A 137,632-nucleotide genomic window follows, 5' to 3' on the forward strand; every position below is an offset into this window, starting at 1 on the left:
GCATGTATACAGTGCATATATACACTAAATATAAAATAGCATTAAAATTTGGAAGAATGGGAATGATGTAATAAATATGACACGTGGATAAAAAAACACTCCCAAGGGATGAAGTTGGTGGTGCCACTCTCTTGTTCAAGTTGGGGTACAAGTTGCCTCAGTTAAGATTACTACAAAGCACAAGCTGAATGCTTGTTTTATTTTTTGACTTTTGTTGTAATATTTGGCACCCTCTGGTTTGGGGGTTATTAGTAAAGAAAGGTACTAATGTGGGTGTTTTAGGGAAACTTCCGGGACATTCTCGGCAGTATCTGGGCTATACCTTTCAATGCTGAGAACTTGCGGCAGGGATGTAAACCAGGAACCAGTAGATGCGTGACATGCACCCCAGTTCACGGAGCTACTCTCTTCTCCTACTAATAATGCAGGCCTTCAATAAAAGCAGTGATCTAACTTAAATATGTAAGAGTTGATGGTTGAAAGAAGGGAATGTCTGTGGTATAATAAATAGAAGTACAAGTTTTCCAGAAGGAAGCAAATGTGAAGGACATTGAAGTACATTGACTTAATTTTATATTTTATGTTTCCAAAAAACTCTAAGGTTTCTAACCATAGTGTTGTCTCTTTCAACTTCAGTCCAAGTTTAAATGAACTATAAGAACTGGGCAAAGTCAATCAGCAAATAACTGGTAGAAATGGGATAGAGAGATCTCATTTGGACTCCTGTTTTGTGTTATTTCTATGGAGCAATTTTATATCCTATTAAAGAACCAATTCTATTTTAGAATCAATAGTGGAAAGCAAGTGAGTTATAAAAAGAGATAACTCTAATCTAATTATCCACCAGAGAACAGAATGCATTTAAGAATCTTGTCTGAAACCCTAATTTTCTAACTCCCCCCATACTAAATAACTGGACAAAAATTTCTATCTATTTTTGAAGTTAAGCTTATTAGTTGGCAAATGTTTTGTGATTATGTGGTATACAGGATATCACTTAAGTTTTGCTAAATAAAATAATGTCCAACTTGCAGTGAAATTCTCTATTTTTTTTCCAGAAATCATCCAAAAACTTAAAAGCATATGCCTACTTGGTCCCAAAGGATGCTTTAAAATAATTTTAGTGAATAATTAAAGGAAGTAGGAGAGCTAAAAGGATACTAATACATACTTGTAGACTTTCTGGAAAAAAAACTGCAGGGAGATTGTTACAATAAAAAATGTACAACAGAAAACCATGAGATTGGAGCATCTATTCTGCTGTGATTTTTCTGTATGGTTCTGAACACCATTTTGCCAGTGCGAGCCCTTTATTTTAGAATCACAAAGATAATTGTCATTTTTATGTTCTAATTGATAAGGTTTTGGTGGAGAAACTCAGTGATACATCGAAATAGCTTAAAACACAAAATACCACATGTTAGGCACTAAAAATAATGTATTTACTTATAAATTTATAATAATGCATTTATTATTATAAATTGAATACTGTGTATGACTCAATTAGAATAAATTTTATACTAACATATGTTCAGGAGGAGGAAAAGTTGACATAGATAATTTAGAGAAACCCTGAATCTTGTGGGTAGATTATATCAACTCCAGATGTGTCTAATGCAAGTTATTTGTAATACTTCTGCATGCATAGGCAATTAAGGTAGATTCGGTAACTATAATCTATGTTTCAAAGTGATTTGATGTTGTCTGATGTATTTAAATTAGAATAATTTGGCAGACCTTAACAATCATTAAATAACTTTCAATCACAATACCTTTTAATCTCGCTAGCTCTATATGTTATAAAACACACCAGAGATTTTAAACTCTTTTTCCCATTGTAAAGATAATGTGTGAACTGCTCAACTACTCCAAACATCCCTCAAAACCTTAATCCCAGGACTCCTACTCTTTCCTACAACCTGTGAGCGAAATAGAGAGCTTGCTTCTTCTGAGATGTCTAGCTAATTTTCAAGATTGTTGTTAGTTACATAGGCTTTGAAGAGCCTTCCATGGAAGTCACCAAAAAAGAGAAAGTTGATTTTTCCTAGTTTAATGAACAGGTATTTATTCATTCATTTACTTATTTTGATTTTGGAGATACACCCAACAGTGTTCAAGGGTTAATCCTAACCTTATGTTCAGGGGCCATTCCTGGCAGTGTGGGGGGGGGGGGCACACAGAGCCAGAAATGGACCAGAGGTTCATCAATCACAATTACTTCATTTTTTTTTCTTGTTTTTGGGTCACACCCAGAGATGCTCAGGACTTACTCCTGGCTCTGCACTTAAGAATTACAACTGAAATACTTGGGGGACCACATAGGATGTCAGGAACTGAAATACTTGGGGGACCACATAGGATGCCAGGAATTGAACTCAGGTTAGCTGCGTGCAAGAAAAGTGCTCTAACCACTGTGTTATTGCTCTGGTCCCAATCACAACTACATCTAATGTTGGGAAAGGGGAAAAGGTAGGGTAAGGATAGCAAAAACAATAAAAAACAACCTAACAACTATGAATAAAAAATTGATTGAAATAATTTCACCAAAACTCACTTATAAATCTTATTTGAAATAGCAATTCTTTTAGTTCTAATATAAATACGATCTATTAGAAACAGCAGACATGCTGAGGAAGATTATTTCTTATTGAGGCACAGCATAAGTTCCTATTAAAAAGGCTTTGAAGAATATATTTCTTGAAAACATGGCATCATCTGAGGATGAAACTTACTCGATCTCTTTTAATGAGAGTCATATAACTTCACAGTAACAACAAAGTCTCCAGTGGAGACGTTACTGGGCCCGCTCGAGCAAAGCAAATCGACAATCAACGGGAGGGCCTTTACCTTTAGGGCCTTTACCATATAGCTTAGTTACCTACCTCTTCGCATTGGCTGTCAGAAAGCTGAGATGTGTTTGATATTTGCTTATATGCCGTCTAGGATGACTGAAATATCTCGGAGAATGTTTTTTGCTTTGGGTTTCTTTCTTTATGTTAGGAGAGTCTTATAACATTTAAAAAAACACATTTCCAATCTTTTACATGTCTTGCCTCTGATTCTATACCTGGTGCTACAAAAAAAAAATAAGGAAAAAGATTATTTTGTCTCTGTTAGCTAATTTTCACAGTAACCTGAGAACTCGGGGGAAATTATGAATGTTATAAACATCTATACAAGTAATAATTTAATGAGTTTTAAATGACAAAAATAAGTAGATATTTTCGATTAAAGCTACTAATGTACATCACTATGATTATAAAATTATTTCCTCAATCAAAACTTAGAATTAAATTCTATCTAGACCCCAAAAATTTCTTTAATGATGTTTTTAATAGTCAACTTTCTAGTCACCTATACCTAAAAAAACTGCTGATATATGTTTTGAAATTCAATAAATAATTTTCAAAGGTAAAGGCCCTCCCGTTGATTTTCCATTGCCACCCCTTGAAGCCCTTCTGCTCCCAATAACGATAAATGATAAATGCAGAATGAAGTGTAAGAGCTATAGGAAAAAGTTAATATCATTTTGGGCAATAGGCTTTTTATTTTTATTTATTTATTTATTTATTTATTGCTTTTTGGGTCACACCCAGCGATGCTCAGGAGTCATTCCTGGCTCTGCACTCAGGAATCACTCCTGGCAGTGCTTGGGGGACCATATGGGATGCCGGGGATCAAACCCAGGTCGACCGCATGCAAGGCAAACGCCCTACCCACTGTGCTATCGCTCCCACCTTCAATAGGTTTTTTAAATGCTGAAATCCTTCTTTGAAAATCAGACACAGGTACCCATATGAATTAAAATCAATGATTAGTGTCCACTAACTTCCACCACCTATGAAGTAGAAAATGGCTCCATTTTTTTCTTTAACATTTCTTTTTTTTCTACTTATTCTTTGAGGATAAAATTTTAAATTAATTTCTTTTCATGTTCTAGTATTTATCATCTCTTTATTGGTCTGGTTTGCATTAACTAGTATCTGTAGTTAGTTATCATTTGTGTTAAGAAGAATTGAAAAGAGAAGAACAGACACAATTTTGTCATTTATTGTCTGGAGAAGACAGGAAGACAGTAGAACTTTCCTTATTAGGTTACTATTTACCTGACTTCAAAATGTTCCAATGATATAAATACCAACCAGAGCCACTGCACATTTCAAATTCCATCCTTCTTTCCTTCACTCCTATTAATTAAAAGGTGATAGAAGAAGAAAACTGGTCTACATGTCAAAGTGACAATGTTCATTACCTGATTTTCAAAATTAATAAGATGTTTTGGATGAATTCATGTGTTTGCTTTTAAAAACAATTTTCTTTGGTCATGTTTTATTAAAGTTCCCTTCGTGTCAACAGGGATTTAACTTGTGCCTGAATAATCTCTTTGACCACAATGCTTTGATAAATAAGAGAATGAAATAGATAAAAGTGTATGGATTCATTAACTCTAATTCCCTGATAATATGGCAGTTGTGCTGCAGTTTGATTTTTCAAAGAGAAACTTTGCTTCTGTGGGAAGTCACCTTTTCTATAAAGATAAAATGTTGCATTTTTCTACCCAGTTTAGACCCGGTTTGAATTTCTATGAATAAGTTCTTTAAAAAACATCAAAAATGCATCATAATATTTGATATGCTTAAAAATACTCAACTTTTAACATCCAAAAAATAGTCAATGACTAAAGACTAGTAATATTTAAGAACATAATTAGTATGAATGAATCATTAATGTCTAACAGTCATTTTAAACACATATGCATTGCAATATTCATTTTATATGTAGAAATATCTTAAAACTACTTAAGAAAATTCTAGTTGAAAATCACTGGGAGCCATTAGAACATGAATAAATGTAAAACAAATGAAAAACAGATTTTAAGGTACCAAGATCAGGTGGTAGGAAACAAAATAAATGTCAGCTACTTAAGAAATCTACATTGAATAAGAAACTACTAATACTCTTCCAAAAGGGATATTAAGGAATAATCTTAAAGACACTCTCCTCAGAGCCCTCTAGACTCATAAAAGCATTGCCTTGGTTGCCTTTTCCTTCTTTAAATAAAATATATAACATGAAAACAATGTTTACCATAATTAAAATAGATTTTACTTGATTCTAATATATGTTTCTGAGGTTGCTATTATTTTTAGGAAAACTTTCCAAGAATAAACCTTTTTTATGCACCTCCTAAATTTTATAGAACAATTAAAATAAATAAAATCAATGAAAGGATCCGGTGGTACAATTAATTTCAAATTGCATTAAAATAAATAAAATAGATAACAAAACACAATGAAGTGTTTTTATTCGTAGGCCTTCTGGGTGAATTTTAGAAAATAAAAATTTTGTGGAAACTGTTCACTTTTTATTATAATCTGTTTTTAACCTGCAAATGCTACATTCACTTTTAGTTGCAGCATTTCCCTTGTCAGTCTGTCCCATGAGTTAAGAGTTATGCTTTTATTTGTACGAAGTAAATATGATAATTCCGTGTTCTTTAGCTCTCGAATGTAAACATTGAATGCGAATTTTCGGCCGTGAAACAAAAGCAATATCTGTTTTCCTTATCTCCTAATGTTACTCTGAAAATACTGATACAATTTCTGTCAAAGTTGAGAGAATATGGGGCCAGAGGGTTAGTACAGCGGGTAGGGAGCTTGCCTTTGATGCAGCCGACCTGGATTGGAGCCCTGACATCCAATATGGTCCCCACACTGTGCAGCCACTAGTAGTTCCAGAGTTCAGAGCCAGGAGTAACCCCTGAGCACCAATGAATGTGCCCTGGCCCCCGAAAAGAAAAGATATTGAGAGAATATTTGGTAAATGTAAGGTAATACCTGATTTCCCATTATTTATCAGTTCAAAGGATCAATACACTCTCCCTTGCCTAAAGTCAGCTGAAAGCAACTTTCTGAGATTATTTCATAATACTGAAGTCTTGCATCTTACAGTCAACAAGCAGAGTGAGCTAGTGCAGATCTTCTGAGCTAATTCACAAGAATCTCCCCAACCTGGACTTGGTGAGTTGGGAATAGGCTGGGCCTCTGTATTTTTTAGCTTAAGAACTTTAGTGCATTTAACCCTTTTAAGTATATATTGTAAACCAGCAGACATGTTTCCGTTAGAAAACCCTGATTTTCACTTTAAAATGTAACTAAATACGGGATCTGAATACTAACACTGACATGCTCTCACAAGCAAAGAAAAACACGTGCTCTACATAGCTACTTGCATCTGTATAGAACAGATAGACTTAAAAATATTGGTAGGAATAATTGGCCACGGGTTTCATAAACTATGAACACTGTTAGGTTTCATTTTATATTTATACTGTAGATCAGTGCCATTTAACTGAAAATATAATGTGAATCATATATGTAGTTTAAGACATCGCATAGCCACATTAAAAACATTAAACAGGTGAACTTTAAACATTTTAGTGCTATGTTTTATTTGTACCAATAGATCCAAAATATCATTAGTCCAATATTTAACCAATACAGGAAACCATTACTTTGCTTCCTGTATTTTTATTAATTGTTTCGGTTTTTGAGTCACAGCAATGGTGCTCAGGGCCTATGCTTGGCTCTGCACTCAGGGATCACTCTTGGTGGAACTTCGAGACCATTTGGGGTACAAGAGATTGAACCCAGATCTGAGGTGCAGGGCAAGTGCCTCGCCTGTTGTACTATCAATCACCTACTTCCTATTCTTTCCGTATTAAATCTTACACTCCAGCATGCATCCTTAAAATCTATGTATGTCCTACAAATTTAGATTTTATTTTCATCAAAAAAATCACCTGAGACAATATTTCATAAAATTGGAAGATGATATAGAAGTGCCAAACCTAATCAACATTTTTCAAAAGTAACATTACAAAAGCAACCGATGCTGCCACGGATGTGGCGAGAAAGGGACCTTCCTTCACTGCTGGTGGGAATGCCTACTGGTTCAGCCTTTTTGGAAAACAGTATGGACGATTCTCAAAAAATTAGAAATTGAGCTCCCATTTGACCCAGCAATACCACTCCTGGGAATATATCCCAGAGAGGCAAAAATGTATAGTCGAAGTGACATCTGCACTTGTTTGTTCATTGCAGCCCTGTTTACAATAGCCAGAATCTGGAAAAAACCTGAGCGCCCGAGAACAGACGACTGGTTTAAAGAAACTTTGGTACATCTACACAGTGGAGTACTATGTAGCTGTTAGAAAAGATGAAGTCATGAAATTTACATACAAGTGGTACTACATGGAAAGTATCATGTTAAGCGAAATGAGTCAGAAAGAAAGGGATAGACATAAAAAGATCACATTCATCTGGAGGACATAAAGTAATAAAATAGGAGATAATACCCAAGAATAGCCGAGATCAGTGTCAGGAGGATTACTTCACGGCTTAGAGGCCAGCCGGGCATTCTAGGGGAAAGAGCAGCTCAGATAGAGAAGGGAGCACCAAATAAAGGGTGTTGGGAGGATCCTCCCAGGATGGGAGATGCATGTTGAAAGTAGACTATGGATCAAACATGATTGCCACTCAATGCCTCTTTTGCAGACCACAACACCCAAAAGGAGAGAGAGAACAAAAGGGAATGCCCTGCCACAGAGGCAGGGTGGGGTGGGGGTGATGGGGGTGGGAGGGATACTGGGATCCATGGTAGTAGAAAATGGGCACTGGTGGAAGGATGGGTATTTGATCATTGTATAATTGAAACCCAAGCACAAAAAATTTGTAAGTCTACAAATGTACCTCATGGTATTTCACTAATAAAAAAATATATTTATAAAGATTAACTCCTCAGTCACACTACCTAGACAGATAGATAGATAGATAGATAGATAGATAGATAGATAGTTTTTTTTTTTCTTTTTGGTTCATACCTGGCAATGCACAGGGGTTACTCCTGGCTCAGCACTAACGAATTACTCCTGGCCGTGCTTGGGAGACCATATGGGATGCTGAGAATCTCAACTGTGTTGGCCGTGTGCAAGGCAAATGCCCTACCAGCTGTGCTATTGCTCCAGTTCCACACTATCCATATTTTAAGTGCTCCAAAGTGACATGAGGCCTGGGATCTCTACCCTGGAAAAGTACAGCCACAATAAAAACGTTCAGGTTTGTGCTTATAAATCAAATACATTCACCAGTGTTTTTAAGGCATGCACCTAAAAGTGTAACAAAATTTATAAATATTATATTCGAATAAATAAGTAAATTATTAATGTCTATTTTATATTGGGGCATGGACCCCCACCCCCACCCTACCCCCCACAGTAGACAGTGTTTAGGGGACCATATGTGGTGCCAGGATTTTAACACGGCAAGCACCTTAACCTTTGGACGCTCTCTCTGGCCCTTTTTCAACGTTCCAAAAGAGAACTTTTAACTACACATAAACTTTGTGTAAATAATTTAATAGAGCAGCGGCATCGATTTGTTGAACTATTAGTTTTTATATTGTCTATTAACTTATTCTATTATCTTTGTTTTTATAAAATGACTTTCATATCTAAAATAGTCACATTATATTATAGCTATTATATTATAGCTTTCTATTTACAAGACAAAAAAATGAAGGGCCCAGAGAAATAGTACAATCGGTATAGGGCTTGTCTTGCACACAGCCAAGCCAGGTTCAGTCACTGGCACTGAATATGGTCCCGCAAGCTCTGCCAGGAGTGATCCCTGAACACAACACCAAAAGTAGGTCCTGAGTATATCCTAGGATGACCTGAAAAATAAAATGAACAAACAAAAAATTCAACCAAAATCTCTTCCACACTTGTAACTTGCATTTCATACATTTTTAATTGCTAAAAAACCATAAAACAGTTTGTTAAAAATGGGAAAACAGTTTAGCGACTTGTATTTCTTTTAACGTGAGTTGCTACCTGGAAAATAAAATTCTGAACAAAATTCTGAACATTCACACTATACTACTCACCTTTCTACTCCATGGAATTACGCAATTATTGAATAGACCTACCCAGCATAAAAAAAATCAATGTTTACTACAAGTTTTATTGCTCTATTTTTTTATTCTTTTATATCTGTCCCTGAATGTTCACTTTTTAGAGAAAAGCTTTATTATTTTTATGGAGAAAAATCCTTGGAGGATTTGCTCTGTGTTGTTATTTTTATGATACTGTGGTCATTAAGTAACAAGATAAAAATTGTGAAATCAGTTCATAAAGGAAAACAAAATTGAACCTAATAACCTTCTCCTTCCAAGTCAATTATCACTTAGATTCCTGATGTGGGTTTTGTATAATTGAGCTCCAATTTTAATGTCTGCCTTGATTCTATATATAGTAATGTTTTCAATCTTGTCTACTAAATATTTCAGAATTACACAATTTCATGAAAATAATTTTTATTTATTACAACTGTGGCTCAGTCTTTCTGAAAATATCTTGAATCACTTTTGTGTTTGATATTCATTGAAGTAAAAAGGTCTGAATTTTTATAATAGACTGTAACTAATTTATTCCATTTAATTTTTAGTGATATATGTATATGCATTATGATGTAAATAATTTTATTTTATTTATATAAAAAGAAATATACCACGTAAATAATTTTTCTTAAAAACTTCTACTGTTTAAAAATTGCATGCATTAAAAAAAGTCACACATAAATGAGAAACCTTCCGCATCACTTATATGAATTCTGCTAAGAAGATATCTAAGATAAAAGGAACCAATTAATTTCTAAAATTCAAGTCTACCTTTACTGAGTCATTCATCTTGCAAAATTTCTTCAGTATGTGAACAGTTCGATGTCTGGTATAAATTGGGGCTTTGTGTGTGTGTGTGTGTGTGTGTGTGTGTGTGTGTGTGTGTGTGTGTGTGTGTTTATGTGCCTGTTTGTGGTGGAGGAGAACCTAGCAGTGCTGGAGGAACTCCTGGTTCATTGCTCAGTATTTGTTCTCAGGGAATCATCATGCAGTGCCAACTATTAAATTAAATTCTAGCATCCTGTATGTAAAGCATTGTTCCAGTCCTTTAAGCTATCTCCTTATCTCCCTGGCCCCTTGGTAAGAGTTTGAATTACTTTATGGGATTATTGCACCAATAGTTTCTGGTTTCACAAATTCTTCTCCTCCCATTAAAATTTATACAGAATACTCCTTTAATTTCCTTCAGAGAAAGCAGATCTCACTTTTTTCCCCTTGTATGAAGAGAACAATTGTAATATTTATTTCTGTTGCTATAAATATCCTAAACTATCTGATAGCTCCATGAGGAGGCCTTGAATTGAAGTAATAAGAGTGTTCTCTGTAGGGAATGATGTACAAATAAGAAAAGCATTCATCTTCATCTCTTTAAAGAAAATACCTTTGACAAGACAAATCCTACTGCAGGAAGTTTGTTAATACACCTGACAACGTTTATGCTGACATTTAATTGTATGTAAGGCTGACTGCAATAAGGAATATATCAGTTAGATCATAGAAAAATATTTTTTTCATATATTTTAATTACAACAGTTACAATGAAATTGGAATTCCACAATATAAAAAGGAAGTCTCATCTTAATAGTCTTAGAAAGTTTGTGAACTAACCAAACCTTTCTAATATTTTGGTGTTCCAACTGGTAAGGTTTTTTTAAAAAATATACAATGCCGAACTTTCAGAATATTCTTCACTATTCCCTTGTTTCCTCTGAGTTATCTATTTCCTTATTGATAAATTTTGATCCCAGAATGTCATCTGAAGACCTTATCTTTTCTGATTCCTTTCTTCCTCCTCTGTCTCTTTCTGAAATAAAGAAGTGTATGCCATGATATGTATGTATTGCAGTGACTCAATATCACACTTGAGGCATTATTAGTAAAACCTGGGAGCCTGGAAGAAATGAATATTCTTAGAACCCACCTCAATCTACCAAATTAAAACAAGGGGAAGGAGCTGTAATTTGCATTTAACAATTCCTTCTGACGATTCTGAGTTTGATTACTTACTTTGGGTCATAATGGGCAACGTTGATTTTTCAAAGTCACATATATAGTCACAGAAAGAACCAACCTAAAAAATAAAAATGTGTCCCAAGACCAACCTTAGATTCATGTGCCTAAGGCTCTTTGTTTGAACATCAGTGTCCTCTGACATCTTTATTTTAGACTTACCTGGGTGATTTTTCTGTTTTTACTTTTGGGTGGGGTAGGGGGTGGTGCCGCACATGACAGGCTTAACTAAATCTTGCTCAGAGCTTACTCCTGCCCCTGTGCTCAGGGATCAGTCCTAGCAGTGCACAGAAGATCATAAGTGGGGCTTGGCATAGAACAGAGGTCAGCCACATGAAAGGCAAGCACCTTGACTCTGAACTGTCTTTCTGGGTCCTGAGTGATGTTTCTAATTGAACTCTAGGACTTAATTTGATGAAATGAATGGTATCATGGATTTTCATATTTTAATAATGTGAAAGAGAAAGTTGAGATTATCAAATATTTCATTAAATATTTACTGACATTGAAAGCTATCTTAGAGTTAATGTATCTGATTACACTCAAAAGTTCCATCTCTAGGAACATGCATTTTTCAAAGAATAGCAGGCAGAATGTGTAAATGGAACAATTCAAATGTTTAGAAGCGTGTTTAGCAAAATCTTTGTCAAGCTGGTTTCAGGGTATCTGTTTGAGTACTATGACAAACTATGACAATACCACTGTATTAAAATATGCTGATACATTCACAATACATTTCCACATATTTTTTCATTGTGGTGTCAAAATTCAACCAAAGGCAACAAATGAAACAATACCCAGTTCTTTTGGCACTTTTAGACATTCTAAAGCTTTGGTAGTTCTGTAACAATTTATTAACCTTTGTATTTTTGAACACATAAATGTTTGGGGGAACACATTAAACAAGAGGTAGCATTATAATGGTTTTAATTGTCTTTCATTCAAGAGTTACGTTGTAACCCTCAACTCATAAAATATCATCTTTCTCAACTGTTGGCTGGTAATACTTATGCAAATCTTTCCTTTTATGATTTTGAATGTTAATATGGTGAGCTGTCTGATCCTTCAAAATATTTTGCTATTATATGCTGCATAATTTGGGGGGGAAATTTGAATCAAATTCTGGAACTTTCTTCTCAAAGTTCTATTTTCAAATAATCATGGTATGATGGTTTGGCATGAGGAGGAAGGATACGAGGGGATTGGCACTGAATTTATTTGATAGCAAGACAATTTCACATACTTGGTATTGGACTATGTTTCTAAAGTAGCAAATTTTAGAAAGAAGACAAGTTCTCAAGGGTGATTATGATTAACGGGCTTGGTTTGCCTAGCCCTCAGGTATTTCTTCATTCCCAGCCCCAATCTCTAGGGGCACTTTGTGTAAACACAATTAAATTATCATCACTTGGGGGCTTTCACTGCCAGACATAATCCAGGTAAAACACATTTGTAGGATGCAGCCAAGTATATGACTTGGTGTGCTTATGATGGGATTCCTTTTGGTCTGTAAATTGATAGGCACAGCCAGGGGGATTATGTAAATAATCAAGGGAATGCAATGCACTGCAGAGGGTGTAACTCTATCCCAAGCTGTTGAAGCAAGAGACAGCCTGTACCTGACAGAGGCAGCAGGGAGGAGGTGTCTAAAAATGGAAGCACGGTTTCTTTTTATAGTCCAGCTCCTCATGGGAACCTCCTCTACATCGTTATGCTCAACAATCTCCGCACACTTTCATTGCTACCAAGAGAGAGATTCCATATTATTCTGTATTTTGCTGCCCACAACTTTCAGGAAACAAAATCTAATGTTTTGAAAGCCATTATATATCTGACCATAAAAGTTATACTTTGCATAACCTCCTAGGATTATGATCAGTGTTATTTCATATCGTCAATAATTATTTTAATCATTTTAGTTTTCATTAGTGAATTATCTAAGAGATAGATCAGAAAAAGGAAGACGGGAAGTAAGAATGCAGCCCCAAGGTCCTCCTCACTTATATGTGTATAATCTATATACTTTAAACCCTGTGTTATGTCTTGGACACTGATAATGAAGGCAATCTCAGGATCTAGGTGAATTATTTTTTTAATACACCTGCTTTAAACCCTGTTCTAGACCAGCTTCCGAGGCTATAAAGTTAGCAAGAGATAGTCTTGTAATAGCCAAGTGTGTGAGAGAGATTCATAGACAATGCAGTGTGAGAGGACATTAGGGTGCCATATGACCTCAGATCATCTCAAAGGGGTTGACAAAGTTTCCTAGAATAATGTTCTATTAAAGCGCAGACCTGAAGTAATAATTAACCGGATAAGGAAAGAAAGAAAAGGTGGGCAAAATAAATAGCTTTACATACAGAGAGAACAATATAATTTGATTTACAGAAAAGACTAGGATATTCTCTTCAGGAAATAAATATGATAAATTGTTTGTAGAGGGGAAATGAGAGGTGAGGTTAAGACATAGAAAGGCCTCTACCACGAGGCCAATTTTAAGTCAGTGAAATCGTAAACTTGAATTTTCACATTTTAGTGCATGGGGATATTCAGACCTGGTTTTAGCAGTTAAGTGACAGATTTGTGTTTGGAAGGATTTGTCTGGCTCTGTGGAGAAAAGATTAGAAAGACCAAGACTGGAAAAATACTCGAGAGGCCAATTTTTAGACATCCTTGTCTATTCTTTTCGCATAGAAAAATATTTTCAGAGTTCATTCATCCCTTTTCAACTGAGATGATCATGGAAAGCCTGTTAGACTATTGTTTTTGCAGTTACCTGGCAACAAATGACTAAGGTCATGGGTCTAATTCCTGTATTCCAAGCAAGCCAAAGCCATAAAAGTCGAAAATTTTTACCAAACCCTTATTTCTATTTCTATTATGTTGTAATCTTCCTGAATGACCTAGCCTGGAATCTTCTTGCTCTTTTAAATAATTATAGAATATAGTGCCTGTAACAAGGTAGATGCCTTATTATTAAGTAAGGAATTTCCTCTATATGTTATATGTACCAGAGTATACTTATAAAAAAACAACAGATTTTTCTCTTCACAAATTTTTGAACATAACGTATCTAAGTTTTTCTAAGGGTGACTCAGAAGTTTTCCTTAGAAATTAATTTATATCAACAATATTGTAGTTAGGAGTGGATGAAAAAGGCAGGGGAGTAAGGAAGTCTTTTTTTTTTTTTGCTTTTTTTGGGGGGATTAAACCCACTGATGCACAGGGGTCACTGCTGTCTCATGCACTCATATATTACTCCTGGTGTTGCTCGAGGGACCATATGGGATGCTGGGAATCGAACCTGGGTCAGCCGCGTGCAAGGCTGTACTATCTGCTATACTATCGTTCCAGATCCCAAGGAAGTCTTTTTTAAAGGATAACGCTTGGCGGGGGCGGGGGGGGGGGGCTGGAGCACTAGCACAGCAGGTAGGGCATTTGCCTTGTATGCGGCCAACCCGGGTTCTATTCGTCCGCCCCTCTCAGAGAGCCCAGCAAGCTACCGAGAGTATCTAGCCTGCACAGCAAAGCCTGGCAAGCTACTCGTGATGTATTCGATATGCCAAAAACAATAACAAGTCTCACAATTTGTTGTGAGATGTTACTGGTGCCCGCTGGAGCAAATCAATGAACTCTCAGGGGCCAAAGTGACAGTACAATAGATGAGGCCTTGCAAATAGCCAACCTTGGTTCAAAGCCCAGTACCACATATGATACCCCCAGCACTGCCGGCAGAGATCCTTGAGTGCAGGTGTGGAGTATACCTTGCACAATTCCCAGTGTGGCCTTAAAACAAACAACAAACAAAAGAGCAACATTCACATTAACTATGGAATTTAACATCAAAGTAGTTTAGCCCTAATAATTGTATATTGTCAAAGCACTCCTCCAATCCAATATATAGTAGAAAGTGTTTCACCATGAAGCAATTATTCCTTGATATCACATTTATGTGCTATCACTCCATAACACATAAGGGCTGGAGCGATAGCACAGCGGGTAGGGCGTTTGCCTTGCACGCAGCCAACATGGCCGACCCGAGTTCGATTCCTCCGCCCCTCTCGGAGAGCCCGGCAAGCTACCGAGAGTATTGGATATGCCAGACACAGTAACAACAAAGTCTCCAATGGAGACGTTACTGGGCCCGCTCGAGCAAATCGACAATCAACGGGAGGGCCTTTACCTTTACCTTTACCTATCACATTTATATATTATTTTTTCTGTTTATAGAAAAGTCCTCCTTTTAACCTGCTCAAAATGCAACATCATGCTGCCACATTGCAAAAGTATTTACTTACCAGTTTGCTGCCCACATATCAAGCATATAAAATAAAGACACTATCTGAGTCTTGACTTTGAAACCAGGATTACTGTAGGGAAAGTTCAAAACTAGTGAGCACCACTTTCTTTTATCGATACAACACATGGATTAAGGACTTAATCTTTATTCTCCATTGGGGCAGTGATCAATTTGTGCAATTCATGGTATTTTTAACAGAGAGAACTTTGTCTGTTATTGCCTAAATATACTTGTGAGAAAAACATTTAAGTAGGAGAAATTCGCATTAATATTTAATTTGCTTCCTCAGATGTCTCACTTGAATTTGATTGTTATCACCTATGGCAAACAAGAGCTGTAATGAGTAGCTTGGGAGTATAAAGTGCACATGAAATCATTCATTAAAAAAAAATCAAAAGGCAGACCTATCAAGTCCAAAGTACTGCTTCCCAACTGCAGATACAGAGAACTTGACTGGCTTTTTTTCCCATGTATTGATTTTGGAAGGCTGGAAGTGGGACTTTGGAATCCTAGCTCAAGTCCACCTTCTTTTCATTCAGTCTAGCATCTCCACTTTATATCAGAGTTTTCTAAATCCAACCCATTAAGAATTCATGAACTACTTAAGGATCACAGTCATTGGCAGGAATATTTTTTTCATGTTCATCGCTTATTACTGTCACTGAAATCTGTGGAAGATATTTTCATTTACAACTTCACGTTTTACGTTTCCTCACCAGGACCAGCTAGAATTTCACAAGTGCACATGAATTTACATATGATTTTGCACTCCCAAGTAGAGGAAAATTTAATTCCATTTGGAAAGATTTTGAGAATATTCCTTAAAATAACCATTGACTGGCTTTCACAGATTGTTTTCGTTATTGCTAACACTTGAGATATTAAGCCAAGTTGTCAGGCATTTGCCTTGCATGCAGTCAACCCAGGTTCAATCCCCTTGCAGTCAGTATGGCCCCCCAAGCCCTCCAGGAGTAATCCCTGAGCACAGAGTTAGGAGTAAGTTCTGAGACCCTCTGGGGCTGTCCCCTAAACGAAAATAAATTAATTAATTAAACCAAGTTCCTCCAGTAACTGCATAAGACAAACTAAAGATGAATTACTCATTTTCAGTATTTTTTATTTTACTTAGTTAGACTCCAAAGAGGCTGAGTCTAATTTATGGCTTAAAGTCTCCTAAGACAGACCAAAGCGACTCCAGCAGATATTCTAACATCCTAGAGGAGAGCAGGGAAACTTTGGTAAAGGTCCATCCTCCACTCTTTTGCTGTGGAGTGCACAAGAGGAAAATGTAAAAGGACTTCAGTGTAAACCAAACATCAATACAAATTAAAAATTAAAGATGGCTTATAGAGATGAATTATGCTTATTTATTCTAAAGGCACTCAAATATATTTATCTGAATATCGCATGGGCATACATTGTTGAATAAATAAGGGAAGTAGAAGAGGAGGGAGAAAAAGAAGTTATTGAAAAAAAATATGAAAATAAAAGGACTTTTGATTCTGAAGCAGGGGCTGTTTCAAAGAAAACTATACTTTGATGGGATTCTCTTTATTACACGTTACCACTATGAAATAGAAGGACCTAATGATCATTATATATCCATAACTTTGACATGAAGATTAGAAAATATCTGTACAATGTGTTCTGATCACACAACCATGGCATCCTTCAATGTTTCTTCTTTGAATCTTGCCACTTCCTTCTCAAGACTCTACTATTACAGTGTTATCTCCATGGCAGGCAGTTATTTTTCACTAAAAATTATGTTCAGCAACTTTCTTTTTTCTTCTTTTTTTTCTTTTTGGTTTTGAGTCATACCTGCTATGTCTGGGGATTACTTCCGACAGGACTCAGGGAGACCATATGTAACACTAGGAATCAACTCAGAAAAACTATGTTCAAGGCAAACTCCCTACTCATTGTCCATAGCTCTAAAGCTCTTTCTTTTTGCTATAAACACTCATTGTACTATTTTCTTCTAGGTAGTCAGATGTGAAATGCTTTCTCATATCTGATATTTAATAAGTTACACCATATAAGGACTATTTAAAAAAAAACTCATGATCAGTACTAGTCCTTACTAGATATTGTATCACTTGTATTACTTGTCTTCTCGTTGCTCATCGATTTGCTCAAGCAGGTGCCAGTAATGTCTCCATTCACCGGTCTTGCGTGCTAGTGTAGCCCAATGGTGTCTGCTCGCTCCAGGAGCATGAAGAGCCTCAAACCATTCATTCTGGGTTTTGATGAAGAAGTCTGACCATCTCATAGGTGGGTGGCCATGCATTCTTTTGATGTCCCGTAGAATCCAGTCAGTAACAGCTCTAGTGCAGCGGTCATCTCCAAATCGCGTTACATGTCCAGCTCATCTGATTTTCGATGCCGTGGCAAATGAGGCAGTGTCCCTGATTCTTGATCGTCGACAGAGGTTGGAACATCGAATTCTTTCTCTCACTTCGTTGAAACATGATAATCCAAGCATAGCTCTTTCCATTCCTCTTTGGGAGACCCAAATAGCGTTCTCATCTTGTTTTCGTAGGGTCCAGGTGTCTGAGGCATATGTTAGTGCAGGAAGAATGGTGGAGTCGAAAAAGATGTGCCCGGAGCTGCAGGTTCTTCATCCTCTTAATCATTTCTTTGAAGCTCTTGAAGGCATTCCACACTGCTCTCTTCCTCCTGCACAGTTTAGGTGCCAGGTCGTTCATCATGTTGAGTTCTTGACCCAGGTACACATAGTAGCTGCATTCGGAGATGTTCGTTCCGTTGAGAGTGAATGGAATATCAGGAACTAGTCCGTTTCTCATGAACATTGTCTTCGTGAGATTTAGTTGCAGTTTGACCTTTCCACACTCACAGTAGAAATTGACCGGCATTCGTGCTGCTTGGCTGATATTTGGTTTTATTAAGAAAAATGTCATCAGTGAAGCGGAGGTGGTATAATTGCCAACCGTCTATTTTCACTCTCATTCCTTCCCATTCCACTAGATATTGTATATTATAATATATTATATACAATACAAATTATAATATCACTGTATCACTGTCCTCCCGTTGTTCATCGATTTGCTCTTGCAGGTACCAGTAATGTCTCCATTCGTCCCTGACACATGCTAGTGTAGCCTGATGACATACTGGGGGCTGTTTCAGGGTCAGGGAAATGAGAACCATCATTGTTACCGTTTTCGGTATATCACGTATACCACGGGTAGCTTGTCAGGCTCTGCCGTGCGGGCAGGATACTCTCAATAGCTTGCAGGGCTCTCTGAGAAGGATGGAGACTTTTGGGGAAGCCTCTAGTAATCTTTACAGGCATTCCCAGTCAGGCATATATGCGGGAAAGATACTTTCAGTAGCTCGCTGTATTCTTTGAGAGCGAAAACTAGACAATAAAAGGTCGCACAGCCATACATACGGCCGCGCAAGCTTCAAGGAGCTTGGTTTTATAGTCTCTGGATCTTGGCCATTGGTGGGATTATGTGGCAGTTGGTGGGCACAACTGTCTAGTTACTGAAAGATGGGGGAGGCCCAGTCCAGATCCAATATATTATGTACAATATATTATATATAATAACATATAATAATATATTACATATAACATATTATATAATATTATATCCTACTACACATCATTTGTTTTTATTCTTTTGGGAGTATTTTCATGTGGTATTCAAGCAGTTCAGGGTTAAACCTGGCAATAATCAGCCAACCTAGCGGTTCCCTCTCAGGTCTAAGCATGTTCTCAGAACATCCACGCTACTTTTGTGGTGTCTGAGGCACTATATGGAATACATCCTGCAATGGTCAAGGGACTGTGCACACTATGTAATCTATGTTTCCTTTTTTTTCCATTTTTAACTTTTTAAAAATAATTTTGAAGCAATAGCACAGCGGGTAGGGCATTTGCCTTGCATGCGGTTGACCTGGTTGGCCCAGGTTTGATTCCCCTATCCCTGTTGGAGAGCCCGGCAAGCTACCAAGAGTATCTCACCCGCACAGCAAAGCCTGGCGAACTACCCGTGACGTATTCGATATGACAAACACAGTAACAATAAGTCTCACAATGAAGATGTTACTGGGCCTGCTCAAGCAAATCGATGAACAACAGGAGGACAGTGTTACAGTGCTATTTTTATTTATTTTTTATTCAATCACTGTGATTTCTATTTTTATTTATTTATTTAAATAAATTAAATTAAATTAAATTAATTAATTTAATTTAATTTTAATTAATTAAATAAATTAATTTTATTTATTTTTTATTGAATCACTGTGCATTACAAAGCTGTCCATGATTGTGTTTCAGTCATACAATGTTACAACACTTATTCCTCCACCAGTGTAATTTCCCAGTACCATGTCCCCATTTTACCTTAAACCCTTCAAGCCACCCCACAGCCTTGCCTGCTCTATGTCAGGCACCTCTCTCTTCTCTCTCTCTCTCTCTCTCTCTTTCTTTCTCTCTCTCATTGTAGGCATTATGGTTTTCAGTACAGATGCTTAAAGGTTATCATGTATATCCCTTTACTTCCTCTCATCACTCAATTCTTGTCCAGAGTGATCATTTCCAACTAGCATTGTCATAATGGACACTCTTCTATCTTAACTACCCTCCACCCCTCCCACACACCCTTGTTGGTAATTCCCAACCATTGACCAGTTCTCTTGGACCATTTTTCCTAGCCTTCGATATTACTTTTTTTTTAATATATCTCACAAATATTGCAGTAATTCTTTATCTATCTCTCTCCTTTTGGCTCATTTCATTCAGTATGATACTGTCTAAGTCCACCCAGGTATAAGAAAATTTCATGACCTCATTTTTCCTAACAACTGTGTAGTATTCCATTGTGTAGATGTAACATAATTTCTTTATCCATTCATCTGTTCTCAGGCACTCAGGTTGTTTCCAGATTCTGAGTATTGTGAATGGTGCTGCAATGAACATAGAAGTGCAGATGACTTTTCTATTGTGTGTTTTTGGGCCCCCATGATATATTTCCAGAAGTGCTAAACCTGGGTCAAATAGGAGTTCAATTGCAAGTTTTGTGAGGAACGTCCATATTGTTTCCCAAAAAGGCTGGACATTACAGCATTCCCACCAGCAATGAATAAAGGGCATCAGCACTAACACTGGTTCTTCTTGTTTATTGGATGTGTGCCAGTCTCCAGTGTAAGATGATATCTCATTGCTAACACATATTTTCTCCCTGACTAATACACTTTGTTTTTTCAATGTTGCTCTCAAGCTACTAAACTAATATTAAAGTTAAGTTCAATACTCAGCTTATTTAATTTGTTCTGTTTTGTTTTGTGGCCACACCCAGTGTTCCTTAGGGGTTATTTTTTAGCTCTATACGCAGGGATCACTCTTGCAGGTTCAGGAGACCATATTGTGTCTCTTCTGGAGATTAAGCCCAGGCCAGTAGCATGCAATGCAAGCACCTTATCCTCCAGACTACCACTTCATCCCCTTTGACCGGTTATTTTATTTTTTACTTAAACATATCGGTTTGATATACACGTATATTGTTAAGCTATGTTAGAATGCGTAACTAAATCTTTTTAAGAACTTTAGACTCCATACTAGCAAGAAGCTACTACTATGCAGCTTTAACCAAAGAAAGTGAGTGATTTGGGGATTTTAAAAATATTGTCATCAGTGATTGAAAGATAAAGTAGCAAATGAGTGAATTATGACAAGCTAATTAATTTTCACTCTAGATTGATGGAAATTATTGTTAAATCTGATTTAAATGTATCTCCTCACAAATGTGACAGAAAACTCAAAATCAAAAACATTTCCTTCTTTCTTTTCAACTTTGTTGAAGTATCACAGATATTAGCATGGTACAACATTAAGGTGAAAAGATGGCAACATGGCACACATGATTTCTTCACTGACTATCACCACAGCATTTGCTAACAAGTCTCTCACATCATTTCTTAACCTACTTACTGGATCTTGTGTGTGTGTGTGTGTGTGTGTGTGTGTGTGTGTGTGTGTGTGTGTGTGTATGTTGAGAACATTTAACATTCTTATTTTTAGCAACTTCCAAATATATAATACAATATAACTGACTCTAACCAAAATGGTCAAAGAGATAACAGAAGGGATAAAGTGCTACTCCCTGGTACCACCCTGAACACGGCCACTTTTTTGGTTTGTTTGTTTGTTTGTTTGTTTTTGTTTTATTAGTGAGACACCATGAGGTGCAGTTGTAAACTTACAAGTTGTTGTGCTTGGGTTTCAGTTATACAATGATCGAGTACCCATCCCACCACCAGTGCCCATTCTCCACCCCACCAATCCCAGTATCCCTCCCACCCCTCATCCCCCATCCCACCCTGCCTCTGTGGCAGGGCACTCCCTTTTGTTCTATCTCTCCTTTTGGGTGCTGTGGTCTGCAGAAGAGACATTGGGTGGCAATCATATTCGGTCTATAGACTACTTTCAGCATGCATCTCCCATCCTGGGCGGATCTTCCCAGCACCCTTTATTTGGTGCTCCCTTCTCTATCTGAGCTGCCTTTACCCCTAGAGTGTGCGGCTGGCCTCTAAGCCATGGAGTGAACTACCTGGTATTCATCACAGCTGTTCTTGGGTGTTAGTCTCCTATTTTGTTACTTTATGTTCCCCAGATGAATGCAATCTTTCTATGTCTGTCTCTCTCTTTCTGACTCATTTCTCTTAGCATGATATTTTCCATGTAGTACCACTTGTATGTAAATTTCATGACTTCATTTTTTCTAACTGCTACATAGTACTCCAGTGTGTAGATGTACCAAAGTTTCACATAAGCAACTTGACTTCACAGCTCAAGATCTTAGAAAAGGATCAATAGAAGGAGTCCAAATCAGGCAGAGGAAAAGAGATCATAAAACTTAGAGCAGAAATCAATGACATGAAAACCAAGAAACAATCCGAAAGATCAATGAAACCAAGAGCTGGTTCATCGAGAAAATAAAAAAAGATAGATAAACCACTAGCAACACTCACAAAGAAACAGAGAGAGAGAACCCTAATAAACCGAATCAGAAATAAGAATGGAGATAACACAACAGAAACCAAAGAAATTCAAAAGATCATCAGAGACTACTTTGAAAGTCTGTATGCCATGAAACAAGAGAACTTAGAAGAAATTGGATAAATTCCTGGATTCCTATGATCACACTGCCACTTTTGACCCCTGAGCATCCATGATTGTGGCCCCCAAACAAACAAATGTTATTTATGAATCTGTAAGCAGATTCTCTGAATTTACTCATTTTACTTTGTACTCTCAGATACACATTTCCCACTCTCCAGACCCATGTAATCAGTTTTGGTCTTTGTGTTCACTTTGTTTTTTGAAAATATCTATCTTCTTGTATCATAAAGCATGGGTTGGTGGGAGAGAGAAAAATGTCAGATATTTACCATTTGTGCAAGAGTGTAGAGAAGGTCTTCCTCTCCTGATTATGATTTGACTTTGATGTCCAAGGTGCAATTTTTAGATCAGGGTATTAAGAGGGAGATTTCCACATGAGCATAGGTCAGACCTAGGTGAGAGGTCAAAGTTAAGAAAAGGAATTATGAAATTAGTCCAATCCTTTGTAGCTTACATTTAGAAATTTCAGAATATAGAATCATCTTGCACATTAGCTGTGTATAGTATGCTATCCAATTACTTCATATGATTTAGTCATTCCATATTTATTCATTCAAGATGTCTATAATAATTTTAACCGCTATATGTTAAAACTGTTTGCACTGTGTCAAGAATTTAACTAGATAAGTTTAATTTCTGACCCTGAAAAAAGATCCACACATACTTTTTTCTGAAAGAAAATGCATCTATGTTCTCTGTATTTATTTCCCTTTTGCTTGTCTTAGAGAAAAGTCTGAAAGTCTAACCTTGCTTTGTTGTATCAAGAGGAGCCTCTAGAATCAAGAAAATGCATCACTATGAGAAAGAGGAAACTTGAGAAAACAGATCTGGAGCCACTTGGTTTAAAAACAGGCCTCCATGTGGACACTTTGCTGGCAAACAAATCTTTGGAGGTTCTGGATTTTGTTTGAGAGAGTTTGCATTCCCATAATCCTACATTACAATTTTAGTATGTGTCTTTTCAAAACATGTTAGGTGAACTATTATGAAAATTGACTGTTTATCCTAAAGAACTGAAAGACGAATGAAAGACACTCTCTATCATTCATAAACACATCTTTCTAAATATATTTAAGCTATCAACGAGTAAGGCTGGCAACAGCTGAAACAGTTTTACAAAGTACTAAAGGATATAAGATAAAGATCTGAGCAGTAACACAGAACAGAAGTAGAGTTATTTAAAGCACACTTTCCCCCAAACTCCAGCATACACAATAACTCCCTCTGTGAGTAGCAGGCTTCGGTAGAAGATCAAAGAACTAACACTTGAGACTGTATCAAGGAATCAAGTCATAAAAGAGCCAAAAAATGTAGATCAGAATCTTCCCTCAGATTAACTCAGGATATGAAGCTGAAGGTAATAGGGGAAATATCGTTCCAGTGTAAGGGAAAAGGAAAAGAAAGAAAGCAGTAATGTACAGTTCAAAGTGGACCTCTAGATTATGGGGCACTCGTTTGGATATGAAGATTGTCTCCAGTTCATCAACTACTTGACCATTTGTTCCATTTTCCTAAAAATTATAAGACACTTTAAAAATGTAAAGCTTTAACTGAGAAACAAAGTTGCTCTAAAAGCAGTTCAAGAATTTTGATAATTCTCACCAAATGGTTGAGTTCAATGAGAAACAGTTCTCAACTTCCCTTTGGGCCAAATAATTGTAATTCAGTATTTTTATAGGTAGTTTACAATAATTAATGAATATTTTCTTACTATTACTTTGACTTGCAGAATGAAAGAGGAAAAACAAAATGCTCTTTAAGGCAGTTTTCAGCCTGAAGATTAGAGCGAGCATAGATACAAACATGTAAGGATACAGATAATACATACATTAACAGGAAAGATGTAGTCTCCAGAGAAGTGCCCAACTGGTGACATTTCTGATAGGTGGCACCACAAGGTGGATCATATGAACCTCCAAAAGCTACTACTACTTTGATAGATATTTCCTTATGCTCAATAAATTCCCCCAGTGGGCTCTAGATTTTTTACTATAGGTCCCAAAAGGACATCACATTTTTTTTGGAGGGGTGGGGTTGTCCCAGTCATGTTCAAGATCTATGAAGTGACCAAGATCAAACACATGACTTCCCTGCATGCAGAATAATATGCTCCAGCTTTTTAGTTATATCCCTACCACAACAAAGACAAGTTTAACCTGAAGAAAATGCAATTTTCCCTGGATCTGATCTGCATGGTAGCGTTTGACTTTAGTTTCTGCCACAGTGAGTCAGCATTATTTAGTGCTGGTAATGAATAAAAACTAATTTCCACACTAGCTGTTATATGATCTATAAAAATATAAAGCTTTATCTTCTCACCTTGACATTCCCATAACCTTGCACCTCCTTACAATTTGGAAATGCTATTAAGTGTGGTCTTTTGCAATAGTGCATACACCTTGTGTCTACAGCTGAGGTTTTGTTTATATTTGGTTACTGTGGTGGTGTCCACAAGAGCATTTTTGTGGTAGGTGTTACTGTTTGCACCGAACTTTAATTCCAGCTTGACAAGCAGGCAACAAGGTCCAGTAAGCACCAGTGAATTTCATTGTTTTGTTCATAAGTAGGGCCACCTAAATTCCATGACTGAGCCCTACTCATAGTGGAAGTAATCACCTCTTTGGTAAGAAATTGAGGAAGTCTTAGGATCTGGATTGAAGGAAAAAAGCCACACAATAAAAAGACTGGTTTTGTTTGATCATTTCTGAAATGACTGTCTTCTGTTTCCTAATAATCATTTTATAGATATCCATGAGAAAGAAGCATTATGAAAAAGATTAGAATATTATTTCAAACATGCTATTCCATGAACATATAATACCCTCATTGATCTAAAATGTGGGAGTCCTAAAGCATATGCTTACCTACAAGTAGATAGAAACAGAGAATATTGGATGAGAGCCAGGGGAGCCAAGTCCCAGAAGGAAATACTTTTAATATACTGCATTATTCAGGTCTATAATCTCTCAGATTGTTATATAACATTTCACTGCACTATTTGGCAATGCTTCCAAACCACAGAATGTCTTCAGCATTGCAAATAAGTTACAGTGCCAACATATTTCTGCCACTCTATTGAGGTACATTATTAGATAAGTTCCCTTAGCACAAATTATTTTTTTGAGCAACTAGATTTATTTGGTTGGAAACATACTTTCAACAACCTTTAGCATGCACACACCTGCGCGCACACACACACACACACACACAGACACACACAAATGATGTCCAATGTCATGCATGCAAACAATCAACATGAATTTGTTCAAGCATTTTCTAGAAACTATAGTACAGAGCATAGTCCAGAAAATGAAGACAATTAAGGGATGGTTTCTGTTGTCCAGCTGCTCAATGTGTAGAATCAGAAACAGACACATAATTCCAATTATAAAGAAAAATAAAAAATGCATTCATCTGGGTAACATAAGGTAATAAAATAGGAGACTAACACTCAAGAATACCTGAGATAGGTACCAGAAGGTTTACTTCATGGATTGAAGGCCAGCCGCACATGCTAGAGGAAAAGGCAGCTCAGATAGAGAAGGGAGCACCAAAAAAACTGTGTTGGGAGGATCCGCCCAAGACGGGAGATGCATGCTGAAAGCAGACTATAGACCGAATATTATTGCCATTTAATGCCTCTTTTGCACACCACAGCATGCAACAGGAGAGAGAGAACAAAAGGAAATGCCCTGCCACAGAGGCAGGATGGGATGGGAGGATGGGGGGTGGGAGGGATACTGGGATCAGTGGTGGTGGAGAATGGGCACTGGTGGAGGTATGGGTACTCGATCATTGTATAACTGAAACCCAAGCACAAAAATTTTTAAATCTACAACTGTACCTCGTGGTGTTTCACTAATAAAAATTTTAAAAAATATAAAAAATAAAAGGCAAAGGCTTGTTTTTGAAAAAGAAAAAGAAAAGTGAGCTCAGTGGAGAGAGCTAACTATATGAGGGGTTAAGAAGAGGCTGGATTAGTTTTAAATAACTTGAAAAGGTTATCACTGAGGCTGGAAATTAAAGGTAATATAGAAGTAGGTCAATGAAGAGGGGTTACGGCTAAAATTATAAATTGTAGAAACTTTTTTTTTATTTCGGGGGCACACCCAGTAGTACTCAGGGCTTAATGCTGGCTCTGTATTTAGGGATCACTCTTGGTGGGGTTCAGGAGAACTTATCTGGTGCTAGAGAACAAACCAGGTCGGCTTCGTGCAAAGAAATTGACTTACCTACTATATTATCTCTATGACTCAATTCTAGAAGTAAAGTATATTTAAAATAATACAGAAACAATGATTACTTACATGACAGCGATGGCTTACTGTCCAAAATGTTATAAAGTACATGAAAGATAAGAGGAAAGATCATTTAAACCTTTAGCTTCTTGTGCATGTGTGTCAGGCAAGAAGGTTGATATTAATCCCATAAGAAATGGAAGATTTTAAATGTCTTTTAAAGCAGGAAGCTGAAAATGTGATCGTATTTTAAAGATGTTTTAGAGGTCATATCTAGTGTGTACCTATTAATATTTGCAGTTGGAGCAATAGCACAGCAGGTAGGATGTTTGCCTTGCACGTAACCAACCCGGGTTCGATTCCTGCATCCCTCTTGGAGAGCTCAGCAAGCTACTGAGAGTATCCCGCCCACACGGCAGAGCCTGGCAAGCTCCCCGTGGCATATTCCATATGCCAAAAACAGTAACAACAAATCTCACAGGGGAGACGTTACTGGTGCCCGCTTGAGTAAATGGATGAACAATGGGAGGACTGTGCTGCAGTGCTACAGACTGTGATATCATTGTTATCTTTGTACCTAGAACTAAAGAAGCCATTGCTGTTTTTCTCCCTTTTTGGAGAAGTCAGTGTTCTCTCTCAAATATGTATCTCTCTCCTTCTGATCTCTCTAAATTTCTTTCAATAAAACTTGTTTTTTTTTCGGGGGGGGGGCAGAACAATAGTACAGCAAATGGGGTGTTTGCCTTGCACATGGCTGACCAGAATTTGATCCTCAGCATCCCATATGATCCCTGGAGCACCATCAGGAGTAATTCCTGAGTTCAGAGCTAGGAGTCAGTTCTGAGCATCACCATTTGTAGACACCCCCCCCTCCCCCCACCGGCCAGCACACACACCACCACCAAAAAAAAAAAAACCTCTTTTGCATGCACACACATACATACTCAAACTGTTATTTTAAGGAAAGCAGAGCGAACAAATAAAGAATCAGAATCCTCCCGGCATGTTTTGAACTCCTGCATCTATATCTATGTTTGGATCCAACTTCTCTTTTGAATACTTTAATTCGGCATATTTTCTTAATTTGTTTCCTTAATACAGTCTGAATTGGATTTCTGGATTTGTGGTGGAAAATGGTCTCACTGGTCACTGTCACTGTCCTCCCACTGTTCATCGATTTTCTCGAGCGGGCCCAGTAACATTTCCATCATGAGACTTCTTGTTACTGTGTTTGGCATATCGAGTACGTCACGGGTAGCTTGCCAGGCTCTGCCGTGCGGGCGAGATACTCTCGGTAGCTTGCCGGGCTCTCCGAGAGGGGCGGAGGAATCGAACTCGGGTCTCACTGGTATAGAGTTAAAAGCAGATAAGAATGGAATCTTGAGAGTGAGAGTAAAGAGATGAGCTTGCTGCTGCTAACCCCAGTCTGTTTCCCAGCACCTCCTGGTCCTTCTAGCATCAACGGAGGAGGGGCAGTGCTGGAAGACCCTGAGCTCTGCCTGAGTAGTTCTAGCAATGCCAGCACTGCAGGGCCTGAGAAGTACCACCTCTTCAGACCTCATATTGAAACACCAGTCCAGTTTGCCAAATTGAGGGGAGGACCCCAGCCATTCTAAGCACCACTTAAAGAACACACTCACTCCCTAGAATGGAAGCAGAGTAACCAAGTAGGATTAGAATCATTTTTATGAGAGGCTGGAGTGATAGCACAGCAGATAGTGTGTTTTCCTTGCATATATGCAACCTGGGTTTAATCCCTGGCATCCCATATGGTCCTCCAAGCACTGCCAGGAGCAATTCCTGAGCACAGAGCCAGGAGAAAGCCCTGAGTACTGCCAGGTGTGACAGCCCCTCCCAATTTTTAAAAAAATCTTGATGGAAAAAATGATGAGAGCCTGAACAACAAGAATAAAATGGAACCAAAAACCAGGATATATCCAAATGTCTGAAGCCTGAATGAAAGAGATTCAAGGGGAGGAGAGACAGAATGAAGACCGTGTCATGGAAGTTTTCTCCAAAACACTCTGTACCGTAACTTTTGGAAAGTAAAAGAGCACATTTCCAATTTGAATGAAGAACAGTGTGTTTAAGTTCATGATGGAAATTAGACCAAGGATACATGAGTGGTTTATGGCATCCTGATAAATAGCCAACGTGAACAGAGACCGTGAAGGAATCTTGGTTCTGATGCTCCTGGAGTCAGGTTCCAAGCTTGTTGTAATTAGCTCACATAGCACTTGATGTTTCTTCATCTAAAAACTGTGTACTGTCAAACGTGACATGCCAGCTAAGCTGAGTGCCCACAAAAGGGTGAGGATGACTCACTGTGTTCTGCTTTTATGCCTGCCACTGCTTTGAATGAAATAGAAACTTAAACCCTCATCTTTGAAGCTGATCTTTGCAGGTAACTTCAAGCGGAGTAGTAATTTAACTCCTAGTTCCCAGAGGTATAAATGATAGCAGTTTCAGAGAGATGGTATCAGGTCTATGCCAAAATGAGCTGAAAAGGGGCTCTCTGCCTCTATTCAAGAGATCAAGATTAATCTTGTATGATTTATCCAATATGATAGAATTTTCAAAAAAAATAAATCAGGGGCTTAAAATAGACTTTAGTTTTTTTAAAAAATGTTGAATTTACGTTATCTAGTATATATCTGTAAGAACCCATTCAAATCTGCATGTAAAACATCAAGACCTTACTGAAAAGAATGACCAGAAGGCCTGCTCGTGAAGAGACTTGCATAATAAACAGATTCAAGAAAACTTTAGTTCCACGAGCAATCAAATAAATTCCATTAAATTTAAACCAAAGCATCTTTTCATTAGTAATAACTGAGAGGGAGAAAATTAAAATGTTATGGTAAAATCATTTTGGAATTGAAAATAAATGCATTTAATGTTTGGTATTACAATTAATGAACCATTCTTACTTTTCTATTTAACCCAGGAGATAATATTTAGCAGAAGGAAAATTTGTGTGCATAAACTGTCCACTGTAGGGCTGCAAGAATCCTTCAGAGATTAAAGTGCTTGACTTTCATACAGCTAATCCAAGACTGATCCAACACACTGTATATTGTCCCAAGAATGGCCAGGATCATTCCTGAACACAGAGAAAAAATAGGCCCTGAACACTTTTGACCTCCACCCCAAATGCTCATTATAGTAATCTCAATAATATTCAAAATATTGAAAAGATTATCTGACCCAAACTAGGAAATAAGCAAAAGTACTGCAGCACTATACAAATATTACAGCTACAAAACTAAGAAACATTTCAAATAACTATAAAAATTAACAAGTGACATGTAAAGTTGTCTATATGCTATGTGAGCTAAAAGTTTACACTGAAACAAAGACTAAATTGATGCAAGTAAAAAATCAAAGTTATACATACATAGAAAATGCATAATTCAGATTAAAAAAGACAAAAGAATTGCTCAATAAATGGTGTTGGGATGACACAAAGGCAAAACAATTTTCAAGTTGATAAAAAAAACTTACAAATATTAATTTTAAAATTTTTATTGTCGTTTAGTCAACACGGTTGCAGTAGTATCAATGTTTACGGCTTCTAATTTTTTAAAAATTTTTATTAGTGAGACACCATGAGGTACAGTTGAAGACTTAACAAATTTTGTGCTTGGGTTTCAATTATACAATGATCGAACACCCATCCCTCCACCAGTGCCCATTTCCCACCACCACAGATCCCAGTATCCCTCCCACCCCCCATCCCCCCATCCCACCCTGCCTCTGTGGCAGGGCATTCCCTTTTGTTCTCTCTCTCTCCTTTTGGGTCCTGTGGTTTGCAAAAGAGGCACTGAGTGACAATCATGTTTGTCTATAGTCTACTTTCAGCATGCTTCTCCCATCCTGGGAGGATCCTCCCAACACCCTTTATTTGGTGTTCCCTTCTCTATCTGAGCTGCCTTTTCCCCTAGCATGTGTGGCTGACCTCCAAGTCATGGAGCAAAATTCCTGGTACTAATCTCGGTATGGCTTCTGATTTTTGTTTTTGGTTTGGGTCCTACCCAACACTGCTCAGAGGCAACTCTTGGTTCTTAGTATCACTGACAATGCTTAGGGGACAATATGCAGTGCCAGGAAATAAACTAGATTTAGCCACATGGCAAGACAACTGCTTTAACCCATATACTGACTCTCGCTCCTGTTTATGGATTTTGATGTGGACTTACTCTGCATTCACCACCATCAAAGCGTGCACTATCTTTCAGCATTTTAGTGCACTTCTTCATTGTTTTCCCCACCTCCCAGGTCTGGTCTGATAATGTTTTATAATTCAAGATCAAGTGTTTGCTAACGTTTAATATTGTCTATTATAACTTTAATATGCAAAGAAAAACAGGTAAAATCTAGAAGATTTTCCATGCATAAGAGAAATAGTGACTCATTCATTAACTTGACCTTCCCTACATTAGAATAGGGCTAGAACAATAGCACAGCGATTGGGCGTTTGCCTTGGACGCGGCTGACCTGGGTTCAATTCCTCCATCCCTCTCGGAGAAACCAGCAAGCTACCAACAGTATCCCGCCCTCACGTCAGAGCCTGGCAAGCTCCGCATAGAGTATTCAATATGCCAAAAACAGTAACAATAAGTCTCACAATGAAAACATTACTGGTGCCTGCTGGAGGAAATCAATGAACAACGGGATGACAGTGTTACAGTGCAACATTGGGATAATTCGATAGTCACATGCAAAATATGAAACTGAACTGTCCCTCATATCACTCACAAGAATTGATTCAAAATGCGTTAAAGATCTTGAGATTGTTACACTCCATCTATTACATCGAGGAAAACAGCACCAGCCTCCAGGATATAAACCTCAAAGGTGTCTTTAATGATTTGATTACATTGGCAAAGATGAAAGACAAAAATAAACAAATGAGACTAAATCAAATTAGAAAGTGTTGGCATTGCAAAGAAACTCAAGTTAAAATTAAAAGACAACCTTTTGAATAGGAGAAAACTTTGCATATTAGGCACATATATGTATGTGTGCATATACATTTTTTTATGATAGTTCTTTTGGGATATGGAAGCAGCCCAAATTTGCAATAATAGAATGGATGAAGAAGGGTCCAGAAAGCTAGTAAGCAGGTAAGGTGTTTTCCTTGCATGTAGCTGACCTAAGTTCTATTTCAAGCACACCAGATGGTCTCCCCAGGTCTGCCAGGAATCTCTCTTAGCACAGAGCCAGAATACAACCCTGAGGACTAGTAAGTGTTACCCCAAACCAAACCAAAACAAAATGTCATGGTATAATTGCACAATGGAGTACTATGAGGTTGTAAGAAAATATGAAGTCTTTCAGGTAGCTGCCATGTGCATGCAACTGGAGGGTGACATGTTAAACAAAATAAGCCAGAGGAAGAAAGACAAATACAAGGTGACCTCATTCATCTGTGATATCCAGATAAAACAAGGAAATAGGTTGTATTGAAAAAGACAGACCTTTGGCTTTGGATGGAAAACTCATGTTACTGAGAGTTAGGGGCATGGGTGGGAAGAAAGAAGAGGTAGATTCTAGATGACATAAATTAGTCATGGGGCATCTTGAGAACTTTGGTGGTGAGAGAATAGTAACTTTGCACCTCAATTCCATAAGCATTAGCTTTATAAATGCACTGCACTGTAGAACTGTCCTCCCGTTGTTCATCGATTTGCTCGAGCGGGCCCAGTAATGTCTTCATTGCCAGACTTGTTGTTACTGTATTTGGCATATCGAGTCGGTCACAGGTAGATTGCTAGGCTTTGCCATGCAGGCGAGATACTCTCGGTAGCTTGCTGGGCTCTCTGAGATGGGCAGAGGAATTGAACATGGGTCGCCCGTGTGTAAGGCAAATGCCATACCCGCTGTGCTATCGCTCCAGCCCAACTTTATAACATATTACCTAAACCGCAATAAGATTATTATAAAAAGCATAAATTGCTAATGTCTCAGAACTAATAATAGTAAGGTTCATTAACCATTTGTAAGATCTTTTCAATTAAATGGCCTATATATAATGTTATGTGTGTTTAATTATTTTCGTGTAGAGAATTTCCTAAGAATAAATTCTTAGAAAATAAAATGCGTATCAAAGCTTATGTTGCCACAGAAAATAAAATAAGGTATCATATTAAAACTTATATTATCACAAAAAATAAAACAAGTTATCTACCGTGAAAGTGTCATGTAGAACACAAGATATCAGAATCGTCTGTTTTATCAAAAGAAACAGTTAATAAATCGAGATTTATTTGTAACACGTAGAACTGACAGTGGTCGTCTATAGCAATAATTCAAAGTTTAAGTCATGAACACGTGCTTTAATAATGAAGAAATATAAGTATCCATAAATATGTTAAAAGTTGCTCCAGTTTACCAATAATAAGTTCATTTTAAATTCAAGCCACACTGAGATCTATTTCCAGCAAAGGTTGCTATACATAGCTGTATGGATCGCACACTAATCCGTGAAGCTCCATTCTTATACACTCTGATCTGAGCATTTTGCCCCCGAAGCTATGGAATGCAAGGGCCATGATTCACAGCACCAAGCTGACTGGCAGAAATTCAAAATTCTGCCATGCAAGCAAGGATGTGAAACAATGAGAATCTCAGTCACTGCTTAGAGAAGTGTGAATCGGTTCAACTACTTTGGACAACAGTTTGCCGTTATCTAGGATGATTAATGGCATGTTTTAAAGAGCAATGGCAAAGAATATTGACCAGTGATAAACAAAGAAATGAGCAGATATTCAAAATAATTATGAATTTGCAGCAGTCAGTGTAAGTTTTTCCACATGTGATTAAGAAAAAGGATGAATAAAACAAATCAAGACAAGCTAATTTAAAAAATCAGAATTGTTGGGGTTTAAGGTTCAGGAGGATACACTAAAGGGGAAATTGAAATAAATTGTTCTAGTGTTGATGCTAATGTATAAACTAAAACATGGGTCAGTGAACTATGACTTGTAGACCAAATCAAGTCCATTACTTGTTTTTGCAGATAAAAGTTTTATTAAAACACAAATTTATCATTTAGATTTAAACCATGACTGCTTTTGCTCTACAACTGTGAAGATAAGTAACTACCAATATTCTACTCCTTTATTTGCAGAGTCTAAAAATTTATTCTCTTGCCCCTGATAACTTGTTGACCCCTAGACCAAGGCATTGTGTAACAATAACAACAACAACAACAAAGCAGTGTACTTGTGAAATTTAAACAAATGTTTTTAACTAAAAATGAAAATATTCTTGATGTCATGTCTGGAGAGAAATAACAAAATTCACGTGGAACTAACCTGGAAGATAACAGGTTCAGAATGAATTTATGCTAAAGCAGACTTTTGGTATATAATATGCATAGTGTAAAACCTGAACTAGAAGCCAAATATTTTCTACAAATTAACAAATCCCTATAACATGTCTATATATATATATCTATATATATATATATATATATATATATATATAATCAACCCAACCAGAAAAGAAAAAAAGAAGATGATAAATGATGATAGATTGGGTCTTACTATGAAATCCCTTGACTATTCTATTATCTTTTATAAATTCTACAATTATGACAATAATAGTCTACAAGAGGGTACTCTATCAGGTAACATTTTCAGAGTAAGAATGGCTTTGACTGCGATTCTGTTTCCAATTCTGGCACCACATATGATCCCCCAAGTTCCACTCAGTGATAGCTAGGCACAAACTCAGAGTAAGTCCTGAGCATCCCTGAGTGTGACTCAAAAGTAAATCCCAAAATTCAGTGACATAAAGATAAAAGCAGTCTATATTTTTTTCTCATGAAAATCCTTATGAGTGAATCCATATATTTTCAGGGAAACCCCATTCTTGAGGCCAATTGTAAATCAGATGTTTTCTAAATCATTGTCATGCCTTTTTTTAGGCCGTTACTCTTTGTGTGATCCAAACTGAATTAACTTGTCAAACAGTTTTCTGCTGGTAGAAAAGAAAAAGAGAGCATGGCAGAGAAGCACTGAATATCTTAAATCCTATAACAAGGAAAGGGTCACATGCCTTTTAGAAATGTTCTGTACTTATAGGTGCCAACCATTATTCTATTGTTCTTGGAGATGAGGTGACAGAATTTGGTGGAGAACTGGAAATCTTTCTTTCACATGGACTACAATTTTTATCTCTAGGAAAAGAATGCCAGCCCAATCCATGCTAGATAGATACATAAAGAATCAGATCCCAAATGTGAAGATACATAAGAAAATTCACTAATGAAATTTTCTTAATATGTCCATAACTTTTTTAACTTTATCTACTTAAGAAATATTCTAGGGGGAAAATGAAGGAAAAACAATATTTGTGCATTCATTGACACTTCTCTACAGTTAGGAAAATTGGAGAACAAAGTTGATAGAATGGTAATATAGTCACAACACATTTAGCCTTAAGCTAAGATAACAAACACTGATTATGATAAATAAGCAGAAATTAGGAAAACTGGCCAGGTAAACAGCATCATTTCTCTCTCTCTCTCTCTCTCTCTCTCTCTCTCTCTCTCTCTCTCTCTCTCTCTCTGGGCAAATAAGCTTAAAGTTTCTTGCATATTAATTGAAGATTTTTACTCACCTCACTTATTCACCAAGTTAATCAAAATTTCAAGAATGGAAACCATGGATCTATTGACTATGAAAATTGCTTAGAGCAGACATATCAATTAGAAATTTTTGTGCTTAATTTCAATGAACATTTTATCCAGGCCCACTAAAGTTGGACTGTCAGTTCGGATATTGGTAGCAATAAACCAATAAATAGAAATAATGTGATTTATACCTAAATTAGGGGTTTTAAATATCAGTGTCAGTTATATAATAATTAAAAGTAATTCTTAGGGGCTGAAATAATAGCACAGTGGGTAGAGTGTTTGCCATCAGACGACCCAGGTTCAATTCCCAGCATCCCATATGGTGCCCCGAGCACCCCCAGGAGTAATTCCTGAGTGCATGAGCCAGTAACCCCTGTGCAACTCCAAGTGTGACCCCCCAAAAAATAAGTCTGAGATATTCTATTGCACATAGGGCTCCTCCCTCTTCACCCCATTTGTTATGAAACAGGGAGTTAAGGCAATTCCCTCAACTTCCAAGTTGATGGAAGAACAGGATATGTATGAGAATCTGGTTGACATATTTCAAGAGAAAACTGTCACTCTTCTTTGTAGGTTGGCAGAGCAAAAGAAGTAGGACTTAATTTTGAAGAATTGGTTAGAAAGATACAGTAGGGCTCTAAAGATATTTATTGGCCTCACAAAATCTTAGTTTTCTAATTTACAATGTGGAAATAATTTCCACGTAGGCCTTCAAATCACTTCAAACAGGTTTATAATAACCATAAATCATTATCTGTTGTAATTATTGATGGTTTGGTTTTGATCAATGCAATTCTTTGAAAGTTTGATTTAGATAATAAACATGACCCTGTCACTGTTGAAAATATCAGAGTATAGAATTTCAGGCCCATGAAATGGAATCAGCTACTGGATACTTCAATGTTAGGAATCTGGAATGTAACAGGCCTTAGTATTGATTTACTAAGCAAAATGCCTTTTCTAATCCAGATGCATACATGAGATTTTGAAGTCCCAAGGTTTTCCTGTCCTTGGTTCTATATTTACAAAGAATAGTTTTATTTACCTTTGTTTTATGAGGTTTTGTTATTGTTGTTCTACATGTTTGAAGGAGCATCCTACCAGCTCATTCTATAACTGTGTAAAATAACATATCAATATCCGTATCAATAACAGCTCAGATATGCGGACTCATAAAAATGTCTATCATCCTGTCCTCATGCAAATGATCGCTAAAATAGTGATAGCACCCAGGTAATTGTAATATACCGAAATTGCAGACTTGGGTCAAGTAGTAAGGAATGAATAACTCACAATTCTATAGAAAAGAGTAGAATCCATGTCCCTGGGTGCTTTTCAAAATTCAGTGTATCTGTATTTTGCATTGTCTTTGTCTTCTTGAAATTCTGTAGTTTGAAATTGAATTAGAAACCACCTTCATATTAAAAAAAAACAACTCTCATGAAAAATCAGCTAGTTAATGCACAATGAATTCCATTTGCCAAAGCCCTCTTGGACTTTGAAGTATAAAAGTCCATTTTCTTGTAGAAAACAATTTGGATTGCCTACAGGTCATATTAGGAGATTATAAGGTATCTATGTAGTTCATGACCCACTCTACAAGAAATTATTCTTTGTACAAAGCATAAGAGAGGGAGGAAAAAGTCATTAGTTTTTTGTCTAGGAAAGTTATATCCTGGAGTACCACCTCCCAGTGGTTTAGGATGCTTTGAAATCTGGGTTTAGGACAGACCAAGATCCGATAGCCTGAGGGAAACCATTTCCTCTGTTCACACACCATTTGTTTTAAAAATGTTTAAGCATATCCTGAATTGCTCTTCTGTGCTTTAAAGCCACAGTAGCATCACTTCAGGGAGAAATGAATTCCCGTTTCTTCGTTACTTGTACAAACCCTTTCCATAACTAATCAGGGCAATTTAGGAAAGGTTTTAGATTAATATCTACCTTTGTCCTTTTATTTGGAGGAAGTTAGAATGTGAGGGGAAATATCATGCTTTGTGCTTCAGAGAATTCTTAGGAGCAACTAGGGAAATGTACAAAAGTAACCCTTTTAAAATAGTTTTGAAGTGTTATCCAATACATGCTAATCACTATTTATGTTGTCACTGTATCTAAGAATTGAGGCTGAAACAATAGGACATGGGAGCAAAATATTTGAAATGGCATGAAACTCATATTCCCTCAGGGCAACCATTCCTTCGTGGTCTGAAAAAAATAAAACTTATTTTCTGCGGCTTTAAAGAGCCCCTGGTTCTTTTAAGAAACTAAAAGAATTTTCTCCTGAACAAAAATCCCACTTGCTTCTTCCTATGCTTCCTTGCTTGCCTGTTTCCATTCTAGAAAAGCCTTTACTCTCTCTTAAACACATTCTTCTCTCCTGCTCTTCCCTCACATCTTTCTAAATAAGTTTCAGTAAAACCTCTCTTGCTTCACCAAAAAATTAAAAAGAAATGAAGAACCTATGTAAGTGTGAAATCCTAAGCTCTCATCGAAAATCACACATTATTTCAGATAGTTCTTGGATTGTCATATGTGATCAGGAATGCATCTTGTGTTTTCCTTTGTATTTTCTAAATAACTTACTGAGATCTTGTTTTCATAATTGAAAATTGGCCATTTTTAAGTGTGCAGTCAGCAATGCCTCCACCCATATCTAATTTCAAAACATTTCTCCACAATGAAACTCTTGACCCATTAATCTTAGTATTTCTTCACTTCTCCTCCCCAGGGCTGGAAACCACCAATCTACATGAGGTCTCAACCGCTTCTACTTTTTCGATTTACTCCTTTTCCTGAAAGCCCATCCCAGGACTTTTGATCATCAAGCATCACAGCAGACCTTAAAGGGTAAGGAGCCCACCTAGCCCTCTCTGCATTCAAGGAAGCTCATGCTAAAGACAACATGATCACTAAACTGCCTTTACCAACCCTTTCCTACCTAGATGTCACCCTATCTCCCTAGTTACTCTTTCTCCTGGACATTGGTCCAGACTCTAAATCTATGTTGTCATGCCTTACATAGAAAGATCTTCAAAAATGCTGATCATAATGTAATTTTTGGTTATTTTTTATCAATACTTTATCAATACCCCAGGGCTGGAGCGATAGCACAGTGGTAGGGCATTTACCTTGCACGCAGCCAACATGGCTGCCCCGAGTTTGATTCCTCTGCCCCTCTCGGAGAGCCCAGCACACTACCGAGAGTATCGCGCCCTCACTACAGAGCCTGGCAAGCTACCCGTGAAGTACTCAATATGCCAAGCACAGTAACAACAAAGTCTCCAATGGAGACGTTACTGGGCCCGCTCGAGCAAATCAATGAACAACGAGAGGGTGGTGATGGTGATTTTTATCAATGTAGCTAAGCCACTCTGGGGGTAATATGCCTGTCTTTTCCCTTTTCCAATTCTCATTGTGTGGGTAATCCTTAGAATTTGTATTTGTGGGATAACAGCCTTACCAATTAATACATTTTTATTAATTTATTTCAGTCTGCACAGGGCTGGAGCGATAGCACAGCGGTAGGGCGTTTGCCTTAAAAGCGGCCAACATGGCCAACCCGAGTTCGATTCCTCCGCCCCTCTCGGAGAGCCCGGCAAGCTACCGAGAGTATTCGATATGCCAGACACAGTAACAACAAAGTCTCCAATGGAGACGTTACTGGGCCCGCTCGAGCAAATCGACGATCAACGGGAGGGCCTTTACCTTTACCTTTACCTTTCAGTCTGCAATGTTCCTACATTATAATAAGAGGCCATGTTTGGAAGACAAGATGCTGGCTGGAACATAATTTTCAGTATCAATTTCCAAGTTGTGGTCAGAGCTAACCTCTCATCTCTGATAATCAAAACACCCAGATTACTTATCTAGTGTCATCTTTGGTAAGAAAGAATCACTTCCAGGATACTTTACATGCTATTCTTCAAACTACTTATGATCTGTCAGCATTTCCAGACAAATTAAAAAATATTGGAATACTGGTGATTTTGGTTTGAGATTAGAGTTAAATCTCATTTAAACCTACTTTAACTGTAGCTCGAAGTATCACAATAAAACAGTAGTGGTGCAATAACAAGCAGGTATAATTTTATAATTTTAACATCAACAACCAAAATGTTCAGTAAAAGGAAAAAACTGAAAGAGACTAATCTTAATGTGGAAAAAAATTAAGACTAAGAACATTTTCTGATATTGATTTCCATTTATAATAAAAAAAACTTCAAAGTATGTGCAACTAAAAATGAACAAGACATAGAAATCTAGTTGTCTTAAAAAACCAAATGTCTCTTTTTTATTAATGAGTGCTCTTTTAGAAAAATAATTTGCATTTCATTCATTATAGCAGGATAAATTATGTTGAAATTCTCCTATTATACAACAAAATATTCAAGGTAAATATGCAAGCAATAGCTCTAAAATACATGTCCCAAAGCAGAAAGAACATGAGTCAAATATTTAGAAAAAAATGAAACTAAAAACTGAAAAGTAAAAACTTTTACTGACCTGAAGAATTTGCTGCCTTTTGACAAAGGGTAAAATGATCAAGTAAGGAAAGTCATTAATTTTGCATGAAAAGGAGGCTGAAATGGAAACTCTACCTTGCAATAATACTTTAGCTAAATACTGAAATAGAAAAACATGTCTTTTTTATATCTGGATGAGGAAATAACCAAATGGCCTAAACAACTTAGCCATTAAGTGTGAAATTAAAAAAAAAAAAAAAGACCTTTCCTTCCTGAGGTTTCACAAGCATGGTCTTATTTTGCTTTTTTGTGTTCTAGCAACTGCAATCTCTCCCAAATACAATGAAAGAAAACTTAAAAAAGATAAAAATGAATCCTCTTCCCCGCCCCTACATTTATAAAGGACACATTGCATGTCAAATAAGGTGGAGAGTAAGAACGTTTGCAAAATGTCTCCCAACGAGTCTTCTTTCAATACAGAGACTCATATACAAACACGTTCTCCTTCTAATCCTGCTCTGTTTCTTAGCGCATCTTTGGAATTATTACTTATACAAATGAGTCTTTTAAGACAGTTTGATTATTGTGTTTGGTGAAATATATCCTCCAATTAAACACCTCCGTGGTTTATATAGATTTGTTTTAGAACTGACAAATTATATTTAAGTTTCATTGTTAGCACAGAACTGTAAACTTTCTTTTTCCCCCCCAATTCATTAATAGGTGAAGACAAAACATATTAGTCATTTGCAGGAGGGAGGATACACCGGAAGTGCCCAGAGATCTCTCCTGGTGTGTCTCGGGAGACAATATCCTCATACGGTTGGGATGGCAGGATTGACCTTGCTTAGGTCCAGTCTAAGCAAGACTAAAGCCCTACACCTTCTGAACTACTGCTCCACCCCACAGTATACAAGTCCTTTTTCTGAATTCCTTGGTTAAATGGTGAATTGGATTATGTACCTTATTTAAATCAACACAAGATACTACTAAAACCATGATAATTATAAAGTAATCAGATTTCTATTAAAAAAGTCATTAAAAGTAAAATGCATCTGCAGCCTTTAAAAGAAAGATTAATGGGGGGGGGGCTGGAGTGATAGCACAGGGGAGAAGGGCATTTGCCTTGCACACGGCCGACCCAGGTTCGAATCCCAGCATTCCATATGCTTCCTTGAGCATCGCCAGGAGTAATTCCTGAGTGCAAAGCCAGGAGTAACCCCTAAGCACTGCCGGGTGTGACCCAAAAAAGCAAAAAAAAGAAAAAGACAGATTAATGGGAACCAGAGTGACAGAACAGCAGATAGGGAACTTGTCTTGGATGCAGACAAGTCTTCCATGGGTTCCATTCCAGCAGTTAATGCAGTTGCTCGAATCCTCTAGGAATGATCTCTGAGTGGAGAGCCAGGAGTAAGTCTAAACATGGACAGATGTGGACCCAAAACCAAAAATAGGGAGGGAAAACATTAAAATAGGGAAATTTCAATGATTAAGTGCATAAATTTAGGAACAAAAGCAATAATACCGTGGGTAGGGTGTTTGCCTTGCATGCAGCCCTTACAGGTTTGACTCTCGGCATCCCAAATTGTCTCCCAAGCACTGGCAGAAGTGATTCTTGAGTAATCCCTGAACATCTCCAGGTGTGGCCCCCAAACAAACAAAATTTTAAAAAGAGTATACATTTGAAAAAAATACGTAGGGACACCAAGCAGAGATCAGGTATAAGAAAAATTCAGATATTCAAGAACAGAGATATTAGAATGACAAATTTAGTAGAATTGCATGTTTGGTAGAAATAAAGATTATAAAATCCTCAAAACTAATGAAGATCTTGAAACTTTAATTCAATATCAAAATTGAATCCATAAAACATATGCATTTAGACTTAAAGAAAACTCTTGATAGACTATGATAAAAACAGCTATTAAAGAACATTTACAAACTACTGATAAAATAATATCATGGAATCACAATATAACAAAAATCCCCATCCCTGTTAATTTTTTCAGTTCTGGGAATTAACCCCAGGCCCACACATACAAGGCAAATGATCTACAGAGGTAATTCTCCAGCCCTTAACATAAATTTTCAATCAATAAAATATTATTTTAAAAGCTGAAGAAATATTTCAGATGTTTAATCTGAATGCTGGGAAAAAATAATTACAACAGACTCCTCCATGAAAGAAAAACCCCAAAATTTAAATGAAATATTTGATTAAACACACCTCTTCAAGGGACAAAATTGTTAATCACGTAGTGATGACTTCAGATTCTAGAGAAAAATGAAATTCCTAAGAAGATCAGAGTTTGGACAATGTCAGCTGTGGGACATTTTTTTTTTTTGTTTACAGATAACATGAACACCAGAGGTGGTGCTGTGCTTGGTACTATGCCAAGCACCAAGGAAGAGGAGGATACATCAAGCTACTCAACAGTCTTGATCCCAGAGACTCAGAAACAAATCTCGAAACCCAGCGGCTTTTGGCAGAAATGTGTCCAGACCCCGCAGTAGGTTACTGTCGCCGGGCCACCCCAGGGGGTAATGGGTGCTGTCCTTCCGCCTGCTCCCTCTTGGCGACTTGGTGGCTGTCATCCTCCAGAGGCCATTGAACAGTCAGGCTGGGGCCCACAGTGACGAAACTTGTTGTGTCTCACGGGATGGGGGAGGAGGTGGAGCCGGGCCTGTCCTCCCCACCCTAACGAGACCCCAAGTCATCGTCCACGAATGGCCTCTTTGGCTCCTCATCAAGCTGCTCAACGGCCTTGATCCCAGAGACTCAGAAACAAATCTCGAAACCCAGCGGCTTTTGGCAGAAATGTGTCCGGACCCCGCAGTAAGTTACTGTCGCCGGGCCACCCCAGGGGGCAATGGGTGCTGTCCTTCCGCCTGCTCCCTCTTGGCGACTTGGTGGCTGTCATCCTCCAGAGGCCATTGGACAGTCAGGCTTGGGCCCGCAGTGACGAAATTTGTTGTGTCTCACAGGATGGGAGGGGGGAGGTGGAGCCGGGCCTGTCTTCCCTACCCCAATGAGACCCCAAGTTATCGCCCACGAATGGCCTCTTTGGCTCCTCATCAAGCTGCTCAACGGCCATGATCCCAGAGACTCAGGAGCAGATCTCTAAACCCCAGTGGCTTTTGGCAGAAATCCCTCCAGATTTAAGTGTTAAAATTTCAGAATTTCAAAACCACATGGCCCTACTGCAGCCACACGACATCATATGTTATTCATAACCAGCAATAGAACACAAATTGTCTATTGTTGCCTTTTCAGCAGATCTGAGTGTTGGGGTAAAATATTAAATAATGGTGGGTCTGGTGTCGAAATAGTGAATGTGATCAAAGTAGAGAGAGAGTAATGTAGAAATCATCCACCCCACAGGCAGGGGGAGGGTGTGGGATGGGGGTATACTGGGATTTTTGGTGGTGGAGAATGGGCACTGGTGAAGGTACGGGTGTTTCATTGTATGACTGAGACTTAGACTCAAAAGCTTTGTAACTGCTCTCACGGTGATTCAATAAATAAAATTATAAAAAAATGAAAAAGAAAAAAAAAGTAAGGTGGAGTTCGTGCACAATTCAATCAACTAATCAGTGGCTGAATAAATAGCAGTACTCCTACAAAAAAAAAAAAAAGAAGGGGAGGATAGTGTAATGAATAGTTCTATTGTGATCCCAGAAATAGAGATATTTGTCTTGGGAGTCCTGGAAGTATCAGTGCCTATCAGTAACAAATAATATATATCTTTCTCGTGAAGATGATGTTCTCATTAATCTTTCACTGTTTCTCTGAGAACAATTTCAAATTGCATTGCCTAGCACACAGTGTCTTGCAGGGCCAGAAGATAACAAAGAAGCAGAGAGTAAAAGTCAAAAGAATCAACAACAAAATGTATTTACTAATGCAAATACTGGATAGAGGAATTATTAAGGTCGTTAAAATATCTGATAGCACAGTGGGTAGAGCATTTGCCTTGCACGCGGCCGACCCGGGTTCGATTCTTCCATCCCTCTCGGAGAGCCCGCCAAGACACTAAGAGTATCCCAGCCAAAAAGCAGAGCCTGGGAAGCTCCCAGGCGTATTTGATATGCCAAAAACAGTAACAAGTCTCACAGTAGACATGTTACTGGTTAATCAAAAAAATTATTGACTAAAGAATATTTTTTTCAGTGGTAAAAAAATTATTCAGGTGTGAGTTTGAAGATTTAGAAATAAAGAATGATAGAAAGAAAAATGTCAATATATCCAAATAAGGATATGTAAGTAAATGTATGAAATGACTATAAGGTTTGATTGAATTTAAAATTTCTACTTAACACTTGTGTTCCTACTTTTTAATAAACACCCAAAGTCATGTATATTAAAAAGATCAGATTAAAGACTTAAAGGAAAGGAAAAGCAGGAAGGACATTTGCCTTGCACCGGAAGACAGTCTGTACAGGTTCTATTTCTGTTGTCTCATACAATCCCTACAACACTACCAGGAATAATTCCTGAGTTCAGAGTCAGGAGTAACCCCTGAACAGGAGTATGGTCCAAAATCAGAAAACAATGACTTAAAAGAAAATAAGGAAATAGATTTCTGCTTCCTCCCATGTTGGAATAAAAAAACTGCTTTGGGGGACCAGAGAGTATGGGGGTTAAGACTTGTTGTACCCTTGTCACCATATGGTACTATGAGCATCCCTAAAGGCTCCCTGAACATCATTGGGAGTGGCCAGGTCCAGGTAATCCCAGCTCAACAAGGCCCCCAATAGTAGCATCGGATCCTGGCATTGAGCCAATGGTCAGGTTGGCTGAGAATCTCTGAAAAGTGCCTTTAGACCTCCTGAGCGCTGTTTGAACACCCCCCCCCACACACCAATATAAAAATAAGAAGATGGATATTTCAATTAGCAGTAGCAAAGTCCTTCATTAGTACTCAAATTTCAAATATGAATAGTATGAAAAAATTATGAAATCAAAATTTCATTCCCTGATGACAACACTAGACAAAATATTGCATGAAAAAAATGCACACCCATGTTTCTTTATATATAAATGCAGAAATTCTTGAAAAAAGTTTGACCAAATATTTTTGGTTAGTAAAAAATATTTTAGAGAGATAGTACAGCAGGTAAAGCCTTTGCCCTGCGCTTGACAGATCCAGGTTCAACTTACAGCTCCCAAATGGTCCCAAGAACACTACCAGTAATTCCTGCGTACTGAGCCAGGAGTAACCCCTGAAAATCGCCAGAGGTGGTCCCAAAACTTTAAATAAATAAATAAATAAAATAGGTTTATTCAGGTCCAAAAATAACTGTAAAAGGGATTCTGCTTCAAGATTAATTTGGATTTATGCCTGAGATAGAAACACAGGTTAACTCTTGAAAATAAATCAATAAAATTCACATAATTATTTCAATATATGTAGAAATGGCATTTGGGCAGGGCCACAAAGACAGTATAGCAGGCAAGGCACTTGCCTTGCATACCAATCTGAATTTTATCCCCAGCATCCATATGATATCCTGAGCCCTACCAGGAGAGCACAGTCAGTAGTAAGCCCTGAACACAACCATATGGTCCCAAAATTAAAAACAACAAACAGAAGAATTTTGCATAAGCTATCATTTGTTCTCGATTAAAATTAGCAAAAAATTATCAAATTAATTTTAAAAATCATTAAATATAAAATTTACAACTAATATTAGAATAGTAAAATAGTAAAAAAGTTAAGAAGACTATTTTCCTTTTTCAAAAATAAAATAGAATTTTTTTTCTTTTCACATCACTTTCTTTAGTGAAGCAAAATAGTTTCCGTTGGAAGAAATTTAGAAAGATGTGAGGGAAGATTCCTCCACTCCCCCCTCGGAGAGCCCAGCAAGCTACCGAGAGTATCTCGCCCGCACAGCAAAGCCTGGCAAGCTAACCATGACCTATTCAATATGCCAAACACACTAACAACAAGTCTCATGATGGAGATGTTACTGGGCCCGCTCGAGCAAATCGATGAACAATGGGAGGATCGTGATGTGATCGTGTGATCATGAGGGAAGAGAAAAAATACTTCTCACAAGAAGAGACTATTCACAGAACTAGAAAGACTTCAATCTTGGGAGGTATATTTTGCTATTTTGCGAGACAAGGCAAAAAAAAAAAAGAAAGAAAAAAGGAAAAGAGATTGGTGTTCAAGAGAGGACAGGGTCTTCTCAAGAGGGAAAAAAGCAGAGAATGGCTTTTGCCTGAAGGTTCTATCCAGTTTCTCCAAATTGGCTTGGCTTGGGTTTTCTGCGTACATAAAAATTAATCTGGATGTTGTTGTCACCAGGAAAACCTAGTACTCTTGACAGTTCTTTCATAGTCTTATCATGACTTTAGATTCTACCATAGTTTATCCTGTTCTGAGAAGTCTACTCCTCTCTGGGTCGGGGCTGGGTTTCTCCATCTCCTAACACTCAGGATTAGCATCTAAAAGCGATGTGGTATCAAGCCTTTGACTACTTCCAATCTGGCAGTTTATTTCCGAAGACTCATTCCCACTCAATGCCTCTTTTGCAAACCACAACACCAAAAAGGGGAGAGAGAACAAAAGGGAATGCCCTGCCACAGAGGCAGGGTGGGATGGGGGATGGGGGGTGGGAGGGATACTAGGACCCATGGTGGTGGAAAATGGGCACTGGTGGAGGGATGGGTTCTTGATCATTGTATAATTGAAACCCAAGGACAAAAATTTGTAAGTCTACAACTGTACCTCATGGTGTTTCACTAATAAAATTTTTTTTAAAAAAGACTCATTCCCAGGGGCTCCTTATCTATCTGCCTGCAAGGAATATTTTTCTTCTAGAGACTTCACCCCCTTAAACTTATTGAACATTTTCTTACATGTACTAGACAATATGATCTGAAAAAAAATTACAATCACCCTGACTGCAAAGGAAAAAGTCTTTATTTGCAGATGCTGTGCTCTTCCATCCAGAAAAATCTGAAGGAATAAAGACAAATAGATATTAGGGAGACTATATTGAACTACTAAGTGAGATTGGCAGGGCTTCACAATACAAGGTCAGTATTCAAAGATCAGCTATACTTTACATAATAAAAATTAAAAATTGGGATGAGAAGTGGCTTTTATAGAGTCAGAGAGATACCGTCGGGGTTAAATCACATACCTGGCATGTTGCTAATCCTGGTTTTAACCTGGCACCACATTTCTGAGCATTGCTTGGTACAGCCCTAGAGTCTTAGGAGAATCACCAGGGTGGCCTGGATAATCCTTAACACCATAGGGCCTAAGTATCACCACATCTTCAGGCCTTGCACGGAACAGACAACCGGGTTAATCAAGAATTGCTAAGAGGAGATGGGGAGACTCCTGAGTACTATATGGGAGATTCACTGACCCTCCCCACTCTCACCCCTACCAATGACACTTGCAGTAAATTAAATAACCATGAATTTCTTATAGATAAATATCTAAAGTTTAGACACAAGGTATATACTGTGAAAACTCCAAAACATGATTGAGGAAAATGATAGAATTATTATATATGACGCCTATCTTAGTACGTTTACAGTGAGTTGGATTCATTTTTCTTGACATCCTTTCATTTGTGTATTTTTAAACCAATTATTCTTTACTTTTATTACCTCCTTTCTACTTCCTTTAGATACATACTGCTGCAGACCTCTTCATGACTTATAACTAGCAACTAGGGCTCATTTGATTTGACGCAAACTTTTCTATGTAAATTTTCAAGAATAAAATTGCCTTTAAAAATGCATAGCCCTGTGCCAGGCTGTCTCATTCAGGGCAACCCAGAGGGGGGTGGGTGAGGCCCCTCCCCATCCCAATGGAGCCACCCCCGGCAGCTGAAGACCTCCAGAGCTCAACCGCCCCCTTGCTTATGGCTGTTCTCCACATGCTCAGATGAGCCTCACCCAGGAGTCAATTTATTCTTGGACATCTCATACTTTACACCACCAATACACCAAGATTCGTATATGTATACACATACACACACACATATATATGCATATATATATATATATATATATAAAAGACACAACCTTTAACAACCTGTTAGTAATTTCTTATGTAACAGACACAACCTTTAACAACCTGTTAGTAATTTCTTATAGAAAGGCTTAATGTCTCCTGGTTAAAATTCAACAATCTTCACACACTTTCCTCTAAGAACCACTTTTGTCTCATTCTTAGTGGGTTATTCATAACAAGCAATACAAAATAAATTATTTCAATTCTATTTTGGGGCCAGAGTTTGGGTTCGGGATGGAAATGTGGTGACAGGAAGGCATAATGCTGGTGGGATTGGTGTCCTAATATTAAATTTAAAAAGATTTGTGAACAACTTAATAAAATAAAAACAATTACCTTTAAAGCATTACTATGCCAATGGGGTTGAAGAGATAGTAGAGTAGACAGGGCACCTGTCTTGCTTGCAGCCAACCCAGCTTTAATTCCCGGCTTCCCATAAGGACCCCTGAGCAACACCAGAGTGATCAACCCTTGAGCACAGAGCAATGATAATCCCCAAGAATAGTGACTTATGTACACCATACCTCCAAAAAAATTTGTTATGCTGAGACAGGGGCTTTAATTTTTGATATAATAAGCCTATTATAATTTCATATTTATATTTACACTTTTATTGAAATTCAAAACCATACATATGAAATACTAAATTTATACAAAATTTTAAAAAGTTATAAAGTTTTCATAATAGAAAAATCTAAACTCTAAGAACTAGAAATAAAAGAATCTTTGTAATGTATCAAACAATGAAAACTCATTAAAATACAATTTAAGTAGAGAAACATTAGAAACAATTTGTTCTATAAGCAAAATATTAGCAAAAACAAACTCAACAATGAGTAATAAGCTATATTCCAAATATCCAAAAGCTGCACTACAAAAATGAAGGGTACAGATAATATGATCATCTCAGTGATGCAAAAATGCATTTGGAGTGGACTGGAGGGATAGTACAATGGGTAGGACATCTGCTTTGTCCCTGGGTTAATCGCTGGCATCCTATATAGTTCCCTGAGCACCACTAAGACTAATTCTTATTTGTAGAGCCAGGAAAATTGCTAGATGTGGTCCCCAAACTAAAACAGTAATAATAAAATGCATTTGGGAAAAATGAGATTGATTTACTATTGCTTGCATTTGGAGTATCAGCACTCACCGCTTTTTCTTAGAGCTTCATTCTAGTTCTGTGCTCAGATAACAGTCCTAGTCATACTTTTAAGTTCATGTGTTGTGCCAATAATTTTTTTTTCATTTTTTATAATTTTATTTATTGAATCACCGTGAGAGAAGTTACAAAGCTTTCGGGTCTAAGTCTTGGTCATACAATGAAACACCCATACCTTCACCAGTGCCCATTCTTCACCACCAACAACCCCAGTATACCCCCATCCCACACCCTCACCCCCCACCTGGGGGGCAGATGACCTCCACATTACTCTCTCTCTACTTTAATCACACTCGATATTTTGACATCAGACCCACCATTATTATTTGGGATTTTACCCCAACACTCAGATCTTACGAAAAGGCAACAGTAGATAATCTGTTTGACAATTTGTTTGACAATTTGTTAGACAATTTTCTATTGCTGGTTATGAATAACATAAGATGTCGCATGGCTGCAGTAGTGGCTGCGCGATTTTGAAATTCCTAAATTTTAACAATTAAATCTGGATGGATGTCTGCCAAAACCTCCTGTGTTTCAAGATTTGTTCCTGAGTCTCTGGGATCGTGGCTGTTAAGCAGCTTGATCAGGAGCCAGAGAAGCCTTCGTGGGCGGCGACTCAGGGTCTTGTTGGGACAGGGAAGAAAGGGCCTGCTCCATCCCCATCCCGTGAGATGCCACATATCTTGTCACTGAGGTCTCAAACCTGACTGTCCAATGGCCACTGGAGGATGGCAGCCTCCAAGCCACCAAGTGGGAGCAGGCGGAGGGACAGCACCCTTTCTCCCCTGGGGTGGCCTGGCGACAGTAACCTACTTCAGGGTCCAGACGCATTTCTGCCAAAAGCCGCTGGGTTTCGAGATTTGTTTCTGAGTCTCTGGGATCATGGCCATTAAGCAGCTTGATCAGAAGCCAGAGAGGCCATTCGTGGGTGGTGACTCAAGGTCTTGTTGGGATGGGGAGGAAAGGGCCGGCTCCACACCCATCCCATGAGGTCTCACATGTCTAGTCACTGTAGACCCAATCCGGACTGTTCAATGGCCTTTGGTGGATGACGACCACTGAGCCACCAAGGGGGAGCAGGCGGAGGGACAGCACACCTTCCCCCCTGGGGTGGCCTGGTGACAGTAACCTACTGCAGGTTCTGGACGCAATTCTGTCAAAAGCCATTGGGCTTCAAGATTTGTTTCTGAGTCTCTGGGATCATAGCCATTAAGCAGCTTGATTAGGAGCCAGAGAGGCCGTTCATTTGCAGCAACTTGGGGTCTCATTGGGACAGGGAGGAGAGGACCGACTCCATCCCCATCCCATGAGATCTCGCATGTCTAGTCACTGGGGGCCCAATCCGGACTGTCCAACGGCCTCTGGAGGATAATGGCCACTGGGCTTCCAGGGGGAACAGGCAAAGGCACAAAACCTATTCCCACCTGGGGTGACCCAGCGCCAGTAACCTACTGCAGGGACCGGACGCATTTCTGCCAAAAGTCATTGGGTTTCGAGATTTGTTTCTGAGTCTCTGAGATCATGGCTGTTATGCAGTTCGATCAGGAACCAGAGAGGCCATGCCTCCAAGTATATAGCTGAGCCGGAGGTGGTTTGTGGGTGTGTTTCCCACATACCTAACTTTTGGCCGTTTACTTTCTTGGTAAACTTTGCCCCACGTTTTTGGGGTCTGGCCTAAGGCACAGCAGCAATTTGGGGGTAAATCTGAAGGCTCCATCAGGCTGCTGATGCACTGAAGGCTCCATCAGGCTGCTGATGCACTCGCCTCACAGGTACAAAATGACCTGCTGGCGGCACCATACCACCCCAATCATTTTTTATATCTCTAAATATCAAGACAGAATTGGAGAGATAATATAGCAGGAGAGCACCATGGAATCTGACCCCAAAACAAAAAAAAAGAAAGAAAGAAAACCAAAGGCAATAAAATAAATACTGAATAATGAAGTTATATTGAGCCAAACTTATAAGCTCTGTAGCCCTGTCTTCCCGTTGTTCATCCATTTTCTTGAGCGGGCACCAGTAATGTCTCCATTGTGAGACTTGTTGTTACTGTTTTTGGCATATCAAATACGCCATGGGGAGCTTGCCAGGCTGTCATGTGGATGGAATACTCTTGGTAGCTTGCTGGGCTCTCCAAGAGGGATAGAAGAATCGAACCCGGGCAGCCGCATGCAAGGCAAACGCCCTACCTGCTATGCTATTGCTCTAGTCCTCTGGCATTTGCTTACCAAGAGAAACTTTCCAATAGAAACTAATACTAGTCTTCGAGAGGAAGCTCGAGTTAGTGTGGGGAGAGGCACTTGAGCAATGTGGTGGAGAGTGTGGTGCTGGAATGTTTTATGTATAAAACCCTATCATTAACAGTGCAAACTATGGCACCAAAAATAAAATTAAAAAAAAAATGAACAGAGGATCTGAATAGATATTTTCCAAAGATACACAGTTGGGCAACAGGTACCTGAAAAAGAACTCATCATCACTAATTGTTGGGGTAGTAAAAATTAAGTCACAAGGAGATATCAACTCTCCTCAAATTTGTTAGATGGCTATTAAAAACACAAGAAATAACGAACATTAAAAAGGTAAAGGCCCTCCCATTGATCATCGATTTGCTCGAGCGGGCCCAGTAACGTCTCCATTGGAGACTTTGTTGTTACTGTGTCTGGCATATCGAATACTCTTGGTAGCTTGCAGGGCTCTCCGAGAGGGGCGGAGGAATCGAACTCAGGTCGGCCATGTTGGCCACTTGTAAGGCGAACGCCCAACTGCTGTGCTATCACTCCAGCCCAACGAACATTGGTAGAGATATAAAAAAAAAAAGAAATTCTTGTCAGTATTTAGGGAAATGCAGTTTGTTAAAGGCACTATAGAAAACAATATGTAAGTTCCACATCTCTCCAACTACCAAAAAACAAGGATACCATATGATCATACAATTCATTTCCCAAAAAAATAGAAACTATTATTTGAAAAGATATTGCCACGTTAATTGAAAAAATTTTTTGAAGAACTTAGACGTAGGCTAAAGAGATAGTGGGGGTCTAGGGTACCTGTGTTGCTGCTCAGAGTTTAGTCCCCGGCTTCCTATAGGGTCTCTCAGGTTCGCCAGGAGTATTTCCAGAGGACAGACCCAGAAGTAACCCCTGAACATCACCAACTGTGGTCCAAACACCAAAAAAAAAAAAGAGTTGAGATTTGAAAATAAGTTGTGATAAATAAGCTTTCTAGAATACAAACAGTCTGCTTTGCCCTGATGTCTAATATTTAACAATTCCAGTGTTGAAAATACTCTGCTCATGGTCATTTGTAAGCATTATGAAGTCATCTGTCTCTATAGTTGCAAAAAATTAGGAATTAGATCTTTTGAGAAATAATGAAGAATGAGCCACGATAGGGCACCCTAACTACTTCATATCATATACAAAAATCATTTTCAAATGTCGTTCCAGGGGAAAGTAAAAAGTTATAAGAAAAAGGTAATAGATTATCATTGGTCTATGATATTGGGATCTTTGTTTTCTAGTGTGCTGTTAAAGCAAAATTGTTTAATTTAGAAAAATAAGAGGGGAGACAGTGGCAGAAGGAAGAAAGCAAATTTCTGCAAATGAGAAAAATTTTCAAGTACACATCTCACAGCGAGATGCAGGTGAATTCAAAGATGTAAATGTACTTTTTTTTCTAGTGTGGAGACAGAGAGTAGAAGATACACAAAAAAATCTTTAAAAAATACTTTAAAAATCCAAACAGCAAGGAATATGAAAATGCAAGAATGATAACCATAGTCATATTAAAATCCTAATTAAGATTAAGGCTGGGAACTTCTCTAATCACAGTGCTTTACTAGAAGGGATGCTTGGTAAATATTTGTTGAAATTAAATTGGCAGGTGTGGCAACTTGTCTCCAAAGCTGCTCCTTTTCCCTCTGTTCAATAAACGTATGGGATAAAGGGACTTGTTATTATATGACTGTTCAATAAAATATGATCAAGTATGAGTATACAAGCCTCTTGAGTGAACACGCCAAGTGTGTTATGAAGCTTTTGAGCTTTCACTGCCTGGATAGCAAATAAACCAGTGATTGGCTCCACAAACAACTGTGCAACAGAAGAAAACAGCAAAACACAGCTGTCTGGTTACCACCAGAGTGTTACTCTGTAGTTATATAACAGCTGTTGTGTAATTGTGCATTGAACATAAAACACGTCTTGAAAAGAGAAACCATTAGATTTTCCAAAAAGACATTTAGAACAAGGAGGTGGGGTGGGGCCAGGGGTGTGGGTGGGGGAGTGGAAACACTACACACATTTCTAGATGGTCTTCAAGCATAAGGAGAGGATGGCTGTCTTCCAAACTAAGGGAAAAGTAGGGAGGGAAGGAGGAAATTTAAAAAAAAAAAAAGAAAAAAGGAATTTAAGGGAATGGTTCACGAAACTGGTCCAACCCTGTTCTTGTAAATAAAATTTTATTGGAATCCCACCCATTAATGTATCTATTGTCTATAGTCTTTTTTTTTAATGTTGAGTAAGGACAGGTATAGCAGAAGCCAACTAGCCTAGAAAGTGAAAACTTTCATCTGTCCCTTTACAAAAAAAAAAAAAAGTTGGTGCTTTTTTTTTTTTTTTTTGCTTAACCCTGTTTAAAAGAATAAATTGCTGAGTTTAAGTGCCTTTGAGGGTGACTATTTACTTAAAAAATCCAAACAGCAGGATTTAAAACTCTTCTGAAAATTGAGAGAGCAGGACATGAAGAAAAAATAAGAACAAGAACTCTGGATTGGGAGTCAAACTGGCCGCAAATTGAACTTCGGTCTTGGGTTTTTTAGATCTGTTATTCAAACAAGTATCTTACTCTTTCTACACCTGGACGATATCCAATCAAGTCAGAACAGAGGGAGAAAGTATGATTCCTCACCTGATTTGGAGTAACTTTTCCATTGAACTTAGTTTTCCTACTTAAATCCTATATTTAGACAAATTGCTGCTTTTCAGTGGGACAAGTAGTTGATTTTAATTTCAAATAATTGGACTTAAGAACATCTGGTAAATTTGTTATCTTTCTCCTGCAGCTTGTTCCTACAGAAAGTGTAGGAACAAGTCACTACAATAATGAATTATCCTTAGAATGGAAGCAGTACAATTAGGAATGGTTCTAAATTGAAATGTTGATTGGATTAGAAGAAATTAATTACTGTTTAAAATCATGATTTGTATAATTGCTGCACCAACGTTTGAAAAATATACTCAACTTCCAAAGCCAAAGGTTGCTTTCATTTTAAATGTGTTTTGACACATGCTATGGCCACGTAGATATTGGTTCCCTAAAAAGCCTGCTGACTTTTCTGTTCCCATATATAAAATAATTTCACGTTTAAAAAAATCTCAGTAGGTTTACTTACACAGCACAAAAATACACTAGATAGGTCTGATTTAAAAAAAAAAAAAACAGCAACAGCAAAACAAAAAAAAAAACTTTGGAATAGGACCTAGAAAATCAGAAAGACTTTTTTCACCGAACAGCACCCTGCTTTAGAACGGTCCATAAGAACGGTCCAGTGTCTTCTCAGTATTTACTGAGATCAAATGCTTTTTCAGATATTTCTGCGATCTTCAAATTCTCTGAATCCAAGTCAGCCAGAGAATAGAAAAGTTTCACAGTAGCATAAAAAGCCCCACAATAATAACTGGCTTTAGTGACCAGGGCAGCTGGGCTACATATCCTTATCACAGGTTTTGGCTTTGTAACTTAATTCATCTGCAAATAGTGTCCTGTCTCCAATGAGGCTTCAATGCTGGAACACAGGTTTCTTAAGGATTTAAGTTGAAAGTCAAGGGCTTCCTGCCCTAGGTGTTACAAATAAGTAGTGTCGTGTTCGTCCAATCATATCCCAGTATGCAAATAGACCTTAGCCCGTGCAGATAAAAAAGAACAAATAAAGCCAAGTCCTCTATCAGAACCAAATCGCTGAGCCTGTCACCTGTGTTCCAGGAGCTGAACCAGAAATGTCGTCCTCAGGCATGCCAGAATTACCAACCCCTCTCACCAATTTGAAGTTTCAATACACCAAGGTCAGTACAATTTCTATATGCCGCTTTGCCTCGGGCTTTTAAAAAATCTACATTTATTTAAAGCATAAAAGGTCAATTTAAGAGCATGCCAGTGAAGAGCCCTTTGCAAATATAAAAATAAAGGACTCGCAAAAAGTAGGTCTGTGTTTAGAGTCTCGATAAAGTACTGAATTCTAAATCAAATTATGTAACTTTCCTTGCATTTATTTCCTAAAATATTTCCAAGAGAAAGGAATCCTGTGTGAATGGCTCTCGAGTCAAGATTCAGTGAACTTGACTAAGCATTCTTTTAACTTCAGCAGAGCCCAGCAGGTGTGATAAGAGAGGCAAGTATGTTTGGGAGAAACTTGCTAAGAGCGAACAAGTAGCAAATATTTTGTGTTTAAAATAGAAACAATCTGCTGCAGTAATATGATTTTTGCTTTATGTTCAATGAGTGTTAAAATTTAGTCTCAGAAGTGGATGGAAGTTGCTGTTTCAAAACTTTGAATAGACTTGAATTATTTAGCATATTTGGAGAGAGCAAGCATTCTTCTTTAGATCTTCAAGTGTGTTGTCTTAGAGGAGATAACGTAATTGTTAACTGATAAGCATTTAGAGAAACAGGAGCTGGAACCAGATCCAGACTTAAAATCCACCGCTAAGGATAATGAGGAAATGAATCCTGTTTGAGTCGTTGAAGAGTATCTCTTAACTGCCTGTTTGACACTTTTATATTCCTACTTTCCTGTCAGAGCTTCCAACTCCCAAGTGAACAGCCAGAGCAAAAACAGTCCAACAAAATCCCTTAAGTTAGCTCTATGGGTTGCTGCAGAAGTAAGGTTAGAAAGGAATTATAAGCCTTGGAAAAAGAAACATGTTGCCTTCTGAATTATCCAATGAAAAACCAAGAGCATTATAAGTTGATGATAAGCTATAAGTCCTGCTATTATTGGCTTTTCTCCATACTTGTAACCATGTAAGTTTTGAAATCCCAAGGTCTGTTATGTTTTCGATTTCAGAAACACAACAAATGAGGAAGTTACTCAGCTGACTTGCTCTTTTTCCTTAGGAAAGTGTCTGCAGAAAATCAGATGGTGTCTTTCACATGGTTTAACCATCAAGTTTATTAAGGTGTTGTTTTTGTAAGGGTTTTATGAAAAGGGGAAATATTTTTTTCCATTTTATTTTGTTAAAATTGGGCAGAAAATGTGTTGAGGCCATAACACTCAAACATATCCAATCTAGCACATATACCCCCAAAAGACTGCAAACTTTTTAACCTGGAGTCTGTCACTCTTAGTAAATTTCAATTCAAAGTAGCTATACTTAAAAACACAATTCATGAAGGTCAGAATTCTTGGTAATGAGTGAATGGTTCCATTACTGTTATTTTTTCCCTATATTACTATATGGAAAGACATTTTACTAATCCAAATGACAGATTTAAAAAAAATGGTTTTGCAGAAGTTTGCATGTATCTCAAGGAAGCTCTAATGTAAAATAGAATCTTATGTCAAGTTAAGCTTCATTCAGCAGTAATAAGAAACAGTACCAGACAAATGAGAAGGCACTTAGAAATCTAATGTGCAAACACAAAAGTACCAAGATTTTAACTCAGTAAGGTATTTTTAAGGTTAAAATTGATCTCCACTTCAGAGTCATTCAACAAGAAACACCTTTAGGGAAAATGACTATCTTAGGTGTGCAAAAAGGGGCAAAATTCGAAGACTAGTCATTTGCTCTTACATTTAAAAACTTCTCTGGTGAAAATACCTACTGCAGGTCAGTGAATTCTGACTGCTCAAACATCCTTTCTACAAATCTGTTCTGCTCAGATAGCATTTTATTGTTTGATTTATTGGTTCCAGCATTTTCACACTTGGAAGGACACCAGCTATGTATGTAATTAAATCTAAATGGGTAAATTTTTTTCAAATGCCTTTGCATTCTCTTTTTCCTGTGTCTTACTGAAGAAATGTATTGACTTTGCACTTGCAAGAAGAGTTGGAAAAGGATGGTTGTTAACTAAGTTTCCTGGTTGCAAACCATGTGTGTAAGCAAAGATTTTGCAGTATCTGAGGAATTGTCTTCATAAAGGAATTAAATGCTTTCATAAGGCTAATCCTTAAATCCCCATATTATTATTTTTATTGTTTTAATATTTTTCTTTATAGTCTCTAGAAGCTTATTGGTCATTAGGCAAGGTGAAATAAAAAGACAGACAAGGCTGAGTAAAAAAATATGACAACTATGGAACAAGAAAAAATATTACAACCATGGTCAAAGAAGAAAATTTATGACAACATTGCCTAAATTGAGACAGTTTCTTGACCAGGCAAAAACAATCATTGATGAGTATTTTTTATGAGTTATTCTCTGGTATAGTCTGATTGTTTTCATTAGTGGCTAGGTAAAACAAAGATTAGTGCTTAGGAAAATACCTTCTACAATAATAAAAAGGATTTCAAGATTTAGGCTCAATAACATAATGTAAATCTAGCAATGTCAAGTTCAATCTTCTGTTCTAATTTTTCTCATTACCTTTTCTAAATGAAATACTCATCTGGCTTCCTGTCACTTTTAATGACTTTCTAAATGTAAATTTTCTTTGAAAGTTATGTGAACATTGGACAAACTACAGTACTCCTTTCAGCCTCAGTTTCCTTAAATGAGAATAATGAAGGCACCGATTTCCTAGGCATTCAGTGAGTTGAAAATATTCAACTAACTGATTAAAATTAGCTATCCTCATCCTAAATGTTTCCTTGAAATTTTCCCACTTTGCCAGAATCTCCTCTTGCTCAAACATTCTTCTACTGCTTTTGTGCAAGTATTCCTGTTATCACATTTTCCTAGATTTTCTGTCACTCTTTCTTGCACAGTCATGCCCCATCTGACAAGGATCTCATTGGAGTGAAGTTCCAAGGGTTTATCCAGGATTTTAAGGATCAAGAATTTTCTCTTACAGGATTTGGTAACTTTGTTTTCAATTCTCTATCCCTATCATTTTTCACAAAACACGCAAAAACAAACACAAAATGCAAGAAGTCAAGTTACTCAGACTGGATTAAAATCTCACAATGTTTGATTTAAACTGGACTTATTGAAAGATTTTCAATGACGTTTCACATGGCCTTTCATGTCTCTGTGTTTCGACACACAGACATCATCACAGAAATTAATTATAGTTGAAATTCTTTAAGTTTACTTGATATAGTGATTGTGGGGTTTTGGGGGTTTGTTTTGGTGATGCTCAGGCATTATTCCTGGCTCTGCACTAGGAATTACTCTTGGGGGTGCTCAGGGGACCATGTGGGATACTGAGGGTTGAACCCTGGTCATCTATGTGCGAATCAATTGCCCTCCCCACTGTATCCTCGCTCTGCCCCCCACCATGCAATGATTGTTTAAGTTCTTAACAATGACGCCATTTACTTCTCACATTAATCCTGTGATGATATTATATTCCTGTTACACAAATGAGGAGTCTTGGCAACAGAGTGACTAAGTAACTCACCTTAAATCACATAGCTAATCATTGACATGGCTAAACTTCAAATGCTCAAGGTCTGTGTCCTCACACCAACGTGTCTTATTTAAGATCAATGTTACTTATGCAAGACACAGAGTTGCTGGGATTCTGTTTTGCCCTTCCTTCGAACTTTTGTTTATTTCAGAAAAAGTGACTGTGAGCTTTTCTGACTACTGCTGCACTATTCCTAGGTCCAAAGAAGGAATTTCAGGTGTCGGAGAGACAGCACAGAACTTAACTTGGCTTCTGCCCACCTGGGGGTTAGTACCTGCTTCAAAATATGGTCCCCCCAACCCTGCCAAGAGCTATCCCTCTTCCTTAAGCCAGGAATAAGACCTGAGCACTGCTGGGTGTGACCCATCACCCCCTTCCCCAAAGAAGGAAGTTCTCTGCCAGATTAGAATAAAAGGAAAACAATTAAAAAGGCTGGAAGCAAACACTTTCTGCTTTGATTAAAAAGGTGGAGTTAAATTGGCAGAGGCTCTGATGCGGAAAACTTGGACATAGGTATGCAGTTCCTATGTGAACATTTCTTCAGCTCCGATGAAATAAATTTTGGCTGAAGTAGGAGTTCACTCTCCTATATTTCTGGTACTGGGTTAAATACAAACATTTGTGTTACAGTGGTAAATTATTGAAGGTGGAAAAAGCATGAAGTGTTACCCATGCTTATTTTCTTTTCAACTCTTTTAGCAAACAAACTCAGGCCACGTTACTCCCAAATACCTCCACTCACTGCATTCATTTCTCCTTTTCTCTTCTTTCTTCATTCCCTACTTCCTACTAGCTAATAAAGCCTCAAGTCGCTGCTCTATGCTAGGTCCTATAATACATACAAGACAGCTAGCATAATCCTGGAGGGCATTGGTGGTGGTGTGGTGAGGGGGACGGGAGGGAGGGAACAAGAAATATTTTCATCACAAATTATAAAAAATATATTCATAAAGGTGTTGAGGAAAGATAAAGGGAAGGGCTCACTTAAGAGGGGATCGATAAAGAAGGTCCATTTAATAAAGGTCATTGAAAGTGACCCAAAAAAGAATACAAAGCATGAATTAGCTGAAGAGAGTTGCGGGGGGGCAAGATCCAAGGGTTAATAACAGCATGTGATAAGTCCCTGAAAACTGGAAAGAACTCGGTATGTTCAAGGAACTATCAGAAAGCTCTCATAACCAAAGGAAGAAGAAAGGGAGAGAAGGGAGGAGTTAAGAAAGGAGATAGAGCTGTCGGCAGGTTGCCTGTTGAATTTTATTTAAGGAAAACCGCTAAGGGGGTTTTAAAACTGGATAGTACTTATGTTCAACACAAAGCTGATGGTTCTGTGGCTCTGCCTTCATTTAGGATGTCATTTTCACTGCCTTCAGATGGAAGAAATATTTTGTTTGCCTTTGGCTTGGAAGCAGTTGTGTAAATATCTGGATGGCTACAAGGTGCCATGGCTTAACAAGATAAACCCTGCTTCAATTTCCAGCTCCTCTACTTATTAATGATATGACCTTGGCCAAGCTTCTAATCTCCTTGCATTTCAGTTCCCAGGTCTGTAAATTGGGAATAATAATGACTCCCTTGAAGAGTGGCCTGAGAATCTAGTGAGGTCATTTGGGGAAAGGCCCCAGGCACTTGTTAGATATTTAGACCAGGTTCTTTTTAACCCTCTCCTTCCCAGGGTGACTCCTGGAATTCTAATAGAATTGTTCAATCCTCCAATGTCAGTGAAGCAAATCCTCTGCTTCTTGTCACAGCCCAAGACTTGTTTTTACCCTTTTTGCTTTCATTTGAGACTCATAATTAACCACAAGGAAGGAGAGATACTACTCCTGTCCAATTTTAAAACCAAGGAACAGAAGTTCAAAGAGCTTAAGTTACTATCTCAGTATTGCATACCTTTTAGGAGGCAGACAAAAATCTCTTTGCAGATTTGACATTATTCTACATACTTTGCAAAATTTCCTCTGCACTTTTAGCATTTCTACTTGAACTTCATGGGGTGCTTTAATAAAAACTTTCCCACTGCTTCATTTATACCATTAATTTCTTATTCTGACCATGAAAATAGAAATTCGATAATGAGTGAAGAAGGAAGAATTGGATTGCTAGAAAAGATATTGTAGGTAGTACTTCTCAACCTTGAATATGTATGTAAATCACCAGGGATCTTGTTGAAATGAAGACTCATTCATGTTCTGTAGAGGATATGTAAAAACTCTGCATTTCTTGGGCTAAGGCCAGTAGGGTACTTGCCTTACGTGTGATGTGACCAACCTGGGTTTGATCCCTGGTATGGTTTCCTGAGCCCCTCCAGGAATGATTTCTGAGCACAGCACTAGGAATCAGCTCTGCGCACAGCTAAGTATGGCCCAAAACAACAACAAAAAAAAATCTGCATTTCTTACCGACATCCAATTTTTCTGATGTAAAAATTGGATGCAAATAAAAATTTCTGATGCAAAGATGTAAGAGTTAACATGAAAAAAGTTTTAGATCAGTGTCATAATTTTGTTGTTGTTGCCAGGAGTAGGGGTGCTCTCCCAAGTAATGCTCTGGGGGGGCCAACGAATTACCCCTGGCAATTCTTGACTAACTGAACCTACGAATGCCTCTCCTACTTTGCAGTACCAGGGGGCACCAGGATGATGCTGTCAGTACTGGGAGGCCACCAAGTCCCTACCTAATAGGGTTTAGGGACCTCCAGGGATACACCTGATAGTGTTCCTGGGACCATGTGGTACCGGAAATCATACCTAGAAGCTCGTGTACTACCTCCCTAGCCCCGTCTTATAAACTAACAATAGTGTCCACCTTAGAGACCCAACTTCCTGTTTCTCCCAGAAACTTACACCTATCCAGGTGTGATGTGTTTACCTTACCCAGAAAAAAAATGTTGACATCCGGGACTGAAATAATAGTACAGCAGGAAGGGCACTTTCCTTTCATTAGGCAGACCTGGATTCAATCTCTCCTACTCCATATGGTCCCCAAGCCCCTCTTGGAGTGATCTCTGAGGTTAGAGCCAAGAGTAAGCCCTGAGCACAGTGCAGTATGACCCAAAAACAACATTTTGTTTCAAGTGTCTAAATCCTGCAGGATTCAGATTGTGGTTGCCAACCAGTAACAGAACCAACTGTCGGTTTTGCTCCTGAGAAATAATCACTCGCTATGAATGTCATATTTATCTCATCTCTAAGGATTACTGTCTTGGCAAATTATCTTGAACTCTGGCACCTGCTTGGCGCTGAGAAAACGAGTAAAAAAATACTATAGCAAATAACACATAATGTTAGAGAACATATATCCCAATTTCACATCACTCAATTAGTTGAGACTTCACTGAAAAGGGTCCATCTTTGGCAGGATGAGAAGATTAGTTGGAAAAAAATATACACAGTAAGAAATAGTTCATTTGAATGATAGTACAGAGTTACGGTAATGTCTCTGAAATAGCATAGGCAGTATACAAAATGATATAATATTGATCAACATTGAAGAGATTCCAAGGGAGTATAGGAACTGATGCCATGGTATAATCTTGTCTCAAAACTACAGCTGTCTGATTTAAGGTCGTGGTGGTTCAGTTTTTCCCAATATTTTAGAAGTCACTCAGTTCATTACAGTACTACCAGATATAAACTGTACCATAAATATAACAGTATAGAACATTGCAGATATCACAAACAGCATTTGCTTTATCATGAAACATTTCATTAAAGCTATAACTAATAAATAAGAAGATAAATACTTTTGTGAATGACATATTTTATAATACCAATGTGTTTTGAATATGTATATATGTGTACCAAAAATTCACACAGAGATATTATTTCCAAACTTTGTAAAAATGTTACTAGTATTATTTTCTGAAATTATATTATCTCTATGTGATTTCTTTCTTATAATAGTGGCTTTGTTTATAAAAAGTTCCTTGAGTGTCTGCATAAATATCAAAAATCAGGATATTCCTTTTAAACAATTATATCTCCTACCTTAGGTCCTATTTGAATATTTATGGTTCTCTTCCAGTGTTTCTTTTAGCAGTTGAAGGAATACAAATGCTAAATAAATTGTTCTCTACACTTGTGATATTATTTATAAGAAAGAAGACTTGATATTACAAGAAGTAATATTGTTATTACTTGATACTTGATATTATATTTGTTTCAATTACAAGATAGAAACAGGCAATTATGTTATGGAATCTTTTGTTTACTGTCTTTTATGAACTTTTTAGTGCTTCTGCATCATACTTTTTTGATACAGGGCATATATAATGTACAGAAGTCTGTGAGTCATAGTGTTGATGTGACTCAAACCAAATGCTTTAACATATTTTTACTCTTAGTAAGTTAAAAAGGTTAAAAGGCCTTTCAAACAAGAACCAAAAGAGAACATCTTACTAAAAAGTGTAATATAAAACAGAAACGAAAACTTATTTATCCTACTTTCATTTCTGTCTCCCAATTTGTTTCTGTTTCTTTGCCTGCAGTTATTTTGCTCCCATTGGTTGTTTCATCCATAATTTCTTCATATATATTACATATATTTTACACTTTTTCCCCCTTTTTTATAACTCAATATTTTGGCTTGTTGCCTGCAGGTTAGATTTCCTGTCATTGCCAGAGATCTAGTTTGGCTGATTTTAATGCTAAACAACCCTGCCTCTCTTTCAGAGGTTATTATTCATCTCATATCTCAGGCTTTCTTCTTTATACCACCCCTGTGGTCCCTGTTACCTTATTTCTTTTTTAGATTTTGTGTTTTTGTTTGGTTTAGGGAATACACCAGTCAGTGCTCCTGGCTCTGTGCTCAGCAATCACTCCTGGCAGTGCTTGGGGGAGACCCAAGCAGTGATGGGGATCTGAGAATAATATTATCTGTCCTTACCTTTTTTTCTTAAGCTCTTAGAGCTGAGAAAAACGTTTCCACATTTTCAGTACCCATCACTTCTTTTATACCATCCCCATCGTTCCTGATGCAGAAACTCAGTTTTGGAAACTCACATAGGTGTCATCAAGGAAACTGATCTTTCCTCAGCCTTGGTGTGTCTTAAAAAATGTAAAACATTGAAAATGTGATTTGCTAATGGACCTATTAAAATCTCTCTTCTCCTAAGAAAGCATTGTCTTTGCGTTCAGTAAGGTCTGTGTATCTCTGCAGCCAGTTTGTGAATTTAGGGCCCCCTGAATATTCATGGGAGCTTGCAGGGAGTTTACCTTTCAAACCAAAAGTTTACAAAATCTCATCTCAGTAAATAATACTAACAGGTTTTATTCTTTTCTATTCAAATTTAGTTTGACCCAAACTAGGAAGATTTTGAGGAAAGTGCTTATTTTTATAAAATTGTACTTTTACACAAAATAAGTAATAACTGTATTCTGGTATAACTTTTTCTTCAAATATTATTTACTTTTAGGTCACTATCACTGTCACTGTCCTCCCATTGTTCATTGATTTGCTTGAGCGAGCACCAGTAATGTCCACATTTTGAGACTTGTTACTGGTTTTGCATATTGAATACACCACAGGGAGCTTGCCAGGCTGTGTAGTGTGGGCAGGATACTCTCAGTAGCTTGCCAAGCTCTCTGAGAGGGAAGGAGGAATCGAACCCGGGGTGGCTGCGTGTGAGGCAAACGCCCTACCCGCTGTGCTATGGCTCCAACCCTAACCCTTATTCAGGACTTGCACTTTTTGTTCATTTTTTGGGGCCAAACCCAGAGGTTCTTAGGGCTTGCTCTTGGGTCTGTGTTCAGGGATTACTCCTGGTGGCCTCAGGGGACCATAAGGAGTGTCAAACCTGGCTTGGTTCCACTAAAACTAATTCCCTAGCTGCTGTGCTATCGCTCTTTGTCTTTTTTGAAATTGAAGGTCATCTCACTAGCAATTTGGTTGATAAGAAATGTAAAACGTTTTTTTTTCAAGGTTTTTGGTTAGGAGTTACATTCTGTGGTGCTCTGGGTTAAATTTTTATGATTTGATATCCTCATTGATCTTTTCCTCATATAAAAAGCACTTAAAAATCCAAGAGAATGCTCAAGCATCTATAATTTTCAATCAATACTGTGAACTTTAACTTGAGGTCTACTACTATTTACATGCATTATTCACAAGTATCATTAGTGTAAAATTTGTAATTAGAATATAGTTAATATAATGATACAACTGGAGTCAATAATTTTCTACCATTTATAGCAAGATTTTTTTTTTACCCTGAACTTACTAAAGGCAAACACCAAATGAAAAGTGAAGTCATCACTTTGCTAAAGCATTTCCAAAAACCTAAAAGTAGATCTCATAATTTTTATAGTAAGCATTCATTAGCCTATACTTCTCCATTGAACCACTTAAAATAACTACAGGAAGGATGCTTATTTTCAAGCATTTGATCTTCTGTTGCTGGGAGTCAAATATCAAATGTAAAATCAATTACAGAAAAAATCATTAAGGTAGTTTTTGCCAATAAACTCATTGCAAGGAAGGGAGAAAATATGGTCTTTATAATAACCTGGATTATCTCCTTATCTATTCAAGCTCTGTCTTTATTTTATAATGTCCTCTACTGGTGGATGGAATGATTATCTTTTTTTTTTTTTTTTTTTTTGCTTTTTGGGTCAGACCCAGCGATGCTCAGGGGTTACTCCTGGCTCATGCACTCAGGAATTGCTCCTGGCAGTGCTCAGGGGACCATATAGGGTGCTGGGAATCAAACCTGTGTCGGTCATGTTGGCTGCGTGCAAGGCAAACGCCCTACCCTCTGTGCTATCGTTCCAGCCCCTGATTATCATGTTTAATTTGCAGATTATACTGCTAATCAACGTGAAGCCTCATGACCTGATGTGATCTCAGGGCTAATCCCTCTGGATGATCTATTTCAAATTAATTTTTGTATTTTAAAATCAGAGTCTCTAAAATCATCCATTTCATCCTATAGCTCCTTGATTACATCTAGAGTTGATAAATATTTCTTTTTCTGGGTATCTGTAGCTACTACCACCTGACTTTACTTTTTTGTTATTGAAACTTAACCATGACTCGTTTCCTCTGGAACATTCTGTTCAGGGTTAATCTCTTTGCTATTACAAATATCTGCTGTGTCCCTTCCCTTTGATTTTTATTTTCCTTTGTTCCCACTGATCCAATTTGATCCTTCATGGACACATTCTTCAAGCCCATATCACCCTCTTTCATGACTTTTGTCATTCTATGACTAAGCACAGCTTTGGTCATTTTATTCTACAATCTATAATTCTTTTATGACTATTCTTGATATAAACATACTGTTCCCCATTAACAGTGCCTGAACACAGGGGTCTTAGTTTCATTCATATATTACTTTTTGGCACAAATCTCAGATTCTATCTCATTATTTGATAATATCTCAGTATCTGATAAAAACAAAACTGATTTTGGATCATTAGAATGTTCAAATTCAAGCAAAAGTTAGGTTTAAATGTTCCTTTGTATTAAAGGACAAAACTGGATAGTGCAGAGATGTTACTAGTTATTTAGAATTACCTTTTCAGTTGTTGAAAGGCTGACAGAAAATGTGTTATTTTCAAGTTAGCACTCATTATAAAATATTTCCTTGTTTAACCTGAAGAGACAGTTTTACGTACGGTTAAGATATGCAAGTCTGCCAATGATACTGCATGGTATATGCATATTATAATGATTCTGTCATCAAAAGAAATTCTATAAAGGCAATAAAATAAGCTCATATATTGACACCATATCATTGAAAACTCAAAACTGCTACTTAGAACCAGAAATTGTCACACAAAGATAAAAGGACTCAGGTAAAGAGCTTAGAAGTTCAATCCAAGCCTAAGAAAATATAATGCATTCTGTATCTTGTAGTTTTTTTTTCTATTTTAGGTAAAATTATGCTATGTAAGTGTAAATTTCTAGGTATATCTCTGACTTGGTGAGACTTGTGCTCTCTTAGTTTAATGATATAAAGTCTGAGGATGTAATGTAATTAGGATTAAAAAAAAGAATTAGATATTTATGATGCAAGTGTAAGTCTGGGAAAACATTCTAGGGCAAATGTTTTGAGTTTTGTTTAGAATCTGGTAAACTGTTATGTAGATATTTATCTTTAATTCAAAGCAGAACATAATAAGTAACTTAATAGTGCAATCCTAAAACACTGCATTAGAGAAGAAAAAAATATGAATCTGATTGGCTCGTTAGTGAAATATTCATGGGGGCATGCAGTAAGTGAGAGTGAAATTTGGGTAGCAGAAAAAAAATGGAATCTTTTGTCTGAAGAACATGAATAAAAGAATGGAACAAAGAATGTTGCTTCATAAATACCTCATGAAGTACAGTGAGGCTAAACGAGGGGTTAACTGAAGAGGTAAAAGCCCCCCAAATTAAGAATGTATTGCAGACAGCACATATTTGAGAAGACGTTAAATATACTGAGGAAAGAACAAAATCTTAAATGAGCTGGTGTAGGAAGATTAAGATAACCTAATAGTTAAAATATAAATATTTGAATAGTGTTTGGATAACTCCCAACGGTGCTCAGGGGTAACCCCTGACTCTGCACTCTGTACCTACTGGCAGTTCTCAGGGGACCATATGGGATAACAGGGATAGAACTCGGGTTGTTGTGTGCAACACAAGTTTCTTACCCGCTGTGCTATCTCTCCAGCTCCCGAAGAAATAAATTTCTATTAGACACAGGTGGGCCGTTGGGAGAATGGGGAGACATCTTTATAGAGCAGAGTAACATTAAATGATGACTAGGGATAGTGAATACCAGTAACAGAAGAGGAAAAATGTGTGTGTGTGAGTGTGTGTGTGTCTGTCTGTCTGTCTGTCTGTCTGTGTCTGTGAGAGAGAGGGGGGGAATTAGACATAGATAGACATAGTGTGAGACAAAGAGACACATAAAGAGACAGGGACAGAATTTTGTGTTTTGGTTCAAGACTTTAGAATTTGGGTTTTAGATAAGAGTCACTAAAAGCCAGAGATAACAACAAGCTGAACTTAGGTCGTGTTGATGAGGTGTTTTCAAGATATCCCTTGGGAAGAAAATTACTAAGAAGCAATGGTTAAAAGCACATAAAAGAAAATATTCTTTAAGAGTAATTATAGGATTCTGTAAAATGTGTTTCTGATAAGTAGAATGCTGATTCATTCTGAAAGACGTTGGACAAACCACTGTTTTAATCTGAATTTATCTTTCTTCAAGTTGAACTAAGATGCCAACTTGTTTTTTTCTAGAAGAATAAAAAGGAATTTTAGGGTGTTATTTATGTCTCCAATATCCCATCAGAGAAACAAGGATTACTTTTTTATTCTCTCTATCTCTCATACCTCTGTGAATGTATCTTTGTACATCTAGTTGTTATAAGAACTGCTTTGCACACACTATCTATTTATTCATGCTCCCAAACTTTTTTAGGACGTTCCTACCATTATTTTTCACTTCTTCAAATGTATAGCTGCTGATGTTTTATATGAATAGTTACACTTATGCAAACTGGCAAACAATAAATTTTTCCTTCCCCTGGAGTTTTGGCATATCACAAGTATCTTTGTTTTCCCATGTGTAGAAAATTACAAGTCTTGTAGGTCTTTTAATATAAGTGTGTTATTTATTCAATCTTTATTCAGGTTAAAATCACATATGAGCAGGAATTCTCTTGGGTATTGAGGATAAACCAGGAAACTAGAGAGTTTTTTGAATTTATCTTCTATACAGATAGCCCCAAAAGGATTTGTTTAAAGCTGAAATTTTTAACTGACTTTCTTAAAAGTGACAAATTTACAAGGGAAGTTTAGAAAACCAGAGAAATATTTTTGAGTAGACTGCAGGTGTAAATAATTTTGCAAATGACAGAATTTAGAATTAATTATACTTAAGCACTCAGAGTGGATCTTTCACTGATTTAACAGAATTTTAAACTATTTATGGACATTGATCAATAAAATCACTTAAGACAAACTCATAAGTTAATTTCAAAGACGTATTTTATCTCAAAAATATAAGTTATTAAATCAACAATGTATAATAAACTTGTTAGCTGTCATTGGGGAATTTTGAATAGATAAGTAATTTGTGTTTAGTCTAGCAACTGAGTTAAACCTAGGAGTGCTGTTTCAATGCATTTTTAACTAGAGTTGTACTATTGATGACTTATCTTTAAAAAACAAATAATGGTGATCTAAATTAAGATATATATATATACATATATGTATATATATGTTGTTATAATATACTAATTGAAGGTTGCAAGAAATGCCACTTAATACCATATTTGTGATAATTTTTGTGATAATTTTTGATATTTTGTGATAAAATTTGATAATATTTGTGATAATTTTTTACCTTTGCAAAAAAGGTAAATAGGATAAAGTCATGGTGGGATAAGAAAAGAGATGAAATTCTATATTTTGTCAATAACAAAATATACCTTTATTAATCACAAAGGGTACTTAATTTGACATTCCCAAGTACTTGTAATCCAATAAAAGCTTTTATCAAAATTTTGTTCATTTTTATATGAAATGCAAATTTAAGATGGTGAAATTTGTAACTGAACTTTCCGGGTAAGGCGTTTGCCTTGCACGCGGTCGACATGCCCGACCCGAGTTCAATTCCTCTACCCCTCTCGGAGAGCCCAGCAAGCTACCAAGAGTATCTCACCCACACGGCAAAGCCTGGCAAGCTACCCATGATGTATTTGATATGTCAAACACAGTAAAAAAAAGTGTCACAATTTGTTGTGAGACGTTACTGGTACCTGCTCGAGCAAATCGATGAATAATGGGAGGACAGTGCTACAGTGCTACTAACACTTTTAATATTAAAAGTGTATTGTGTATATAGAAGACTCAGAGACTATAAAATCCAGATCCCGGAACCGCGCGGCCATGCGGCCGCGCGACATCTTATTATCTCATTCCTACTTTGGACAAACTTGCAGGCTATCGAATGTAGCCTGCCCACAGGGCAGAGTCTGGCAAACTCCCCGTGGCCTACCAAATATGCCAAATACCAGTAACAATGATGGGTCTCATTCTCCTAAAGAGCCGTGAATATAATCTCAGGGCTAGGATGAAAGAGACGTTACTGGGGCCTGCTCGAGGCAATCGACGATTAACAGGATGATGAAATGAAATGAAAAATGAAATGTGTATATAGAAAAAATTCTGCACTTTTTGTATGCTTTTGTTTCTTTAAACACATTATTAGGGGTAAACTTTAAAATTTCCAATATATGACTTCATCTGAGGACAAATTATTTGATCACCTTTTAAAAAGAAAAGTGAAGCCCTGGAAGAGTTTTCTCAAACTGTTACTTGTCATTTTTTAAGCAGACTTCTCTTAAAATCTTCTCCCAACCAACTTTTAAAACAGTAAAAGATCATAAATTAGTCACTTAGAATACCAATTGCCATAAACCCAAAATAATCACATACAGAATGTAAAGTTGAAAAAATGTTAACAATGATTCACTGGTAGGAATTGATCCTACCAATTCCTCCACTTTGTCTCAAATTTAGAGTGATTTCGCATGGAAGAATTTTTCCTAGAGTGTTTTCTTCAGTCTGCATTTTCTATATTTTCTATGTTTAAATGACTTTCTTCTTGGAAAAAATTTAACACTACTACCTGAGTTCAGTGTGTACATATGAATGAAATACCTAGTACTATAAAAAATTCCTGAATGTTGGGTGGGATCTGAGATTAACATGGTCTTATATTGATTCACTTAGGCATTTTGTGCTGTTTTAGTTTTATTTTATAAAAAATAGCCAACACTTGATACATATTTAAGTACTTCTTTATCTACTTTCTTTCCTTTAATTCAGATTTTCATAAACAATGAATGGCACAACTCAGTGAGTGGCAAGAAATTTCCTGTTATAAACCCTGCCACTGAGGAGAAGCTCTGTGATGTGGAAGAAGGAGATAAGGTAGGTTCCCTAACTCCCAGGAGCGATAGCACAGCGGGTAGGGCGTTCGCCTTACAAGTGGCCAACATGGCCGACCCGAGTTCGATTCCTCCGCCCCTCTCGGAGAGCCCGGCAAGCTACCGAGAGTATCTCGCCCGCACGGCAGAGCCTGGCAAGCTCCCCGTGACGTATTCATATGCCAAACAGTAACAACAAAGTCTCCAATGGAGACGTTACTGGGCCCGCTCGAGCAAATCGACGATCAACGGGAGGGCCTTTACCTTTACCTTTACCTAACTCCCATTTCATCATGTTTTTCATCTCTCTGTTTCTTAATGTTTTGAGATCTCAAGTCCCATGCCAAGTTCAAGCACACATATCATGATAATAGGATTCCTGTTAGCAGGTGAAATTCTCTTGGTACAAAAGAGCTCAGCAGACATGTAATCATTATGAGGCCTTGGTCTCAGTCTTATGATATTTTTTAATATGTACTACTCTAAATTGTTTTTCAGTTGAAATAGTTTCTATTTATAAATGAACCACATTTGATGGCAGTGGCCATAGGTGAATTATTGATTGAATCAATGCCCTTTTTTTTGAATCAACAATGCCTTTTAAAAATTGAACTGGAAATTGATTTCAATTGATGCGGAAATTACATGTTGTAGTCTTGAATTACTGACTCACACCAAAAAAGAAAAAAAAAAACCTTTAGTGATAATTTACTTAACATTTTCAATGTTCTAATTTAATAATCCTGAAGGAAGGTCCTATTTTAAATCATTTACAAATAATGAAATAACAAAACATAAAATTTTCAAAATTGACTCAAGATGACATTGCTAATCAAAAATTAATTCAAGCCTTCAAATACTGTATTCTAAACCTAGAGATTATGAATTCAGAAAAGCTACTAACTTAACTAGCAATTATTAAAAAGGTAATATTGGACAAATTAGATGGCCTGGAATGAGAAAAGTAAAGATTTTTACTGAACATATACACCTTTATCTAAACATGTATGTTGATCTAATAAATGTATATTGATCTAATAAATGTATATTGATCTAATAAAAATATATTGCCCAGATGTTTTCAAAATTTTCATCTGTCTGATAGACTTGCTCTTCAAGCCTGTATTTTCTCTTCAACGCATAACTTGCTTGACTTTGCTTGCCTTTTTCTACTCTTCAGAAGCCTATGTTCTTTCTCTTTAATATGTACTTCTACATTTTTTCTCCCCTCACACCTTTCTAAATAAGTTTCAATAAAAACTCTCTTGCTTCACCAAAAAAAAGAAGAAAATCTATCACACTGATATAAAGAGGTAAATTGTTTTTGCTGCATGAGGGCTGGAGGTATGTATAGTGGGTAGCGCACCTTGCTTTACACACACAGCCAAACATGCTAAGTGCTTTAGCTTAGTCATGTACGTAACAAAACCTCAGTCATGATAGGGTGTGATGTTTCTGTAAGAACTTTTCTGATTTCCCAGATAACATTGCCCTGGTTTTGTGGCCTAGAGCATTGCAAATGCCTATGCAATAACCCTTGTTTATAAAGTAATCACATACATTTGATGATTTGTTATTATTGTTTTGTTTATTTTGGGGGGGGCACACCCAGCAGTGTACAGGGATTACTCCTGGTTCTGCACTCAGGAGATCACTCCTGGAAGGGCTTAGAGGACCATATCGTATGCTGGGGATAGAACCTGTGTTGACCACATGTAAGGGAAACTTCCTGCCTACTGTACTATTACTCCAGTCCCGTGTTGATTTTTTCTGCATCAATCAGTTCTTGGAGAAATTGACACTACCTTACGTTTATGACTCCCAGTAGTGAATAGACTATGGGTAATGGATTAATAAAATCTCAATCAGGCTTCAGTTTTCCATAAACTGATGATCATCATCTTAAGAGCCTAGAACCAGGACTAGAGAGATAGTACAGCATATAAGACACCTGCTTTGCATGCAGTTGACTAGGTATTGACACAATATATGGTCCCCTGAATACAGCCAGGATTTGTCCATGAGCATAGAGGGAGGTGTAAGCCCAGAGCACCACTGAATGTGGCCTAAAAACCTAAACGAACAAAAGACAGCCTAGTACCAAGTTAACAATTGATTAAAAATCAATTAAAATTTGATTTTGATTTTTTAAAAAAATTTTTTATTAGTGAAACACCATGAGGTACAGTTATAGACATAAACTTTTGTGCTTGGGTTTCAATTATACAATGACCAAGTACCCATCCCTCCACCAGTGCCCATCCTCCACTACCACGGGTCCCAGCATCCCTCTCACCCCCCATCCCCCCGTCCCACCCTGCCTCTGTGGCAGGGCATTCCCCCTTGTTCTCTCTCTCTTCTTTTGGGTCCTGTGTTTTGCAAGAGAGGCCTTGAGTGGCAATCATGTTTGGTCTATAGACTACTTTTAGCATGCTTCTCCCACCCTGGGAGGGTCTCACAACACCCTTTGATTTTGATTTTTATCAATTCAATTGATTAAAAATCAATTGAAATTTTGCATGCATCAGAACTTGTTAAAGCTTGTTAAGACATATGTTAATGGGATCTTCCTCCCACTCTAGAGTTCATTTAAATAATTGTAGTTGAATTTATGAACATTTTTCAGGAAGTGTTTGCTGTTGCATGTTAGGGTAGACTAGGGGAATCCACTTTGAAAGCCATACAACTAAGCCTTCTGTTGTATCACTGCTGAAGTGACAGCTATTAATAGTGGGTTATGGACTTTGACAGGTGTGAAAATTGTGATTAGACACTGTGCAGTGATAGTGATTTTACACCAGTGAAAATGGCACAAAACTAAACTTGGGGAAAGAAATAGTGATATTTCCTGATTCCTTTCTGTTAGAGACTAGAAAGCCTGTGTCCTGTGAGCTATTCCCAGAAATAAGGAAATAACATTTCTTATTAGCGTATATAACTTATTAGCTATAATCTATAACAAAGAGGAATCATAATGATCAGAGACTTTTAAAGAGCAAGTAGCACTCCATTACCTCAATTGTCTTTCTAGTTGCTTGAGCACTTTCGGCATTCTTGAGAAAGGGGATTGAGTGGAAGGGAAGGGAAGGACAGACAGTGGTTTCAGAGAGTTGCTGGCTCTTTTCTCTGGAGGTACAACTGTCATTCTGGAGGAAAACTACCGAGCTTTATTATTTTTTAATTTAATTTTGTTTTTATTGAATCACCATGAAATGCAGTTACACACTTTCATGATTAAGTTTCAGTCATACAATGATCAAGCACCCATCCCTCCACCAGTGCACATTTTCTACCACCAATGTTCTCAGTATTCACCCTGCCTCTCTCACCCCGCTCCACCCCCTGCCTCTGTGGTAGGTACCTTTCTTCTTACTCTCTCTCGACTTTTGGGCATCATGGTTGCAATACAGATACTAAGAGGCCATCATGTTTGGTTCTTACTACTGAGCTGTAGACGGTTTGCATTGTATGAAGGAAAAAGGATTCTTCCAACTTTAGCTTCAGGGCTTCAGACATGCTCTTGGGTGCTGAATTTGGGGAAGAGTTGTACCAGTGAAATTGAGATGCTAGGGGTCCCAGTTGAAATTTTGGCAGGCACTGCAAGGTGGAGGGCTGGGGGTGCATTTTTGGTCCGATTTGCCTTCTTTCTATCACGTAGTAAGAGAGAGCTGATAGTTATACCTGAAGCCCTAGAAATATTTAATATTTGCTTTGTGCTTATTTTCAATTGCTCCTGCTTAAAAAGAAGTAGAATTATTTGCACAAATAAAGATCAAGGACATCCATTAGTATCCAGCAAATGGACGTCCTTGATCTATATTTGTGCAAATAATTCTACTGCTCATAAAGAAGTAGAATTATTTGCACAAATACAGATCAAGGGCATCCATTAGTATCTAGCAAATGTTCACATCGTCATGGTGCTAGTCATGTTGATTACGTACTTGGTGACTCAAGTTAAATTGTTTCTGATATAAATTCCTCTGGGTGATCAATTGTTTCATATCCAAAATGCTTTGTAATCATGGAGATTTTTAAAATGATCCATTAACATTTGTTCTAAAAATAACCATTGCTGTTCTCACAACTTTGCTGAATACAATTATATATTTCAAATGAGTAGTAACTTCTAACAGCATTGCTTAGTGAAAGGTACAAATCTACTAAATTACATAGTTACCATAAACCTAATATTCTGGAATTGACTCTTTAGATAATGAGCCAAGAGGTTTTAAGGATTTAATTTATGGGAAGAATGGAGCTAACAATGGGCTATATGCTGGCTTTCAGTAGAGGTATAAAGGAAGGAGGAGGAGCATGAACAAACGGAGGTTACAAAGCGAAGCACAAAAGTGGGTGGGAACTGTTTTCTTTTCACTTCACTGGCTCTTTTAGGCTCTACTGACTAATCCTAAAAACTGCTCTTAATACTAAATACTAAAGCATGACCTAACAGATAATTGGTGTGGGGATGAACGTGAATGTCCATTACAGTAAGTGTTTATGACAGGTGTAAAAGTAAAACGGGTCTATTTTCTTCAAATCTGAATGTATTTAAGATAAAAATGCATCGAGTAGGAGTGATAGAAGTGTGCAGTTCTTCCATAATGATATCTAAGAGATATTTTCTATTTGATCATCATTTATATTATCTTCATACCTAGAATTTATGGCTCCTTACGTTAAAAAGAAAGTAATGTATCAAACACCATCAAGCAAAAGTGTTCTCGATGGTAGCAAATCTGAGTTAATGCTCTAAATTGTTTTCTGGATTATTAAAAATAATGCCCTTAAAAGCCTGAGTCATGAAATAAGCAGTTGTGCAGGAAAATAAATGAGGTAGTAATTGTAGGAGCCTCAGATATGATATAAGGATTAAAGTGCATATCTTATACTCAGCTGACCCCACTTTGATCCCTGGCACTGCATATGGTCCTGTGAGTCCCACCAAGAGTGACCGCTGAGCACAGAGCCAGGGGCAAACCATGAGCACAAGAAGGTATTCACTCCCCCCACTTTCAAAAGAACAAATTCTAGTTCTGGAATTTAAAAAGTCCCATATACCCACTATTTTGATTAGTTGTAAGAACTTTGTTTCAACATAACCAATTAAAATATGATTTGTCATATAAATGCCAATAAAGGTAAATCATTTATGAAACTGTCTTATATACAATCAATAAAACATGAGTCCATGAGATAGATAATAACATAATTACACATTTATTAGCAATTATATACCATTATAACAATAATATATGGCTTGTACTATGGAGCACAGTAAATGTTCATTGTAAAGGTGATTGCTCTGAGGAAAATATTGGAGAGTTATAAAGATAAAATTTGGAATCAGGTGCTGTATAAAATTTTGGTTCTATTATCGGCTATATCACAAGCTCTATAAAGCAAGAGATATAATTCGATGAAAGAGCACTTTTCTGGACTATGAAGGCTGAGGTTAATCTTTGGACACACACACACACACACACACAATCTCTGTTCTGATGTTTAACTTAGAGTAACTGTGGGCTTAAAAAGGATTATATCAGTACTTAGTGTTTAGTAGGATCTTAGCCAGTAGCAATTACCAAATTGGATTTTCCTAAGAAAAGCTGGGATAGATTGTGACATGAGCTGAGAAGGCACTTGGAAGAAAAGTGCTGTTTATGGACCTTTTGGGGGAAAGAATATTATGAGAGTGAACGTGTAAAAGATGGGCCACAGAGTAAAACTGTGAACATAAGTTTGTGTAGGTAAAGCGGGACCCCGAAATGCTGAACCTTGAATAGCTGAAAAGAACTTTGCCGTGAAGGCTAGAGGAAAGGAGCTACTGCAAATATTTGAGAAAGTGATAATATTAAGTTGATATCAATGCAGTAGCAATAGGCAAGACAGTTTGCCTATTGTTTAGTAGAAATAAGAAAATGTGTGCCTTAAATAATACAGAATGGTAAAAGCTACAAGAAAGGATTAAAATGTCTTAGAATTGTTGAGAATTATTGTAAAGTTGGGCTGGAGTGATAGAACAGCAGGTAAGGCGTTTGCCTTGCATGCGGCTGACCCGAGTTCAATTCTTCTGCCCCTCTCGGAGAGCCCGGCAAGCTACCGAGAGTATCTCACCCACAAAGCAGAGCCTGGCAAGCTATCCATGATATATTTGATATGCCAAAAATAGTAACAACAAGTCTCACAATTCATTGTGAGACGTTACTGGTGCCCGCTCAAGCAAATCAATGAACAGTGGTAGGACAGTGCTACAGTGCTATTGGAAAGTTGTTTTGACTGCTACAAATATAATACCAATTACTAGCATTTCATGGACTCATAGCATAATTTTTGCCACATAAAAGTGTGTTGAATCCTCAACACAGATCTGTGAGCAAACTAAGCCCTTAACCTTGTTCTCTATCAAGGATGAGAAAATTGAAGCTTGGCAAAGGCACATCACAAAATATTTCATTTTGGAGTTTTCCCACAGTTGATAGTAGAGTCTTGATAATGGTTTGTGTGTATATTACTCCCACTTAGCTAGAATTTTCAAAAAGGGCAATTGTCTTTCTTCATTCTGTTGTTGTTGGCAGCTTAGTGATAAGAACGCTGCAGAACAGTGTTTAGCAAATATTCAGGTGGGTGGAATGGCTACTAGGAGGGGAACCAGAATTCAAACCTGCTTTGTTTGTTCCAAAGCTATCTATTAACTACAAGTGCTCTATGTTTCACCTGAATGATAAAAATAAAAGATGTGAGAAAGTTGGAGCAGGATTCAAAGGACATAACCACAAGAAAGACTTTATTTGCAACAGGGTTCTGGTGGAGCACAATTTCCATACTTCATCTCAAAGCCAGTTTGTCCATATTCCTTTGAGAGCTGCAGTTCCTCCCATAAACCATATTTGGTTAAGGTTTGGATGGTAGAACACTGTGCAGAAGAATCCTTCTGAAGGCTGTGTCAGACAGACATATTTTTGTTTAAACATAGAACAGCATATATTTTATAAGCTGTGGTATTCACAGATCAAATTCTTGTGGTTTGCTCTATTTTTTTTAAAGAGCTTTTATAAATTTAACTTGGAAGAGGTTAGAAACTATGGCTTAAAACAATGTCAAAATGTAAGTAACCAGTGTAATTAGCTAAATGCTCAAAGCACAGCTATATACACATTTCTCGAGAAGAACAAGCAATGTTGCCTACAGTTTATTCATTTCTCAAAAGCTAGACATGCAGAAGCACATGTGTGATATACTATTGTAAGAGAATGTTCATAGCTTTGAATATTAACATTCAATCAGCAAACTTGTACTTCTAAAATTTCATTCCCCAAATTATCCGAATAAATATGCAATTATTTTCTGGTTTCCATTTTGATTGGTGGGCTTATAACTGACAACTGCTTTATTTTTTTAGATAGCCTAAGTTGGGAAATATTAATTTGATGTCCATGCCACCTAAAAGTGAAAGAATCTTCCTTAATAGAATTCAGGTGAACTGGAGGCAACTTAAACCAATTTAAGATAACTGCCTCTTCCTAATTTCAAAGGAAATTATGTTAATTTTATGAAAAATTTGAAAGAAAATTATTTCCAAAGAAACTACCAAAAAAGTTGCAACCTGCTAGCCTAAAATTTAGCCATGATTTCAGAGATTTATTTAGATCCATGAAGTGAGTAATCCAGTGATTCAAGAAAAGCACAAAGAAGTTGATTCCTTTAAGGTATTTGCAATTTATTGGGCAGAGGTGGGATAGACACACAAAATTGTGATGAGAGAATATTAAGTTTGTGAGAGGAATTTTTTGTAGTCTCTCAGGAGAGGTCTATGCAAGAATCTATTGTCAATTGTAGATTGTAGTGAATTGTATTGAATCACTGGGGGGAATTTTCTAACTGACATAGTTCGGCTCGTAAGGAACCGTAGGTATAGACTCATTTTAGAAAATGAGTGAGTGGGCTAGAGAGATAGTACAGTGGGTAGGGTGTTTGCCTTGCACTCGGCCGACCCAGGTTCGATTCCAGCATCCCATATGGTCCCCTGAGCACCACCAAGAGTAATTCCTGAGTGCAGAGTCAGGAGTAACCTCTGAGTATTGCCGGGTGTAACCCAAAAGCAAAAAAAAAAAAAAAAAAGAATAAAAGAAAGAAAATGAGTGAGTGAGGCTAACATTACAGTGGGGAAGAGCAAAGAAGTTCTGTAGTGAGATGGCATTGAACCATTGGAAACTATTTGGGTCACTTTCAACTCTTGCCCTGGACAAGCCACTGTTTTCTTCAGTTCATTCACACCAAAGTGAGGAATATATTTGTCTCATAAAGTGATTGATAATGGAGTTGATATATGTCAAGGAACTAAAACATTACTGGACATATTGTAGACACTCAAAATGTCAACAACTATTAACATAATTTAAATCCTATGTGCTCTTAAATCAGGCATGTTCTGTGCGTAAAACATCATCTTAGAAATCAGTCAGTAGACGCAATTCTATTATACTGTAGCTGAATTGGTGCAATGTGCTAGATTTGGGAAACAATTCCTGTTTGTAAGGAGCTTTAGTCTGTTTCCTATTTATTTCCAACAGATGTGCTAATACGTTTATCTGACTGAGTTGAATTCCCTTTAATTTGTAGGAAGATGTTGAGAAGGCAGTGAAGGCTGCCCGGCAAGCTTTTCAGATTGGCTCTCCATGGCGTACAATGGATGCTTCCGAGAGGGGTCGACTGTTGTATAAGTTGGCTGATTTGATTGAAAGAGATCGTCTGCTGCTGGCAGTGAGTACTAACTAATCTGGGCAGGTAGCAAGATTTCAAGAATGCATTCATTGTTTGAAGTTGCTAGTTCCTTTGATGTTAGTGATCACTACATACTCTGTACAAAGTGGATGGACTTGACCTACCAGCTCTAGTTTAGACACCTAATCCACCCTTAGTTCTGGCTGATAGTAATTTTTACTCCTGGAATATATCATACAAATCTAAACTTCGGAAAACCCTGGGTTAAATAAAATAATGTATTTTTTTAATTTATATTTTAGAATTCCTCTAAGTCTTTAACAAGGTCGTATTCAATATGAATAACCTAGAATAATATACTGGATTTCTCAAATTTACTTGACCTTTAAATTTTAGTGGAACATTTCATAGAGTTGGTTAAAAGGGCCCAAAATATTTCTCTAAAATGAATCTTGGGGCTGGAGCAATAGCACAACGGGTAGGGCGTGTGCCTTGCACGCAGCGAACCTGGGTTCGATTCCCAGCATCCCCTATGGTGGTCCCCTGAGCACTGCCAGGGGTAATTCCTGAGCACAGAGCCAGGAGGAACCCCTGTGCATTGCCGAATGTGACCCAAAAAGCAATAAATAAATAAATAAAAGGAATCTTATTTATCCTCACTCTCCCAAGAAAATAAAGGTTCTTTTTCTTCTTCTTGAAATGTATATGTTTTTATAAAGTGTTGGTTAAATTATGTTCATTTTACAGGTAGAAAAGAAAAAAAATCCAATCATTCATGTGCTTATAAAAATACATATTATAAATAATGATTTAAAAGCATTTTAGAAATTAGATGAGCCAGCCCATAAAGTTCCTTACATCTCAATTGAGCATAATGAAAATTCAATCTCACACAAACCGATACCAAAATAAGATTTTAGACTAAATGTTTATATGATTTGTACTATTAAATGGGGACATTACTGGGCCCGCTCGAGCAAATCGATGATCAACGGGAGGGCCTTTACTTTACTTACTTTACTATTAAATGGGAAGCAACAAATAGGCTTCTATATGTTTTGAAGAGTGAACATTAGAAATTAGAGTTCAAAGACCATTTTTTAGTCTGCCACCCAACATTTCTCCCCTTTTCATTAGAAACTCATTAAAAATAGAGTTTGCTAAATCTTGACCTTTCTTAATTGTCTTATATTTTATTTGTCTGATCCGTGGATTATAGAGTACTGATTGCTTCTGTCAGCATAAGCTCTTTAGGGGGGAAAGTTTGGGCAGACCAAAATCATGTTTGATTAAAATTTGAGATGGCATACAGTTTAATAGAGAAACACAAGGTTATGCAACAGATGAGAGAAGATTTGAAGAGTTTATTGCCTCTACATTCCTGCCAGGTCGTCTCCCCGTCAGAACATTAAGTCCCAGAGAGGTCTTTGAAGTTCTGCTTAAGAAAAGAATGAGGAGGTCGGTCATTCTATAATCAGGCAACCGACCCCAAAATGTGAACCCGCATAGCCTCTCATTCAAGTAATAAAGTGTGATGATACTGAGAATTTTACAATTTAAAAACTCTGCTGGAGAAACAATCATGGTTGAATGATCCAAGAGTCACTCAACTTTTTTTTTTCTTTTTTTTTTTTTTTGCTTTTTGGGTCACGCCTGGTGATGCTCAGGGGTTCCTTCTGGCTCTGCACTCAGGAATTACTCCTGGTTGTGCTCAGGGGACCATATGGGATGCTGGGATTTGATCCTGGGTTGGCTGTGTGCAAGGCAAGCACCCTACCCGCTGTGCTATAGCTCCAGCCCCCAAGAGTCACTCAACTTTGCTGAATTAACTTTAGCAATGCAAAATTGATTGACTCTAGGAATACAAAAATTCCAACTGATCTTGGAGTTCCAGTTAATTTTTGTGGACACTTCACTGTTATTTATGGTTGTAGTAAGTGAAGAGTTCTAGTTAGAACTCTTGTGTGACCAAAACTGGATACCAATTTTAACAGCTGTGTGTATAATCTAATTCTGAACAATCTCGAGAAAGCTTGGTTTATAGGATGCTCAGAATGATGAGAAAGAAGGGGCTCATGAGTTAGACACTAGAAGTTCATTGCCCTTTCTATTTTTACCTTGCAATATGACTTTAAGCAAGTCAGAGAAGACTGGGCAAGGTGAGTCGCAGGAATGCTTAATTCTCAATGCCTCTGATTAGTCAAACTGTTCAGTAAATGTTTCTAGTCTACAATTTTAGGGGTTTTGATCTGGTATTTGACTGTTTTGGGGGTTTGTTTGTTTTCATTTTTTTTAGACAATGGAGTCAATGAATGGTGGGAAACTATTTGCCAATGCATATATGATGGATTTAGGAGGCTGCATTAAGACACTCCGTTACTGTGCTGGCTGGGCTGACAAGATTCAGGGCCGTACAATACCTATTGGTAAGGAGTTTGGGAAATGCCCAGGGTGGGATAAGGTTGAAGAGATTAACTAAAGAGCTAAAGAGTTTGAATCTTTCCCTTTTTAAGATGTCAACCAAATAAGGCAAAAAGTTATTTTCTTCCTCCTTAACAATGAGATAAGAGCATATAGTGCTGAACCTTTAAGTACTGCTAAGATTCTTCCAATAGCTTTCAGAAATTATTTCACCATCATGGGTCTGGTGATATAATACAGTGGGTAAGATGATTTTCTTGCATGATTCTGACCAGATATGTTCTCCAGGACACCACCAGCAGTGATCTGTAAGTGCAGAGTCAGGAGATAATACTCAGTGGGGTGTGGCCTAGTCCTTGCCCCCAAATTATTTCAAAATTATTTTATTATGCATATTATGTCATAGCTGACAGCAAAACAAAAGAAGTAGAGAACTTCAGTTCCCCAGTTTCAGCAATAGCCAGATAACCAGGCAGAAAATCAACAGGGAAACAACAGCTTTAAAGGAGGCGTTGGACCAGTTGGGCTTAATAGTCATTTACAAGGTTCTCTATTCCTTCCTCCCTCACAAAAAAAAAAAAAAAAAAAAAAAAAAAAAAAGGTATTCTTCTCTATTGCACAGGAAATATTCTCAGGAACAGATCTCTTGTTGGGATATAAAACAAGTGTCAATATACTCACAAAGAATGAAATCGTCAATTATCTTTTTGGATCACAATATTATAAACTTCAAATGTATGGAGACTAAACAACATGCTACTACATAACTATTACAATAATAAAGAAAGCAAAGGAAAAATTTTAAAATAAACAAAAATGAAGGCACAAGTTATCAGAACACATATCTTAGTATACATCAAAGCAGTACTAAATGGCAAGCCAGGTAATATAATACAACAGAAAAAAATCACTCCTGGCTCTGCACTCAGGGATCTCATTTATACAATTCAATTCTTAAAAACTATATTCAGTATAAAAAAATCTTTAAAAATACATATATACATGTATATATACATATACAGTTTATGTGCTCCTAATCTAATTGGAGCTTCCAATAAATAGGTTAGAAGCGATTGCCAAAAAGTTATAAAAGGAAGAGGAAAACAAAAATGGTCTAAAATATGTCCCTATTTTAAAAATTCATCTTTGATCAAAATGAGAGGAGTCATTAAAAGTATAAGTAAAAGTACAAGTAGAACTTGATAAGGAACATTCTGGGTAAGATACCTTGGAGACTTCTACAGAGATTAGAACAGAACACAAAGCACAAAGAGTGACTAACCAATGAGGCATACGAATCAGTCAAATTCAGAGTTTATAAATGTCTTCTACTTTTCGTGATTAAGAAAGTTTGTTTTTATTGTTAGTCCAAAAATAGCACATCTTTAGTCCTGAATGATAGTACCGCAGGTAGTGAACCCACATTGATCCAGATTCAATCCCCACCATACCATTTGGTCTCCTGTGCCTGCCAGAACTGATTCCTGAGTTCAGAGCCAGGAGTAACAGCTGAGCATTGCTGGGGTGGCCCAAAAATAAATTAAAAAACAGGGCATATTAGAATGAATTTTATTTACAAGGAGAAAGACTGTTTAAAGCCTTATTCTTAAGAAAGTACAGTTTTTAAGTGAATTTTATTTTGAAATTTTCTATATTTAAAATTATATTGCTTACTTTAAAAAAGTAAACTGTTACTGGAAGAGTTGAGAACTGCCAGAAGCACATATTACTATGGGTCTTCACTTAATCACACATTTCCTACTTCGCTCCTCATTTCACTTTCATGAAACTAGAATCACGATGATTTAGAAAATGTAGCTTTCCTATAGGATGAGGCAAAATTAAATGTCTTCCGTTATTTCTTAATTATGTGTGTTTGCTTCTATCTAATTCAAACTCTGCTTTCAAATACTATTTTGTGCGGTTCAGCAATAGATTATTTGCTTTGTGTGTGTGAAGACTTTACTTTTAACCCTTACCATTTAAAATAATAACTTAATAGAATAAAGTCAAATGGCAATCTTAGAGCTTAGTTTTTATTTTGTGAAAACCGGACATAGTTCTGTTTATTTTTTATTATTTTCACACCTCTCATTTAAGGTGCAAACGATTCTGTGAATGTCAATTGCACTTCTGTAAATGACTGTGTTTTTCTTTTTCTTCAGATGGGGACTTTTTTACTTATACAAGACATGAACCAGTTGGTGTGTGTGGTCAGATCATTCCTGTAAGTTGATTTCCTATATCTTTTTCATCTCTCTTGTTTTTCTTATTAAAGTTTGTTTGTTTTTAATGGGTCTCAAAATTCTATGACAGATTTTTGGTCAAGTTATTTCCCTTTAAAAGTACTGATTTTGAAAACTAATAAACACACATGCACACACACACACACATGATCAACAAAACATTTTCCTTTCCTACTGAAGATTTTATGATGCATTATCACTATAGTCTTTTATTATATTTAATATAAATAGCCAATTGAGGCAAACAGTTCTGAGACAGGAATACTTTTCAATCTCTTAAAAATAAACGTTAATGTATTTCCTTTAATACCAAACCTTTAGGTTAGAGCAATAGCACAGCAGGTAGGGCATTTGCCTTGTACACGGCTGACCTGGGTTCGATTCCTCTGTCCCTCTCAGAGGGCCCAGCAAGCTACCGAGAGCATCTCGCCCACACGGCAGAGCCTGGCAAACTCCCTGTGGCATATTCAATATGGCAAAAATAGTCTCACAACAACAAGTCTCACAATGGAGACGTTATTGGTGCCCACTCGAGCAAATCAATGAACAATGGGACAAAAGTGCTACCAAAGCTTCACTAACACAAGTGAATGCTTAAATTTTTCTAAATATAGAACTAATGTAGAATCTATTGAACTTAGATTTCCTGGTGACAACGTATTGAATAGGTTTTTGAGAGTATAGCAAATCTTCAATCTCCTGGCATATGTCTGGAGTGAGTTTCAATTTTACAAAAAATCAACAAATCATAACCACTTACTCTATTTTTTATGAAAAGTTATATGCCCTTTTTAAAACCCACATGCCATATGTGCATTTAATAGGAGTCATTAATGTTATATCTAATACAAGAACACAATTTGGGGAAAATGCAATATATTGGGAGACTAGAACCAGAGTATATAAATACTAAAAGAAAAATGAACTTAAATGAATAAAACTGTGCAGAGCTCCTTGGAACATTAGTATGAAATATACTCAAACTTTAAAGAATTAATTATTCTTTTTTTTTCTTAGAGAATGTGGTATTTTTAAGTAGATTCATAAAAGTTTCCCTTTAAGTTCAATGAGCAGGTGACTATTAAATGATTTCATTTTATTTGATATTTCAAATAGGTCAAATAAAAAGACGGTGAGGTGTCCATTGTATTTTTAAAGCTGAAAGTGGCATTGGCTTATCTTCAGCCCCAATTAGACCGAAATGCACACACTTAGCAACTCATTACATAAATTTGCTTGTTGTTTCAAAAATCCAAATTAAATTCAAGAAAGCGCTATGATTTTGAGTGGTAATAACAGCTAGCATTTGTTGCGCATCTATGATAACCCCCAATAAATAATCTACATGCAGAAAGAAATAATCAGACTTTGTAATCACGTACTTAACTTCCATAATGCTTAATAGTTAAACCTGATTTCTAAGCCAAGCAGTGATATTTTTTTTCCTCTGGTAGAAAAAGCAATGAAAACCATGTGAAATAAAGTATGTCAGAGGGCCAAGGACAAATGATCTCCCTCTGTGAAATAGAGATAAAAAAAAAAAGACAGGGAAAGGGAAATAAGTAATATTGGACTGTGACAAAACCTTGGCCTTGAACTATAAAATTGATATTTTTATGAAGCATAATGAGGGAAGGAACAAAAAGGTGAACTCAAGGTGGTGAAGGGTAGTGGTGGAGAGTTTTAGTACTTTGGTTGTGGGTGGGCCTGCATAAGTACTGTAGCACTGTAGCACTGTCCTCCCGTTGTTCATCGATTTGCTCGAGTGGGCACCAGTAACGTCTCTATTGTGAGACTTCTTTTTACTGTTTTTGGCATATCGAATATATCACAGGTAGCTTGCCAGGCTCTGCCATGTGGGTGGGATACTCTTGGTAGCTTGCCGGGCTCTCTGAGAGGGGCGGAGGAATAGAATCCGGGTTGGCCCGGGGTTGGCCGCATGCAAGGCAAACTCCCTACCCGCTGTGCTATCGCTCCAGCCCTAACACTATTATAACCATGTTACCTAAACTATATTTTTCAATTAAAAATTAAATTTAAAAAACAAGATGTCATAGAATATTTTGTTAGTAAGTAAAATTTGTCAGTAAAGATTTTCAAAGCTTTTTAAATGAGAACAACTTTACTTGATAGAGTGTTATGATTCCTGTTTCCTTTCCAAATCTAGTTTATTTGGGACTTTTTTATTTTCATTTATGAGTTACTTTTAGCAATTAACTTAATTAGAATACAGCAGATGATTAAACAAACTATTACAGTGATTACTTAACATCTACAAGGACCTTCTGATGTAGAAGTTTGATTAGTAAATGTGGTTTTCAGCAATACAAAGACTCTATTGTCATCTTTTATTTTTCTAGTGGAATTTCCCATTGGTTATGCTCATTTGGAAGTTAGGACCTGCCCTTAGCTGCGGAAACACCGTGATTGTCAAACCAGCAGAGCAAACTCCACTCACTGCTCTTCATGTGGCTGCACTCATTAAAGAGGTAAGTTTCCTCAATCAAAAAGTCACAAGAACTCTGGAATCATATTCTGAACCAGGAAGACTTTACTGGGTGCTGTCAATTGCACTGTTTGCCAGTGGCTCCGGTTCTTCAATAAGCACTCACTGCACTGCTTGCAGTTGGGATGCTGAGTCTGCCCACATGAACGCCTTCCCAAATGCAGACCACACAAAGACCTTATGTTTACTGTGTTTTTCTCTCCTTCCCCCAAATCTGATGGAAAAAAATAAAAATTATGTTAAAGGGCCAGAGAGATAGTACAATGGGTATAGCAGAGCGATAGTACGGTGGGAAGGACTCTTGCCTTGCACTTATCCAACCAGGGTGGTTTGATCCTTGACATCCCATATGGCTACCCGGGCCCATCAGGAGTGATCCCTGAGCACAGAGCCAGTAAGCCTTGAGCACAACCAGTTCTGCCTCCCACTCCCACCCTGACACCCTCCCTCCTCACCTCCCACAAAAAAAAAAAATCAATGACTTTTTTTAATGTTGAAATGAGTTGATTTATAACCGCTGCTAATTTATGCCCACTAGATGTTGTATATATTTGTTTAAACTGGTTCATCCAAATGTTGGAGCTCTCTGCCAATATGTTTGCCTAAATACCGGGCACTTTATTTCTAAACACACCTACTCATTAGGAAATATGTTTATATTCTGTCTCTCTCTTTTCGATAGGCAAAGCCAGCATTTTTCAGGGCTTACTCCTGGCTCTGTACTCAGGAATCACTCCTGGCAGTGTTCCTGGGACCAGATGGGGTGCCCAGAGATCGAGCTGGGTTGGCCATGTGGGAGGCAAAGAAGCCTTGCTCTCTGTACAATCTCTCCAGCCCTTATGTTCTCTTTTTCACGTATGAATTCTTTTGTACTTATTACCCTCGTGATAATAAAGACTGGCAAAAGAGTTTATGTAAATTTGCTTTCACTACCAAGATCCTGTTAAGACCTTATTTTTCTTACAAAAACGTATTGTCCTTTTTCCTTCACATTAGCGAAACTTTAAAAATAGGCTCTCATCACCAGAAACAGCCAATTAAGAAATCTGAACCCATGTCTTAAAAATAATCTTTACTTAAAAACTCAAAAGAGATATCAAAAATAAAGCATTTTGATGTAGTTAAGATGAAATTTCCGTGTCTTCATCTTAGTTGTTATAACTGTTTTCTACCTATTCTGTTTTTATCTAGGAATAAAATAGATCTGTAAAACTTAATCATAAGGGCTTGAACTATTTTTTTTCACTAGCACTTTTCTGATTAGATAATGTCAGTGGAATTTCGAAACTTTTTTTGTAGTACTTGTGCTAAAACTTGAAAGTGGGATGTCCTTTTACTTATTTTTACTGATCTAACAGTAATGAATTACTTTCCATCAGTGTGAGTGACTCACCACTGTTTTATGTATGTTATCTTTTGGAGTTATATTATGAAACCTGAGACAGCCTTCATAATTAAAGTCAAACATGGATTTACCCTGGAAAGAAGTGACCCCATAGTACACGACTTTTAGGCTATATTAAAAAAGTGAATCTTTCTTGGTTGAGAAACTCATAATATTAATAAAAGAGGCAGTTTTGAGTCCACTCACCATTTTCTGTTATGTGAAAAATTTACTGTCAAATTCTGTGATATCATAACTTTTCTACCTTTTTTTTATAGGCAGGGTTTCCTCCAGGAGTCGTCAATATTGTCCCTGGTTATGGGCCCACTGCAGGGGCAGCCATTTCCTCTCACATGGATATTGATAAAGTGGCCTTCACCGGGTCCACAGAGGTAATTTATTCATGTGGGTTTTTGCTAAGAGTATCTGAATCTCCACATCAGATGCATGTTTCATGTAATCATTCCAAAGTCAACACTTCCCTAAAACAAGGTCCTCTTAAATGATTTGTTCCTTATTCTAGCCTTCAAATATGTTGATAGAACGTAAGCAGATGGATTTGAGATGAAACAAAAATCCCTTCTACAAACCGAAAAAGAGTGGAGTAAACTGGTTTCAATGTATTCATTCATTTTCCTGATGAGAAGTATACTCAGTTATTATACTTGTCATACAACTAGTAGGTTTATGACAAAAAATATAAATTCACTGGTAGCAATTTGTTTGAATGAATGGGAGCAATGGTACCATTGTTTGATGGTTTGAATGGTAGCAGTTTGTTTGAATTTTGTCCTGTAGATTACAAAAAATCAATATCAGCGTTTCACTCTGTGCCTCCTTGTTTGCAACTCTCTCTTCCCCAAACACTCAGAAAGGAAGCCAGCAGCTCAAATTTCTTAGATGTTACTACAGGCCCAGCTTAGTATTCTCTGGTTCCAGTTCAGCTGTCTAAAATTTTAAAGGTAGACTAAGTGAGAAAGCAGTCTAAAAAGGAAAGTCTCCCCAACCCCCAACCCTCTCACAGGAGAATGTCTGTCTGTCTATTGAGATGACATCCTATTCAAGCAAAAGAAATTGATCTTCATATGTGTCAAGCAAAAAAAATGAGAAGAGTCGGAGTCATTTTACTAAATTATGTGACAGTGTCCAGTGAATATATCCCTAGACTCTAACTGCAGAACTGAGGTCATCACAGAGCAGAGGGACAGAGGTTAGGATAGGAAGGATCGTTATGAATAATGGTGGAGAGATATTTACAGTTAGACCATGGTATGGTGTGGGAACGCTCTATACCTAAAACATAAACATTAATGTTAATTTGTAAAATAAAGGTAAAAGGTAAAGGTAAAGGCCCTCCCGTTAGTCGTCGATTTGCTCGAGCGGGCGCAGTAACGTCTCCATTGGAGACTTTGTTGTTACTGTGTCTGGCATATCGACTACTCTCGGTAGCTTGCTGGGCTCTCCGAAGTTTGTAAAATAAGCTTTTTTAAAAAACTGAGTTTTCAAATACTCAATGGAAAATATCAGCATGTGTCTTACTGGTATAAAATATAAATAATGAAAAATGAGAATAAACCCATTCTCATTGTAAGAAAGGAAAGGGAATTTAAAGAAAAAAAGGAATAATTCTCTCTGAATGAATACTATAACTTTATTTTGAAAACTGGTTAGTTTGGGGATTTCTCTTAGCCCTCAGGAGATTAAAAAGCAAGAATAAATTGTTAAATAGTTACAAGGGACTAATTTGATTCTTTCATGCTTCCTAATTATTTATTGCAAGATTAAAAGATTTACATAAAGAACTAACATTCTGGAAAATATTTTTTCTTAGTCTTTCAAAATTAGGTAAATACATTTTCTTATTTTCAGAGATATAAAGTAGGAAATGTTTGCATTTAATTGAGGTAGAGAAAAAGACAATTCAAATTCCAGGATTCTGTGAAAAAAAAAATTTGGAAATGTTGGTAATAAAACAAATTTTTAAATGGTGAACTAGTAACTTGAAATCAGAGCAAAGGTGATAAACATAGAAAAGTAAAACTTTCGCAATTTTGCATTCTGGATTCTTTCCAATAAGGACTCAATGTAAGCTTTGAGCTTTAGAACCCAACCCTACTCACTTCACCAGTTTTCTGGCCAATGGGTACTATTCCCTGTCTTATTTCCACTATCTCTATCACTTTGTTACAGTTCATCCTTTAGCTCTTGTAATGGTTTGGGGAAGGAGGGGATTGCCAACTAAAAATAATAGCAGATTAGAAGAAGTAAATATTTTGTTTCAGATTCTGACTTATTCTTCTTAGCTTTCAGTGAAGTATCCTTGTTAAATTTGAGTATCTTGTAATATTAGAATATAAAATACTGAATTTTTACAGAGAGAATTAGTTGTGTTAAATAGTAAAAAATTCACTCTGTACCAATTACTCAGTAAATGGTATTAAATATTCTATACTCATTTCCTTTTTTTTCTTTTTGGTTACATCCTCCTCTAATTTCTTACCTATTTGAGATGCAAAAAAATCTTTAATTACACCCCAATTTGTGATCTGTTCATTAACCTTTTTAAGTGGAGATTGGGAATGAAATGGTTTATGGTGATAGCTTAATATTTTTCTAAATAAGACTTTATTATTCATTTTTAACATAAAAGGAGAAAGTCAACATCTACCTACATCTTGTTTAATAGGAATACAAAATTTTATTAAAATATGATGTGTGAATTAAGAAAAGAAATCCAATAAAGACATGAAGTAATGCAAAATGAGCCATCTTTAAAAACGAAAACAAAGATCGTTTTACATTAAACTTCAGTGAAAATAATAAAGAAGAAAAAGATATAAAACATTCAGATTTTAGAGACTAAAAAATAAAAACAACTACAGAAGTTGACCTTGCTAGGAAGGGATCACAATGAAAAATGAATAAACAAAAACAATATTTCTCCAAAAAAAAAAGGCAACTGACATTAAAGAAACCAGAGCAGTAGGGATGCCAGCTAAAAGTGGCAGTACAGAGCACAGATCCAAGTTCTTCCTTCTATATCTCCTATCCAAAGGCATCCAGGGAAGGATAGGGATGGAGACGTTAAAAAAAAAAAAGAAGAAGAAATCTGTCAGTCAACAATCAACGATGAAGTGATTCAATACTGCAGTACCATGATAGTTTCTGCAGAACAGAGAACTGGGTTGGGATCGAACACTGTTACCATTACCCAGGATCTGACACATGCTTGGGAAATTGATTCATATACAAATAATGTAATCTGGGACCGAAGTGATAGTACAATGGATAGGACTCTGACTTTACATGCAGCCAACCTGGATTTGCGTGCATCCCAGTTGGTTCCCTGAACACTGTGAGGAGTAACATCCAAGTATTTAGCCAGGAGTAATCCCTGAATATGGAGTTGTCCAGGTGTGGTCCAAACAAACCAACCCAATAAAACAATACAACCCAAGGACACTGAATGTTCTCATAAAAGTTCTATGGGATACCAGACGAAAGGATGATTTTTGTCCTTTCAAGTTCTCAGAGATGTTTCCAAAAAGGAGCTAAGAACCCCTGTGAAACAAAGGCAAAAAGAAAATCTTGCTATTTGAAACAGCATGGCCGGGCCTAGAGAAGTAGTTATGCTTAGTGACATCAACCAGATTCAACACAGAACATAGAATTTCGGTTATGTGCTCTACGTATTGAGATAAAACAAGAGCTGAGAAGAGAGACTAAAATGTTTGCCATACATGTGGCTGAACTGGGTCTGATCCCCAGCACTGCAAATGAATTTTCAAGCACAGAGTCAGGAGTAAGCCCTGAGTGCCAACACATGCAGACATACCCTCCAACCACCAAAATACAAACCAACCAACCAAACAAAAAACACTAAATAAAACAAAAGCAAATATTAGACTGTAAGAACAAAATAGTGTTTAACAATCGGAAAAGTGAAAGGAGTGTATTTGTCATATATTTCACCTCTATGGGTGAAAACTGGACTTTCAGGTGGCAATCCTAAGAAATTACGTACAGATGTTAACTTAATGGGCTAAACAACTGCAACCTATTTAATGTTGTAGAACAACAGTAGTATAAAAATGACAAACTAGACTCTGAGTAAGGGAAGATTTGGAGTCAACCCAGGACAGAATCGGGATATTGTAAGGAACAGAGATAAGTTTTTAGGGAATTTTTAATATTATAGCTAGAGTTTCCCAGTTTTAGTGGACAGATAAAAATTCAGTTAGATACATTGCCATATGTAAGGTTGACCAGTAGAAAGATAAATTTATGATTGAAATGAATAATAACCTCTGATCTAAACATAGCTATCAAGATAACTTAATCAAGCTGTATATTCCTGTTCTTTTGAGTATATCTTCAATTCGCTGTGTATTTATACTTGAATGGAGGCGGTCACATTAGCTCAAAGTGCCAGATCTTTATTTTTATTTTATTTTTTAACATTTAAAGAACCTGTGCTTTATTTTTTTAATTTATTTTTTTAATAGTGGAACACCATGAGGTACAGTTGTAGACTTAACAACGTTTTTCCTTGGGCTTCAGTCATACAATGATTGAGTACCCATCCCTCCACCAGTGCCCATTCTCTACCGCCAATGATCCCAGTAGCCCTCACATCCTCCAACCTCATCCCCCCACCCCACCTCTGTGGCAGGGCATTCCCTTTTGCTCCCTCTTTCCTTTAGGGTGTTGTGGTTTGCAATAGAGGTAATGAGTGGCCATCATGTTCAGTCTATAATCTACTTTCAGCACTCATCTCACATCTCAAGCAAATTCCCAAACACCCTTTAGTTGGTATTTTCTTCTCTATCTGAGTTGCCTTTCCCACCCTCCAACCCCCAACATGTGCTGCCAGCTTCCAAGCCATGGAGCAGACCTCCTGGTACTTATCTCAACTATTCTTGTGTGTTTGTCTCCGTTCTGTTACTTTATATTCCCCAGATGAGTGCAAGCTTTCTATGTCTGTCCCTCTCTTTCTGACTAATTTCACTTAGCATGATACTTTCCATGTAGAACCACTTGTATGCAAATTTCATGATGTCATCTTTTTAACAGCTGCATAGTATTCCATTGTTTAGATGTACCAACTATACTTATTTGCCTCTCTGGGATATATTCCCAAGAGTGGTATTGCTGGGTCAAATGGGAGCTCAATTTCTAATTTTTGCGAATAGTTCATTCTGTTTTCAAAAAGGGCTGAACCAATTGGCATTCCCATCATCAGTGAAGGCAAGTCTTGCACGCCAACACCGTTTGCTTTTGTTCTTTTGGATGTGGGACAGTCTCTATGGTATGAGATAATATCTCATTGTTGTTTAGATCTGCATCTCCCTGTTGATTAGTGATGTAGAGCATTTTTTCATGTGCCTTTTAGCCATTCAGATTTCTTCTTTGACAAAGTTTCTGTTCATTTTATCACCCCATTTTTTGATGGGGTTGGATGTTTTCTTCTTGTGGAGTTCAACCAGTGCTTTGTATATTCTTAATATCAACCCCCTATCAGATGAGTATTGGGTGAATATCCTTTCCCATTCTGTAGATTGTCTTTGTATTTTGGTCACTGTATCTTTTGCGATGCAGAAGCTTCTTCGTTTAATATAGTCCCATTTGTTTATCTGTTTCCACTTGAAAAATGCGATTTAATGGTGCTCCAAAAAGGACTTAACTATGGCCCAAACATGTAAGCTTAAAATAGTAAATAAGCCTGTTTTCAGGAGAATGAGTTAAGTTTCCTTTGTAATGCTCCATTTCAGGTTGGCAAAATGATCAAAGAAGCAGCTGGGAATAGCAATCTGAAAAGAGTGACCTTGGAGCTGGGAGGGAAGAGCCCTTGCATTGTATTTGCAGATGCTGACTGTGAGTCTGAACTTCCCTGTTAACTTCTTCTCATCACCCTTTTCACTATCTGGTACTGCAATACAGTGAATTTCAAGTTTGCAAAAGACTTGTTTCTAGGATGGAAGTGTAAGACATAAACCAGAGTCTAAATTACTACTAAAATTACAAATATATTTATATTGATTGATTTAAAAATTATTTAAAAAATTTTATTTTAGTCATCAAGCTTTACAACACGGTTAGTGACTGAGTTTCATGTATACAATGTTTCAACACAAATCTCTCTCTATCAGAGTATCCTCTCTCAATTTATCCTTCCCCATTCCTCATAGGTTAAGCTCAGTTCTGTAGACCAATTCTCAGTCTCTGTCACGTTTGGTCATTTGTTATTCTCTTACAATGTTTGCCCTTAAAAGTTTTAATACCTCAATAAGGCTAACACAGACAATATTGCTTTTCCTTCTGGTTTGAAATGTATATTTTCTGTTTTCTTAACTGGATTTGAAAAGGTAACTATTTTATATTTAATGGTAACTTATATGTATGTATACATGCTTGTACTATATCTAGGATCAATACAGTGCATATATTAATATGTATGGTTCTATGTATTAATGGTCATGTGTTATAGACATATTTAATCAAATCTATAATATAGGTATTATATTATAGACATGTTTAAACATGTCTATAATATATTTAGTATGATAGGTTTAAACATTGACATCACAATTAGTGTGGTGAGATAATACACTGAGACCAGCTGGGAGATTCCATTTTCACATTTCCAGTCTCCTTCTGTTCTGTCAAATACTCATTAATTGAAATAATCAGAAAAAGCTATATTATTATTTCAGTAATTTCTCTCATTTTCCTAATTATTACTATTAATTACATAAATTGAGATATTTATAAAAAGGTTTTATTGTGAGATTTGGTCTATAACAATTTGTATGTTCTTGGTCCTGTCTACATTACTCTATGTATCTGATATTTAGTAATTACTACCTTTTTTCCCCCAGATACTCAATCCCTTGCTATCATTTTATAACAAATGAAATGCCAGAAAAATTAATTTATTATCTGACTTATAACAGATAAAAACATGTTAAATCTATAGCTCATGTTTGTTAGTGGTACCAAATGGCACCTGAGGAGCATGTATAAAAATAAGTTTTCTGTCCAGTATAATTCCTTTAATATGCACGTTTTCTTTGCAGTGGACAATGCTGTTGAATTTGCACACCTTGGGTTGTTCTATCACCAAGGGCAATGTTGCATAGCTGCATCGCGGCTTTTCGTGGAAGAATCAATTTATGATGAGTTTGTTCGAAGGAGTGTTGAACGTGCTAAGAAGTATGTTCTTGGGAATCCTCTAGCCCCAGGAATCAATCAAGGACCTCAGGTATAATAGAAGGAGTTTCACAGAGGGGACTAAAAGATGCTGATTCTCTATACTTCAGCATACACACACACACACACACACACACACACACACACACACACACACTCACACATATATGCATATATATATACATATAAATTTCTCATCATTGACAAAGTGCTTTTACTGTCTGATTTCAGAACAAAATGTATATATTTTTAAAACTTGTCAAGTCAGAATTTTCATTTCTTGAGAAGGGATTCTGGACCAGAGCGATAGTACAGTGGGTAAGGCCTTTGCCTTGCATGCAGCTGACCCAAGTTCGATTCCCAGCATCCCTTATGGTGTCCCCACAGCACCACCAGGAATAATTCCTGAGTGCAGAGCCAGTGACCCAAAAAGAAAAAAAAAGAAGTGATTCATCCTCATCAAATATACTAGCATATTAACATTGCCAGCAGAGGCACATCAATTCTTTCTTAAACCGGAGAGAGTTGGGTTTTTGAATTAGGTCCGTATCTAAATCCTTCCACCTCAAAACTGTTTTTTATCTGTAACACGACAGTAGTAGCATAAATTTTGAGGGGTTCTTATGCAGTTAAATGAGATAATATATATAAAAATTCTATCTGCATGTTTGTTTCATAAATAAAATAAATACCTGTTCTAGGTTTACATATGGTGACAGTTATCACAGATCCATAGCTTCGTATATCTATCTCTTTGTTCTTGCTAATGTGTAGCTTCCAAATAATTTAAGGGGTTATTGGTGTATAGTGTGCAATGCTGTTCTTCAATATGTATCTTTTTCAACCCATCAATCCTAAGGAATATCATGTACATCCATACAAAATACTTGGAGACTATTAAAACAATAGTATGACCTATTTCATTTCATAAAAGAGCACAGAAGCTAATGGTCCATCTGGCACTTCAGAGACCTCATCACATCCTATCAGAACTGAGAAGTTCCTGAGTTCTAAAAAGAAAGCCAGGTTTAGATATGGTCGATCTAAAACTGGCAGGCACCTATCAATGGAAAATGAAAATAACCAGGCCTAACTAAATAAGTAATTCATTTAAGTAAAACTTTTGTCATTTGGTCTAAATGGCAGAAATTTCCAGGAATATTTGGCTTACCACTTCCATACTTCCATTTAAGAAAAAAAAGGCTTCAATGCCCCCCATTCTGCCTTATTACTTATTTTTTTTTTTATTTTGTGCCACACCCAGAGATGCTCAGAAGTTACTCTTGACTCTGCACTCAGAAATTACTCCTGATGATGATTGGGGGACTATATGAAATTCTGGGAATTGTACCCATGTAGTCCACATGCGAGGCAAATGCCCTACCTGCTGTACTATCATTCTTACCCCCTAATCTTCCTCCTTTAAGCAAATACACAAAAGGTGTATCCCAATTGTACCCAAGGCCACTAGGGACCCCTGGATTGCTCCAGCATTCCCTGGAAAAGGGATGTTATTGCCCACTTGGAGAAAGAATTCTCTAGTGAAATGTTATCCGTTTGTTTTGGATATTTGAATCACATGATCTTGTTAAAGATAGGGCAGGGAGACAGTACAGAGAGAGGTTAGGGTGCATGCCCAGCATGGCTTACTGTGGTTCAATTCCTGGCAATACAAGGTTACCTGAACATACCAAGTGAATCTCTGGAGGATCCTAGTACTCCCAGGGTGGTCTGAGTACTCTGGTAGTGCTAGGTCTGAGTCGCATCAAATCCTCAACCCCAAGAATCTCTGGTGGTGCCCTCAGACCTCCTGAACACTGCTTGGGAGTTTCCTCCAAATGAAAATTCTAAAGTCTGCCTTGGGGGCTGGTAGCACTTTGTGCCACCAAGTTCAAGTCATGCAGAGTTTCTGGTTTGGTTGTTGAACCACATTGTTAAATATCTTTGGCAATAGCTTTATGTCAAAATAAGGATTCCCATATTGTTTTTCAGCAAACAAATAAATTGTTCTAGTGGTAAGTCGGGTTCAAGTTTTCACCAAGTGTTTATTCTATTTGCAGACAGTAAATGTTTTGGCTTAGAAACACCATTTTAAAATAAAAATCTGAATGGGCATTGTCAAGTTAATTTCTTGGGAAATGCTAGAAATGTTTTGTGTAGAAATACAGAAGTCTCTGATCGTTTAACTGACAAGCATATTAGTTAAATGAACACTTTTGCCACGCAGAACTTTGTAATGCTGCCTCTTAGTATAGTGATGTTAAATAATAAGCAGTAACTTAAATGTTGCTTCTTACTAAACCATATCATATTGCTTAATCTTCTGGAAACAAAAGAATGTTTTCTTTTTGTAATATCTAATTAAATAATATACAGAGGAGTTATTTTGTGCCAACTATTATTTCAGCTTTTAGGGAAAAAAATTTATTTTAAACAAAGCTTAATCTAATTGGGTAGAAAACTGGGTCTTAGGCATTTCAAATGTTATGAAATATTTTCTGGGCCTAGGAAGATGGAGGTGGAAATTAGGGATTCACAAAAGAGTAAGCACAACATATTTTAGTGAGAAGAAACAAGTTCTCCTAGAAAGGAAACCCCCTATTATTACTTCTGTAACTCTGATGACTGTCTTTTAAATCTTAACCTCAGGTACATTTACCAAAAAGTCAGATTTTACCACCAATTTGGTTTTCAAAGTTCATTCAGTCTTTCAAGACTTAGTGTATGAACCCAGACAAAAGATAGTATAAGTTTCAGACCCGGGAAGAGAATTACTGCTATTCCCGATCTGAATTCTAGGTTTATCTCTTTCCTTCTCAAAATATTGTTTCATGAATTAGTCAAGTTCTATAATTCTTGTCATATATTTCTGTGTGATCTATTTAACCCAGTCGGATGGCAATGATTGGGACAGACTAGAAACTGGAAGCAAATCTACTAACTTCCCCACAGGGAACAGAACTTGGAAGAATGACAAGATTTGTCAGTTCAGTCCCCAAACAGAGGGATGTAGGATGAACTAAGTAGAGGAATTGGGTCTTCTATAAGCCCCAAGTCATATACTTCCCCAATCTTCTCTCTAATTAAACCCTGTATAAAAGTTCTTTTTTCCTCATCACCCCCCCTTTTTTTTTAAATTTTATTAAATCACCACGTGCAAGGCAAACGCCCTACCCACTCTCCTATATCTCTCCAGCTGAGTTCGATTCCTCCGCCCCTCTCGGAGAGCCCAGCAAGCTACAGAGAGTATTCGATATGCCAGACACAGTAACAACAAAGTCTCCAATGGAGACGTTACTGGGCCCGCTGGAGCAAATCGATGATCAATGGAAGGGCCTTTACCTTTACTTTACCTTTATTAAATCACCGTGAGATAGTTACAAGCTTTCATGTTTGGGTTACAATCACAACCAAAAATCTCTACCTCAGTGGGTTTGATTATGACAGGTATGTCTTTCAATTTTACTATTGTGTGCAAATATTTACATGTGTTTACAGTGTCGATATGCCTTTTTTATATAGCTTTAAAATAGACATTAAATAGAACTCTTTGTCTTCTTAGTTCCTTTCCATAAAAGTCATGAGAACAAAAGATATGAAAATCGATCATCTGTGCCTTTGTCAGTAATTTTCTGATGGGATCTTTGACTTAACGCCCACATCTTAGCATCGGGAAGTTCTCTTTAGTATGGAAAGTAATGTTTTATGTGTACAGGTTGCTAAGTATTTTTTTCTACTTCCTGGTATGTTCAAATAGATTGATAAAGAACAATATGAAAAAATTCTTTGCCTCATTGAGAGCGGGAAGAAGGAAGGGGCGAAGCTGGAATGTGGAGGAGGTCCGTGGGGAAATAAAGGCTACTTTATCCAGCCCACAGTTTTCTCCAATGTTACAGATGAGATGCGGATTGCCAAGGAGGAGGTAAATGGTTTCACTTTGTTCTGTTTCTTTGTTGCCATATTTGTCTTCATGTGGGCTGGAGCGATAGCACAGCAGGTAGGGCGTTTGCCTTGCATGCTGCCGATATAGGTTCGAATCCCAGCATCCCATATGGTCCCCTGAGCACCACCAGGAGTAATTCCTGAGTGCAGAGCCAGGAGTAACCCCTGAGCATCTCCGGGTGTGACCCAAAAAGCAAAAAAAAAAAAAATTTAAAAAAAAGTCTCGAATAAATTCTCAGTACGTGTTACTCTTCATCTCTGTAATTGAAAAAAGTTTCAATGATTTATGATACAGCCTGAAAATAGCAAAGAATTCAGTAGCTAGCTAAGAATTTCTAGCCAAACACAAATCAGCTTGCTTGGTAGTTTCCAGGCACTTCCTTCTCTAATTTAATGTAATAAGGGGAAAAAAATTTCATCTTCATTGTTGTTTAGTCCTTTGGGATGATGCACTTGTATAACTGGAAAAGTTAAGTGTTAGTCTTTGAAATTAAACTTATTTTGAGATAATGGTATGTTTATTTGCTGTTCTGTGAAATAGCATTGAATGATTTTACTCTTTATCCAATTTCAGTGTACCATCTTGATGAACTATATGCATAAGTATGTTGACATGGACACAGACAAAATACATAAGATTCCATTAACCCTGTAAATCCCTTCTACTTATCTTATCCTCTGTGTGTTCTGGATCAATATATTTCTGAACTCTCATATTTCCTTAAGTTTCTGGACAAATATTTTAGAGCTAAATATTAAATGAGAAAAACTAAATAATATCAAGAAGAATGTTATACTGGGATATGATATATATCTAGAAAAGTTTAGTTGGAACTATAAATAATCTATCTCACAGACACTGAGGCTTTTTAATAAATACAAAGTTGGGAGACACATTGGCTTAGAACGGTGAAGATATTTCATAATAAACAACAATATAGTTTACAGTGTCAATACAGTAACAGTTCAAGTGTACTGAATGATAGTCCTTTTAGTTAATAAACTTGTATTTCATGTCTATAATATGATAAAGAATTGTTTTTTTAACCCACCATAATTATGAAAATTTGGGGGAAAGTGCCAGATTGAATTTGACAGCAAAAACTAGACAAGGCAAATTTCTATGAATAATTAAATGTACTTAAATTTATATACATTGTCTCATCTCTCAATTAAATTTTGCATTTTTTGGCAAATATGTATTATTGGAGTTGCAGTTATTGCATAACTTGGCAAATATCATAGATAAACCAGAACCATTTTGATTGAAGGAATAAATAATTCTTTTTTCAATTGTCTAAAATTTCTATGACCTTGCTGTGGATGAAGCAAGACAAGGCTTCAGACAACTTCATGATGCTCTTACAAGCACTATAGAAATGCAGAGTCACCTCAGATCCAAGCATGCTGGAGGCTTGCTGTCAAATAAATACTATTGCATTTCTGCAGTCTGCATCATTGAACTATTTATATGCTAAATCAGAGTTTAAGCCCATAGTCATGTGCTGTGTTCAACTAAAATTACGTAAAATAGAACACATTTACTATAATAGTTGCTATATACCATGCATGATTACATTTAACCTCTTTCGAATGATAACTATCTTTCATCATTGAGATCAATGGCAAAAATTAGAAAAATATTTGTTGTTTTGATTGCTGTCTCCCTTCACTTACATTACCAAGAAAAATTTAGAAACACTAAGAGAAACTCCTTCATTTAGTTTTGATATGTTTTGTAAAAACATGATAGGGTTTTTTTTTTTTAAATTTTTTTTTATAAGTGAAACACCATGAGGTACAGTTGTAGATTTACAATTTTTTGTGCTTGGGTTTGATTATACAATGATCAGATACCCATCCCTCCAGATAGGGTTTTTTTTAAAAGTATAGTTGTTTATCTTCCGTCTGAGTATAAATCCATAATAAATTTAATTTACCCTGTATTAATGAGAGTTTAACAAAACTCAAGTGAGCAAATACACAAGTTTTAATTTTTATCATTACTTTCCACTTTTCGTCAAACTTCCACTCTGGTTACTACAGAGTGGTAGATAATTTAATTTCCTGTCATCATGAGTCACTCACTTTGGTATATAAAAGTTACACAAAATTTGATTGATGAGAAGACTCTGAAAAAAATCAGATAATTTGACTGATTATGAAAATATCTAAGTGCAGTAGAATAGTTGATGCTTCAGTTGATGATACCTTTATATTTAAAACATATTAATTATTATCAGCATTAACAGCTCATTAGTAGAAGAAGCGTCACTCTCTTAGGTTTGCTTTTGTTTGTATATATGTATGTAGAGGCTTGAAAGATGAATAAAATATGTAGAACATTAAAAATGTTCTTAAATGGGAGAGAAAATTTGAACTCAGTTATTTCAATGCACAATTATAAATTCTGGAAGTTGAAATAGAGCATGCAGTGAATTAATACTGTTTTATTTGCTTCTGCCCACTTTTGTTTCAAAAGAATACAGCACATAACCATGATATATTTTAACCTACTGCTTTAGCAGCTACAATTTTTACTCCTATACTTTGGTTTCGGGTAAGAAGCAAAATCTTAATTTCAGATAGTTTGAAGGGTAAAGGAAGTTTTTAATACAGTTTAAATGCTTTGTTTTAACTAATTATTTAAATGTATTTTATTCATTTTTGTGCTGTAGATATTTGGACCAGTACAGCAAATCATGAAGTTCAAATCTTTGGATGATGTGATCAAAAGAGCAAACAATACTCTGTATGGATTATCAGCAGGAATCTTTACCAAAGATCTTAATAAAGCCATAACAGTGTCGTCTGCTCTGCAGGCTGGGACAGTGTGGTAAGACAAACCTACAAAATGCCACAACTTCAATACTGACTCTATTAGCATGCCATTCAGAACTTTTTCCAGACTTTCATTTTTCACTGGAATCACATAGCTTGCTAAAAAAAAATTACTGCCATCAAAATAATAAATAAATGGGGCCAGAGAGATACTAACACAGGCAAAAGCTCTTGTTTTGCACATGGCCATTCTGAGTTGGGTCCCCAAAAGCTCATGTGTCCCCTGGAGTCCACCAGAAGTGATCCCTGAGCACAGAGCCAGGATTAACCCCTGAGAACAGCTGAGTGTGGCCCCCCAAAAGTATTCATAAATGTATACATAAATAGAGCAAATAATAAATAAAACCACAATACCTTGTTCTAGTGAAAGAATTTTAGAGGAGTTTTGTTTTCCTAATTCTATGCAGCATCCTAAAATTACTTCTCTGACATGATGCTCGACTCAAACTCTAGGAAGTATTAAGTAATTTCTAGATATTTGACACTAATACTAATCACCAAGAGATCAAAGTTCTGTATGAGGAAAGTTAATGGACAGTAAGACAGTGTTTATTTAATAGCCTTTAAATCAAACATTTATTTCTCATCTTAGTTACTTATTCTGAGATTATTAGAGATATTTAAAAGTTTTAGTTTGGACTGACATTGAAAATCGAGGGGTATATCTCTGATTTCTGTACTTTAACTATAAAATTGTATATATATATATTTATTCGACTATAAAATTGTAAGATTATACCTCTGAGAGTTGCACCACTCTGCCCAGCTCCCAGGCTCTAGACTGTTCTGTCGGCAATTTCTTTTTTTCCTTCATTAGATCTCACTTCATTCCCTATGCCCTGGCAAGATTACATTCTTTGTGGGGAAACAACCAATGGTGCTCAAGGATTACATTTTCTTAAAAAATTTTATTAGTGAAACATCATGAGGTACAGTTGCAGACTTACAAATTTTTGTGCTTGGGTTTCAGTTATACAATGATCGAGTACCCATCCCTCCACCAGTGCCCATTCTCCACCACCACAGATCCCAGTATCCCTACCCCGCCCCCCCCCGCCTCTGTGTCAGGGCATTCCCTTTTGTTCTCTCTCTCCTTTTGGGTGTTGTGGTCTTCAAAAGAGGCATTGAGTGGCAATCATGTTTGGTCTATAGTCTACTCTCAGCACGCATCTCCCATCCTGGGAGGATCCTCCCAACACCCTTTATTTGGTGCTCCCTTCTTTCTCTGAGCTCCCTTTTCCCCTAACATGTGTAGCTGGCCTCCAAGCCATGGAGCAAACCTCCTGGTACTAATCTCAGCCACTCTTGGGTATTAGTCTCCTATTTTGTTACTTTATGTTCTGGCTCTGTACTCAGAGAGCACCCCCCTGGGCTTGGGGACCATAAATGATGCCTAGCTTTCTTTTTACTTGTTTTCTGTAGGTACCAAGGAATGAGTTAGGGGTTGTAGCACAGTACCTGCCTTTTTTATATATAATAAGAAAGAAGCACGAAAAGGTGAATCAGTTGGCAAGACATTATTTTCAACTTAATGTTTTTCTTGAAGTGAATGTCTCTTTTGACTACTTTCATTTAGTAGTTCTGCTTTTACTTACACCAAAATATTTCATTCCCAGTGTAGAGTAAAAGAAGAAAACTAACTTTCTGTGCTATTTTAGATTTGGGGGGAGGGTGTTTTCACATCTGGCAGTGTTCAGGACACACTTTTCACTCCTTGGGGGATCATTTTAGTGGTATCCAAGGACATATGTGATTCTGAGGATAGAACCTGGGCTAGAGGCTGGCCAGGCAAGTACCTTATATGCTGTGCCAGATTACGGTACTGTCTTCTGCTTTTATTAAAAAAAATTTCAGATTTTGGACATTAGAGTAACAGAATACTACATGTTTTCTTAATTAAAAAAAAAAAAGAAGTATTATGAAATTATTTCACCTGGTGATATGGGACTGCCCAGTAAGAAATTTCTATTTGATTAAAACCAAAGGCCCTCCCGTTGATCGTCGATTTGTTCGAGCGGGCCCAGTAACATCTCCATTGGAGACTTTGTTGTTACTGTGTCTGGCATATCGAATACTCTCGGTAGCTTGCCGGGCTCTCCGAGAGGGGCGGAGGAATCGAACTCGGGTCGGCCATGTTGGCCGCGTGTAAGGCAAACGCCCTACCCGCTGTGCTATCGCTCCAGCCCCCCTTAATTTTATTGTACATATTGTTGAACATATCAGTGTCTGTCATTGTCACAGGTATAGTCATTTGAGGAGAATTATTTAATTTCAGGATTTCTGGGATTGTACCTGTGATTTCACTGTAGGATTTGATTTTGCAACTTAATAATTTAACACAGCTGAGGTATGGTTTTAAAAACACAGATTAATATTAATTAATTAATTAATTAATATTAACACCGATTAATATTAGGATGCATCTGATGCTAGCTAAATGGAGACGTTACTGGCGCCCACTCGAGCAAATCGACGACTAACGGGAAGTTAAGTGATTAAGTGATTAATATTAGGAACTATGAGGAGAGTTTTGGGTCCTTTATCATAAATCTTCTTTAATTTTAATGATTCGGGCCTGAGAAATAGTACAGTGAATAAGAGAGCACTTGGCTTGCATGTGGCTGGCCTGTGTTTGATCCCTGGTTCTGCTTATGGTCCCTGAGCACTTCTGTGAATGGTCCCTAAGCGAAGAACCAGGAAAATCACCTGAGCACTGCCAGATGATAATTTTTAATCATTCATGACCTTTCAAATAGATCTGTTTATGTTATTATTTTTATCACCGTATGAAACATGGCAAAAAATGAGAAAATTAATAATGAAACCCAAACTTATTGAACCAATTTACTGCGAAAATGGTCATCTATATAAATTATATATATTTTTATATTATATATAAAATTTTTCAAATTTTGGCATTTCAAATTTTTACATTTTTCAAATTTTGCCATTGGGGAAAAAAAAAGAATTTTAGTTAGTGAAGTACACAATTCTCAAGAGCACAACAAAGCTTATTGAATATGGGCAATAAAGTATGTCTGTTCAAAAAATTAAATTTCTAGCATATCATGTCTTTTCTCCAGGGGCACAGTAACACTTTATCTTATAAAATTCAAACTTCAATTTTTCAGGATAAGATGTACTGCCCAAATAAGTTTTAACTTCCTCACATATTTGTGTATACACACATACACACACATTCTGTTTGTTTCTAGGCACTAATCGCATTTTTCAAATTTTGTTTTTGTCTTTTTGGACCAGAGCCAGTGTTGCTCAGAACTTATTTTTGGCTCTGTACTCAGGAATTGCTCCCGATAGTTCTCAGGTTGGTGGCTCTCAAGTCAAACGCCCTACCTGCTGTACTATCACTCCAGCCCCACATTAAATATATTTTTGCATTCTCATTTTCAGTGAAACACCTTGCACAGCGGGTAGGGCGTTTGCCTTGCACGCGGCCAACATGGCCGACCCGAGTTCGATTCCTCCGCCCCTCTTGGAGAGCCCGGCAAGCTACCGAGAGTATTCGATATGCCAGACACAGTAACAACAAAGTCTCCAATGGAGACGTTACTGGGCCCGCTCGAGCAAATCGACGATCAATGGGAGGGCCTTTACCTTTACCTTTACCTTTTATATTAACATGCATGACACTTACTGGTACTGGAAAAAGGACATGTGATGCTTGGCACTGAACTGAGAGCCGTGTGCGCGATAAGATGTTCTCTGTCCCTTGAGCTCTCTCTGGTCCCAGCATTGCTTTATTATTGCAAAAAAGTATGTTAGATTAAAATCAAAGAGTTGCAAAGAAATGTCAAAATTTCTAGACTGAAAGGTTATTTAGTAAGTTAAGTATAATCTATAACATACTTTTTTTTAGGGTGAATTGCTATAGTGTTATATCTGCCCAGTGCCCCTTCGGTGGATTCAAGATGTCTGGAAATGGACGAGAACTGTAAGAATTGCTTTCTATTAAGATGAATGTTTCCTTGATTAAAATGATTGTTATTATTTCACAGTGATTACATAAAAAATAAAAAAAAAAGATTTATTCCAAGGGAATTAATTCATAATTTCTATTTGAATTAGAATTTGCTTTTTTTTTTTTCTGTAACACAGTACTGAAGGACAGAACACCAGAATATAGCGTTTCAGGAAGTCACTAACATTTTCTTACAGGATCAGTGAAAAGCTGTATATGTCTTTAGAATCTTCTAGGGAAGATAAAAAGTGGCAAAGATCAAAACCTATAGGGAATATAGCATAATAGAGAAAATACAACTAGACAATAATCAAACTGGATTTGAATTCTCACTCCACCACTTGCTAGCCTTGCAGCAGGTGGTGTACAACTTTGAGTTTTTTTTCTTATTTCAAATGAAGATTTTAGGCAAGAGTAATAGTACAGCGGTTAGGGTGCTTGCCTTGCATGAGCAGACCTGAATTTGATCCCTAGTGCTGCATATGATCCCCTGAATATCACCAGGAGTGATTCCTGAGCTCAATGCCAGGAATCAGCCCTGAGCACAGCTGGGTATGACGCCCAAATCGAATTAATAATGATGATGATGATGATGATGATGATAACAATATTCTAACATTAATTTTTATGGATTATTGTGAGAGTTAAATACCGTACTACATACTTATTTCCTTGCATTGACTCTGGCACAAGGTGTAAATTCTCTAGATTATTTGCTTCCTTTCTAATTCCTTCTCTCCATATTATCCGTTATCAGAGAGTCCTTGATAAAAGTTTATAGAAAGAATGTGAACAAATGTGAGATTATTCTGAAGGGCAAGTAGCTCATTGCTAGGTCAGTTATTTAACACACTCCTTTAGGAAGGAGAATTAAAGATCAGATAATCAAAAGATAGAATCAACTAATGGAGATCAAGTGTCAATTTTGTATGATACCATCTGGTCAAACTGTATGGTTTGACATAAGGATATTTAAGTGGAAATGAATGGAAAACCAGAATCAAGTCTTCAGTGATGATCTAAAATTTTAGAATGTCAGTAAAATTTCCTTCTTTAAAATAGAAAATGGAAGATTTTAGTATAGGGCTTTACTTCAAAATTTCCACTTGGGGATATTATCATTACTTGATGAACTTGATGAGCAAGTCATATCCTGCAAGGTGGTTAAACAAGAGTATTAAAACAGGAACTCAGGTGACGCAAATTGTTCAATTACAGTTTACCCTCCAAGACAGAAAGGCATAATTGATTGGTCTCAAAAGTTCTTAAAGAGAGAAAAATAATTGTCTGCACACTCTCATGATGCCCGAAGCTGAATTTGTATCTTCGATCATAGTATTAACACTGGAATAAATTAGATGGCAGATTCTACCATTGCTGTAATTGTACTAATTTGCACTTAGGTTACCATAGGTCACTTGAGACTTTTAAACTTGTGTCTCAGCACTCCACATGAGATTCCTTTATGCCTTGTTCCTTTTGAAAAGGGGGAAATTAAAGTGGAATAAACTACCAGGCTTATCAAAAGAGCTCACATGATGATTTTTTGCTTGATTAAATGTGTCCAGTCTTTTCAAACATTCTCAATGGGTCTACTTAATTAGTGTCAGGTTTGGTTTTGTGCACAAGTGTAAAACAGATATAACTTTTTAATAGTACTTACGACCCTGGTGAGAAACATTGATGTGACCTAGAAGTTTGTTGGAAATATTGGAGCAGACCTAGTGAATCAAATAAATCAACACTTGAATACAATCCTAGTTTAATGGTATATTGAAGATTTTTAAAAGCATAGAATCAGCAACTCAAAGAGCAGTGACATAAATAGGAATGCTTTTGTGCTCTATGACACATACAATATATGTTGAGGAAAAACAAGGAGCAAGACTTATATCAGCCCGAGAATGACAATAATCACACTTAGGTCTCTCCTGAGAGTTTCAAGTGTCTATGAAACCCCAAATACAATGGAAAACCTATTGACAAAAATCATGGGTTAATTTATCTGACTTTGTGAGATAAAATGCTTATTATACTATTATCCTTTAATGGGTTTCAGACAACTGAGGCTAAACCCTTTAATTACTTTGAAGAACATGTTCATTGAAGCTTTTAGAAGGTATTTTCAGAAGCTTAATGGCCCAAGAAAATAATCAGTGTAAGAGGATTAGGTTTCCCTGGAGAAAAGGATGTCTTCTACATACCTGTCTATATCACCAGAAGAAAGGAGTACAAAAGGATCAAGATCTTTTTACTTTGTAAGCTTACATATGCGTGAGTGTTATGATTTGCAGAGTACTCTTATGTTATGTAATTTAATCCTCTCATTAAATAATGCAGGGAATAGTTTAGCTGGGCCCTTGTAGTTGTCTCTTGAACAAAGAGTAAATCACGCTGAATTTCTAAAATTGCTAGGAGGTCTAGAAAAGGTGAATTAATAACAAAATAACAAGGTTCTAATGGATTGACTTGTGTTCACGCTGAGAAAGCCCAACATTACTGAACCTTATCCATCTCTTTAAAAATAAAAAAAAAAACTGGAATATAGCAATCAATATAATTAGGTTGCCTTCCTCCCTCTAATATTCAAAAGATGACATTAAAACTCTAATTGGGAAGTGTTTTCTTTCAAAAACTATTAGCAAACTTTAGAATAAAAATGAAAACATGGCAATGTCTGGGTTCCTCACTCTAAAAATAATTGCATAAAATAGCAACCCTAGGCTAACCTCTACTTGGGTTTACAATTTCACAACCTGAGAGTGATTATATATTACTATTTATATAGTATCATACTGTCCTATTTATTTGAACCTAAATTTCTGTTGGGCTGACTTGTGTTTTCCAGTGGTAAGTGGGACAGTGTGAAAAAAAAAGCCAATTTCTACTAAGTCAAATGAGTGTGTATGAACATCTAAAGTGCAAGAGTATGTTTTAATTTTTTTAACACACAGATATTTATGTGACACCAGATCTCTTATGGTTGGCTAGTTGCTATTGAAATATACACAGAAAATATTTTCCATTGTCCCTATCCAAATGATCACGAACAGACTTGTTCCGAAGTGTGTAGTATAGTACGTTTGTACCAGTATACTGAATTACATAATTTTTTTTTCTCTCTAGGGGAGAATACGGTCTCCATGAATACACAGAGGTCAAGACAGTCACAATGAAAATTTCTCAGAAGAATTCATAAAGAAACTACGGGAGTGGAAAGAAAAAGCAGTAGTCATTAAGCATCTCCAACATTGCTAATATATTATAGTGGATTTTAAACAAAGTTGTTCTTTTCTTGATTTCTTAAAAAATAAGCAAATCATATTAGCATACTACAACACCTAGAAAACGTTGCTATGTGGCTCACTCTGAAAGAATCATTTTTTTTTCTTCTGATATGTGACCCCCAAAGTCCTATCTGTAATAAAAAGAATTAAATTTCAAAGCAAGATCTCTCTAGCTCTGTAATAGTCACTTAGTTTTCTTTGTAGCTACTTGTCCAAGATAATCATTTTATGGAAGAGGACCAATTGTCTTTTAGCTTATTTGCCCTTATGATGTACCTTGAAGTACTTAACACACATGTTAATTGCAGGGTGTATGTGCTCTGTCCCTGGAAGTTGTGAAGTCATTGGAGTTTGTTGAAAACTTATCTAGAATGTCTGTCTGCTTGTCAAATGAAGTAATACCTGAAGTACTCTGCTGTAATCTGAACATAACGCTAATAAAAATAGCTTTGCATGATACTTGTTAGATTGAATTGTTGACAATGTTCTGGTTATAGTGACTTTCTTTTTCTTTAATTTTTCTATTTTATAAAGTAGTTTCAATATTTCATTACACTTAATATTCAAACACCAACCCCACCACCATTACACCTTCCCACCACCATATTTTGGGTATTTCCACCCCCAATCCCAATCCTTGCCCCAAAGCAGAAACAAAATGATATATTTTGTATTGTTTGATATGAAAAATTGCCAAAAATGCTACGAAAAAAGTATCCTTAGAGGAGAGAGAGTAAGAATTGTTGTATTCCACCCAGGAGTCATTACGCCCTTCTATAAGAGATTGCTAACATGTTAGAAGTTGATAGCGATAGCACAGTGGTAGGGCGTTTGCCTTGGAGCGATATCTGGAGCAATAGCATAGCGGTAGGGCGTTTGCCTTGCACGCAGCCAACATGGCTGACCCGAGTTCGATTCCCCCGCCCCTCTCGGAGAGCCTGGCAAGCTACCAAGAGTATCTTGCCCGCATGGCAGAGCCTGGCAAGTTCCCCGTGACGTTTTATTTGGGGTCTTGACAAAGAAGTCTGACCATCTCATAGGTGGGCGGCCAGGCGTTCTTTTGATGTCCAGTGTGATCCAGTTGGTAAAGGCTCTAGTCCAGTGGTTGTCTCCAGATCACATTATGTGTCCAGCCCATCTGATTTTTAATGCCTTGGCAAACGAGACAGCATCCCTGATTCTCGGTCATCAATTGAGGTCAGAGCTCTGGATTCTTTCTCTCACTTGAGTGAAGCTTGATACTCCAAGCATAGCTCTTTCGATTCCTCTTTGGGAGACCCAAATAGTGTTCTCATCCTGTTTTCATAGGGCCCAGGTCTCTAAGGCGTATGTTAGTGCAGTGTGTGTGTGTGTGTGTGTGTGTGTGTGTGTGTGTGTGTATACACATATATATGTATATATGTAAAAAATAATTTGCCTCTAAGATTGGTTGCCTCCTTCTTTGAACTCCATCAAATGTGGTGTGGTAATATTGATGCATGGATAGTGTGTATAGTATAAAGTGTCACGTGGCTGATTGGTCCAATAATAGGTTCACTCATGACGGAGGCTTAGCCCCAGCATGTGGAGAACAGCCATGAGCATAGCAGCAGTTGAGTTCTGGAATTTTCCGCTGACGGGACTGGTCCCTTGGGGTGGAGAGGGCTCTCACTCATCCCCCTCAGTGGCGCCCTGAGTGGAAAAGCCTGGCACAGGGTCTGGTGGCATGGTTCTATTGTGGCTTTCTTTTCTTATCACTCAAAAATGGTATTAAATTGAACATAGAAAATAAAAGTAAATTTACTTGACTTTGGAACTCAGTGGTGATACTTTTAAACATGAACGGGAATCCACTTACTTTTCAATTGGGCCAAGAAAATTTTTATTTTTCAGTGTAATTCTGTTATTAAATAGCAAGCTTTTGCCACTGATAGTTTTAGTTCTTCAGTTGATATTTAGTGAGTTCCAAAATTTAGGGTGGATATTGGGGATATATTTGGTGTAGAAAACTTGTCAGTAGTGCTGTTCTATTACATCAAGGAACTTTCATGTTTTGTTCAGCTTGTATTTTATTATATAATGGGTTCTTTTTAAACATAAATCCAATGTCATAGTTTTATTTGTACAGAGCTCCAACACAATGCTCTTCACCAATACCTGGACCCCTTCACCTTTATCCCAAGAGCTGCTCCTCACTAGCACCCTTAGATGACAGTTCTACTGTGTCTGAAGATTGTTTCCATTGGAAATAGCTAAATCCTTCGATAGTCACGATCACGATCATCCTGCTGTTCGTCGATTTCCTTGAGCAGGCACCAGTAACGTCTCCTTCTTCCTAGCCCTGAGATTTTAAAAGAGCCATTTCAATGCTCTTTCAGGATTAGGAGAATGAGACCCATTATTGTTACTGGTATTTGGCATACTGAGTATGAGTCTCCTGCCCCCGCGCCTGGCTGTCCTCACCGGGGCCCCTTGGAGCAGGGAGGGTTGAGTTTCTCTCCCCCTCCCTGCCCCGAGCAGAGCCCCAGCAGCTGAGGACCTCCAGAGCCAGTCACGGCCACGCTGGGACCACTCTCCACACATCCGGATGGGCCTCATGCATGAAAGAACTGGCAGAGGAACCCAGGCACACAGGTCCCGGGGCTGAGGTCTCCAAGCCTACTCGGATTGGGACTGAGCCTTCTCCACCCAGACCCCTCATCTTCCAGTAGGTAGGCGTCACACCCACCAGCTGCCACCAGCGCCAGACTGGTCCCATCAATGGCCAAGATGCAGAGACTATAAAACCCAGCTCCCGGAAATGCGTGACCACATCCGTGGCCATGTGACATCTTATTATCTTGTTTTTCCATTGGAGAACCTGGCAGGCTACCAAAAGTATCCTGCCCGCACAGCAGAGTCTGGCAAACTTCCCGTGTCGTACTCAATATGCCTTCTATAGTAAGGAGCTTTAATTTAGTGCAGAACAAAGATACCATCTAAAGGAGAAGGATGGGGCATATAGAAGAAATAAGAATTTTAAGAATTGCAATAGTATAGAAAATAATGTGCTGAAATTGATATTGTGATGAACTTTGAGGGAATTTGGAGTAGTCATCAAGGAAATTTACTTGGCTATGGACCTTAGTGATGAGTAGATGCATAGCAGAATAAATAAGAGATTCTATAACATTTACAACACAGCCTTATCTTTTTAGACAAATCACTTGGGGTCACACCTGGAAATGGTTAAGGCTTGCTCTTGGCTCTTTCTCAGACATCACTCCTAGTTGGGCTCAAGGGACCATGTGCAGTGATAGGGGATTGAACCTGATAGACTAGGTCTAAGGCATTCACCTTACTCCCTGTACTATTTCTTCAGACCATATACTACTAGTTTTACAGCACAGTTACTACTTAGGGAAAAAATGAAAATTTTCTATACATTCTTCTCTTGAAGTTTTAAGTTACTTGAACTTTGAAGTTTGAAATTTTAAATTACACTGGAATAATTTCTGGGAAATGGTCCAATCTAGTGAGTTCTGCTTAATGTATATTTAACCAGGCAACTTGTGTTCTCTCTACCTTCATGCTATGTCATTTGCACTAAGAAACATTAGGTTAAAATGTGTGATCCTATACAGTGAGGCAGCGTTGAGGATTCTGAAGGGAAAATCTGAGAACAAATGAGGAGATGCTGAAACAGTGCCACTCTGTAAACCATAATAACTAAACCATACTTACATATCTACACCCTCATAGAAAATACTTTTTTGATATTTATGTTCTTCTAGTTTCCTCCAAAATAGGATACAATAAAACCCTAATAAAAGAATTGAACTTTTGTGTTTTACTGCACAAACTTTACTGCACATACTGAACACATTGTGTTCCTACTTACTGACTTAAAATTTAAAGATATTGGGGCTGGAGCAATAGCACAGCAGGTAGGGTGTTTGCCTTGCATGTAGCCAACCCAGATTCGATTCCAGCATCCCATATGGTCCCCCAAGCACCGCCAGGAATGATTCCTGAGTGCAAAGCCAGGAATAACCCCTGAGCATTGCTAGGTGTGACCCAAAAAGCAAAAAAAAAAAAAATTAAAAATATTAATATTTAAATTTGTCTGTTTTAAACCACATATGCAAATGCTCAGAGCTTATTTCTGGTTCTATTCTCAGGAATCACTCCTGGCAGGGTTTGGGAGATCATATGGGGGGCCAGAGATTGAACCAAGTCAACAGCCATGGGCAAGGCAAATACGCTGTACTACATCACCCTGGCACCAACACTAGTTTTTTTTTTTAATCAGCAAAACACTCAGGGTGCTATTATTAGGAAATTATAATAACTGCTACCATTAAGTGCAATAATATATAGTAAAATGTTTAAGTTCTTAGATTTGAAATAAAATCAATACAATTTTCAAAAGTTTTCCACTACTATGTGGGCCTCACTGGTTTGCAATCTGAATTATCTTGGGACATAATTACCATTTTGAAATCTAGAGGAATCAAGACCTCAGTGAATGCTTTTTGGACATTGAGGAGGGTAAATTCCAAAATACAAGGTAGAGTTATATTTTCCAAAAACTAGACAGTGCCTACATTTTAAATATATGTGTTTAAAACAACACTAAATAAATTAATAGGTAGACAAGTTAATATTATAATGGCATTTCACCAGAACACTTTTTAAAATGTATAACTAAGGAGATTGAACACAGAACAAGACAAAAGTCAGAGTAAGTTTAAATATTTGAAATTAAATCTTTGCAGTATAAATAAGACATTACAGGATTAAACAAAATTTTCTGATTTATATTGGCTTATCTTGAGCTTCTAGACATAATTTGTATTCCTTTTACTCCAATTTATAAAGTCATCGTGGCAGTAATTTTTAAAACATTGAAAGTTAAGTGGTTTTTATTCTGTCTGGTGCAACAACAAAAACAACAGAAAAGGAATTTTTTACAAAGATTTGTATCTCATTGCCCTCAGTTTTCAAGTGGTCAAAAGCAGGTATAGAAGGACTGGAATCCTTATGGAAAAGAGATGGATACACTGGTGACGAGATCTGTATTAGAATTATGCCCATGAAAATTAACATTTAAAAAAAAGCAAAAGTATTTTTATATCCAGGACCATCAAATTAAGTCAAAATTTGATGCCAACTACTTAGGCAAAGGTAGTGCCAGGGCTCACTCAGTTTTCATTGATCTAGTTTTTCAGTTATCTAGTTCCTTTTTTCTCATATGTATTTTTCATTTTTCAAAATGCAAGTTTCTAAATATATTTTGATACAAGAAAAGCAGGAGGAAATGTTTTTTTCTTAAATTCGTGGGGCCTACCGAATAAAGAAGTAAAAAAAAACTGGAGCTTTATAAAAATATAATTTGGGAATTAGTAATAATCCTAAAAGGCCCCATTTCCTAAATAATGCATGTAACTTCTTAATCATCTTTTCCCTACACTCTTTAAAAATCACACATGAACCATCATCTAAATGCTTAACTTTTGTTTATTTTTTTTTCAGATAACAATTAACTAGATTACATTTTCACATAAAGCAGAAATTTCTCGTTAGAATTTTGTGTGCTGATTTATCTTGGGAATTTTTTAATGGTCAATTGAGATAAGTTTGAATTGTTCATTTTTTTTCTGGTGTTGTGTTTTTATATGTAAAGTGATCATCTAATAAAAACAAGAAATCATGTAAAATAAAGAAGTAAGTTTAGATATTTCAGGCAGGAAAAGGAAAAAAACTGGGAAAATTATCCTTAATGATAATTAGTTTGAATGTTTATGGAAAAATAATATTGGTTAGTGAATTAAGAGCAAATAGAACATGGAGCACAATGTGATTTTGGAGATAAATTCGATGACGTACCAACATCCAATTATGATGAAGAAATTGAGAAGCTCTACATAGAGCTAGAGAAGTTCTATAAAGAAGACCACACCTTCTGAAGAAGACCACACTTTGTACAAGATCATTGTTGGTGATTTTAATGTCAAGATAGGACCAAGAAGATCAGCCAAAGAACTCCACATCAGGACCCACGACCTAGAATGAAACAAACAGGGTGAGAAACTGAGTTCATCATGTCGACCAAGAACAACCATAGTAACCACTGTTCCAGAAGGCCTAACATGGGAGTCTTCCAGTGGATGGTTCCACAATGAAATTGATCACATCATATTCATTGATGGTTTTGCCTGACTTATGTCACTGTTGTCCCAAAATTCCAAACAGGATCTGGCAACTGTCTCCTTCATGCAAAACCGGGGAGAAAGGACTGCAAAGTTTAAGAAGAGAACTTCCAGAATGATCACCAACTGGGAGCTCTTTGGCACTACTGCAGCAACATGGGAAGATGCCGTTGTTCACAACATTGATGAAGAGTAGGATCGACTGGTTCAGCACCTCCATGATTGTGCGAGGAATACTGAGAGAGAGAAAGCCACAAAAAGATGCCTGTCTTCATTCACCAACGTGGCTTGGCGCAAGTCTAAGTGAACATCCACAGTTGCAAAGCAGTGCAGTGCAGAGAAGTGATCAAGGAAGACTCAAAGAGCAGCAGTGCTGGCAAATGCAGCAGAAGCCGGAAAAAGCATTCGCAATGCCCACCAGTCCTTCGCCAACTACAAGACCAAGATGACTGCCCTCCGACGTCCTGATGGATCAATCACATCCAGAAGGGCAATGGAGAAGATTATCCATGACTTCTACTCGGATCTCTTCGATAGCCACGTCCACCTGCCCACATACCAAATTCCGCTGGATGGATATGTCGTTTCCTGTAAAAAACTAAACACACCTAAGGTTGTGTGTTCTTGGGCTCTCTGGACAGCTCTATCTCACCGCCCGTGTTTGGTGCCCTAGGGCCGCTGTGTGTGGCCTGGATCAGGATGGCTGTTGGCCAAGGGCAGAGGAAGAAAGAGACAAAGGCCAGGCTAGTTGCTCTTAGTAGCAGTTTATTACAAGGAAGTTTATCCCAGAAGAGAAAGTTATGTTATGGAGGGCCTAGGTTCTCTTAAGCACGTGTTCCCCTTGCTAGTCTCTCCGTGGTCCATCTTGCAGCCCTGCTCTCTTTCTCTCCAGCTCCCTTGTCTCTCAAACTCCCTTGCAGTCTGGGCTGACACTCAACCCAGTTGGGTAGCCAAATGAACATAAGAAAAACCTTCCTGAGGGCCCACCTAGAAGGTATTCTAAAGCCATTCCTGACTGCCCCAGGCAGAATACCTCCTTAAGGTGTTTTTCTCTTTTCCTCACTTAGTCCAATAAACTATCAACTATCAACTATTCCTGAGGCTATGCAGGAAGGACAGAAAAGTGTTATCCTACAGTTCTCAACATTCTCCCTTTAGAAATCCAACATGCCATTTCAATGGTAAAGAAGGGAACAGCACCTGGTCCAGAGAAGGTCAAAACCAAAGACCTGAAAAATCTGCTGCCAGTACTTATCAGTACACTGGCTCAGCTCTTCACACACTACCTTTCTGAATGTGAGGTTCTGTCCCAATGGAAAACCAGCAGAACTCTACTACTGTACAAGAAGAGAGACATACACGACATTGGCAACTATCGCCTGATCTGCCTGCTGTCTGTCGTCCACAAGTTGTTCACTCGAGTTATCCTGAATAGAATTGGCAGAACACTAGATGAAGGACAACCATGCGAAAAAGCTGGTTTCTGGAAAGGATTCAGCACAATTGACCATATTCACACGATAACCAAGCTCATTGAGGTTTCTCAGGAGTTCAAGATGCAACTCTGTCTAATGCTCATTGATTTAAAGAAGGCCTTCGATTCTGTTGAGACTGAAGCGGTCATCAAAGCCCTAGTTAAACAGGGCATTCAAACTTAATACATCAGGCCCCTCCGTGAGCTGTATTATGGATTCACTACCAGGATCTCACCATTCTACAAGGAAGTGATCATTCATATCAAGAGAGGGGTTAGGCGGGGTCATACCATTTCACCAAAACTCTTCAATGCCACCCTCGAGAACATCACGCAATGACTGGAATGGGAAGGAATGGGAGTGAAGATAGACGATCGGCAACTACACCGCCTCTGCTTCGCTGGTGACAACGTTCTAATAACACCAAACATCAGCCAAGCAGCACAAATGCTGACTGACTTCGACCGTGAGTGTGGAAAGGTCAGACTACAGCTGAATCTCATGAAGACAATGTTTATGAGAAATGGTCTCGTTCCTGACATTCAATTTGCTCTTAATGGAATGAACATCTCCGAATGCTACAGTTATGTGTACCTACGTCAAAAAGGCAACATGACAAATGACCTGGCACCTGAGTTGTGCAGGAGGGAGAGAGTGGCTTGTATGCCTTCAAGAGCATCAAAGAAATAGCTAAGAGGATGAAGAACCTCCAGCTCTGGGTATATCTCTTCAATTCCACTGTTGTTCCTGAATTAACATATGCCTCAGAGACCTGGGCTCTACAAAAACAGTATGAGAACGCTATTGGGGTCTCCCAAAGAGGAGTTGAAAGAGCTATGCTTGGAGTATCATGCTTCACTCAAGTGAGAGAATGAATCCAGAGTCCCGACCTCCGTCGACGATCAAGAATCAGGGACAGTGTCTCATATGCCAAGGCATCGAAAATCAGATGGGCTGGACATGTAATGAGATTTGGAGACAACCGCTGGACTAGAGCCATTACTGACTGTATTCCACTGGATGTCAAAGATAGTGTGGCCACCCACCTACAAGATGGTCAGACTTCTTCGTCAAGACCCTGAAGGATCAGTTTGAGGCTCTTTATGTTCCTGGAGCAAGCAGGTACCACTGGGCTACACTAGTATGTGACAGGGACAGATGGAGACGTTGCTAGCGCCTGCTTGAGCAAATCGATGAGTAAAGGCATGTCAAGTGATCAATCTGATAGCACTTGTTTATTATTATCATTGTCACTGTTACTGTCCTCCCATTGTTCATCTATTTGCTAGAGTGGGCCCAGTAACATTGTGAGATTTGTTACTGTGTTTGACATATCAAATACATCACGGATAGCTTGCCAGGCTTTTGTCGTGTGGGCGAGATACTCTCAGTAGTTTGTCCAGCTCTCTGAGAGGGGTGTAGGAATCAACTCGGGTTGGCCATGTAGGCAACATGCAAGGCAAACATCCTACCCACAGTGCTATTGCTCCAGCCCCCAAAGTGCCACTTTAACTAGCAATAAATTCATATTGCTCTAGCAGTCTTGTAGAACAACTATAAAATGAACAAAAAAGTGAGCAAAAATAAATACATGAAGTCATCAGGCAGATTTAGCATTGTAGCACTGTCCGCATGTTGTTCATCGATTTGCTCCAGCGGGTCCGGTAACATTGTGAGACTTGTTACTGTGTTTGTCATATCGAATATGTCACGGGTAGCTTTCCAGGCTTTGCTGTGGGAGCAAGATACTCTAGGTAGCTTGCCGGGCTCTCCAAAAGGGCTGGAGGAATCAAACTTGGGTCGACAGGGTCGGCAGCATGCAAGGCAAATGCCCTACCCACTTTGCTATCGCTCCAGCCCCAGGAACATTTATTCTAAGTTTTTTAGGAAACATTACTTTTATTAGTTTTTTTATACTATAAATGTCAAATATGATTTTCTTCTTAGTATATAAAATACATAATTAGATTTATATATTGCATATTGGGCTGGAGCGATAGCACAGTGTATAGGGCATTTGTCTTGCATGCTGCTGACCCAGGGTTTGAGTCCTCCATCACTCTCAGAGACCCTGGATACCGAGAGTATACCACCCACATATAGACCCTGGCAAGCTCCCCGTGGCATATTTGATATTCCAAATATAGTAACAAGTCTCAAAATGGAGATGTTACTGGTGCCCACCCGAGCAAATCGATGAAAAATGGGATGACAGTGTAATTTTTACTATATCACCATAATTTACTAAAGTTGTTTATTAAATAGTTGTTTTAGGACTTATATGTTCCAACACAATCCCTCCACCAATCCCATCACCACTGTGCCCTTCCCTCCACTAATGTCCTCAGTTTCCCACCCAACATCCCAGCATGACTCCTTGCAGGGATGGATTTATTTTATATCACTTGTTACAACAAAAAAGCAAATGGAATCATCAAACCTTAGGTTTATAGTAGCCAATTTATGATAACTGTCAAATCTCACAATGATGTTACCAATGAGTCCTTGTCTAAGGATCTACTGTGCTTATTGGTGCTGGTTAAGTCTCCTGTGTATTGGCGCATGGCGTTTGGTCGTCCATGCAGCAATCCCATCATATTTGCAGTGATTTTACTGGGCCGACAATACTATGAAATTTTGAGGTCTCATGGGGCTAAGCATGTTGCCACAAGGTACAAAAGTTACAGATTTTGAGTACTTTGGTGGCTTGGCAATTTGATAAAAATTCAACTGTGTCGCTGAGCCATTTTCACGTCAGAGGCTACCAGAAGTGGCCGCAGGTTGCTGAGGCTTCTGGAAGTAAAGGGAATATACCTTCCCCCATTCCAAGAAAGAGAATTCAGCCCACTCCTCTTCTGAGAATACCTCAGAGTTCTCAGCATGTACACTGGTCCCACCTGGGAAATTTATCCGCTCCTCATTCTGTTTGATATTAAATGTTTTGCTGAGCTGTTTCTGATTGGTATACTTTTGTGTGTGTGTTGGGGGAGGGGAGATGTTCATACTTGGAAGTGCTCAGGGGTTACTCCTGACTCTGTGCTCTGTGCTCTGGCATCCATGGATGCCAAAGATTGAACTCTGGATGGCCTTGTGCAAGGCAAGCACCTTCCCTGCTGTACTAGCCTTCTGTGCCTGCTCATTTGTTTTTGTGTCGGATGCTGTAAGGTGTGGATGTGGGCTGCTGTGTGCAGGTGGGTTTTGGAAGAATGTCAATACATTCAAGTGACATAAAGTAGCACTGTACTGCACTGTCCTCCAGTTGTTCATTGATTTGCTGGAGCAGGCCCTGTAACATCTCCATTGTGAGACTTGTTGTTACTGGGTTTGGCATATCGAATACGTCACGGGGAGCTTTGCTGTTCGGGCGAGATACTCTCGGTAGCTTGCCGGGCTCTCAGAGAGGGGCGGAGGAGTCAAACCTGGGCCGACCTGGTCAACCCCGTGCAAGGCAAACGCCCTACCCGCTGTGCTATTGCTCCAGCCCGACACGAAGTGAGCTTCCTATTTTAGAGTCTGGCCTGAGGGCTGAACATAGGCAACACACAGGGTGGCCAAAACTCCCCTTGAAATCTTGGCATAAGTGTCATCTTTGACAATCAGAGTTAGAACTAGAAAAAATGATCATTTAAGGTAGTTCTTTAGTAACTAGAGTTAGGAAACAAGTGCCATAGCAAGATTGTAAGAAATATTGCATGGATACTATGCTTAAATATATTATTGATTCCTGAATTCCATGTGTAGAGGTTAGAGAAAAGTATTCTGCTGAGAATTGAGGAACTGAGCAGAGGGATTGGGAGAGATTGCAGGAGTTAGTGAGCAAGCCTAGCATGCAACCTACAGTTTGGTATAATTCTAGCCCAGAAGAGCAGGTGGTCAGTGGGGCTTAGGCCCTGGACCTCTTAAGCAGCACTTGGGAGGTCAAAAGCAGATAATAACAAAAAAGACCTGGGCTAAAAAAACCTTAAGTTCTACCCGAAAGACATATTCTTCAGTGTTAAAGAAACAAAAAGCATTATTTTTCAAAGACATAAAATAGATTCCAGACACTCAGAATATGCAAAATATCTAGGATACTTTCCAAAATTACTCAACAAAAGATTAGGACAACAGAAATCCATTCTCAAAAGAAAGGAAAATTAACTTAATTTAGACCAACCCCATTTGAGCAAAATGTTAAATTAAGCAAAATAATAGAAAACATCTACTGTAACTACATTCAATTACAGAATAGAAAATACTATAAATGAAAAAATATGAAATTCAGACTAATAAAATATAATTTTAAATAATAAAATATGTATTTACATTGGAAAAATGCAATATCTGAATTTTATTTTGTGGGGTCTTATTGAAGAGGGACACATATGTTGGCGCTTAGATCTTTCTCCTGGCTCTGCTCAGAGATTACTCCCCAATACTACATAGGGTACTAAGAAGCTCAGGGTACCTTATGGAATCAAACCAGGCTTGGCTACATGCAAGACCAGTACCCAGTGCTATTATCTCCTTGGCTTCTGATATGGGAATTTTAAAGTTATCTATATTTATAGAATGCAGGTAACAAGAAAATGATCAGTAACTTTATTAATAGATAAACCTTTATTACTACTCTACTCTTTATTATACGCATATACTTCTTATTGGGCTGGAGCGATAGCACAGTGGGTAGGGCGTTTGCCTTGCACACGACTGACTCGGCCAACCCGGGTTTGATTCCTCCACCCTTCTCAGAGAGCCTGGCAAGCTACCGAGAGTATTTCACCCGCACAGCAAAGCCTGGCAAGCTACCCGTGACGTATTCAATACGCCAAACACAGTAACAACAAGTCTCACAATGGAGTTGTTACTGGGCCTGCTTGAGCAAATCAATGAATAACGGGAGGACAGTGCTACTTCTTATTACTCTTCTTTTCTTTTAACATTTTCTATTGTTTTAAGCATCTTACTACTTTCAAGTAGGGTTTATTTTCCTTTTATAGAATTCCTTTAATATTATTTAAAGATTGGTTTAGTGGTAATTAATTCCTTTAGCTCCTGTTTGTCTGAAAAAGTTTATTTCACCTTCAAATCTAAATTGACAGTGTTTCTAGGAAGACTATTCTTCTACCACGAACCTTCTATTTGGCACTTTGTGTAGAATATTACCCTCTCTTTTGGCCCATTGAAATTTTTATGGAAAAAGCAGTTGGTAGACTTATAGGAATACCTTAATTTGCTTCTTTTTCTCTGCTTTTATCATTCTTTATCTTTTCTGTTTGTTTTTTTGGCTACACCTGGTGGTTCTTGGGATTTAGTCCTGTGTGTGCTCTGGGATCACTACTGGCAATTTTCAGTGAACTAGTATGTGGTGCCAAAGATATAAAAATGGTTTTTTTAACATTTATTTAGTGCCACCAACCAACTAGTTTCACAGTTTTTAGGGGTTATTTTCATGGATACCTTTAAATTTTATAGGAATGGACATAAGATGCTAACATAGACATTTAGGATTTTCATGAGTTCACTTTGTGTCAAGTTCACTTATTTAAGGGTTCATCAGGCCTACACTAAATGTGAAAAAAAATTGTGATTTAGTCTGCTACCTCATTATGTTTAGAAAACTTTATTTTAAAATAATTTCACCACTGAAAAAAGAGGTCAGTGGTCTGAACTCATGTTTTCTGTACAGAAGGCCCAAGTTTTATCCCCAGAACTACGTTTGCCCAAGAACCAGTAGGCATGGTCCCCAAACCAAAGTAAAATAAACATAAGAACTAAATAAAATTCAAAAATTAATTAATTTCAAGCTTTTGGAGAAACTTTACAAAAGCACAGAGACTCTCACATATTTTTAATTTGCTAATTTTTAATATTTTCATATGATGATATAAAACCCTCATTTGTTGTATAGTAACATTTTTCCCTTGAGACAGACTTTAAGAATTTTTTCTGAATACCATATCTTCTTTCCCTAAACTATTTCAATATCTTTTTCTAGAAAATATAATTATTTTACAAAACTCTAATTTTGGAAATCTAACATTCACAACATGTTTATACGCAAAAACACAAGCCAGAAATAATTTGCTAAGCCACACCAAATTTCTTTAGAGCACCATCCTACCCGACCCTCCATAATAAAAGTTTTAAGTTAGGATATTGAATCACGTTTACTTATTATGGCTTCTTTTTGTTTTACTATTTTTGTTTGTTTTACTATTAAACTTAATAATGTTAATAGATCTTGAAATCACATTCCTAAAGTGCAGTCTGGAGGGCTAGTACTTTTTTTTTTTTGCTTAAAGATTAAGAAATCCACAAAACTCAGAGTCACTGAACTAACAAGAATCAGTAAAACGGGACCTGAAGGGTTTAAAAGATGAAAAAAATTCATTTTAAGATTTGATTACTAATTACCACTCTATGATAAATTAGCAATGGTGTGTATATAGTTATAAAATATGCCTTCTCATAGGATAAATTTGAAAAAAAAATCCAGGATACTAGAAGTATACAATACAGTGTGTTGATCTACTGAAGAATATATTAGCTTTAATAATAAAATATCAAATAAAATAAAATTAGCTTTAATAATAAAATATCAAATAAAATAAAATTAGCTTTAATAACAAAATAGCAAATAAAATTTTCTTTTAATAATAAAATAAATAAATAAATAATAAAATAAATAAAGCAATAATAAAATATCAAATAAAATAAATATAAATAAAATAACAAAATATCAAATAAAATAAAAATGCTCTGCATTTTCTAGCATCCTGGAAGTTGGTCTAATCTCAGCACACTGTAATTGTGATCTTTCCATCCTCTTCCTCATTAAAAAAATATTCTATTCAAATAAAGGTTAAAATGCACCATCAAAGGAGAATCTAGGTGGAGAAGAATGTGAACAACAACAAAAAAAATTGTGGCTTAGAGTTGAGACTAGAAATTTAAATGCATTCAATACCAAAGTGGAGCTATTTCTAATCAAATGAACTCAACTGCCTTTCACTCCTGAGTTGCTAGTCACTATTATTAATCTTTAAGCTAATAGACAGAGACAGTGGGACGAAGTGATCAACAAACAGAAAAGACGGTTTTAAATGCAGCACAGGAGAGTACAGTGACATTGGTCACTAGTGATTGAGTCAGAGGCTCAGCAGCCATGAATTCAATGGAGAGGATTAGTAGACTTAAAAGCACAGGGCTTCACATTTGTGTTCAATGTTCAGTCATCCCATTTTCCTGTAACCACAAAATGTCAGTGCCAGAAAAGAACCTATTGTTCTCTAGAACAACGATTTCATATCACAGAATGAAGAGTTACTTGAAAGGTCACTAAATTACCAGTCACCAAGCCTGGCTAATGCCTGCTGGATCCTGACTTCTCATTCTGTGTCACTGCACTGAAAGTATGTAACTGATAGTTGATTAAATGTTAAGTATGGAAAACAGTTATTGTTATCTTAAAATTTGTATTCAAATACTCTTTTCTAAAAATAAGAAGCCCTGTAGCAGCAACACTGTTTTTATTTTATTTTTAGGGTGCATTCAATTTGGTCTAAAAAGGAAATCAAATTCTAAATGATAATTTTGAAGGCCTGCAAGGAATACAAATGTTTATGACCATCACTTGCAGAATGCCTTGGTTTAGTAACGAAATTTAAAATATGAAAGGACTATCAAAAGTCTTCCTGCAACATATTTATTATTATAAATCAGTGCTATTTCAACAACATCAAAAATCTAGTGTGAACAAAATAATTGAGGCAGGAGAGACAGTATGGCAGTAAGAAGCTTGTTTTGCATGTTGCAAACCTCAGTTGGATCCCCAGAACCACATAGTATCCCCCATGCACCACCAGGAGTGACCTCTGAACACACAGCCAGGAGTAAGTTCAGAGTTGCCAGGTAGGGCCCCCAAAGAAGCATAAAAAAATACTATGGGCTAAAAAGGACATAATTACTATGAAGTCCTTAATCTGTACCAAAATAATAGCTGCTGTACAGAGGTTATTTATTTCATAAAAAAAAAACAAAAAAATCTTATTTTCATAATGCTTAAATCTAATAAAGGAGGTGAGAAATATGCAAAAAGCATAAAAACAACTAAACTACATAATACCACAAGACTGGTAATAACAAAGTCTGCAAATGTTTCAAGGGAGGAAAGTGGTTTTTCACTTCGGTAACTTTGGTAACTTTCAGAGAGAAGACAGATTCAAACCCCCCTGAAGCAAACAGCCACATACATAGTTTAACAGAGGAGACCCAAACTCCATAGAGCTGAAGTTCCAGGAGAAACAAGAACATTTAGGTGAGACACTGAAGTGGAAACCCACTAAGATCAATGAGTGAAAACAGTAACACAGAAGGCCCAATTTGCACCTAGAAATTCAGTAAATCCTCAGGCCATGTTTTTAGTAACATCATGGCAAGACATACATTGCAATCACTCTATCACTGTATCGCTGTCATCCCCTTGTTCATTGATTTACTCAAGTGGTGGGCACCAGTAATGTCTCCATTCGTCCTAGCCCTGAGATTTTAGCATCCTCTCCTTCCTCGTCTTTCCCAACGCTGCCATATTAGAGGCTCTTTCAGGGTCAGGGGAATGAGACCTGTTATTGTTACTGTTTTTGGCATATTGAATACACCATAGGTAGCTTGCCAGGTTCTGCCATATATATTGTAATAAACAATATAAAGCAAATTAACTAGGAAGCAGTTTTGGGGAGGTGGGAAGTCTTGAAGGGACACTGATGAAGGTCAGGGCTCATTGGTGGTGGGACTGGTGTTGGAATATTGAATACCAGAAACAACTGTAGTGTGAGCAATTTTGTAATTCACTATTTAAATAAAATTTTATAAAAGCTAGAAAGCACCAAAAATAATATCTGGAGTTTTACTCAAGTTTTTGTATGTGTCTAATCATAATAAATGTAAAATGCATGTTTGAAATCACTTATGTGAATGATTTTGACAGATCTCCAACTCTATGTCGTTAAAAATGTCTTTTTCATAAAAACAAAACAGAACCCAAAAGAAGCAAAATATAAATAAATAAACCCAAACACTTATGAAAAGAGTTGAAAAGTCTCACTGTGTCCCAGTCAAAGTGAGTATAGAATGACAGTGAAAAAACATGCATGAGCAGAAGAGGACTCTGTTGGCAGACACAGCATGTCCTATGTAACTGAATCTCCTCTGATGTTTTGAGCTAGATTTGAGAAAACAGAAAGGGAAACTCTTCCATTAATGCAACAGAACTTTAAGGGCCAGTACAAGCTCCCATCGTGAGACAGCATATCACATATTCCTAGAGAAGTACAAACAGAATATTTTCCATCCCTTGTGTCTTCAACGTCTGTATTCGTAAGTGATTCTTCAGAATAAAGTATGTGTTTTCCCTCCGGATGTTTTCACATACAATTTGTCCTAACTCTGCTGTTCCACTGTAGCCTATCACTCAACAGTAAGGTTAGGCTGTTCCCACAACAATCTGATTTTAATTCCTGACTCCCACATCTTCCAAATCAGACTGACATAACCCACATCAGTATTCATCATCACTGAATCACGGTCCTCCTGTTGTTCATTGATTTGTTCGAGTGAGCCCAGTAACATCTCCATCATGAGACTTGTTGTTACTGTGTTTGGCATATCGAATACGTCACGGGTAGCTTGCCAGGCTTTGCCGTGCGGGCAAGATACTCTCGGTAGCTTGCTGGGCTCTCTGAGAGGGGCAGAGGAATCAAACTCGGGTTGGCCATGTTGGCCGCTTGTAAGGCAAATGCCCTACTGCTGTGCTATCGCTCCAGCCCATCACTGATTACCGTTCTGAAAAATGAAAGCCACAGCTGCCATGAACACTGGGGAACACCATGGAACACCATGGGACTTGGACAGTGTACTCAAGTATTCATACTGAACATCAACAGCTCTACAGGTTCTGTTCTACATACATTGCCTCAATTCATTGCTTCATTCACTCCTCTCAGCAGCTAGTATGTAGGACCCATACTACTTTCTTCATTTATGTGTGAGGAAATTGAGATTTCAAAAATTTATCAAGAGAAGTGAAATGAGCCAGAAAGAGAGGGACAGGCATAGAAAGACTGCACACATCTGGGGAATATAAAGTAACAGAATGGGAGTCGGACACCCAAGAGTAGTTGAGATAAATATCAGGAGGTCTGCTCCATGGCTTGGAAGCCGGCAGCACATGCTGGGGTCAAAGGCAGCCCAGATAGAGAAGGGAACACCAAGTAAAGGATGTTTGGAGGACTCGCTCAGGATGCGAGATGCATGCTGAAGAAAGACTATAGACCAAACATGGTGGCTACTCAACACCTCTATTGCAAACTATAACACCCTAAAGGAAAGAGAGAGCAAAAGGGAATGCCCTGCCACAGAGGCCGGGTGGGGTGGGGGGATAGTCTGGGGGTGTGGGAGGGCTACTGGAATCATTGGTGGTGGAGAATGGGCACTGGTGGAGGGATGGGTACTTGATCATTGTATGACTGAAGCCCAAGCATGAAAGTTGTAAGTCTACAACTGTACCTCATGGTATTTCACTAACTAAAAAAAATTACCAAGAGACAAATTTTCATAGCTAGTGAACAGCAGTATGAGGATTTAATGACAGGAAGTCTGATTATGTAATCCCTCTTGTTTCAAACCAAAACACCATAGTAACTAGGCAACAGGTTCAGTGAAACAATCACAAGACACCAAATACCATTAACAAACTTGAGTTTTCTCTTGTATTAAAGCATTGAGATTTTTTAATTTCTGAGGTATTTTAATTTTATTCTTTTTTTTTTTGTTATTTAAGTCCAGACCCTTCAGATTATTTTGTGAGACTTGGGGTGAGTGGGTTTTTAGTCATACCTTATTATGCCAGGGCTTATTCCTGGGCTCTGTGTTCAGGAATAAGAATATGATGATCAGGATATCACATATATCAGAATATCAGGAATATGATTCTCTGATCACTACTCCAGGTGGTGGTCAGAGATTCATATGCTCAATTCAGAGTGTTCTCTACCACTCTCTTCTCCCTATGACTCTTCCAAAAGCATCAGTGGCTAATTTGTTGGTATTCAAGTTATGAATTTATCATTTTTGGTTTTGCTTTTTGGGTCACACCCGGTGATAAACAGGGGTTTCTCCTGGATCATGCACTCAAAAATTACTCCTGGCAGTGCTCAGGGGACCATATGGGATGCTGGGAATCGTACCCAGGTGGACCGCGCGCAAGGCAAACGCCCTACCCGCTGTGCTATGGCTCCAGCCCCATGTCTTTATCATTTTTATATTCTTGCAGCACTTTGAATTTTTCTCTCCTTGCAATTCATTTATTTTTCAGCTATAACTTTCTTCACAGATTAGCCTAATGAATAACAACCAGAGATTTGACTCTGAGCTTTTATTTTCACATTGCTGATCCAGAACAGTGATAAGGATCTTTCAAAAAGCTAAAAAAAAAATAGAGAATGAATTTTCTCTCTGCCACCCATGCCTTTTGCAAATTTTTTGTTTCTAAAAGGTATATTTTACAAGTCAAATTATGTTTTACAAGTAAAACAAATGTCAAATTTTTCATAAATAATTCTGATATTTTTTCCCCTTCCCAGTCCCTTAATTATAAGAGTGGTAGAAAGAAGGCAAATATATCTATCAAAAATTATACATCAAACCCCACAGTTCATTATCTTTCTAATATGGAATTAATAAGCAAAATGTCAAGAATGGAGCCATTCTTCTAGTTCAGTTTAGTTTTGCTTTTGTGTGGGGGCCACATATGGCTGTGCTCAGGGCTTCTTTCTGGCTCTGTACTCAGATCACTTTAGTGGAGCTCAGGGGACTAGATGGGATACCAGGGATTCAACCCATGTTGGCTGTGTGCAAGGCAAGTGCACGATTTTTGGTGCTATCTCTTCAGCCCCAACCAGAGCCAGTCTTCATTCACAAGCTGCACGTGGAGAACAATAGACTACATGAATCACAAGATGCCCTTCCCAACACAGGCATGCATGTTGATCACCACATAACAAAATAAGAGACTAACACCCAAGAACAGGTGATAAATACCAGGTTGTTCACTCCATGGCTTAGAGGTCAGCCGCACACTCCAGGTGTAAAGTCAGCTCAGATAGAAAAGGGAGCACCAAATAAAGGCTGCTGGGAGAATCCTCCCAGGATGGGAGATGCCTGCTGAAAGTAGTCTATAGACCGAACATGATTGCCACCCAATGTCTCTTCTGCAGACCACAGCACCCAAAAGGAGAGATAGAACAAAAGGGAGTGCTCTGCAACAGAGGCAGGGCGGGATTGGGGATGGGGGGTTGGGAGGGATACTGGGATTGGTGGGGGTGGAGAATGGGCACTGGTGGTGGGATGGGTACTCGATCATTGCATAACTGAAACCCAAGCACAGCAACTTGTAAGTCTACAACTGTACCTCATGGTGTTTCACTAATAAAACAAAAAAATTTTAAAAAATACTATAGAGATTTTGCATGTGGAGCCAGTGGGACAAGGGGGCCAATTGACATGTATGAACGAAGTGAAAATGTTGGACAGTGCTGTCAAAAAATTCAGAATGGGATGGGGGGATGGGGGTGGGAGGGATACTGGGATCCGTGGTGGTGGGAAATGGGCACTGGTGGAGGGATGGGTATTTGATCATTGTATAATTGAAACCCAAGCACAAAAATTTGTAAGTCTACAACTGTACCTCATGGTGTCTCACTAATAAAAATTTTTAAAAATTAAAAAAATAAATATTTTATGAAAAAAATTCAGTGTTCTCTCATTTGGGGATGTAAATATCTGATTCCTGATACTTTTCTTTTTTTTTTCAAGCTAAATGATGCACCAAAGTATCTGAAGAGGCTCTGAATTGTGACATTTCTAGAAAATTTCTAGATGTATTATCCAAATAAATGAAAGCAAGTGGTCATTATTATAGAAACATCTGCTAATTCCCTGGACAAAACCAGAATTTCCTTTATCTGAGCATCCTGAGGTATAAAAGCTCCAAACCTTGCAAATCTCAGATTTTCACATAAAACTGAAACTGAGAAGTCTGTCATAGCCTCTCTTCAGGTAGAGGGTGGTGGTAGGGGAGGAGGCATAACATGAAAATGTTTAGCTATAACCTGCCCTGGGCATAATTGCATGTTCCAAACAACATCAAACAAAGAGACAGTCTCAGCTTACTGTCATAAAGTGCTATTAGGTTGTCAAGAATCCTGTGATCTCAAACTGCAAGAATAGGCAGAAAATGACTGTGCAGATAATATTAAAGGATTGCAGGATATTCTCCCCATTGTTGCATTATTGTTGTTTTTTTTTTCTTCAAATCATTTTTAGTCACATTCAGGAGGGGGCATGCTTTCTCATAAGGCAGATGGTGTCATTAATGTGAAAGAGTAGCTGTGTTGGTATTATGAGTCTCACCTTCTCTCCCAGTTTATAGGCCTTTTTAAATGCGAAGAAATGTAGGAAGCTATGTCATAATTATACCCAGCAGGTAAAAAAAGAAAGCACTGACATTACATTTCTGTAATTCATCCACATTTCCATTAATTTCCCAAAGTCCCAAAGGGACTTTCTGGTTGTGACAGATGGTTTGCTGTCAATTTAAGGAAGACATGAAAACAAAATGACTGAAAAGCCCAACTTCTCCCTCAAGAAACAGACACATCTGTCTCTATCTGCCATACAAGGAGAAAAAATAGTACATATTTGAGATCAGGCCGACCATATAAAGTTGAAGATATTAATAACCTTTCGATATAAAGTGAGATATCTTCCACCACAGAGCCCATATCACCACTGGAATCCAAGATACTAAAGTGAGCAATCTTCCTGTAGCATAGTAATAATTATTTTTCTAACCATGAATTAATTATTTGTATGCGTAGACTCAAAATGACTTGGGAGTTTTTTTTTTCTTTTTGGGTCACACCTGATGATGCACAGGGGCTACTCCTGGCTCTGCACTCAGGAGTTACTCCTGGAGGTGCTCAGGGGACCTTATGGGATGCTGGGAATCGAACCCGGGTTGGCCGCGTGCAAGGCAAACGCCTTACCTGCTGTGCTATCACTCCAGCCCCTGACTTGGGAGTTTTTAATGCAAATGTTGTTGATAGTAGTTTTCTTTTGCCAGTTTAGTGTATGCTTGGAAAACCATCTTTTATGTTCGTTCAGTCCATGTTGTTTAAGATAGTAGGAATCCAAGCATTTACTCTAACTTCTGGTTCCTAAATTTAAGTCTGATCGATCAAAGCGCTTGTGTTCCTGGACTCAAGTATTGGTGTCTAGTTGCTAATCCAGCACCTAAGTCCCAAGTCAACCAATCATAGCTCTACCAAGAACTACTGCTCTAGCTTTAGATGATGCTTATGGATATCCCTGATATATAGGATAAATGAGACAAGGGAGGTAATTGGTATACAGCGTTATTTAGTGGGAGAAGTTCCTCCTCTAATTCTATATGAGAACTATGGATTTATCTTCATTTTCAGGGAACTTAAATTTTAATATTGTTTTGGGTTTGCCACAACCAGAAGTGTTCATGGACTATTTACACCTAATTTTGTGCTCAGGGATGTCCCCTGGTGGTGCTCAAGAAACCCTATGAAGTGTGGAGCATTGAACCAGGGTTGGTGGAACACAGGGCAAGCACCTAACCCTTGTATTATCTATCCAACCCCACGGTTCATTATCTTTTAAATATGGAATATGCAAAATTTCTATTTTAATTTGCTAGTCAAAGACTCACTGACCTTCAAAGGCACACCCATTAGTCCTTCAACTAGAATTCAAAGTAGATGAGCAAGAAGACTAGAAAAGTGTGAGAAGATGAACTTTTCCCAACTTAAACTTGATAAAATGACTTCTTATGTTATAGAGCCAGACAGAACAGAGATGAAGATGAGGACAACACTGAAAGAAGCAGCGTTATGGCAGAAATCTCTTGCTGGACTTCGTGTTCTCTGCTTCTGATTTTTTCTAGTGGGCATTTTAATGATTTGGGGAGATTTTTTCAATGCTGGAGTTTTTATATCCTCCTGCCTCAGTCAGATGAATATTTCTCTGTTGTGCCTGAAATCTTATTCTTACCATAGCCATGAAACACCTGTATTCAATCTTCCTTATTGACTTTATGTAAATAAATACCCTGATTACTCTCCTATGTGTTGTTGATCTCACTGCTAGGGACTGAGCTCTGCGGCCTTTCATCTGCCGTATGGAAACACTAATGCCAAAGTCTGAGAGTATAATCACAGAAAAGGGTCATTAATTAGGTAATTAGCTTGGGCTAGTAAGATGCTGTCAGAAGATGAAATAAGGACCCAGACTCACGCAGTGGGGAGATCTTAAAGGACATGGCAAGAAGTGACCACCTGCAAACCTAGAAGAAGTTTTCAGAAGAATTAAATCCTGATGCTTTAATCATGCACTTAAGGACTCCATAACTGATAGAGTACATTATGTATATTTTTAAGTGATTTTATGGATGAATGAGACCAGTTGTAGTTACTGTAATGCCCGCCTGTCCTTCGCCAACTATAAGACCAAGATGACTGCCCTCTGACGTCCTGATGGATCCATCACATCCTCCAGAACGGCAATGGAGAAGATTATCCATGACTTCTACTCAAATCTCTTCGATAGCCATGTCCACTTGCCGACATACCAAATTCCACAGGATGGGTATGTTGTTCCTAACGTTCTCCCTTCCGAAATCCGACACGCCATTTCGTTGGTAAAGAAGCAAACAGCACCCGGCCCAGACAAGGTCAGACCTGAACACCTGAAGAACCTGCCGTCAGTACTCATCAATACACTGGCTCGGCTCTTCACTCGCTACCTGTCTGAATGCAAGTTTCCGTCCCAATGGAAAACCAGCAGGACCGTACTACTGTTCAAGAAGGGAGACATCCATGACATTGGCAACTATCGCCCGATCTGCCTATTGTCTGTCATCTACAAGCTGTTCACTCGAGTCATCCTGAATAGGATTGGCAGAACACTAGATGAAGGACAACCATGCGAGCAAGCAGGGTTCCGCAAAGGATTCAGCACCATCGACCATATCCACACGGTAACCAAGCTCATTGAGGTTTCTCGGGAGTTCAAGATGCCGCTCTGCTTAACGTTCATTGATTTAAAGAAGGCCTTTGATTCTGTTGAGACGGAAGCGGTCATTGAAGCCCTAGCCAATCAGGGCATTCAAGCCCAATACATCAGGATCCTCCGTGAGCTGTATTGCGGATTCACTACCAGGATCTCACCATTCTACAAAGAAGTGATCGTTGATGTCAAGAGAGGGGTGCGGCAGGGTGATACCATTTCACCGAAACTCTTCAGTGCCACCCTCGAGAACATCATGCGACGACTGGAATGGGAAGGAATGGGAGTGAAGATAGATGGTCGGCAACTACACCACCTCCGCTTTGCTGATGACATTGTTTTAATAACACCAAACATCAGCCAAGCGGCACAAATGCTGGCCGACTTTGACCGTGAGTGTGGAAACGTAGGACTACAGCTGAATCTTACGAAGACAATGTTTATGAGAAACAGCCTTGTTCCTGACGCCCCATTCGCTCTCAATGAAACGACCATCTCCGAATGCAACAGCTATGTGTACCTAGGTCGAGAGGTCAACATGAGAAATGACCTGGCACCCGAGCTGCGCAGGAGGAAGAGAGCGGCTTGGAACGCCTTCAAGAACGTCGAAGAAATAGCTAAGAGGACGAAGAACCTCCGGCTCCGGGCACATCTCTTTGATTCCACTGTTCTTCCTGCATTAACATATGCCTCAGAGACCTGGGCCCTACGCAAACAAGATGAGAACGCCATTCAGGTCTCCCAAAGAAGAATAGAAAGAGCTATGCTTGGAATATCACGTTTCACTCAAATGAGAGAACGAATCCGGAGTTCTGACATCCGTCGACGATCAAGGATCAGGGACGCTGTCTCATATGCCAAGGTGTCGAAAATCAGATGGGCTGGTCACGTAATGAGATTTAAAGACGACCGTTGGACTAGAGCTGTTACTGATTGGATTCCATGGGATGTCAAGAGACCGCGTGGTCGCCCACCTACCAGATGGTCAGACTTCTTTGTCAAGATCATGAACGATCGGTTTGAGGCCCTCCATGTTCCCGGAGCGAAGAGATGCCATTGGGCTACACTAGCACGCGACAGGGACAAATGGAGACGTTACTGGCGCCCGCTCGAGCAAATCGACGACTAACGGGAAGTTAAGTGATTAAGTGATTAAGTGATTTATGGATATTCTGTTATTCAGTTAATAGCTAATTAACACATGGTTGGAGGGAAATACCTACTTTGTAATCCTACTATCAAACTTTGTATGCACAAATCCAATATTACAAGAGTTCTTTTTCTTTTTCACCCTAGACTTGGTGAAAAAGACTTTTTTCTCAAACTGAGAGTTCTCTGGAGAAAAACAGGTATCTAACAATCGCAGGAAAAATTAATAATAGAGGAAGCATTTTAAGCTTCTTGCAGTTCTCTTCATATGGTCCAGAGAGATAGCACAGCAGAAAAGGCTCTTGCCTTGCAGGCCACCGACCTGGTTTCAGTGGCCCCTAGCACAGTCAGGAGTGAGTCCTGAGTGTAGAGACTGGAGTCACCTCTGAATATCACCAGCTGCTGTACTCGAAAAAATGAAAAAAGTTATCTTCATAGAAATATTTCTCCTAATTCCTTATTATCATAAGTGATCTCTTCTGTAAAGGTAAAATCTGTTATCATTAAATAATTTGAGCTGACTACCAATTTTTCATGAGGTTTAGGACCTCATCTGTGATGGAAAAAATATTTAAATTTCAATGAAGTAAAACTGATTTATCTCTATATAAAATCATGTCCCTTGATAATAAGAATCTAAGAAGTAATGAAGCCCATTTGAAAAAAAAAAGTCTGGTAAATGTGAAAACACAGTCGATATCATCTGAACTCCGGAACTTAGTGCTATAGCTAAGGAAGTTTTATCTTTGAATACTTCAGTTAAGTGAGCTAACTTCAGACCCACCAACTTCATTGTTTGCTTTTTGTTTCTAAAGTATCGTTGAAAAAGATAAATCTCTTGAGAAGAGAGGGATTTATTTATTTGTTGGTCAAACCCTGTTAATAACAGTAGCTAAGTAGCTGGGTATGGTGGTGTGAACCTAGAGTTTTAAGTATTCAGAACACTGGGGAAAATGTTCTCTAGAACTTAGCAGTCCTTTGGTGTGTGGAGATTTAACTAAAGATACATAAACATTAACCAAAACAGTCTGAGATTAATGTAAAATCAGAGTACAAATCAGAGTACAAATCAGAGTAAAAATCTTTAAGCTGTGACTATTTGAAACTCAGGTGATTAAGTCATTTGAAAAGTAGTATCATGTTAATTTAATCAGTCTTCATCGCCTGCCAAAACGGTGATTATAATGTCATTCATATTTTAATTTGATTCTCCATTTGTATGACTATTTGTGCCATATGAGACTCAATAAATTATCACTTTGTAGTCACTACATTTAGATACGTAACTTCTGTATATTTTTCCTTTAATGCACAATTTTGCATATGAATAGATGGGAGTTTCCCCACTGTCTATTACATGTGGTTCTTATAATGTAAGAACTTTCTGGGAATTTTGCTAAAATATCTTTTACAGTGGATCTGGAGCAATTGTGCATTGGGTAGGGTGCTTGTCTTGCACTCTGCTGAGTTGGGTTTGATCCCAGCACCGCGTATGGTCCTCTGAGAACCACCAGGGATGATCTCTGAGCTCAGAGTCAGGAGTAAGTCTTGAGCACTACAAGGTGTGGCCCCAAAATAAATAAAATAAAACATGTTTTACAACATAGACTGACATCTCACAGGACAGGCAGGATTTATTTTTTATTATTTTATTATCTCAAATCTGGAGCGATAGCACAGCGGTAGGGCGTCTGCCTTGCACGCAGCCAACATGGCCGAGCCGAGTTCGATTCCTCCGCCCCTCTCGGAGAGCCCGGCAAGCTACCGAGAGTATCTCGCCCACACGGCAGAGCCTGGCAAGCTCCCTGTGAGGTATTCGATATGCCAGACATAGTAACAACAAAGTCTCCAATGGAGACGTTACTGGGCCCGCTCGAGCAAATCTATGATCAACGGGAGGGCCTTTACCTTTACCTTTACCTTTATCTCAAATCTAAGATGCTCTCAAACATTTTATTAAGTAAGTGTTCATTATGTACCAGAATCCAGGAAAAATACTGCATTTTGAATAACTTGCTTAATTTACTCTTACAACAATATCAGACGTACAAGTTATTTTATCCCGACTTTACAGATGAGAAAACAAACTTAGCGGTCTTATGTAAAGTCAAAGACTACAGTTTAGACCCTGGACTCAGCTCACTTCAGTTGTTTTGTTTTGTTTTGTTTTGTTTTGGAGACACACTCAGTAGTACTCAGGAATTATTCCTGGCTCTGGTTCTCTAAACATTTCTGACAGTGCTCAAGGGACCATATGGGATACAAGGGATCAATCTCAGGTCAACCATGTGGACAGCAAGTACCCTACTGGCTGTATTGTTTCTCTGGTTCTCAGTTCAGTTTTTTAAGTATGCGCCTATCCTGTCCTCCTTTCTATGCTCCCTTCCTCATTTTTTTGGGGGGGGGGGGAGTGGAGGTGATTTGGGCCACACCAGGTAGAGTTCATGACTTATTCTTGGCTCTGTAATTAGGGATCACACTGGTGGGGTTCAGGGGATCATATGAGGTGCTGGTAATTAAACCTGGGTCAGTCACATGCGAGTCAACTGCCCCATCTGCTGTAGGTATTGCTCTGGTCCCTTTTTCTTATTCTTCTATTGATTTGTCTCCTGTAATTGTCCCCAATCTCCCGAATTAGTCAAGATAAGGAATATTATGCTGCAGTGATAGATGAGCCTTCAAATCTCAGTGGCTTTAAATAACAGAGGCTTATAATAAAGTCTTTTTTTTTTTTGCTTTTAGGGTCATACCTGGTGATGCTCAGGGGATACTCCTGGCTCTGAATTCAGGAATTACTCCTGGCGGTGCTTGGGGGACTATATGGAATGCTGGGAATTGAACCCAGGTTGGCTGCGTGCAAGGCAAATGCCCTACCCACTGTGCTAATGCTCCAGCCCCTCAAATAAAATCTTATGTTACAATCCTCTTGCATCTTTCTATTTTTGCTGAAATATGTAACACTTAAATCTGTGAACAACAACCCAATGCCCAGTATCTACGCCTTATAAAAACAAGATCCTCCTAGCAGATCAATAAAAAGTGAGACATCCATAAGTACTTCACTGAACATTACTCAAAATTAGACATAGTAAAAAGACCAAAAGTAAAATAAATAGACTGTGAGATGGCTCTCTCATTTAGTAAGAAAACACAACATGTTGAAAAATCACCTTTCCGGAATAAAGTGAAAGAGGAAGACACGTTGACATTCTAAAAATAGATTGTCCAGGTTAACCATACTAACCATGACAAATTCATTGAGTTATATATCTCCCTTCCCAGATTTTGATTTTGTTTTCTCAGCCATTATAAATGACTATATATTTCTTGGGTAGTAGCTGTAGTATAGACAGTATTCATATAGAATCTGGAGCGATAGCACAGCGGTAGGGCATTTGCCTTGCACGCAGCCGACATGGCCGACCCGAGTTCAATTCCTCTGCCCCTTTCTGAGAGCCCGGCAAGCTACCGAGAGTATCTCGCCCGCATGGCAGAGCCTGGCAAGCCACCCGTGATGTGTTCGATATGCCAAACACAGTAACAACAAAGTCTCCAATGGAGACGTTACTGGGCCTGCTCTAGCAAATCGACGAACAACTGGAGGGCCTTTACCTTTACCATATAGAATTTATTGGGCCAATAAGCTGGCCAACATCTAGGATGCTGCCGAACAGTCTTAAATGGACAAGACCATG

General features: G+C 37.6%; 1 protein-coding gene and 1 non-coding gene across 2 annotated transcripts; one reads left to right on the forward strand and one right to left on the reverse strand.

Moving 5' to 3' along the window:
* Positions 1-54,900: 54,900 nt before the first annotated feature.
* ALDH1A1 (aldehyde dehydrogenase 1 family member A1) lies at positions 54,901-109,471 on the forward strand. The gene is made up of 13 exons (XM_056118747.1): positions 54,901-55,035; positions 70,370-70,474; positions 79,096-79,236; positions 81,494-81,623; positions 83,784-83,845; positions 86,225-86,353; positions 88,033-88,146; positions 93,526-93,628; positions 94,831-95,015; positions 98,721-98,885; positions 101,584-101,741; positions 105,624-105,698; positions 108,852-109,471. The coding sequence occupies exons 1-13, from the start codon at positions 54,970-54,972 to the stop codon at positions 108,922-108,924; spliced, it is 1,506 nt and encodes a 501-aa protein (XP_055974722.1). The 5' UTR covers positions 54,901-54,969; the 3' UTR covers positions 108,925-109,471.
* On the reverse strand, positions 100,197-100,326 carry LOC130028070 (small nucleolar RNA SNORA9). The gene has a single exon (XR_008793160.1). It is a non-coding gene; the product is annotated as a small nucleolar RNA SNORA9 (small nucleolar RNA).
* Positions 109,472-137,632: the final 28,161 nt, after the last annotated feature.

Source organism: Sorex fumeus, unplaced genomic scaffold (genome assembly GCF_029834395.1).
Source record: "Sorex fumeus unplaced genomic scaffold, SorFum_2.1 ptg000038l, whole genome shotgun sequence".
In the NCBI taxonomy this organism is placed as follows: domain Eukaryota; kingdom Metazoa; phylum Chordata; class Mammalia; order Eulipotyphla; family Soricidae; genus Sorex; species Sorex fumeus.

Coding starts and splice junctions, on each gene's coding strand:
- ALDH1A1 (XM_056118747.1), top strand. CDS start 54,970: ATGTCGTCCTCAGGCATGCCAGAATTACCAACCCCTCTCACCAATTTG. Junction 98,886..101,583: donor TGCGGATTGCCAAGGAGGAG/GTAAATGGTTTC, acceptor TTTGTGCTGTAG/ATATTTGGACCAGTACAGCA. Junction 105,699..108,851: donor TCTGGAAATGGACGAGAACT/GTAAGAATTGCT, acceptor TTTTCTCTCTAG/GGGAGAATACGGTCTCCATG.